Genomic DNA, 140,281 nt, shown 5'->3' on the forward strand with positions numbered 1-140,281 from the left:
TTACACCATGAACTGAATTTTGCAAATTTTGCTTTCCTTTTATCTCCAAAACTGGATGAGATAGGTCCATAGTTACTATTGAACTTGAATAGAAAGTCATATACTGGCAATCTAATTGTGACCTTGAAATTGACCTTTGACCTACTTTTCACCATAAACTGAATTTTGCAAATTTTGCTTCCCTTTTATCTCCAAAACTGGCTGAGATAGGTCCACAGTTACTATTGAAGTTGAATAGGAAGTCCTATACTGGCAATCTAAGTGTGACCTTGAAAATGACCTTTGACCTACTTATTATCATGAACTGAACTCTGCTAATTTCTTTCTCTTTTAACTTCAAACTTGACAGAGATAGGTCCATAGTTACTATTGAAGTTGAATAGGAAGTCATATACTGGCATTATAAATGTGACATTAAAATTGACCTTTGTCCTACTTTTCACCATAAACTGAACTTTGCAAATTTTGCTTCCCTTTTATCTCCAAAACTGGCAGAGATAGGTCCATAGTTACTATTGAACTTGAATAGAAAGTCATATACTGGCAATCTAAATGTGACCTTGAAATTGACCTTTGACCTACTTTTCACCATGAACTGAATTTTGCAAATTTTGCTTCCCTTTTATCTCCAAAACTGGCTGAGATAGGTCCACAGTTACTATTGAAGTTGAATAGGAAGTCCTATACTGGCAATCTAAGTGTGACCTTGAAAATGACCTTTGACCTACTTATTATCATGAACTGAACTCTGCTAATTTCTTTCTCTTTTAACTTCAAACTTGACAGAGATAGGTCCATAGTTACTATTGAAGTTGAATAGGAAGTCATATACTGGCATTATAAATGTGACATTAAAATTGACCTTTGTCCTACTTTTCACCATAAACTGAACTTTGCAAATTTTGCTTCCCTTTTATCTCCAAAACTGGCAGAGATAGGTCCATAGTTACTATTGAACTTGAATAGAAAGTCATATACTGGCAATCTAAATGTGACCTTGAAATTGACCTTTGACCTACTTTTCACCATGAACTGAATTTTGCAAATTTTGCTTCCCTTTTATCTCCAAAACTGGCTGAGATAGGTCCACAGTTACTATTGAAGTTGAATAGGAAGTCCTATACTGGCAATCTAAGTGTGACCTTGAAAATGACCTTTGACCTACTTATTATCATGAACTGAACTCTGCTAATTTCTTTCTCTTTTAACTTCAAACTTGACAGAGATAGGTCCATAGTTACTCTTGAACTTGAATAGGAAGTCATATACTGGCAATTTACTGTGACCTTGAAATTGACCCTTGACCTACCTTACGAAGAACTTAAATTTGATTGTACCATATATATTTTTTGCAATAGTTTAAAAATTCTTGTTGATTGCATTTTTACAGCTTGTCAAGCACAAAACTGGTGGCTGTGTCCCTTATTTTGTGTATGTGGGGGTCTATACGAATGCGCTTGCTCCAGCTGGTGGTACAATATTTGGAGGCGGTATCGCCTCTCTGATCCTCTAGTTTTCTCCGTCTTCTGCATGGCATTTTTTGTTTGCCAAAAGTTTACCATGTAAGTCATTTGTAATTGGTGTAAAATTGTTTTTATTTCAATATTGTTGAAGTATATTTATTATATAGTAGAACTGAAAAACATAGAACAAAGCAATCTTATTCTTTAGTCTAGTTATTGTGTATGTTATGTTGTAAGTAGACACCAGTATTTTGGAGCAAACTGCTGTATATTCTTCACTTCTGATAAAGGAAGACGGTTTCTCTGAAAAAACTTATTGTTGTGATATTTGGTGCACATACGTTGCTTTATTCATGTGAATTAAGCATCCGACCATTATATTTCGTCTATTCCATCAATATTATTTTCAGACCATGAGTATAATTTATTAATTCTGTAACTTTCACATGAACATTCTCAGTTTTGTTATTCTGTTGCATGCATTTTTTTCAAGCTCCGAATACCCTGGTATTTGACCTAAACTAGCAAAAAGTAAAACAAAAGTAGTTTTTCATGTGGTATTTTGCACTTGAATGCCTGATACTGATTTACAAAATGTTTAACACTTAAGATGCTTAATTTCATGTAGTTATTATTATTAAAATAATAGGACCACCAGTTAAGAAGCAATTGATTCTCCTTGCCCAAACCAACATTTTGAAACTGGCAATACTGAATTTTTTTTACTTTGTGAGGGAGGAAATAGATTATGAGTGTTATTGTAGACAAAAACATCTCTGAAGCAGTTATTGGTGCATTTATGAATTTGCACACCAGGGCACATGTGGCAAGAGGAAACAATTTGAAACTTTTTTTAATGGTGGCTCGGCTGTATTTTTAATCTTGGGGAGGGTGCAAATGCGAATTTCGTTAATTGACCACTATTTACTGTATTTTTACAACAATTAGCAACAAAGTACTCACACGCAAAATTAAAGAAACCGTACAAGAATTATTATTCATCCACTCATGTTGTTATAATATAAATGTTGAATTTTTTACAGATGTTTAGAAATGCTATTTAGTCATCATGATAGAGCAAATTAAGTTGTATTTGATCAAAACTGTCACAAAATAAATATTTTTCAATAAGTGATTTCTTTTTTTGTTTTCGTTAGTTAATAACCATGTAACCTGTGGCACAGGTTTTAACATATACGACACCTTGGCAACTTAGCCTGGAAGCTTAGGTTTTAAAAAGAGAAAAAAAAAGGTGACAGCTGTGACATCATTTAATACCTTTATCTTATAAACTTTCTTATTACATTGAAGTTCATTTCATCAGGTTTAAATTCAGCAAACCTCAAATGTGGAGAAAGGCCAAAAGTGAACCTAACACACTCCTTACTGCTATATCACTGGTAAAATTATTTTGTCTGATGATGTCATCAAAACCCAAACCAGTCGAAGTTGGTTTGCTTAATTGTCTTGAAATATAATGATGTTAGTTTCTGTGAGTACTTCAATGAGTACATAAAAACATTCTACAAATTGCCAAGATAAATAATAATGCTGTTATAAAAATGTAAGATCTTTGTCCATTCAACAAATGAAATCTCATTCTTGCTGAAAAACTATCTGATTTCCCTCAGACTGTGGCACTAGTATTGTCCTGGTTACTCCCTCCGAGGACGGCACAAAAATTGTCTTGGTGTGTTCTCCACCATGTGTCTCAGTTGTACTCTGTAACAAGGCCTGGTACAAATCTGCCGCCTCATACGTTATCGCCGCACCCTGAGAGTCAGACCCAACATAGGTGATAGGGGCACCCTGGGAGTCAGCAGTGACCACAAACTGTTGAGTTTGCAGTGGTAAATGATCTCCATCGGTGTTGATGATGAGATTCATGGGTTGAGATGAGGTGACCTCTTCCTGGGTGTCGATGACTTCTGTCACCGCCATGATGTCCTGACTTCTCTGGTGCTGTTTCTGCGAGTCGTGGTTTACGCCGTGCATGCGGCTTTCGTGACGCTGGAGGTGGTGTTTATGGCGGAAGACATAGCCACAAAAACGGCAGCGGAATTTGCCGTCGCTTGTGTGGGCACGGATGTGCGCTTTGCACATCACATCCGTGTTGAATCTCCAAGTGCATCCTGGGAATGTACATGCAAACGGTCGGTTTAGATCGTGCACCCTCTTGTGTTTAGCCAATGTTGGTTTGTCCGTGTAAGCATACCCACATATATCACACAGCACACTGCCTTGACTGTGGAACTGTCTGTGGGCATGGATTGCTGCATTCACTTTGGACGTAAAATCACACTGATTGCACTTGAATATTCTCTCCCTGTGGACACGTTTATGTGTATTGAGATAAGTGAGAGTAGTGAACCCCTTGCCACACTGATCACAGACAAAGGAGCGCTCAGTTCTATGAGTCTTCAAGTGATTCCTGAGATACCGCAAGCGCCCAAACACTTTCTCGCACTGATCGCAAGGAAAGATACCCGGTAAGTCCTGCTTCTCTATGTTTCTATTTCGTCTCTTTGATTTCACTGTTTTGGTAAGAGAGTCGTAACTCTCATTAAACACTCTAAGACTGATAATCTTTTCCCTGTCTGTTCCGTCTAGAATGTCTCTGTCCACTTTCTGGTTGATCTCTAATGCCTCTCTGTGGTTGCCCATAAAATGCTTCACTAATGCACTCTTTGACACAGTTTTATACTGGCAGTGAAGACACTTCAGGAACATCTTAGAATATTCGTCAGTATATCCTTTCAATTTCTGATAAGACAGAATAAAGTTGAAGTCACAATCAGTATCAGTGTCCATATCCATATTGTCCTGATTTTCCACCTGGGAATCTTCTGCTGGTGCAGAATCATGTTCTGTTTCACAGGAATCTTGGACAACTATTTGAACATGTATTGTCTTGGAATTTTCCTCTCCCTCCTGCCCTCGTTCTGTGAGAATCTTGTCCTGGTCCGTGCTGCCACCTATGTTAGTGTTGTCTTGTACTGCACTGCCACCTGTTTCTGTGTTATCACTGTCTGTATTTGGAACCATATCAAATTCATGTCCAGCTGGTTTGAGTTCTGTCCTGTTGTTACCTTCATTCCTACAATGTCCAAAAATACTTTCAAAAGATAAAGATGACCCTGGTCTAATATTCACAAAAACATTAGATAATGCAAACAAAATAAACACTACACATGTTGATGGGTGCCTAATAGTAATTGCTGCCTTATCCTGAACTGAGAATTTTCTCATTTAAATGGTTTATATTTTTAAAAAACCTCCATAATTCACAAGCTATAAATTGATAGCAAAAGCCCATATGCACCTTGGGTAAATATTACATTAAGGGCCAGCAGTAATTCAAACACTATTATGCCACAAGTAAACTCCACTCACCTGGTGACCTCTTTGTTAACAGCCTTCTTGGTTCCCTCCCCTCTGTGGTAGAACCTGCTGATCTTGTGCTGTTTCTTGTAATGCTGAACCAGTGTGAAATGGCGTGTGAACTTCTGTGTACACAGTTCACAATGGTAACGGCTGCTAGAAGATAGATCTGGAAAAACAAAACAAAAAAGTTTAAATGACCTTAAAGAGAATTTGTAAGATTTTTAAGATTTGTAAGGATTTGTAGATTTTGAAAGATTAGCATTTTTGACTGAAAATCATTACGGTATATGATTATTTTTAATAATATGCTATATCCTAAACTTCATTATTACTAATATATATAAACCTGAGATCACACTTAGCCAGTTTAAAGGAAATATTAAAATGAGGCTTACATAAGGGGGCCGTAAGAGAAGTTGTCAATTTTTTTACAGTTTTAAGAACATGTAGATTTAAGTTTAATTATACCATGGAGGTACATCTCTTGACTATGCACACTACACTTTGATAAATATGGATTACTAGTAACTGGGTGAATACATAAAAGGGAAAAAATGTCTTACTTGTACACAGTAAATATAATGCATTTATGTAGATGTAAGTTACTCACATTCTTGATACAATTCAAATATATGTATATCTAGTGAAAACCATCAGCTTAAAACTTACAATCCGACTTATGTTCCAGGAAAGTCAGGATGTCCCTGAAAACCTTGAGGCACCTGCCACACTTCAGTTCATCAGTGGCCACTGGAAAGTACAAAAAGATTAAAAACTTGACATAAAAGTTAAAATAAGACTTATTCAAACAAAAAAAAAAACATATTGATAAATCACTGTTTGAGCTGCTGTATGTTTTTAAAGAATCTTTTTAATAATACTTGAAATGTAATAGCTTGAGAAGAAACTTAAGGCTATATTGTGAATTGAGTCGGAACTCTATAAACACCTGACTAAAAGATACTAGTAGTATCTCTGTTCTTTTCCATTCCTTCTGACTGCTTATGACTATATTTATCTCAAATTGAGTAACCTTTTGTTCTCTTGGCTGCATTTCATAAATTTTACTTTTTCCGCTAGATTTTGTACCCTTGCCAAAACAGACAAATGACATAGCAATTTTAATGAAACTTCGTTTAACCTTTTCCCCTTAACTTCCAGTGCAATACGCAAAAACAATTATAAACACTTAAAAAAGTGATTCTTAGGATATGTACCTACCTGAAATATCTGTAACATCCTCAACCAAATTGCCTGTCTCTTCTAAATTCTGATTGGTATTTTCATCTGACTCAACTTCTTGCTCATCTGGGTGGTCCATTCTAGGAAGAAAATCAAATAAATTGGAAGGTCAAACAATACTGAGTATAAAAAAGCCACGCAGAAGAAAATTTCATTTGTTAAACCGTTGTGAACATTATCAATTGATCACTGGACTCGTTTTTTAAATTTTTTTAAATTCTTTTTATGATTATTAATGTTTAAATGGGCAAAGTTCTAAGAGCTACTACAAACAAAAAAGTTTCATGCACTTATACTTAGTACCATTAAGAGCAAGAAAACAAAATAAACTGACTCATAATATGCGTGGACCTACTTTGTCTTATTATGTGCCTGTAAGCTGTAGTAAGCGTATATCTCAAGTCGCAGTGTACATGTACGTATGAATACCATGCAAGCAAGGAGTTTCAACAGTTCAACTGTTAAAACTCCTTGACACAAGTAAAATGCACAAGCACGGTAAGTTTGGGCACAAACTTAATAAAACTTAATTATTCTACAAAGACAATGTTTGTCACTCATTCTGACTCTGTAAGAATCTTCACGTATACACGTGATCACGTGCTTGTTAAAAAGCATACTTGATCTTCAATTGCTTTTCAAATTTTGATAAGAAGAGGTGCAAACTTACCTTACCTGGAGACTCCTGCAACCGGAAGTTTCGAAGATGGATAATCGGGATAGACGGCGCAGTTAATCAAGATAAGCTATTTATTCAGAAAAATAAGTGTGTTATATCGTCCAACACTGTATTAAATGCATTATGTTAATTTTTTAAAGGCAATGAATATTTTGTTGATGTTAATGCTGATAGAATGTGGTATTAATTATAAATGTTGATCTTTAATTCTCAATTAGACTGTCTTGGCTTTGGTTGGAGGGGAAAGTGCAAGTGTCAACAAATCTCCGGCGATCACCAGTGCTGATAACGTTAGAGTTTATCATCAATTGACAGCCAGGAATCGAGTAACATATGATGACACATTGATATCTTAGAAGGTGAGTGCCCTTTCCGCCTCAAAAACCGTAAAAAACAATCTGTTTTGACTGGGCAATAAGCTGAAAATTGGAAAGAGGTGGAGTTCCTATAAATCTTAAGTTAATGGAAAGTGGAAAGTCACATGCTTTTGAGTAATAATTGCCGGCAGCAAACGTTGAATAAAGTCGTAAGCCATGAAGGACTTGCTATCGCAGAGTGGCCTGTATTGCCACTTATGGCGAACTCTGAATTAATAATCAGCAGTGGAATTGGGAGTAAAATAAATTAGCTGGCCACAATAACAATGTAAATCTGGATATAGAAGAAGTAACTGAAAAATTGTTAGAAAATTATTAGTGCGATAAATGAAATAAGTGTAAATTGCAAAATGCAAAGTATGAAATCCCATGTATTGTTCTCTTACGCATGAAACTTATTGTGTTTTTTGTCTTTCACCACCTTAAAATTTCCACTTCTGTGTAAATTGTAATGACATCTTTTAACTTACAAATTTGAGCAAATAAGGAAAATTAATTAGTCTGTTGCCCAAAAATATTTCCTTCATTAGATCTTATGTACAAGCTTTGTAAAACTCCGAAAAGTGATGTAAGTTCAAGTCTTCATTTGTGTGTGTGTGTATTTTATAAAATTTCATTATCTAAAAGACAAAATGTGTGTAATAACTACCCGCTACCCGGTAGGTGCCTAAAATCATGAATTAAATACTATAGCATATTTTCCAGAGATCCAAAGATGGCAACATGCCAAAAGGGATGCAAGAAGTGCACAGCCCCATTTCTGCTGATAGTTGGAGTTATCCTTGTTGTTCTTGGCATAGCTGGTGTCTATGAGTTCCCTGTGCTGATAAACCAACAAGTAACTCAGGTAATTAATGTCACTGTTAACCACCAGATGTCAGACAAAACCAAGACTGTACACTGGTAAATATGGTACCTGCCGCCTGAAATCCTTAGTTTATTTGTCTCATCTCTTTAAACCTAAACAACAACAGACTGCTATGAGCTAGACTTACTTTGTACATGTTCATGTACTCAATAGTATTGTCCTGAAAAGTAAGTGTAGATCTAATACACAAGTCATGTGTAATAGTTTTAGGAAGCAGGTTAATTTTGTTATTTGAGTGGATTAAATACTGCATGCTTATGTCAATGTCAAATTTGATTACTAGTAAATATTTGACCTAACAGTTATTTGAATATATGACCTTATAATAAGTTTGTTAGTGAAATGGAAACTTAGTCACCATGTTATCTCTCCTGTTTTGATTAATTTAGTGAATCAGGTGTATTTCGATTAAATTAAACTGATATTTATGTTATCTCTACAAACCCAGCATACAGTATTTGTCATATTTTATATGTATTACAATGTAATTGATAAGGTTTTATAGAATCATTATGGAAACATTAAATTAAGAATTTTGAATAAGAGTTGACCAGTGCTAATATTACATATCCACTGATAAGATTACCAGTGGTGCTGTTTTTTTGTTACATAGAATGACTTGATTTTTACAAAAATGTATAATGTAGGTATTTCAGTGGCTATTTAATAGTATTGGTAGTATTTCTGTGGTATTTTTTGTCCTTTGAGTACTAGTATTTGCCTTTTTGTTCCTTTGGCAGTTTTTATCCCTCCTTGAGGTTTTGTCACTTTTCCTCACTTTATTTACTTCAGAAGAGTTGAGTTGAAATGAAAATTTACTTTTTTTATTAATGGAGTGGAAAAAGAAAGGAAAATATAGTATTAAATGGTCTCCTATATTTTTTTTTTCTTACCAATTTGCTGTCACTCTAGAAATATCACTAGAGCTATTTTATTATCCCATTTGTTGGTGGTGGTACAAACATAGGAGATGTCTCTGTCTCTCTGGTCCTCTAATTTTATCATTTTTTCCAGAATGTTATGCTCAAAGAAGGGACAATGGGATATAAACAGTGGAAGGAACCCACTGTTCCTATTTATATGAAGTTTTATGTGTTTAATCTAACCAATCCAGACGAGGTGCTAGTTGGTGGGAAGCCCTATGTGGAAGAAATAGGACCGTATACATACAGGTAAGCTCGGTAAATATTACAGTACGGCTGTTTGGAAGATTTGGTTAGTACGAGTGTAGCTTTTCTAATACAGTGTATGTCTTGTGGATTTATGTATGCTTTGGCCTGTAGGTATTTTAGATAGATGATATTGTTTTAAGAAATACACTGTAGGTCTCCAAAGACTGTTCACAAGATAAAATTTTTTTATTTGTCAGCATATGAAATTGTACATATACTCATCAAATCCCCCCCCCCCCCCCCCCCATGGTCTCTTGTTTTACTGTTATAAGTTGGTTAAAATGTTTTAATGAAATTTATTTCTCTGTTTTAGAGAACACCGTGAGAAAGTCAATATAACCTTCAATGGCAATGGAACGGTCTCCTATCGCCAGATCAGAACATTCCATTTTGTAAGAGAGAAGTCAGTCGGAGATGACAGTGAGAATTTTACCACCGCTAATATCCCTTTACTGGTCAGTGGTGAATGCATTTTCTTTAAGAAAATGTAATTTCTTTTAAAATGGATCGACAAATATAAAGGAAAACTGAGCTTCCCATACATGTACCTCAGTTACATTTTTCATTCCTTAGAAACTGATTTGTTTATTGAGGCAGACATATTGAACTCAATTTTCTTCCTGTCACTGAAATTTTTACCTACAGTATAAAGTTTCAGCATGTATATTTAGTCGTTGTTGCCATATTCAATTCTTTGTGAAAGTTGACCTTGTTATAATTATACCATGTTAGCTTTAGAAAATCACCTTTCTGTTTTCAGACAGTAGCAGAGGCAATGAGAAACCAAAGTTATTTCATTCAGCTTGCAGTTGAAGCCGGGTTAAAGGTAAAGTTGTTGAATTTGTATGTGTTTGAATAAAGAAGGTTTTGTAATCAATAAGAATGAGAGAGTCATTATAAATTGTGTCTAAGGAACCATTCAGAATGAGGTTTGTAGACCTAGCTAATGTGCACATAAAATATAATTTGATTTTAATCAAATAAGACAGTGTTTAAGTATTCATTGGGTGTTTTTTTTGCAAGATTTTCATTTCTTTTTATCTTTTAAGTTGACAGATGAGAAGCTCTTCATCAGCCGGCCTGTACGCCAGATAGTGTGGGGTTACCACGACCCCCTGATGCACCTGATGACCCTGATGCCTGGCCTCAGTGACTGGTTCTACACTGACTGGATTGGTGTCATGATGAATGTGAGGAGAAAGGGGGGACTTCCATTAAATAACAATACAGTGCAGTTCAATACAAAACAATACAACAGAATACAACACAACACATTGTAATGGTACCTGCAAAATAATATTTCTCGTAATAATTTTAGTTTTAGGGACTTCCAGATGATTATGAAACAAAAGTGTTTTAGGAAAGAATCAATTTCTTAGACTTAAGTGAATTTAGATCATCACAATAATATATAATTATGTCAAGTATTAAAATTGGCCTCAATGGTGATTTTTGCAGAATAGTTCCATGTTTTTGTAAAACTATCTTGTACATTTATAATTTATTAAAAGTTTTTTAACGTACGTAAACACTGCAGTTTTATTTTCATTTTTTATCCAGAAAAACGCCACAGACGATGGCCTGTACACAGTGTATACTGGAGAGAATGACATCAGCAAAGTTGGAGTGATAGACAAATACAATGGTTCCAAGTATCTCAATTTTTGGACAACAAAATATGCTAACATGGTGAATGGATCAGGTAGGCTTGGATCTGTTGTTTGGATCTTTTATAAGAAAAAAAATCACTCAGATTGATAAAATTGTGCCATTATTTTGTAAAAGTATGGTAATTTTTTTTTTAAAGTACTAGTATGGTTAAGTAAGAGACACGTATTATATATAGGAGGTCAATATGGGCTGATCTTGACTTGCACATGATTGCTCTCAACCAATCAACATTCGACAAAATTTGTGGTCTTGTAACAAGAAGATTTGTTGTTTGCTTCATTATTCATTATAATTTCTTCCCTACAGATGGGACGCTCGCTCCGCCTTCCTTTGCTGTTGAAAATGACACCCTCTCGTACACCTTCCAGAGTGATATTTGCAGGTAATGTGATCTTTTTGTTCCCAATTTTGAGATGAGTTTCAGAGGTTATTGTAAGGCACCTCTGTACCAATGGAATACAGACACAGACACATGCTGAGGTGAGGTTTCAGTAGTTTCTGAAATTCTGGATGGACAGCATGTAACGTTTATATCTGATTGATTTACATTTGTTAATTTGTGCCCAGCACAACAGGGTCACCAATGTGTTCATCTCACAATTCTTCCTTTTCTTATTTAAAGTACTGAGTATACTCTCAATGAAGTTTTCGAAGAAATATCACAATTTTCATTCTTCTGATCAATATTTCTGATGATTTTCACAGGTCAGTTTATGGAGTTAAAAGGGGCTCAACTAAGACCCCCCAGGGTATCAACCTCCACAGATATATCGGGACAGCGAGTGAGCTGGCCAATTACAGCGTCAACCCAGACAACATCGGCTTCTGTCTGCCTAACAAGGACTGCCTGGGTACTGGGCTGCTTTGGTTGAAGTCCTGTACAAATGGTTAGTATGGGCTAGGGTAGAAGATAAATTTTGGGTCCTGGGTATGGGTTATTGATGACAGGCAAGGATAAACTCTGCTTATGGATGTGGAGTATAACATACTGTGAAGTGGATCTAATAACTTGTTTGTAGTGGGTTGAGATCTTGTCAGAATATATGCTAAATTTGAGCATTAGCTAATGATGATAGAAGTGAAAAAATGATTTAGTTTCTCAGAAACGAAAACATTTTCTGCTTCAAACCTATCATTATCAGTTATAAAATTCCCCATTCTTGTATTTTTCATAGACATGATAATATAGAATATAACAAGTTAAGAGCTAGCAGAGTTCATGTCAAAAAGCACACACATGCAAATAAAATCTTTCAATTGCCCAAGGCTTCACTTAAATTGATAATCATTGAAAATAATTGATTATTGATATCATTCTGTATCTGTATCTGTACATAAACTTCTAAAGAAACCACAACTGGTGTATCATTGATATTCCAGTTTTGAAATTTTCCATTGGCATTCTTGTATTTTGCATTTCTATGACATTTTAATAAAATATTTAATTCTCTTTGCAGTGGACTACTTCCCCGTGCCCGTGGTGGCATCTTTTCCTCATTTCTATCAGGGAGATCCAAAATTTGTGGAGGCCATTGGTGGCATGCATCCCAATGCCAGCTTACACCAAACTGAAGTAGACGTAGAACCTGTAATTGTGCATGTGTAGTCAGGCCTTTTTAACATTGAGCGGTAGCTTTCTGTTACTTAATAAATGTGGTCCAGCTTGAGAGAGTCACAACTTACATTCATAATAGCCTGCTATAAAGGAAGAAAGTCATCCAAATGCAGCACCCACACTAGACACAGCATGGATCAATTTTGATTGATATTCAGGGCTTGTGAAATGGAATAAAAATCCATTGAGCCTGGAACAGTACAGAAAACTGTTCTTCTTGATGTGAATGAGGAAATTTATCCTGGGATAAATCCTAGGATGATATGAAATAGGCCTTCTCTTTAAAATACATGATTTTATCTTGTCATGTATCAACTTGTTTAACAAATGATTTGACTTTAGACACCGCTACTACAAAGTGCTGAATATTAACTGTTATACGTCGATCACATTTGATCTTCTGTGTATAATGCTATAAAAAGGTGGTGATACATAAAAGAGAAATTAACTAAGTTCAGTATTAGTCTTGTATTTTCATTCTTTCTTCAGATCACAGGGTTAACTATGGGTGCTCACAAAAGGGTGCAGATTAATGTATTTATGACCAAAGTAAAAGATATAGGGTAAGTACACTATACAGTATTTTTGCACTGTACACAATAGTTCTCAATCAAATGTTACAGCTATTTCAAATAGGTAATACTTTGCATTTTATTTTTTTAACAAAGCAATGTTTCCTGTTATGGAACAGAAATGTTATAAAATTAATTAATTTTCATAGTACAATATATCATGTTTACAGTTGATACATTTCCCTTCTAAAGAGAAGAAAAAGACCTATTTTTGCTTGTCAGATTAACTGTTTTTTCTTTGAATCTGTGAAATGATATACAGTTCAATCTGAGAGTGTGAAGTTGGGTTTCACAGTGAATCAAAATCTACACCTTTTCTGTCTTTGAGTGCTTTTCCCAGACAAGTATCCACTGGTTATCAGCAAGTGTTTCAAATGTGGTCTGAAAATTAGGGTTAATTTTGGGTATTTTCTCAGTTTTTGGAATCTGTAGTTCAGAGATGGGCTTGGTTGGATTTTTTTTCTTCTTTTCACAAAAGTTTATTTTATTTATTTTTTTCTTAAAGATACTGGTATTTATTGCTGAATAGCAGTTCTGTATTATGTTTGTCTTCATATCAGTTTGGTTTGATTTTACACATTGTTTCATTTCAGACTAACAGAAAATGTCTCCACGTTGTTCTTCCCCATAGTATGGCTAGACGAGGTAAGATGAGGTGTGCTTAGACATGAAATATTTGAGACTGGAAATTGGATCAACTTGCATCATCAAAGGACCAGATTGATGAATCTGGGAGAAAAATGTCTCAGTTCAGTTGGGCCTTGTAGTATAATTTTACAGAGAAGGAGAATAGCACCTCAGATGTTAGCATGTACATGGTTAATTAATCTGGCTGCTGGTAGCTTCAAGTTAGCCAAGGTGTCAGTCTAAATAAATCCTTGTCTGAACAGTTTATTATTATTATTTATTTATTTATTTTTATTTTTTTATTATTATTTATTTATTTTAGTGTCATGGTCGCTTGAGTGTATTTTGTTCAGAGAATGCACTGTGAGCACACGGAAAGTGGGTGTGTGTTTGTGTGCATGCATGTGTATGTGTGTGGAATATTTGCTCAATGTAGCAAAGGTAAAAACACTGCCCTAGTAAAAGAACTAAACGTCACTTCACAAGGAAATTCCCATTGCCTCTTGTATGCCCCTTGTGATTATATCAAAAGGCTTTGTTAAAAAATAACATGATTTATATACCCATCACTGTTGGTAGCTAGATCACCTTTTCTTTGAAATAGTCTACTTATACAAGCTGTAATATGTTATGATGTATTTCAGAGTGTGGAATTAGACGATGCCACAGCAGATCTCTTCAAAAACATGGTGTATATGCCCATAACAGCCACCACTGTGGTACAGTATGCCTGTTTTGGGTTGGGAGGAGCTCTCATTCTTATATCCATCATTATAGCAGCAGTCAGATATAAAAAGGTAAATAAAATGTTTTTACCCTTTATATGGTGCATTTCATTAGAAATGTAATCTAGATATTACAATTATTTCTCCTGTCACCATGATTTTTACTTTGAAGGTTGAGTTGAAATTTTCCAAGACATGAATTTCTTTAAAATTAATGTCAGAAAAGCAAGTTTAATATTAAATATTTCCTGTTATTATCATTTTATTTATCCTGAAAAATTATTTATCTACATATATAATTATGTCAACTCGGTTATTCACAGCAATGCATAACAAACAAAATGAGGTTTAAAAAATATAAGTTTTTTTATTACATTACAGTGGAAAGAGAACCAGTCCAAGCTGGAGTCGGAGCGTCTACTCAATAACTGAGATGCTTTCAGTGTTATAACATAAATATTCCATGGCAACTTATATACAGGAAAAATGCTCATTCTTTTAAATGCCAGTCATTTGTGACAGTCATAGTGAAATACAATATATATATATATTGTATATGTTCACATATGACCATAATCATGATTTTGACAAAAACAGAATTTTCACATCCTAGTCCTCCTTTCAAGCAAATATGAACTGAATTTTAACAGTTCTAATTGTAATACACTTGATTAGCCAGTCAAGGAATGACAATTTATCACTAAATGTAAGCAAAATTTTAGTTATTGAATGTATTTTTCAAACAATGTACCTTTTATAATTTAAGAAATAAGCGCTCAGAATTTTTTATTGTTTTTTTATATACAGACATTTCTGTAACTTTTAGTCACTGATCCTGACGTAACTTGGAAAAAAATGCACTGTTTAAACCCATGGGTTATTACCATAAGTGAATGTGCCGATGTTTAGCAATGGATATTGTTTGAAAAGCTCTTAATATGGTTCTGTTGACGCTACGCGCAACAGCGATTCAGAGAATTAAGCCTTATTTCATTTTTTTGTTGGCAAGTTAATGTGATGAAACCAAATTTCAGTTTTATGTGCGTTTTACAGTCCTGTTACTCATTAAGTATTCATAAGAAATGGGCATAAGGAAGTGAATGCTGCCAGGCCAGTTCTGCAAGGCTGAGTGATAAATTTTAAGTCATCTTCTCTATGAAAGGAATTTTGGTGATATCGGGATACATTTAAGGGGTTCTCACTTATTTACCGACACCCGCCAAGTTGTTTTCTAATGGGATCCATACTCTGTGAAATCCTGGATACGTGTCAAAACTGCAAAGACGGTATTCATGGTTTCAGATTTTTTAAGGGTTGGTCTCACTGTTATTTATCATTGAGGACATGCAAACTATTAAGTGTAACTTGTTCCTCGAAGTCAAATGGAAAATATTGATGTGATGTGTTGTGTTTGAGAATCGTTGTACTTTGTGTTTACAAATATGTTGTGGCTTGTTATTAATTATGTACAATAATAAAACTGACCAACAGAACAATTTGAAGTTTTCAAATATATATATAAAATGTAAACTAGTCTTAATACCGCTGTTGGTATTGCTGTTTGACATGAAATTGTTCTTTATGTGGAATGTGGTGTGAATTTTCACCCACCTTTATTAAAACTATTATAACGATAAAATTGTTGTAACAGTTTTGTAAATGAATAAATGAGAAAAAAAAGTATACGTAATTGTGGTTTGTTGCAAGGAGGCCGTACGTGTACCTTCAGTAGGTAATAAGAGAATTATTGTGATTTGGAATTATTTAACAAAATTAACGAAAACAAATGAAAGTATTCTAGCGGTATTATGCGATCTCAAAGTTACGAATTATACTTTTTTAAACTATGAAAAGATGAAGAAAATAAGCCAGATTCCCTTTGATCTGTTAATGTGTAGACGTCCTAGTTTCTAGCCACTGCCGTTCGTCGCGGTCTAAAAATGTTAAACAAGTTATTTTAACATACCTAGCTAATTTTGTACATAAAAAATATCTAATGATTAATGTCAAGTTTGGCCGTTTTAACGGGGTAAATGGCCACTACATTTGGTCCTTTTTGCATTCTTTTTTAATGAGTTGGTTACAAATTGAAAAGAAATCTCTAGGTCAAGAAACCGCACCCACGTTTCTTAATTTGCGGTAAAATTTGATTATTTAACAAGGCGGCGTTTTGATCAACTCTAGCTTATCGATTTTTCTAAATCTACAGTCGCAAAGCATGATCAAACGTGTGTTAGTTTTATTGATTTTAGTTTTATTTGTTTAGATTATAAATTGCGTTAACGCCACAATAAAACAGTGCAGTGCTTGATATTAATTAAAGTTTATATTACCGTGAAAGACAGTTCCATTACTCTTGCGGTAAAATGTCTATTACAGCAAATTAATGCGATATAAAAAAGAAAATTGGACAGTTAAATGCTTTTTTTTTCAATAAGAAGAGTTAAAAATTTCGTTTCGGGTGAAGGGTCCCCCTTATAAAATCTCAAGTCACCTTACACTTGTCTTATTTACTATTGCGCCGTGAAACTCGGTAAGATCCAGTAATATTTCACGAAGATGCGACTGACGATTATCCGTCTGTTTCTACTGGCTGCAGGTAACTTAATTTCGATTTTTCTTTATAAGTTAAGCAGAGTTCAAAGTGCTTAGAGCCAAGCTGGGAGACGTCAGGTACCGTTTACGAAGGATTGATATGTCCCCGGACGAGGTCAAATCGCGTCCTCCCGCTCTGGCGGCGGGCACTCTGACCACAAGGCCACTCAGAATACGGAAAATCTTATTTTTTCAGTTAAATGGCGCGTGTGCTTGTGTACTTGTGTGTTTGAGAAATAAGTGTTAGATCGTTTGCGTGAATATAAAAAGTCTAGAGGCGTGGCACAAAATGAAAAAAAAAGAAAGAAAAGACAAAAATGATAACATTTTCCACCACTAGGAGAGTCTGTGGTGAGTGGTCTCTTGCTTTGATTATCTTTATTACTTCAATGAGTTATCTTAAACAAAACCTAATTACAAGTGGTATAAAACTTTTTTGTGGCAAGAATTTGCAATAAATAAATAAATGAATGAATGAATAAAAAGTTTGCCGTCACAGTTCTAAAATGTTATCTTTAAATGTTTTGTGAATGCTGATGTAAATGCAATGAATAAATTTGCGCAAATTTCAGATACATCTAAAAATCCACTACTTATTCACCCCTATCTCACTGTAATTATAATTCCTCTTTTTTAACTTCCCCGGCAGCATCATCCGTGTCCTCCGCAAATCTAGATGTGACGGCGCAGACGGTCTGTGCGTCCACGTTACCCACGACGTTCCCTGCCGTGGTCTACGCCATCCGCCGCCTACCCACCGACCCAAGCTGTACCAACCTGTGCAGTGCACGGCTAGTTGATTTACCGTGTCCTTGTGGTGGACAGTGCATTTGTCCTACCTGGTAAGGCAGTACTTTCACCCCCAGGTGAAAAATCTCGATTGTGCAAAGTATTATAGTTTTTGATGTTATATTTATTCGTGCGATACGGGCCGAATTTTTTGATTATTTATTTATTTATTTATTCCATCGGTGGTTGATTCAATGATTAATTTGTTCATACAATCTTTCATTCATTGGCATCTGTCGATCAATCTGCATGGATTAGTATGTTTTCAAACCCTTTTTCCCATTATTTGATTATTTTCTTACTTATTCATTTGTCATTTTACGGGAATTTAGTTATTCGTTGACTTATTCCATCCATTTCTTTTCCATATTGAAGTTGCAACCTGGAGTGTTTCAATGCGCTGACTGTGGATGCGGCGCCGGCCGTGCTCTCCGGGAATGCCCCGGACCCACGGAGTGTGGGGATACGCACGGGTGTGTGGCACCAAAGGGGGTGCGGTATAACGCAAGGTGAGTGCCCTGGGTTTGGGGTAAGTTCTAGATTTTCGCACATTATGCAAGTCCATATTCCCTCTCTCTCTTTCTCTCTCTCTCACACAGGGACGTTTTTCCTCTGTCTCTCTCTTTTTTTTTTCAAATATTTTACAATTACATCTCAAATTCATTTTTCCCAGGACCAAACTACTGCTGCTGCCGCTCCCGGCAGTACCTAGCGCCTTATCTCGGCGGCCAAGCTCCCACGACCACCCCGGCTACTACCACAGCGAGGACCACCACCCCCTGGGGATTTCCTTGGCCCTGGCTGACCTTCCCGGCCACCACCACCACAACCACCGCAAACCCCTGGAATTTTCTTTGGCCTTGGAACTCTGGGGACTCTTCGAGCCTTCCTTGGTTGTTGAATAATAACATTGGAAAAAAGAAGAAATGAAGCGGGAGTCGGTATCTGGACAGTCAAAAATACTGCACGAAGGCGCCCTAGAAATTTAAACAATGTTAAGTAATTCGTTTAAGCGATGAAATTGGTTTCTTCAATCGTAGAAGTGAATGTGGCACTTTTGAAGGGAATGAAATGCAAGTTACCTTTACAGTGTGAATCTCGAAATATAAATCCAGCTTTAAGATTGCACTTCCTTCATACAATTAATTAATTAATGAATTGAGTAACTAAACCAGTTTCTTGTAGCACTTTTATCAAGTATTTTAAGGGATAGTTCATTCTGTTTTTTATTGCCATGGCAGCGTGTTGCCCGTAAAATGACCAGCTTAACTAGCATTTTGGAACATGCTTTGGTCGTACTCTCTAAACACAAGTAGATATGGTCCGTCACAAAATTACTATACCTTAAATCAGTATGCCATTTTAGAGGCTCCCGATACCAGAGGGGACTTATACTTTGCCTTCACAGGTCGTTTGCACACTACAACTCTATATGTTTCCATTCATGGTGGAAATAGATTTTGTGTATAATAATAAAAAGTAACTCAAAATAAAATAATCCAATATCAATTTATTTTCACCATCCACGACGATGCTGCTATAACATATTTACAATTCCTTTTTATAAAACGAATTTTTCCACTATCTGCATATTCGTTCTAAAATACTCTTCGATAAAAGTATTCTAAAATTCTTACTGAAGACATTCAATGTAAAAGGCTGAAAAGACTTCAGACGCCAGAACCGTAGTCACATTGGTTTTAACTGGGTTTAACTAATTAACATACGTTGTTCATTACACAAGAACAAAACTGGATCAATTGTATTGCCTAGTAGAGAATAATGTTGACAATACCTGAATAATGTTAGTAGAGTGACACCTGAAGACGACTTAATTTTTTTGTAAATCTGGGTCTATGCATTTATGAAAAGCAAAGGGAAAATGAAGCATTACATCAACCTGACCAAGCATTTGATATACTTAATATACTCGGTTACACTAAACTGATATTTAGTAGACGATTCCCAAAATTATATTCAAAAATGTAATAAAAAGACGACCACCTCTTAAAGTTCATTTAGTACCTTACGTTGATGAATGATGTTGATGAATATTGAACAGAAATTATACTGTAATGTGTGTGAAATTTGAGTTATTATGATGGAGGTGAAACTAAGTAGTCGCCAAACAAAACTTAATACATTTCTACAATGAAGTCAGAATAAAATAAACACTAAAACCACTTATGTAAAAATTGGCTCAAGAAAATGACATCATGTTCACTTTAGTAACCTTGTATGGCCTACCATCCAAAATAGTGCCTTTTACTGCATAAATTTGCTAGTCAAACTATTTATGAAGAAAAAAAAAAAAAAAAAAAAAAACTGGTTTTTGGAAGAAAACAAAACACTACATTATTCTAGTTCAGGGAAATTGGGGCAGGGTGGTAGAGGCAGGAATATTGTACTAGGGTTAAGTGCTATTTACCCCTGTTAACACCTATACCCTTTCTTTCATCATAAAAGAAAGAGCAGCTATGTGACAGAAAAAAAAAAGATCATTACTGGATATCAAATGAAATGATAAAGTTACATTCAACAATGGTTATATAAGTAAACTTGAACACAATGTACAATCAATATGTTTAACTGAAGACGTAACAGTGCAGGTAAATCTAAAAAATAAATAAATATTGAACATCTTCATTTTCTTCTGCCAAACATAATATTATTTCATAATCCACTAACTCATTAACATAAGAACTGTATTCATTCCAACGCACCCCTTTCACTCTTTTTCACAGCCACTCCTCACTTTCCTATCAAATATCCCAAACAGTCAAGATAATTAGATAAATGTTCGCATATGACCATAAACAAGATTTTGACCAAAAACAGATTTTTCACATCCTAGTCCTCCTTTCAAGCAAATATGAACTGAATTTTAACAGTTCTAATTGTAATACAGCCAGTCAAGGAGGTATTGGTCGATAACCATTCTGCCAAACACACATGGTCAGCCTCAAGGAAAAATTACACCTTGCGCGTCCGCTTTGAGAATCGCGGTGTCTTGGGTTCCGTGAGGGGCTTATCGCTGGGCATAACCTCAACGGTGTTATACTTCCGCACAGGGTTTGGCTTGTGGACCATCTCTTTACGAAGTCTGGCAATTTCAGCCTTCTCTTCTTCCTCCCTTTCTCGCTCCCTCATTTTCTGGATAAGGGCTATTTCTATTTCCTTCTCCTTTTTATGCATCTCGAACCCCTGTCGTTCTTCAGCCCTTCGTTCAGTGTACAGTTCTATATTACTGACGTCTGGAAGGTATTAAACATTCCATTAGGCCACACTTTTTTTTTATGGATGATATCCTACGCGCACCAATTTTCGTCATAATATGAAAAATTTGACTTCTAGACTATTACATCATAAAAAAAAATAAATTAATTTAAAAAAAATCCATTCTCAGCCAAAAGTATAGAAAGACCACAACCCTGACAGAGTCCATCAGAGCCCACTTACCTGTGAGAGCTTTGTTGGATTTTTTTGGTACAAATGGGGCCTCGTGCAGTACCTTGCTTGGTTTGGCTTTGAAGATCTTAGCTGCTCTCTCTTGCTTCAAACTTTCCTGCACCTGACATGGGTAAAAATATAACAATTAAATTAAGTAAGTGATATCTTACATAACAACCTAAAACTGTGAAGCTAGCTGTGTATGATTTATGAATGCTGGCTTGTTTCATCAATAATGCACTAGAAAAAAAATAATACAGAAAGAAAAAACACAGTGTATTAAGCTTCCTAAGAGGAAAAACACCCTATGCATTTTTTTTGTGCTTATAAAAGATAATTAAAAGACCACCATCAACCACAACAATGAAAAATTATTAATATAATTATGATTTTAATAAATATATGATTTTGTAAATTTATAAATTATGGAGTTGTATTTTTATCTTATGACTCAGCTAGCAATGGCATGGGTAGAGAAATACTTTCATTAATTTGTGTTTCTTTAAGAGGACACCAAATAATACATCAATTATGGTTAAACTGAACAATTTTATATTACCAAGTCACCAAATCTACTTTTAAGCTGCCTTGTGGTAAAAATGAAAGACCCACAAGGAAGACAGCCTTAAAGAAACCAATCCGCCCTGTCTCTACCTGCTGTGCCCATTCCTCGGCCCTTTTGGCTCCTCGCTGGTCGATTTCCAGTTTGAAGGGCTGAGGCTCCGTGATAATCACTGGATTTTTGGATGGAATTCCTTTTGGGGAGCTTGACGGGAGCGGCTGTGCCTGGAACTCTCGGGCCTAGGGGGGAAAGTACATGAGATGTTCACCAAAATCGGTAACACGTTTAAAAATTATAAAAGGCCAACTTTTTTATTGTTATTTAGTTGTTTTGAACCCATATTCTTAATGTTCAAATTTTCTTAAATACTGCCAACAATTTATTTGGGAAATACAGCACGAGGTGTTTTGGGCCATTTTCCAAGCTTGGTATGGAAAAATTGTCCTAAATCAATGTTTGAAGATAGGACATGCATAATTTCACCAATGGGGTCTGCCAAAGTACTGGGATTGACTAGTTCTTACCCAGATGCCGCAAAGCCTCATGCTTCATCTCACCTTTCTCTCTTCTACCAAAACTTTATTAAGCTTCTGCTCCTTTCTTGTCAACATCTCTTGTGTATGACACTCCACACTGGGGAAGGGCTGAGGCTGGGTGGCCTCGTGGTTCAACTTGGGCTGGAAGACAAGGCCCGTGTGTGGGAGGGGGCGTGCCTTGAAGACCTCCTCATGCTGGAAATCCCATAGAAGAATGCGTGTTAAATAATGTATCTCGGCACACCTTTCTTTAGTTAAAAAAACTAATTAAATAACTCAATTAATAGGTTCCTCACAACAGATGTCTCACTCGCCCTGATGCTATATCTCTCTCTGAGCTCTCCCCTTCTCTAACCAAATAGAATCAGGATGGAAAATTTGAAAGATGTGCCAAAAAATGTATATATTAGTTTATATTCAACTTAATGAAATTATTATCAATTTAATTTAATATTTATGAAGTAGTTTGTTGCTTACCATTGAGATAATGCTCACATTTCTTTAATTTTTGCAGCTTAAATTTCTCTTAAATTTGGGTAAATTTAAAATAAGTGACATTTTTTTTATAAAAACCAATTTTGCCAAGAAAACAATTGAGCAGTTACACTTTTAACAAATATGATATATATATGGCCAATGACAATCAATTCTCGGTAATAAAAAAATAAAATTCCATTGAACTCACCTTTTCCTCCTCTTTCTCATCTCTGCTTCTGTTTTTCATCTCCTGCAGCCTGCGATCTGTCTCAAAATCAAAGGGCTTGGGCTCTGTGAGATTCTTGGAGGCCACCTTCTTCACTCCCATGCTGGGGTTGGTGAAAATCCTGTGGTCCAATTTGGTTGCCTTAAATACATGCCTGCAAATAGCATGAAGATTAACTCAGCATTATATAACAGTCCTTCGATAAATGATGTATGCTATTATTCCTTCAGCATTTGTCTTTGTAGGTTTTTTCACACTAATGGTGTTCAAGAATATCAAACTTTTATTCAATATAACCCTTAAACAAGGAACAACAAATGTTAAAATTTCTCCTTTCAGAACATTTTACCTTAATATACAAACTTTCTGACCTCTTAGTTACACAAATAACAAGTAAACAGTTATACAAGTAAATAAGAAAACAATCTCAAAAGCAGGAACAAAATACCCATACCTGAACAAAGTGGAAAATGCAGCAGTGTCGCAAAACTTTAAAAAGGACACATTTATTTACAGAACACTTACTGTTTCATTTCCTCCACTTCCTTCTCTTCTATCTCTTGTTTGCTTATGGCAGATACGGGCCTCTTTCGGCTCTTTGTTTCAAACTGTGGAGTCTTAGGGACAGTAAGTCTGGGAGAACCCTTCTTCTGGGTTGGGGCAGGCTCTGGAATAAAACACACCTCTCAGCTACGACTTTTAATCCATTATCTCAGCAGCTCATTCCCATTAAAACAATCATTCTGCATAGAACCTTAGATCAATCCAACTCTGCAGGGACTCTCACTGAGTACAATCAATTTAACAGATAAACACGCCAAGTTTTCAATCTCACAATTCAAGTTAATTTTTGGTTACAAGAAATCCTCATCCAAAAGGGTCCCTAAAAGATTTCACTCTATTACCTTTGCTCTTGTTTCTGAATCTGTCTGGGGTCTTGCTCTGAAACTGAATGACTTTCTCCGCCACCGAGGTAAACTTGTGACCTTCCTGTTTATCACCATTCCCGTCCTTGCTCAGCTTCCTCTTACGGTTGTCAGAGAGACTGAACGGCTTTGGGATGGTGATGCCTTTGTGTGCTTTTGCCTGTGAATGCGAGGTGCCATGAATAAATAGCCACAAAACAATCTTCACTCTTTTGAGGTAAGAGTTTCGTTACTGACTTAAGCACCCAAAAACATAAAGCATAAGTCAAGGGCATTTCAATTTTTCTCTAAGATACACCTTGAACTGGGTCAAAGAGAAAGACAAAGTTGTTGACAGATGCAAATATTCATATCTCAGCACAACAAGAATCAAGTTGAACCATCTCAATAAGCTTTTATTTTTGGCACAGATGAGCTGAACTGAGATTTTCTGATACTCCTCTAAAGATAATAATAATGCAATGCAAAAAGACTGACCATTTTTGCCAACATAAACCAAGGGACAAAAGCACTATGGCAACTGCCACAGATAATATTTCAAAGCTATCAGCTAGGTTTATATTAAAAAACTGATTGGTATTTGAACTTTATCTGTGAACTGTAGCAGCACTTACATTGGGCTGGCTGTAATGGCGGAGTCCAGACTGGAAGTCTTGCTTGTCCTGCCTGGTCTCCATGGAGTGGACCTTCACCCGGCTGTCAGTCTCAAAGTGAAACTCCATAGGTCTGGTCAGCTCCACCTTGGAGTGAGGCACAGTGTAACCTGGGGAGGAATCCAAGAAGCAGACATGAGCATAGGCTTTAAAAAAAAAAAAAAAAAAAAAAAAAAAAAAAAAAAAAAAAAAAAAAAAAACATTTATCATGGGACCCCACACCTAACCAACCGGGGCCAGGGGCCGTCTTAGGAATTGATTCTAAAAATGCAGAATTCCGCGTTTTCGCAGAAAAATCTCATGTCTGAAAGTGTTCTAGGATATGCTGTTTGATAATTTAAATAAATAATTAAATAAACTAAAAACACTGTTTAAGATTAATGGATGGCAGGATATGACTAACCCATCATTCCATATACATCGTTTGCTTTTATCACCATTTTCTCTGTGGCCTTAAACTTTATTTTATCACAGAATATGGCTAAATTATTTATTTTCCTGTCCTGAAACTCTACTTATATCAACAAATATGCAAAGGGAGAAAACATATTAATTAAACGAGACTTCCACCACATTAGTTATCTCTGAGGCTGAAAGTTAAATTATTATTTATGAAAATAAATTAATAAATGGCAAGTTAATACATAAAAATATAGAATTTTACCCTGGGATGCTTGTGCCTGCTTGTATGAAGCTTGAGCCATTTTTTTCTTTTCAGCCAGCTGATGTCTCATTTCATTAATTCTTTCCATTTCCAAGTCTTCCGTACTTTTAATATCAGCTGTTTTGTGTGCACTCCTCCTGAGTGAGTGAAAAAAAATCATAAAATTTTACTGTCATATTCATACAAGTACAAAACACCTGTTCAAAAAGTCTCAGAAGTACAACAATATATATTGCAGGGTGAATCATTACAAATTAGAACTAAAATATGTTAGGGCATCACATAGTAAGGGCTGTCATATTGTTCAATTAAAAAAAAATAATAAAAAATTGGGAAAAGAGTCCCTATTTCAGTCATACCTCATAAAGCTAGGTGTATTGGGGATGGTGAGTTTGGGTGGTCCTTTTATAACTGGGACAGCCACATTTTTATTGTTGGCCTCCCGACTCCTGCCTCTGGCTGAGGACAGACTGTGGGTGCTGCTGTTGTGACTGCTGTTGTGACTGCTGTTGACCATGCGCCTCTTCTTAGCTGCCGGAGTTCTGTAGAAGAAAAAAAAAACATACTAAGTAAGAAAGCCATCTTCGAACAGGCTCACAAAAATTTTAACCCCTTTTTAGGAAACATTTGGAATAAAAAACTGTCATTTTAGAACCTTCTGAAAACATTCCCAAGTCACCAGGTCATAAAAACATCAAAAATATCATACAATGACAGGATAATTTATTTTATAGAAGTTATTATCAGGGACCCATAATTCTGCAGTAATGTAAGAAATAAAATACCAATTTTTCCTTTTCTTACCCAACTGATGCAGCCCTGGGTGCTCTTGGTGTTCGTCGCAATGCTGGTGACCTGCTCTGTCTGGCTGCACGTATTGAGCGACTGCAACTGGAGGGATAGAATTTCATGAACATATAACAGACAAAATGTTATACACAATGAATTATACACAATCTTCATATTGAAGTAGTTATCCCCCCTTCGGCTCCCCATCACAAAAAGGACAAGCTTTTCCAAAGTCTAACCTTCCCAAGAAGAAAAGAAGAGGCAAGTATGACAACATCTCATCTCTTTGTACAACACCTCTTGAAAGTCTGAATCTGCTACTGCAGCCAGGATTAAAGATGAAAATGTTTTCCCCTTAAGAAATCTGAAAACATTTACCTATTAGATCTACCACCATGCTTAGGTTTTGCATCATTCCATGCTGAGAGGGAAGTCACAAGGTTTGATGGAACTTTTAACTTTGTCTCAGCAGTTGCCTCTGTTTTACTGTCTAAATCTTTTTGATCACCCTGTTTTTCTTCAGACTTTAAGCTGGCTCGTGGTTCCCTTCTTGGGGTTGTCTTTGGAGAGGAATGAACTTGTTTGCTGTTTTGCAAACTTTTAAGAATTTGTCTTTCAGATTTTCTTTTCCCCTCTGATTTTGGTGTTTGCGCCAGCCTGGAGTTGCTTCTACTGGACGGCAGGCTTTTTTCACGCTCTTCATTAACACAATCTACAAGGAAAATAAAATAATTTCAAGAACAAAATCAAACAATTTGTCTCTTTTTATCAATATCACTGTAACTAAGGATGATTTTGACAACAACCTTAAGAAAAATGACAATTAATAAAAATAGTCTGTGTTATGAACGACTGTGTATAGAGATCATAGCACAGTTCAGCTGAAATTTTTCCTTTTACTCATGAGGTGAGTCGATTAAAATAAGTTTATGCATTGTTACCATCTGGTTGATGTACTGAACTAAACTCATTCTTGTTAACCTTTGACTGAGATACCATAAACAAAACTATGTATCTTGGCGAATTTAAAACGATACTCACCAAACCATTCATCCGCATTATCATCCATCGGGATGGGTGCGCTGAAATCAACGAATTGCGGAGCTTCAAATTCCCAAAGATCTTCGTCCATTGTAATGCTTTACCTGTAGCCTATTTATCCTTTTTAAAACAAAAAGAGTTAGGTGTGCTGTCCTGAGGAAAACTTGCTTCACTCTAACAACAATTTCAAATCGCCGCTGTTGCAGGTTTGAGTATCAACCAATGGGAGCGATAGTTTCAATGATTTGCAAGGCTGAAAACAAGGCTTTGATTGGTTGACAAAACTCGACATTGTCCGGTAAAATCCGTCACTTAAATTTATACGATTATAATAAAGTTTCTTCGCTTCAGATATGAAGATATGTGTCAATTCTGACCTTATGCTAAATTACTTGGTCATGTGAAAATTCTTATGGTTAAAACTATCCATTTCCTATATAAGTAGGTCATTCAAGGTCGTTGCCTATTTTTGGTGACCTAAACGTCTGAAGGTGCAAGTCATAAAGATAAGTGCGTGTTACTGGTAAGTTTGTTGTTGTGAACCTAAAATACAACAGTAACTTCAGTCTTCTTCTATATTTGGCTCTAAATCAATTTTTATTGTTCAATTATAGGAGATAGTGGGAATATATTGAAGTTGCGATTAGTGGGTATTTAAAAGTCTTTTTTTTTTATCTTTTTACATATTAAAAAAGTAATTTTGTATATGAGGTGAATAATGCAGGTTTGTATTTATTATTTCAGTAATTCTATACTGTAAGTATGGATTTTAACCAAAGTGTGAAGAAAGACGATCATGTTCTGTTGTTGTGGGGCAGCAGTAATTCCCCAGCCACACTGCAAGAAGCAGTGACACAGCTACAGGATGTGGTGGGACAAGGAGGCAAGGTTCAGGTGGAACATACAGAAAGGTTGATGTTGTGTAAGTTTCAGTTTGTGTACAGGCTTAGAGGTCTACATTTATATTGTTAACATCCTAGATCAGACATGAGCTTTTTCTGCAAAAAAGCAGAGTTTGTTTTTTAATTCAATTCTGATGGTTCCTGAGATTCGTCAAGGTTAGGTGTTGGGTCCCATGATAAATGTTCAGAGTTTTTTTTTTTTTCTTAAACCTAGGTTTATGTCTGTTAGATATATGTTGAAACATATAGTTTCTGAGCTTCCATTTCTTTACCAAATGCCCAAGATAAACCAATATTTGCACATAGAAAATGTAAGATAATTTTGATGTCATGTACCATTTTTTTAAGTGAATAAGATAAATTGGCCTACATAAGAAGTATATTTGACTTTCACATTGTTGGCTTTCATTTAGGTGGTATCATTTATGTCTGAATAAAGTCTACCAGTTACCAAGGCTACTTATGTTTGTTCAAATCATGTTGATGAATCCATATGATGCATGCAGATATTGAAATGATTGACCTAAGGTGTTTAAGGTTTCCTTTGCTTTTGTGCAGAAAACTTCTTCTCATTATATCATACACATACGGAGTTGATGAACATTTTTCAGTAAGCTAGTTTATGAATAATTTTTTTTTTTAAATTTCAGCCAATCACCAAGCATCCACATTTGACACGGTATTGTCTGGTGCTGTCAGTCCTGCTGCCTATGTCCACAGTGCTGAAGTCACATCAGAAATAGCCAAAATTTTAAAACCAAATGGAACATTTGTGTTGAGAGAACCAGTGACAAACACAGAAAATTCCTCAAAGCTTCGGACACCAAAGAAACTGATGTCGGCTTTAAAATTGGCAGGATTTGTAAATATTTCAGAGGTAGTGTTTATGTGCTTGTGTTTTTGCTTGTACATGAGTGTTTCACTAAATGACTTGGTAAATGTTTGACAAGTTATTTCCTATTATATCAAGATAATCTAATGAAAAGTCAATTCATAGATATTGAGAGTGTGCAACAATTTGCATTTTGATGAAACTTTCAGATAAAAAGACTGTGATCATGATTTGACTACATGAGCCTCTGAAAAACAATTAAATGCATGTGTTGGAAAAGCAAAATGCCATGTGCAATTTCCCATTTACAACATTGAAAAGAAATGACACTATTGTCTCTGTCTCTGAAAACAGTTTTCTATGTATCTGTGTAAAACGAACAAAAACATTTTTTTCCTGATTTCTTTCTTATGTTGTAAGGGACATTCAGATTTTATGACATGTACTGTGTTATAATGTCCTAAATAAATTATTATTATTTATATTGTTAAGTCACAATTCATATTGTGTAGTGGTAAAAACTTAGGCATGATCTTTTGTGTCAACAACTTAAGCAATTTGCATAGAATTCTCGCAGTGTTATTATTATTATTATTATTATTATTATTATTATTATTATTATTATTATAATATGGATGTGGTTTTAATTCATTCCAGCCGGAAGTGGTCAGTCTAACAGATGATGACAAGTCCCAGTTAAACTCTCTCCTTGGTGCTGGCGACGTCTGTCTGGTTCAAATACAGGGGTCTAAGCCCGCCTATGAAGTGGGTGCAGCCTCCCAACTCAAACTATCTTTTGCTAAAAAAACAGGTACAGATCAAAAATTGCTGGTATTCATTTAATTTTTATTGTTAGAAGAATACCTGTGAAATGTATGACTTTGATGATTTAAAAAAATTTTTTTAGTGTTGAAATGAAGTAATTTTAATTAAAATTTGAGCTTTACTACACTGAGCAAAAATGTAATTTCCCCATGTGAATTATTTATGCAACATGTAATGGGCTACTGACATTTATCTGAAGCTACAAACAGTACAGAAAGTAATCTAGCATAATGAACAACAAAATTCATTTTTTGATTTAATATATACATATATAACCCATAAAGCTGATAAATGTTTAAAGTACTGCATGGGGCATTTATATTTTTGATCAGTTTTAACATGAAAATCCTGTTATGAATTGTAAATGTGTGTTCCAGACAAGCCCAAGGTGGACCCCAGTGCTGCCAAAGTGTGGACGTTATCAGCTAATGACATGTTAGATGGTGACATAGAACTGGTAGATGATGATGACCTGCTAGATGAAGATGATCTTAAAAAGCCTGATGCAGATTCTCTGAAAGGTGCCTAATTAGATAGTTGAAAATGATGCTTTTTTTTTATGATAAAATATTTCCATTTTGAAAATTGAGAAAAGTAATTGTTCTGAATTTAGTACAGATTTTAGAAATGAAAACCAAAATTGATAACAGGGATAGAATGAAGTAATTTATTTTTCTTCAGTCAACAACAAATTTTGAAAAGGAGCAGCATAGATCATTATTATTATTTTTAATTAATTAGTTACTTTCTTCTTCTTATTATTATTATTCAGCCTGTGGTCCCGCTAGGAAGAAGGCTTGTAAGAACTGCACCTGTGGCTTAGCTGAAGAACTGGCAGAGGGTGGACCAGAGCAGAAAGCTCCAAAACAGAAAGCTGCTACCTCAGCTTGTGGAAGTGTGAGTACTCAGTGATTAGTATTTATATCTGAAAAATGGTATTTTCTTGATAAATATGGATCTTTCTCTTTTTCTCTCTCTCTCTTTCTCTCCATTTATTTTATTTTAGAAACTTAAAATGATAACACCAGATATTGGAATATATTTACTGTTTGCAAAATGCAATATTAAAATCTGAATTTTTTTCACTCAGTAACACAGTAATCTCTAGAGTGTGTGTGAATACATTTTTACATTCTTGCGTGCATTTGTGTGTGATAAGAGTGAAAAAAGAGGTGTTTAATAATTTTTTGAATTAATGTAATTATACTGTAATTAATGTAATTATACTGATAATATATTTAAGACAGACTTAATATTTAGTGGAATGATTAATTGTTAATCCTCGTGTTTCAGTGTTACCTTGGAGATGCCTTCAGGTGTGCCAGCTGCCCCTATCTTGGGATGCCAGCTTTTAAACCAGGAGAAAAGATTGAACTATCAAACAGGCAATTGAAGGCTGATGCTTGATCTTTAACTAACCGCCACTGAATGAGATATGAGAACAGTGCCCCGTATCTCGAAAGCATCGCGTATTGCGAATAGTGATATCACATAGAGGCTACAATGTATTATATAGGGCGAGTATGGGAGAGTTATGGAATCCAGACGCTTGCGCTCAGTCGTAATGTGCGATGCTTTCGAGTTACGGGCACCTGGACGTGCAGGGCTTTCTGCTATTGCAGCTCTCATATCATTGTCTCATTTGAACTAAAAACCATAAAAAAGGAATGAGTATGACACACTTCTGCTATTACTGCTCTTGTGTTATTAACTCTTTTTAACTAAAAATGACTGCCACTTCTGAAAGCAGTGACCAATGAAAGCAAAGCGTTCCATACTTGATTTCATTGTTATATATCATTTGATAATAAGTGCTATTTATATGACAGTTTTTCAAGCTTAAGTTGTAGCCATTACAACACGGCGGTAGGTATGAGAGGAATAAAAGAGAGAGTGCTGGATATTTATGTTTAACAGGTAGCCTAATGATTATTTATTTGAGAGAGAGAGATAGAGAGGTGGGGGGGGGGGGGAGAAAGGGAGAGAGCAGTTTCCATACAGAGGGGGGTGGGACAACACGTTTTTAAAGTGTCAAGACAGATAACCAAATTTTAATTTTTTAATTGTAAAAAAAACTAATCTTTTCCTTCGTAGAATAAGTTTGATAAGCTAATTTTGTTAAATAGAGATGTTGATATGATTGGAAGCTGAATGATGTTAAATAAATTTTCCTGAGGTCAGGGGCGGATTGAGGCTGTCTTCTGGAAGACGGTCAGATTTTCAAGTTTACATTGACAGGTATCTAATTTTTACTGTCGGAAGACGGTCAAAAATGGAGGATGGATCAACTAAGATAATTTGGAAGACTGTCAGAAAATATCTCTGGATCCGCCCCTGGAGGTCTTCTGAATATTCTACTATCAACGGACCAATGTTATTACCATGTGTGACAGGAATGGTAGTGCTAGGTTAGGGTTAGCTGGAAGTATAAGACTGGGTATATGGGACGTACCTGGGACGAATGTCACCTATACAAAGTAATGCGGATCGGACTAAAGTACCTAGTGGACAACAATATCTTGTACCGAGTTAAAAAAAAAAGTTCCTGATAGAACATGATCATTGTTTTATTTCTTTGTTGAAAAGAGGAAATTCCAGTAATTTCCAGACATAGTTTATACTGAAAAGAATTTAACTCAAATTCAATATAAACATTTAAGATGAATGGAGTTATTTATTCAGTCGTTTAAATATTTCTATGTTAATAAATGTATTTGTGCAGAGAATATTATTTTCACATTTATTACAGGAAAAGTCGCTTTAGAAAAATAATTTATCAAAAATTTAACAACAATCAATTCAGTTTTAAATTGGTTAGTTTTGCCATATTTTGTGTGATTTTGTTTGGAAGTTGACAGGCGTTTAAAATATGCTATCAATAAGACAAATGAAAATTAAATTGTCTCACGAAGCCTGAGACTGTACTCTCTGATTACAGGGTGCGTTAATAGTCTGTTACCCTGCAATTTTGTGTACTATCTCGGGAGCTCTTGATATAAGAGGGCACTTAGACTGCACTACGCTTGGAGTACGTGACACCGAAGTGACTCTCAACGTCGACATACAAAATGCACAAAACCTCTTGAAATCATGCTCTTCGCGAAACAAATTGAGAATAATTGCATCTCAGTGAAAAAGGAGAAAGAAATGGTAAATAGGAAAAGGAAAACCAGCGATGTCATCTACAAGTTTGCAGCAATGAATGTGCCTTCTTTGGAGAGAAAACGGTAACAGTGATATTATATAGATATTTTATACTCTCTACCAGAAGCACAGATTGATTTTTCACTAGATATTAAGAGGTATGTCTCTGGTTAAATAGATGGCTAATCTCTACTGCCTCAGCAAAAATGTCCACAGAATAATAACTGCGGCCCTGGTAGAGGGTAGATATTTAAGGTGTATTTTGGATTTATTAGCACGGCGCAAAACGAGCACTTATCATGGATTATGATGTATAAAATCATCGCTGAATCATTTATAAACTCGCTGGTTGGGTCTATATACAGCTTTACGAGAATGTATCTCACAATGAGTCAAATATCCACTCCACTTTCGTTGTCAGTTATTGTCTTCTTTCGTCATAGGGCACTGCGAAAACGAGTTCAACCTTTAAGGTGGTAACCTTTGACTCTTGACTTTGATCTGAACCTAGCCCTTGTGATTCTCATGACATTGTCTGATACATTTTTTCAACCCTACATCCACTCATAACAAACCTGAAGCCATCCTGAAAAGAAAAAAAAACAAAACGTGAAATTAATACTTGGCAATAAAAACACTGTACGATTCAAAAAGTCTTCCGTATTCAAAATGTGTAGATTTATGGTTGACCCAACTGAACAAATGTAAACCTAAAGCTATGAAAAATTGCATATAAAATACGTCAAAGGCAGTCTCGTGTTAGCATGTATCAAAAAGGTGATTGTGCATTGATATGCACTTTTCTTTGTTGTTAGTTTTTAAAATATAATTATACACGTGTTGGGGAGTTACAGTACGCGCAAAATAGAATGAAAGTTATTGCAACGAGTTCAGTCTCGGATTATTTAAAAAACAACTGCATTTTATTTGATTTTACCTCCGTAGGTAATGTAACTCCGATGCACATACCACGTTATTTAAATATTGCTACAACGATGGATAATAGCTTTTTGGCAAATTTATGGTTATCTTTCAGCTGTTGTGTAATCCAGGATCTCGTTTTAAACATACGTATGCATTACACACATCTATATAGACGCACGTAAACAGAAAACAAGACTTGTTCAGATGGGCATCATATAGCTTTATACAACGAACATTTGACACCCGATTTCTGCCTTTTCAATTACTAAATATTCATTATTCATTTGTTAATACCGGGCGTGTATTCAAAGCTTTGTGTTCCGTTCTGTTGTTCATCAACGTAGGTTTAATTATCAGCGGGATATCGAGGCTATTTTCCCATATTTTGGTAAGACGGGCTTGTGTGCCCAAATGCGTAATTCTGGTTATTTTCACTTGAAATCAACCAATTTGTCACCCTTTGCCCAAAACTCTTTTTTTTACTGCCTTGCATACATTCTTTTTGGTAATAGATTAATCTTCTCTGTTTCGGTGACTAAATTAATTTTAAAACGTTTACACGTATGTCATCTTACGGTGACGTCACAATTGCGATTTAGGGGAAAAAACCGAAAAATTGCTTCCTCAAATATCTCTTTTACCTAAACAAACACGATCACTGTTTCAATGCCAATTTAATGACATAATTTAGTACTTCAAAACACTGCCAGCGATTTTTCTTAAAAGTCTTAGTTCAGATTTTATCGTTGATAAAGCAAAAGAATGCCTTTGTTTAAGGAAAATCAGTAATTAGGGGCTCATAACTCGATCCATAACCAATACATTTAAAGCAAAATGACGACACGGGATTGTAGCTCATACACTCGTGGCTAACTTTTCCAATTGATAAAATCTTGTTCAATGAAGAAGTTAAGCCCCGTATCGATTGATATCTCACCTCAAAATATGGGTGTTTAATTGACGATTAAAGCTGTGATTTGCCTATGCTTATACACTGCAACGAGAAATATTTTATGTTTCACTATTTCGATATTTTATCTTTTCGAGGTTTATTTATTGTATTAAATCAGCAGAAAGATAATTTAATAATTAGATGCAGGAAACACCTCATTTTCTGTATCTGGATGATAATAAAGGGTTACAATACCGTTAAGACAAGTGTGACTGAAAGAATTATATCAAAAGACAAAAAAATGTAAAACGTCAACCTGCATGCCATGACAGATTTCCACAGCTCTGCCGTGACCAGGATTCGAACCTGGGTTGTCTCGGCCACAACGAGAAGTACTAACCACTATACGATCACGGCCCGTACTGCAGGTACGATCAATTGACAACACGTGTAAACCTGGCTTTGGCACGTGGTTTCTATTCATTCCTTAAAAAAACGATTTATCAAAATTATACAGGTATTACGGGCGGGGCACGCACTGTATCCCCTTTTGAACCAGTCTTACTCTTGTGTTTACACCTTGTAAGATAAAAAGCGCCCATATAAAAAAGAAGCAGCAATAGAAATAAGGTGATGCAGAGGGTGGCCAGATATCCTGTGGGTTAAGTAATTCTTTCTAAACACTAGATACTTTTTTGTTTCTGATATTGCTATCCAGTGGCTAGAAATTGTTGCTCTCCTTAGGATAATTGTTCAGAGGAAAACAATTTTATCCGATGGAAAGTGCAACTGTTATCCATAGGGTAGCTCTCTCCAGCATTCATAAAACTGGGATAGCGTTTTCTTTTTTTTTTTTTTTTTTTTTTTTTTTTTTTTGCCTAACTCGGACTCGTGACGAGAGCTGTCAGGAAAAGTGACCGATTTGTATGTGCTTAAGAACATTGCTAATTTTGTTAGCATTATTTAGAACAATAGCCTTGTAAGTATTTATCGTATAGCCACATTTCGTTTTTGATATTGTAGTTGCTGTGAAGAAAACTTCTTGTAACGATTACACGGTAGGCCTATCTAAAATCAACAAAAGATCTCCTGCATGCCATGACAGAATTCCACAGCCCTGCCGTGACCAGGATTCGACCCTGGGTTGTCTCGGCCACAACGAGAAGTACTAACCACTATACGATCAAGGCCCGTATTACAGGTGAAAACAAAGTCAACGGCACGTGTAAACGCGACTTTGATTCGTGGTTGTTATAGCTTTTTAAGTACCAGAATTTGGCATAATAATAACACATAAAATTACGGGCCGCTCACTATACCTGTCCTTTTTTTCACTAGTCTTACTTTTTTTCTCAATTTGTAAAAAAAAATATATATATATATATACGGCGTTTCTGTATTCTTATTTGCCGAACTGATAAGAGCTTGCGGGAAAAGTGGCCGATAGGTATAGCTTATGTAAATTTACTGATTCTGTTGGCATGATTTAGATCAATAGATTAATAAGTATTTATCTTAATGCCACATTTCGTTGTTGATATTGTAATATAGCAGGGGTTTTGAGTACTAAATGGTGTCATTAAATTTGCGATGACACGGTGATCGTGGGTGCTCAGGTAAAAGAGAAATTTGAGAACACGATTTTTCAGTTTTTATCCCAAAATCGCAATTGTGACGTTACCCTTTAGATGACATGCGTGTAAATGTTAATTAATTTAGTCATTGGAACACTGAAGATTTATCTATTACCCAAAACAATGTATGTAAGGCAGTAAATAAGGAGTCTTGGGCGGAGGGCAACTATGTCCTTGATAATAAAAAGACAAAAGAAGTCCTGCATGCCATGACAGAATTCCACAGCTCTGCCGCGACCAGGATTCGAACCTGGGTTGTCTCGGCCACAACGAGAAGTACTAACCACTATACGATCACGGCCTGTACTGCAGGTAGTGACCACTGCGACAGCACGTGTGAACCCGTCTTTGATGCGTGGTATAGTTATTGATTCTTGGCAAAATCGTAGAAGATATATAACAAACGGGACGTGCACTGCGTCCTTTTACTCACCAGTCTTATTATATTATTTACAATGTGTAAAACATATATGCGTCTTAATTGAAAAATATTTTAAAAAGTAGCAGTAACAGAAAGAAAAACAGTGTTAACCAATATACGATCACAGCCAGTATTGCAGGTAGACATACGTGTTAGACAGTATGTGACTCTCGGTTTTTATTGATTCAAAAATATTAAAGATGCATACAAAGTCAATTTTTTGTCACAAAAAACTACCAAAATGCCAGCATATAGTTTCAAGTAGTATAACTAAGAGAATTACCAAAAGGCAATGTTTAATTTTACCCGAAAATGATGTTTGAACAGATTTTTCTGCTAGCATTCTATGCTGTATGTCAATGGGGAAGAAAAGTAGGTCACGAAAGTAGGTTAAATTTCTGACCAGAAATTTGAAGAAAGGAGCAGTCTAAAGCTCTTTTATGGCTGATCGAGTGATCTATTCAGTTTATCCCTTGGCATGTCGAATTTATTTGAGTCGTATAAGAAACTAGTAGAAGTGGTTTACATGTGTTACTGGGAATCCACACTCCACCGATGCTCGGTTCGTATGTACCTTTAAATTTTGGCAAAAAAATAACATAATAGATTAAGAACGGAACTCGCAGTTCACTTTTCTTACTAGTCTTACTACTCTGCTCCCAATCTGTAAAACAAAAGATATAGCTGTCGCACCTGCTCTGCAAGTGTTAACTTTGACAAACGTATCGACTCACCCGTATAGAATATGGAACCGATTTCCAGAACTCCACGTTTGGAAGCAATTCTACTCCAGACTTTCCTTTTGCTTTGTAGTTATACGCCACACCGGCTATAAGGTATACAACCACAAGGACCAAGACTCTGGAGAGTACAAGAAAAATGTGAAATTAGAGTCGGTCTGAGCTCAGACCCCCTAAAGAAGTGGGTCCGAGGGTTGAGGTTCGTATGTGTGTGAGGGTCAACCAAATAAATAAATAAATAAAATAAATTAAGTGGCGGGAGGGTGAAGCAGAGAGACAGTTTTTTCTTTTCTTTAATCCAGTTACACGGTTACTAACGGTCAGCCCACGCATATAAGTATAAAAAGAAATAAGATATGTTTCGAAAATATGATGAAATAGAAGATAAAGCACCCCATTTCTTAATAATCATGGCCTCTGGAATAAATTATTTTGCATTATTCAACAGACATCATTCTCCGTAATTCTGATCATTACCAGTGCATGGTGTTCACATTTACTTACATGATAATAAGAATTGTCCCGCCGCTTAACCCGCCTCCGCCTAGCGGAGCTCCAGAGAAACAAGCATATTTGGACGTCAGCGTCATATACTATAGGAAAAGCGAAAAGATTAACATAAAAATGACACGTAATTAAAAAAAAAAAAAAACTAGACCAGGATCTTTTAAAAAAATAACCCATTCTATATTTTAGACACACTGGTAGCTTCTATGAGTTTGATAAATTAGCCTAAAAACCAGGAATTAATTTCCCTGTTCGTCCAACATCAAAGTAGCAAAGTAGTCTGCACTGTTTCCACTACGCAAAAGATTAGGCTGTCAACAATCAATTTAATGTTGCAATCCACTGTAGTCTCCATAGCGATATACATATGTAGCTAGTCAGCGTGTGTGACGCTCTCGAAGAAACACAGTGACGGAAAGAGTGGATCTCTACTCGGCGAAATAGGAACAGCGTCACCATTGAGCCCTACCCTCTACCAGGGTCGCAGATTGAATTTTCTCTAGATATTCACAGTTATGTTTTTGGCTAATTCATGATGCGATTCTCTTCAGTGAAGAAGTAGCTTAAGAAAAATGCACATAACTAATCTGGTAGAGGGTAATGTTGAGTCCTATTCTAAATGCATACGCATACAAAGTGCAGGACGTAAATAGCTTACATCGTATACAAAAGATCAAGGACAATATATACTCACGTAGTTGGTGGGGTTGCTGGTGTCCTCCCCTGACGCTGTGAAGTCGCCCTCTTTATTCTGGTCACACACCAGTTTAACATGCCCCTTCCTGGGTGTTGGAGGAAAGTGAATTAATTTGTTTTCAAATAAATTTATAAATAAATTGTTACATGGAATAAACAGATAAAAAATGATTTTTTTATTTGTAGATATATTCATTTGTATATTTACATATTTTGTCAGTATGAATCTTTTTCTTTCACTCGTCTATTAATATGCCTATTTCTTTTACCTCACAGTTGAATAAAATAAGATAATTAATGAGACCTACTCATTCATCTATGCATTCACTCGCTCACTCTCTCACTCATCGTCCATCCATCCCCTCATCCAGTCAATCATTTATTTATTTATTTATTCATACTGACTTTACCTCGCCGTGCCTGCTGTGTCAGTCGCCGTATAAACTAGTTGTAGCTTGCGGTCGTCTGCTGTGCTGAAGGCGGCGGTGTTCTGACTGCCTAATGGATACCCTTGACTATAGACGTCCACTTGACACGCCTAATATACATATATAGTTATAAAACAACTTGTTATGGAGTTTTTTTTATTAATTTACCCTTCCTTTTTTCTTTGTCTGATTTGAAAACATGTAACCATTTAACCGACGGCATGTTCCAATGAAAAAGAGTTTCCAAGAATTTTTTTTCTTTTCTTCCACTTGTGTAGGGTGCGGGGGCTTGGGATTCTATTTTTAAATAGAATCACAACACACTGACCTTTTTAAGTCTGATTTAAACTTACAAACGCGCTGGTGCAACAACGCAAAACCCACCCCACCCCACCCCCACCCGAACTCCATCATCTACACACAGATGGGTGACTGGAATCAGGTACCTGAATGCCAGAAGTCACCACCGCGCTGTAGACGCTGGAACTGTAACACACACCCCGCCCCCGCCCTCCAACCCCCCAACCCCACAGGTGGGCGACTAGAATCTCTTCACTGCCAATACTCACCGCCACGCTGGTACAGCCTCCGGTGGGGCCGTCACTACCAGCAAAGTCTGTGCACGGATTCCAGTTGTACGTGTACGAATCGGTGCCAACTGAACTGAACCTGGGGAATGAATTAATGAATGAGAGACAAGATAAATGAATGAATGAGTCAATGAATGAATGAGAGATAGGACACCATAAATGGGACGGTCCTGCCCGGCGTTCTTTTTTTATAATAATAATAATAATAATAATAATAATGCACTTTTACAGTTTAACTTTTTTACCCCAGTCAAAGACGGATATAACGTTTTTAGTTTTTAGTTTAATCTATAGGCTACATGCCTGTTTTACAAAAGAACATTAGACTCGTCTGTTTATTGGTAAATTCTAACTGTTAGACCAAGACTTAATGCAGGGCGATTATGTAATTTTCTACTGAATTAGAACTCGGATACATGATACATGATACATGATTACAAGTGATATTAAACAGTAGCTGCTTCATTCTTGTTATAAAACAGACACAACATTCCCATTAAAAAAAAATCTTAGGTCAGAGTAGGGGTCAGTCACTGTTACCTTCACTTTCGCTTTCACAGCACAGGTAGGCTAAATACCATAAGACTGGGGGATAGTTCATCTTTAAAAATGTTTGATTGAAGATGAACTATAAAATGTTCTGGATAAAGCACGATTTACTGACCGGGGAGTCCCATCGCTGTTCGACACAGGGGTCAAGTCCAGTGTTCCCTGGTCATTCTGACAACTGCAGGGTCCGGTCTTCTGGCAGCTTTGTCCGGAGACACCTGACCACAGAAGCGTCACAGCAGCGGTCAGTACCAGGAGTGACTGCCCACTGACCTCTCTATACAGCGCCATGATATGCTGAAACCAGGGTGATTTGAAACCCGTGTCCAGTCTAGTTAAAGATTGTGTTATCACGTCCTATAATAACAGAGAGACATCACTGAGACTGATATCTAAATCACAGTTTGCTTGTTTGATAAGTGGTAAGTTTACTTTTAAATTGTGTTCACAGAATCATACCATGCTATACAAGTTCCAAAATTGACTGATAGACTTTTATTTCATTTTTAACCTTGCATTTTAGTTATTTTGTTTTAAATTTGTCCATATATGTCTTTTAATATTCCTTTATTCTTATTCACTAGTAGTTAAATTCAACTATGATGCAAAGAATGTGTTTATCCAATTCTCTGGTTGCAAATTTGATAATAATACTCGAGTAGTCGTCAGTAGGCTCTGGTTTAACGATGCTGATTGCAATAAAGTCTTCGTAATGCAATTTTTTGATGTGGAACTCCTACCTGAAATGAATCGAAGGACAAATTAGATCAGGATAAGGGGGGAACAGGTTCAGGTGATATTTTTGTAATGTCACCCTGTTACTCCTCTCCCCCTTCATTATTTTAACCAGGATAAGTCGGCAAAAGCAGCTTACTCACAGACCCAAAGTGTTCAAATAACAAAGAAGTCTGAAGACTCCATGACTAAAGGATCTTGACTTACTGTTGTCTTGTTTTGGTCGGTCTGCCAGGTCAGAAATGAACTTGGAAGATAATCACGTCAGATACTGACATACATGTCTCGTCATGTGACGATAACAACTTTAAATCACAGACGCCGAAGTGAGGATGTTCCACGTGACACTGACCATAGGTGTAAATAAGTGCAGAAATGGCCTTATGACCACGAACTAAAATAACCAATAATGTAAAACAATTTAAGAAAGACAATAAGACTCACGTCGCTTTAAGTGTTTTGTCTTATCGACTTCACTGGTATCACTGTCACATGAATATGATCATCCCTGTCTTCGTATCACAAGAACCTGCCTCTTGTAATGTTGCACTAACGAGGCCAAGCAGAAGACGTCTAGTCTTCATAAGTAACATATTAAGAATTTTCTAGTGGCTGTAAAGTTTACGACGCAGGTCCATTCTTTATATATGTCATCTTGGCAGTAAGATAACACCTTCACGTGACACGTAGTAGGGCCTCAGCACGAGTTTGATTTGAACAAACAAGATGTCCCCTTGGCAGTTGGCTCTCTGTATCTCCCTAAACGAGCTTTGAAGATACAAGTTAGTTTAGAGAAGCTATTTATATAAAGACACGGTAACGCGCTGTCCAGAGTCAAAACTGTCTTCCTTTAAAACGTTTTCATCAGACCTGCCTCGAGTGCTCCCCTCTCCCAACACCATGCATGGTGTAGTTAAACCTGAACCTTCTTTGTCCCTCTTTTTATCCAAACGGTCAACAAAGAAATATTTGATTAAGCAGGAATTGACCTTTCACCTTTTAACAAAATAAAACGACACCAAGGAACATATTTACAAAATTGTTCTTTTATTTTTGAGTTTAGGTATTTGAGTTCACAAGTGCGTTTTTTTTTTTTTCAATAAATCGTATCGGACAACTTTTCATGCCTCTTGTATAATTAAAACAACCAATATCTCCGTCTCTCGCTATGTACAATTTCTATTTAGTTTTTTTTCTGTATTTTAAGTTGCTTAAACACAGTGGGAAACTTCTCTGACATGCTTCCTTTTTTATGAAACACACTGCCATACCATTGCTGAACAACGTCTTCTCACTTCGATGATAAAACGATTTCTTTGAAGCTGTATGCCACAAATGACTTCTTACAATATATCAAGGCCACAAAAATGAAGAGGAAACAAATGAAAGGTTCCCGACAATGGCATACATATCAAATCACACAAACTTATGTATTGTCATAACATAAATCGTGAAACTATTTGTATGTAATTCGTCCTTCTGCCTCAAAATATAACGGGATACGATCCCGATACCTTGCTTTAAATGAGACGCTGTTACATAGTTTACGTCATAATTGGCTAATTGTACTTGCAACAATGTCACACTGTTGCTGACAGCATTCTGATTCAACTTCACTTTTTTAAAGGCCACGCGACCTGGTGATAAATGTAGGTCCACTTCTTACAGTAGCCATATTAATGGCACTTTATTTTCCAAAGATTTTCTGTCAGTTCTTTTCGACAAATACTTTCAGTTTAATGTGGTACTCTGCCATTTTCAGCATTAGTCTTTCCAGAAAAGCCATCTCCTTTTAATAATACTGTAATTTTCCACTCGGTGTTTCCCATTTTCTTTTGTGCACATTTTGGGGTCTCTTGGGGCACTTTCATAGAGTGCTCACATTTCTGACGGCCCGAGGCCAGTTATAACCTACATAAATGAGCCCCATTTTTTTGCACGTTGGACCCGAACGACACCCACGTTCCAACTGTCGCGGAAGTTCTACAAAGAAAAGATTGGTTTCCCGTCATTTACTTCAACCTCTTCTTTTTACTGTCCTTGCCGCGGGGGCTGCCACTGTCATGGCGTCTCTTCTTGCTGGGTGTCCCTTTACTGGGTGAAGATTTACTGGAGGAACCTCCTTTGCCCTTGCTGCTGCTGCTGCCACTCTTGTGGTGGTGACTGGAGCTGCTCGATTTGTGTGGAGACTTGCCGCTGCTTTTTCGGCTCGATGATTTGTGACTGCTATGGCGACTGCTGTGGCTTTTCCGGCTTCCCCGTCCCTCCTCCTCCTGCTCGTATTCCCTGTCGGCTGCAATACGAACGCCATGGATATGATTAATAATAATTGAGAAAATAGTCAATAAGTATTAATAAAACTATGGAAAAATGTCAAACTTGGTATCAAATTCAAATTGGGAAGTCAAAGTCAAGGGACTCAGGGCACCGGAAAAAAATATAATTTCTAAGATCTGGCAAAGTTACAACTGATAATGTTACAAACGTTAAAATGAATTCAGATAGTTATCTGCAAGGTGTGTAAATTTCCAAAACAGATATCACATCTGCAAGCATCTTCAAATACACAAAATCAATTTCCTTATAAGACATATGCGGGTGCTATTAATGCTATATGAAGAGACCATATGTATTCAAAAGTCCATCAAATAAATGAGGTATGTCTGCAGGCCCCCCTCTCTCACCTTGTCTGGCCTCCTCTTCCAGCTCATCCCAATCTTTACCACTCTCCTCACTCGATCCCATCTCCTCCTCATCTGGAAGCAGGAACAGAAAATGTTTAGTGTTCAATATGACATCTAGTGCTCTGTAACTGTTTATTCTTGTCATTTTTAACATATGTCAAAACTTATCAAGATCATTCTTGATAATTCAAATCAAATTAAATTCAGCTATAAAATTCAGTAAACAACGTAAAATACTTGCATACCTTGACACATATGTTCCATAAGCACCGGAAGGTACCGTAAGATATTCCCCCCAAGTGCAATATATGAACCCCCCACCAAAAGCTCCATACACCTAAACAAGCATTTTACCTAGCACATATTTTACAGGTCATTTTGCTACTTTGAAAATAACACTCAGTCACAAACACAGTGACAAATAAATACTGACCCTTTACATTCAAAATGCCACACCCACCAAGTACATCAACAGTCTGTTTCACATCACCATATTCCAGTACCTGATTCATCCTCCTCCTCATCATCACTCCAGTTACTTTCCTCACTGTATTCACTCTCACTGATCACCCCCCCCCCCCACCCCAATCCCCCAGAACACTAAGATGGAGTCTGTATCACATGACCATATTACAGTACCTGATTCATCCTCCTCCTCATCACTCCAGTTACTTTCCTCGCTGTATTCACTCTCACTGCTCTCCTCCACCTCTTCGCTGTCAGACGGCTGGAATTCATCATCGTCTTCTTCCTCTTCCTCCTCATCTTCTTCCTAATACACGGATATAAAATGTCATTTATAATAACTAGTAACAAGTTGCCTGTTTTCTCCCTTCCACTGCTAACAGTTAGCCAGAAAGGGATGCTTCAAAGGTTATGCGAAGTTGGTAGTATGTCTGAGAATATGTATTTATGCAAATATGAAATAAGCAAATCTTGAAAAAAAACTGATTGAAAGTTTTGGTTTTCCAGTTGAGATGACCTATCTGGGTATGACATACATCTGTGAGATGATTACAGAAAGCTAACAACAGACCAAATGTAATCACTACATATATCTTTTCAGAAATCAACTTTTATCAACTGAGAATTGAAATCTCTACTCAAGACTGCCGGTCTCTGAAATTTCATTCTTACATCACTCTCAGGCTCCAAAAACACCCATCCGCCATTATCAAAGAACCCCTCAGAGTCATCCGTGATTGTCTTCATGATCTTGGTCCAGTTTAAACTTTGAATGCCTTCTGTGTAGTGGATGTCACAGGAGCTGGAAGACAATATGAGTTAGGTGTGATTGTGGCACAAAGTACTGGTGGTTAGGTGACCTACGGAGACAATGTGTAGCATTCTAGGGTGTTTGGGTGTGATTTCAATCCTCTCATTTACACTGTGTTCATCAAAGTCTAAATGTTAAATTTGCAAAGACGAAGCAGACCTTGTAAGGAAATCTGGAAGACATTTATCTATAAATGTGACACATTTCATGCTATTTTTAAATACAAATGATTACTATGTCATCTCTCTATGTACGAAAAATCACCAACGACATAAGTTTGACTCAAGATGTTTTTAAAAAGTAAATATATATGAAAACAAGTAGCCTCACTTGAGCCAGTCCTTGACATGATCTAGTTGGTTCATGGGCACCGAGTTCACCATGGCAATCTTCTTGTGGTAGTCCTTAAACACAAACACCATGTCGAAGTTCTTCAGATGAAACTGGACACGCTCAAAGTGGACCAGCTCGACCTCGTCCAGGGTGATCACAAAGGGGGGCTGAAATTTTAAAAGAAAAAATTTAAAAGATGTATTAAATATCGGTGTGTTACATTGATAACATTTGTGTTCAATGAAGACAAATATACTGTTTTATCTCTGTCCTCATTTGTGCCAAACATTATATTGAAAACAGTCAGAATTTTTTCAAATGGGATTTTCTCCCCACATATAATTAAGATTTCCAATCTTTCTTGGCAGAATTCCAAAATCTAACATCATTATCAGCACCATCATCATGATCCTCAACAGTGATACACTTTTTTCTAGAGTTTTTTTTCTAGAGTTCCCACTCACCCACTCTGTCAGGTTCACTAAACACCCACTTGTGGGCTGTAGTAGCACTGTACTCCTGTACGGGACGCCAAAGAAGCCCAGCTCACGGAATGGGACGTCAAACTCCACCTCTCCCTTGGTCATATTCTCCACCTTCTCACAGAAAGCCTTGAAGGCTGCTTTCAGCTTCTGGCGCATTTCTCGTTCAGCCTGCATAACAACGGCTATACATTAACTATTTTCAGTTTTAGCATTTATTTCAACCTTCATTTAAAAAAGTTTTGAAAGCAGCTATCAACTTCTGCCTCACCCCTCGTTCAGTTTTGCTAAAAGCAGCAGTTCTATAACCTTTTTAAATTTGCAACATGCAGATCCGTAACAGTGTGTGACACTTGACAGCTTTATTTGTTAGTTAGATCACTAACTTACCTGTTCTGCATGTAGATCATCTCTGTCGTGCATGTGTTGGTGCTTGCCTAAATCTGTCGTTATCTCTCCCACCTCCGTAAAAAACTGCACATCATTGTGCTTCTTTTTGCCAAACATGATGGCATGCTGGAACAGGGAAAACAAACATTAACATCTTTCAAATTTCTCATTTACCCCCTCATACAACATACTAGAGCCTCAGCACTTACTTCTAACTTCAAACTGATTTTCCTCCCTGATACATCACCTTAAACTGACCTTGTCAAACATAAGTTTTTACCTTTAAGTTAAAATGCAGCATGGTGATCATTTCACCATCACAAGGCTGGAAAAAGGCGTGCTTGATATTGTTGTACAGAATGTCAACTTTGTCTCCTCTCACTGATGTGAAACGGAAACCTAGAATTGAAAGAAAACAAATATTAATCTTTGTAAACTGAATGTATATGGTGAGACAGTCACAGGAAAGTTGTTAAATTTGACAGATTTTAAAAGTCAATCACAAGAGAGAGAGAGAGAGAGAGAGAGAGAGAGAGAGGGGGGATCTAAGACCCAATTGTTCTTACCATTTGTGTGTGCCTCCAGAGTGCCAGATATTCTTTTAGAAACAATATTTGGTCGGATGTACAGATCTTTTAATCTCGGGTTTCCACGGTTAGGATTTATAACGAGGGTGTCTTGTTTGACTATACCCTGAAAACAAAACAAAAACCTGCAACTTGTGTCAAAGTTATAACACCTGATATGTCCTGTAGCAGACAGTTTTCTGGCCCACTCATGACTTGATAAACAAACCAGAAAGCCATTAATTAAAATATGCTGAATTTCTATCAAAACACAAGAATGCAAACCTCCAGGATCTTCAGGATTGAAGCTCCAATGTTAGTTCTTGTTTTCGAAAATCTGATTCACAATGTGTCAACCAAATGGTCCCATCTCCATTTGCTCTTGAATTTCTGCTACTTTTCAGCTTGCAAATGATAATTTGTATACCTCCTCTCTTTCTTCCGTTTCACAAATTACAGTTCTTTTTTGATCATTACACTAGATCATGAATTCTAATAAAATTTTAGTTGTTTTTTATTTTTCAAATTCTTTTCCTTTTAGAGACTTTGCCATAACTGCCATAACTATGTTCTTCGCCATTTCACCTGATACTTCTAAACTGGACCATACGGTTTTTTCCAGCAAACCTAACAAATTTCTCACCTCTCTCTCCCTCTCTTCTGCTTCCCTTGTTCTGAATTTCTTCTGGACCTCTTTAATAAGTCTGAATGCTGTGTTGAGATTTGTTGAGGGTGCGGAGATTTCGCCAGGCTCTTTGGCATTTGAACTTCGATAAGTTCTGCAATTAAAGAATTGCAGTATTAGAAATTATGTTCTTTACAAAGACATGCAGGATGCCAAGCACCCAGAGTTGCAATGTATTGAAAACTGTATATTAAGGACTCCTATATTACTGTTAATTACAGTGTCAGATAATAGTAGGGTAGAGATACTTTCTGTCACCTCAGGAGGCCGAGCTATGGACTTATTTCTGATCAAAACAGCAGAATGAAAAGAGGCATCCAAACTTTCAAAAGTTGGATTCAACTATATATTTTTTACTGAAAACCACAGAACTTTTAGAAAAAAAAATTGAGAAAACACAGCATGGTGACACGGGAATTCATTACTTACATTTCCTTCAAGAAAGTGGCATCAGGCTGTGGAAATGCTGGCCCTTCGTTTCTTCCCAGGGAGGCTCCAGGATGGAAAAAGTTGACTCTAAGGTAAGTGTAGTCCCCTTCTACAGACTGGCTTATGTTCTAATTGAGTTCAGAAAAGGGAAAATATTTCAAACACATGAACCAATCATTTTAATTAATCTTTTTTTCTCTCTTTATTATTATTATTATTATTATTATTTTGTTTGGAGGGGGGGGGGGGGGGGCTTGCCTTATATTGTAAGCTTCTTACATAAAACCAAATGGCGTACATCAAGGTTCACAAAATGTCTGATGTTTCATTGTTCCAACTTAAAAAGCAACTCAGATTCCATAGCAGGTAATTAAAATACAGTACCATGAATCCCCACCATCCAAAGTCATTATTAACTCACCTTAATCATGGAGATGTGGAAAGGCGTAGACACACCAAATACTGGCAGGATAATGGTTTCATATTTCCTATCTAGAAAGACGAAAAAAGAATATAAAACCAAATTTAGATGAAACGACCTAAAAAACTGTTCTATAAAACAAATGACCAGAGGCATCCACTACTTCACACAATGAGCACTATTTTTTAATCAAATGTTCACCATCGAAAACTAACACGCTTCAATTGCACCCTCACCTTTTCTATTTATTAATGAAATGAAAGCAACATATCTGAAGAGGCAGAGTGCCTGTATGCACATGCACCCGTGCACGTGTGCTGTGTATGCATCCGCGCATGCGTGTTTACATCACTCGTCCAATCAAATGGAAATTATATATTTACACCTACTTGATTAGAAAATAAACTTACCAACAAATATTTTAAGTTCTTTTAATTCTGGCTCCCGTGGCATCTGGGACACATTTTTGTAGGAGACATTGGACTTCTTTGCTCTGAAATGTTAAAGCAGTTGCCATGTTAACAGAACTTTTAATAAATTGACTTCACAAAGTCAGATATCCAACTAACTAGCCATCTAATGTCTTAGCAGGATAAAAAATAAATAACTACATAAATAAACTAAAATAATAAATAAATGACTAAATAAATATCAACTTCCTGTAAAACAAAGCCTTAACTTCAAGACTGCTAAAAATGGGATATTAAATTCTGAAATGAAAAGCAGTCTTAACACAACATGGCCAATTGGTAACCTCAATAATTCCACTTCTAGTCTCAGTTGCTCAGGTCTAAGTTGGTCTGGTTATTGTTGATCCAGTGGTAACCATCTTTCCAGGTTACAAGACAAATTTTGGACCCTACTTACTTGACCTCGGTGTCCCCTCTCTTCAGCCCCTTCAGCCTCTCTTTGGCTTCTCGATTAATCTTCTCCGCCAACTCTTTTTGGTGGGAGACGCGCTTCTCCTCTGCCGTCTGGTCAGTCTGGAAATATGTATTTGTTACACATTATTTTGTCAGTGATAGGTAATAGCATCTGTAAGGTCAACATGACCCCAAATTACTACAGATGCACAACCACATCTGATGCAGTGTATGAACATAAATGAACATCATATAATTTATTATGTCACTCCCTGGTGACTTGCTCAGTGTAGTGTAGTTTTTTTTCCTAAGAGAACAAAAACTGGCATAGCAGCAGCTTCCAGAATTTTTTTGTTTGTAGTAAAGGCATAAATGTCTTTCTTGCCATAGTTTCTTTTATATTCCTGAATAAATTAAACAGCAGCAGCCAGTGAAGAACTTGCGCCTGTATTTTTGTCGATTCTATAGTCCTTGCATGCTACATCCTTAAAATACAAAACCCGTGAAAATGAAATGTAATTTTTCCTCATATCCTTATAAAGAAACTAGAGAACCATTTACCAAAGTCTCTTTCATTAAAACTATATCTACCAAAAGAACAAGCCTGCAGCCCAACACTTACCCGCAACCGGCTCTCTATCACAGCTGTCCTTCTGCCACGTCCCAGCATGTCTGGCTTCACCTCTTCTTCTTCTTCCTCCTCCTCTTCCTCATCATTCTCATCCTGCAATCACATACTGACTTTGTACCTCAAGCTAACAAATAACTGATTCATTAAGTCATGCTATTATGTTCCAGGCTTCACATACATTTATTCTCAACCAGCGCAGAATTTTTCTATCGTGATTTGTTTAGGGCAACTTGGAAAAAAAAACTTCGCTGACTAAGAAAGAGATTCTTTAACACGATTCTAGGCTCAGAAACGAGCAGAAATTGTTCAGTATTAATGAAACTGTGATGTGAACTAACCTTAAGGAAAATGGCACAATGTTTCACTCTCTTCTTCAGATTTGTAATAACAGCTGCACCCTGGCCCTAAATAAAAAATAAATAAATAAATAAGAATAATAATAATAACAGTAATAATAATAAATAAATAACAACCATTGGCAACTGTTTTTCCAAATAAAATCAGTAAGGCAAAAAATCATCCATTTCCATATTTTTAATTCTTGTATTTTTCACACCCTGTTGATAAAAATGCTTCATAAAATTCTTCAACATAATTTCCATTTCATTAATAACTCCAGTTATGATTTTTCAATTTCATTATTTATCTTTATTACTTCACAGTATTCACACACCTCTGCCACATGCACTGTATCCCCTACAAACAAGGCGTACGTTTTTCCTTGGTCATCTTTGGCGCCCTTGTTTGTCAGTCCGGCAAATCCAACATTTACATTAAATACCATGCCTGGAAAACAAAACAGAGTCAATGGTAGACATGATATTTGGATGTAAATAAAACAAGGCAGCAAAGCTGTCAAATGTACAGACAAAAAACAGAAAATAAAGATGCAAAATAGGTCATTTTGCCAATTTTGATGCAATAATAAATAATGCTTATAATAGCACTGTTAGTCAACACTGAATTTTAATCATGCACAACAGGTAACATGGTCAATAACAGGAGCTGACCCAGAGATATTTTCTGACAGTATTCCAAAGTATCTTTGTTGATCCATCCTCTATTTTGATGATCTTCCAAAAGAAAAAAAAATAAATATCAGTCAATATAAACTTAAAAATCTGAACGTCTTCCGGAAGCTGACCCAGAAGATGGTCTCAATCCATCCCTTCAATAAGATTACAGTATCAGGACCATGAGAGACCAAAGTCACATGATGAAAGTATCAATATTTGAAAAATGATGACAGTGCATAAAATAATATTACATAATGTTTGAAAACATAAATAACATACAACTGCTTATGTGGAAATACAGAAAATGTGCAGAGCTTCAGGCGGTTAAATATCACAAATGCAAGTGTTTGAGAAAAAAGTTATTAAGGAAAATAAACAAAACTAGAAAAGCACTCCGAGAGTGCAGACCTCTGCCCAGGCAGCAATTGTTGATTATATATATATATATATATATATATATATATAAATTACCTGCATAATTTACCTCCATAATTATCACTGCTTCCTTATTATTAATCTAGCAGAGAGCTTAACCTTTGGGAGTTTACAGGGAGATATCAACAAGTGTGCTTTATGTAATCTCATTTAATGGCCTATAAATAATCAATTAGGCAAATTACTTTATAACTCAGAGCTTAGCTAAGTGATACCCAAGGAAAATTTACAGACTGACCCTCTCAAAGACCCTTCAGGCCCATAAGTCACATCTTAAGAAAAGCACAAAACAATAATGCACAAAATAGGAGACTACCAATTCTGATGAAATGATACATTATGTTTTACTGCAAAGTCAACATCATATTTTAATTATGCACAGCAGGTAACACCGACCAAAGTAAAAGCATAAGGCTTCAGGCCCATCAGAGTTCAAGATTATACTTAGAAAGTGCCAGAATATAAAAATGAAAATTTCACACAAAATTGCATAAATTCAATAATAAACGATAACCCAATTGACCTAGCTTTCTAATTTTAACTGCATGCCAATCCTAAAAATCATTCTCATAAGTTAAAAATAATAATAAGTAACACAGTTTTCTTTTCATAATGTTTGCAGTAGCAGTGCAAAAAGATTATTGTAAATTTTGATGTAACATTGCATAATAAATTATAGAATAACAGTGTTTCCCCTGGCTTTCAAGCTCTGCGAGGTGGTAGGCAGTCCGCGATCCCAGCAATACTAGGGGGGTCCGGGGGCATGCCCCCCCCGGAAAATATTTTAAATCGAGGTGCAATTTGGTGCATTTTAGGGTATTTAGAACTGATTTTTTTTACATTTTATGTGGCACTGAATTGTCTTGTTTTAGATGTTTTGAGGAGTAAATTCAGTAATGACATAACAAAGGTTTGGACTAAATTTATTTTTCAGTCTGTGCATTCACTCAGTTAAGTCCTTTTCAGAACATACTCTTTCAAAAAAAAAAAAAAAAAAACTTTCAAAAAAAAAAAAAAAGTTAACTACTTTAATACTTACAAGAAACGAGAAAAAGGGCTTACTACATTGAATTATTTTTTAAATTGACCAAAAAGTTGATAAAATATGTTGTTTTTACCGTTTTCACATTCTTGTGAAAGTAACTAGTCAATTGACTCTGCGTGTGGGAGCGCTTCATCCTAATATAAAACTGCCGCAAAAGTTCTCTCCTGTCGTTCAGTGCAAAGCGACTCCCGCTACTAGTTATACGTAGTTTGAGATGTAATTTATAATCAACAACTTCAAACACCGTTAAATGAATTCTTCGGAATTAAAGAGATGAAAATCACACTTATCATCAATTTTAGTTCTTCGTTTATTCATTTATATGGTTCTATTCAGTCATGGAAATTCATGTTCAATGCATAGGTTTCCACGCGAAATACTGACGTGACCCAGTTTTACAACGCTACTGCTTTCACAAAACTCACCCGTAAATCAACAGAAAATCTTCTCCAAGTTTATAAAATCAACGAAGTCCACTTTATTTGCTCCTTTTTATCAGTGAATATTCGTAAACTATAAAAACAAACAACAGGCGGTCTGAATTTCGGAACATGAAGTGATAGAGAAAGTGTATTCTTGACACGTGATTAAATGGTGTCAAGAACAGTTGCCTCGTTTCACTCTGTTTCTTATACTTCAAATAAGGCACAGAACTGCGAAAACGAGGCGTATGTAAACAGAAAATGCCATATTTGCTTAGAAATAAATATAATTTTCAGTTAGCATGAGTGAAAATGTACTTTGTTGTTCCATATAGTCCAGCGAGGCGGTGCTTTTGACAAATTTCAGCGAGGCGCTTGCAAATATCAGCGAGGCGGGCGCCTCGCTCATTTAAGTGCAGGGGAAACACTGGAATAATTATCACCAATTTTTGATTATTGATTACAAATAGCATGGACATGTAGAAAATTTGATTACCATTCGGCTTCATGTCCATGGGAGCTCCAAGTCCCACAATGAATATGCCAAAAAGTTAATGAATATTTCACTCAAATGTATAACTTCCAGAAAATGAAGCCAATTAGACTGCTTTTCCAACTCAGGCTGCATTTTAGTACAGTGTTTCTTTTTTTAAGGTTTGACAGTCATAAGTAACACGGTTTTCCCATCATGGTCATCATGGCAGCAAACACCAAAAATTGTGTTTTCTTCTATTTTGAAGCAACATTACATAATGCTTAACAGCATATATGACCATCAATTTTTATTTAATAGAATATTAGTAACATGGACTTTCAGAAAACATGACAAGCAAAGGTCTTCAGAATCATGGAACTTCAAAGTCACACCTTGAAAATGCCAATAAGTGAAAAATTAAATTTTCACAAAAAACTGTTTAACTGCCAGAAAAAATTACCAAACAGACTGCATTGCCTACTGAAGCCCTATGTTTCTTGCCTGTAAGTTTGAAAACAGTAAGTGACATGGTTTTTCTTAAATGGTCATCATGGGAGCAGTGCCCAAAATAGGGGTTTCTTCAAATTTTGATGCAATATTACATAATGTTTAACAGCATAATGACCATCAATTTTTAATCATAAAATATTAGTATCATGGATATTCAGAAAATGTGATTAGCAAAGGTCTGCAGGCTCATGAAACTTCAAAGTCACATCTTAAAAATGCCAAAATGTAAACATGACAGCACTGTTCTGAAATGGGTTTATTTCCATTTTTAACATTTTTTTAACATAAAACAAAATAAACAGTTTGTTGCCATTTTTATATGACCAACTAAGAAAATTGATGAGATGGGAAAAATATCAATAGAACAGTGTTTAATGTCCAATTTCCTCCATTCTGAGATTCTGAACATAGTGGATGATTGAATCTGACAAACTGCAATGATGAGTTTATTACCGTTTTTGACACTTTATTTCACAATACACGATAACAAGTTTACCATCATTTTTACACAATCAATTAACAATGTTGTAAAGATGCAGGAAATATCAAACAAACACTTTTACGTATCTTATTAGTTAAATAATGAGACTGTTCACATGCCTAATAATTGAATCTGAGGAAATGTGAAAAAACAGCATAACTTCTAAAATAATGGCCAGATTATGCTGATTTTCCAACTCAACCTGCATTTTAGTAAGATTGACCACTCCTGTAAGTATAATGACAATTGGCCTATCTGTTTTTCTTATATAGTGTTATCAGTGTTGCATATATGTTGAAAAAAGTGAAATAATAATAAAATATTAGTATTATGGATATTCAGAAAATGTGACTAGCAAAGGTCTTCAGGCCCATGGAACTTCAAAGTCACATCTTGAAAATGCCAAAATGTAAACGAGACAGCACTGTTCTGAATTTTTTTTTTCCATTTTTAACAATTTTTAACATAACACAAAATTAACAGTTTTCTGCCGTTTTTATATGATCAACTAAGAAAGTTGATGAGATGGGAAAAATATCAACAGAGCAGTGTTAAATGTCCAATTTCCTCCATTCTGACATTCTGAACATAGTGAATGATTGAATCTGACAAACTGCAATGATATGGGTTTATTTCCATTTTTGAAACTTTATTACACAATACACGATAACAAGTTTACCATCATTTTTACATAATCAACTAATAATGTTGTAAAAATGCAGAAAATGCCAAACAAACACTTTTACGTATCTTATTAGTTCAATAATGAAACTGTTTACATGCCTAAGAATTGAATCTGAGGAAATGTGAAAAAACTGCATTTTTTTAAAATAATGGCCTGATTATGCTGATTTTTGAACTCAACCTGCGTTTTAGCAGGAATGACCACTCCTGTAAGTTTAATGACAATTGGCCCATCTGTTTTTCTTATATTGTGTTTACAGTGTTGCATATATGCTGAAAAGTGAAAAAAAAAGCATAACTACTAAAATAGTGGCCCGATCCTGTTGATTTTCGAACTTGACCTGCATTTTATGAATATTCATCAGCTCTGTAAATATACAGCCAAAAAGTAAAACTTTCTTCCACTTATCGTGTTTACAATGAAAGTGCACAGCCCCAGCGACAGCGACAGTGATGGCAACGACGGCGACGACAGACGCAGGTGATGGCAATATGTACAAATACATCTGTACATATTAACTGTACTGTTTGAGAACAATAAGTGACATGGTTTTTCTTAAAAGGTTATCATGGGAGCAGTGCCCAAAATAGGTTTTTTTCAAATTTTGATGCAATATTACATAATGTTTAACAGCATAATGACCATCAATTTTTAATAATAAAATATTAGTATCATGGACAAACAGAAAACGTGACTAACAAAGGTTTTTAGGCTGATGGAACTTCAAAGTCACACCTTAAAAATGCCAAAATGTAAACAAGACTGCACTGTTCTGAAATGGGTTTATTTCCATTTTTAACACTTTTTTAACATAAAACAAAATTAATAGGATACTGCCATTTTTTATATGATCAACTAAGAAAATTGATGAGATGTGAAAAATATCAATAGAACAGTGTTAAATGTCCAATTTCTTCCATACTGAGATTCTGAACATAGTGAATGATTGAATCTGACAAACTGCAATGATATGAGTTTATTTCCATTTTTGACACTTTATTACACAATACACGATAACAAGTTTACCATCATTTTTACATTATCAAATAACAATGTTGTAAAGATGCAGGAAATGTCAAACAAACACTTTTACGTATCTTATTAGTTAAATAATAAGACTGTTAACATGCCTAAGAACTGAATCTGAGATTATGTGAAAAAACAGCATAACTTATAAAATAATGGCCCGATTATGCTGATTTTCGAACTCAACTTGGTTTTAGTAAGATTGACCACTCCTGTGAGTTTAATGACAATTGGCCTAAAAGTTTTCCTTAAAATGTGTTTACAGGGTTGCATATATGCTGAAAAGTGAAAAAATAAGTGAAAAATTAAATTTTCACAAAAAACTGTTAAATTGCCAGAAAAATTTACCAAACAGACTGCGTTGCCTATTGAAGCTGTATTTTAGTCCCATGTTTCTTTCCTTTAAGTTTGAGAACAGTAAGTGACATGATTTCCCTTAAATGGTCATCATAGGAGCAGTGCCCAAAATAGGGGTTTCTTCAAATTTTGATACAACATTAAATAATGTTTAACAGCATAATGACAATCAAATGTTATTAATAAAATATTAGTAACATGGACATTCAGAAAATGTGACAAGCAAAAGTCTTCAAGATCATGGAACTTGAAAGTCACACCTTGAAAATGCCAATATGTGAAAAATTAAATTTTCACAAAAAACTGTTTAACTGCAAAAAAAAAAAATAAAAAATAAAAAAAAAAAAAAAATACCAAACAGACTGCATTGCCTACTGAAGCTGTATTTTAGTCCCATGTTTCTTTCCAGTAAGTTTGAGAACAGTAAGTGACAAAATGTAAACAAGACTGCACTGTTCTGAAATGGGTTTATTTCCATTTTTAACACTTTTTTAACATAAAACAAAATAAACATTTTACTGCCATTTTTATATGACCAACTAAAAAATTTGATGAGATGGGAAAAGTATCAATAGAACAGTGTTAAATGTCCAATTTCCTCCATTCTGAGATTCTGAACATAGTGGATGATTGAATCTGACAAACTGCAATGATATGAGTTTATTTCCATTTTTGACACTTTATTACACAATACATGATAACAAGTTTACATTGTTTTTTACATAATCAACTAACAATGTTGTAAAGATGCAGGAAATATCAAACAAACACTTTTAGGCATCTTATTAGTTAAATAATGAGACTGTTAACATGCTTAAGAATTGAATCTGAGGAAATGTGAAAAAAACAGTATAACTTCTAAAATAATGGCCCGATTATGCTGATTTTCGAACTCAACCTGCGTTTTAGTAAGATTGACCACTCCTGTGAGTATAATTACAATTGGCCAATCCGTTTTTCTTATATTGTGTTATCGGTGCTGCATATATGCTGAAAAAAGTGAAAATACAGCATAAATTACCTAAAAGTGACCGATCATGCTGATTTTCGAACTTGACCTGCGTATTATGAATATTCATCAGTTCTGTAAGTTTCAAGTCAAAAGGTAAAATGGTTTTCCACTTATCGTGTTATCGGTGCTGCATATATGCTGAAAAAAGTGAAAATACAGCATAAATTACCTAAAAGTGACCCGATCATGCTGATTTTCGAACTTGACCTGCGTATTATGAATATTCATCAGTTCTGTAAGTTTCAAGTCAAAAGGTAAAATGGTTTTCCACTTATCGTGTTATCGGTGCTGCATATATGCTGAAAAAAGTGAAAAAACAGCATAAATTCCCTAAAAGTGACCCGATCATGCTGATTTTCGAACTTGACCTGCGTATTATGAATATTCATCAGTTCTGTAAGTTTCAAGTCAAAAGGTAAAATGGTTTTCCACTTATCGTGTTATCGGTGCTGCATATATGCTGAAAAAAGTGAAAAAACTGCATAAATTCCCTAAAAGTGACCCGATCATGCTGATTTTCGAACTTGACCTGCGTATTATGAATATTCATCAGTTCTGCAAGTTTCAAGTCAAAAGGTAAAATGGTTTTCCACTTATCGTGTTATCGGTAAAAGTGCACGGCGACGGCGACGGCGACGACGGCGACGGCGACGACAGACGCAGATGATGGCTATATGTACAGACACATCTGTGTCTGTACATAAAAATTAGGAAGATATGTTTTCATGGTCTTATGCGGGGTCTGGGGGTCGTCATGTCATACACTTGCAACATTGCACACCATAGTTGGTAAACAAAAGAGGGAAGCATTTAACCTCTGTAGAGATTTAGAGGCGACTAGTTACACATTTGAATGCGATTTGTATTATCTTTTGTACATATCTGTATTATTTCGACTATTAGATAATGTCACAATTACAACACTCTTACCTTTCTTTGCTTTGACGGTTGTCTTTGGTCCAATCAACATAGATCCCTCTCGGAATTCAATCCCCATACCAAAACTAGAATTTCAAAAACAGACATTATGACTTTTTTCCTCTTGTATTTCTATTTACTTACTTGAATGATTTTTCTTTACAATTTCTTTAAGAAGTATTTGTATGTAACAACATGAAGTCTGTACATTGGAGTGTCAGTATGTGGGTAATTAATAAGGTTCACCTATACTTACCCCACTGATTTGGTCATTTTCTCCAGGAGGTCTGGTTTTTCTTTCTTAACCAAGTCTACTGCAGTTTGAAATACATCACTTAGTTTAACTCCTGCAACAGAAAAGATGCATGTTGTAGAGATTTTTTTTCAGATAATTTCTTTGTTTGAGCACCAGCACAACCAGCCAACACTGACAACAAATAAATTAAGAAAAAATGGCCCGAAGGCTTATGACTGGGTTCTGAGAGTCCCTTTAGGCAAAAAATTGACTAGGAAAAAAAAAATCAGATTTCAAATTTAAATCAGATATTAAAACTTGTCTGCAATATGTACTACAATCTACACCAAATCTCAACTGAAGTGCCAATCAATGCTGTCACATCCACCAACACAATGACTGACTGTCACATCTACCACACTCACCATCTCTCAGTTTATCAATGATGGCCTCTTCGACTTTCAGCAGGAAATTATAGTTCTCCTGCATCTCCTCCGTGGGGTCCACCATTATGGTGCGGACAATATTAGAGCAGTACGACTTGTACCTGACCCCCAGGGCAATGGTGATGGCTCCAAAGTGGATGTTATTTTTGTCACTGAAATAATCACGGTATTAAGTAATAGTTAATCACAAGAGAAAGGCTGGACATGTTTTAACTAAAGCTAAATATTCTTCCGTAATTTGGGGGGCCAACGATTGAAGAAAGAGATCTGTTTTATGGACAGACATTAGGTGCTTTTAGAAAATTAATTATGTAAATTCCTGTATGTTTGGAAAGGACCATCTTGTTAATGAAGAAAAGATGCTGCACAACTTCCATCCTGTAAGGAAATGGCCATCTACTTTGACCAGTGCTTTGACAGAACCACTCTAAGAGTTTCACCTTCTCTTTCCTTAAACACTAATGTGGCCTAAATATTCATAACTCGTTTCTTAGAAAAATAACAGAGGTCTATATATGATATTTTTGAGTAGCCATTTAGTACCTTTCTGAGTGTCCATATTAAAAATGATTATTATAAATGACAATGCCATACTCCCATGTTCCACTCACCTCACCACACTAAACTTGAGATTATAGTTGCCTCCACTCTGTATGATAGCTGGGTAGCACATGTCTAACTGGGCAGCGTCTACCCCTGTAACGTACTTCTTATTCTGGAGAGCTTCTTCTACTCCATCGGCAAGCTTGGCATGCTTGACTCGCTGAAAAATAATAGACGGCATAAAAAGCTTGTATGAGCCCTATTAAAAAAACAAACTGAGATATACCTGTAAAGGTGTACAATGGAGCACAGAGATATTCAGAGTTACAACTGACACCATATCTTTTCATTACAACGCTTTCGATAAATGCTGTGATGTAGCATTCTGTAGTTAATCTGATCCATCTGCGAGCTCAGCAGGGTGGACTCATTAAACATAACTGTTAAAAGCATTTTCCATTTCCTTCTTTAATCTAAAGAGCTTTTCCACTCCAAAGTGATATTTAACAAATTTTTGGAAAAAAAATCAATCAGTTCATAATGTAATCCCACCTTGTCAGCATCAATGATTTCCATGAGTTGCTCCTTCAGATACTTGTTATAGACATCCATGGTGACTTGAGCTGCTTTCTGAATCACTTTCATCTCATTCTCTTCCTTTGGGGCCATCACATAGGCCAGAGAGGCACTCAGGTCAACCTGAATATAAAAATATATATCAGACAAAAATTATTTAGACCCACATCTACACTCAGTTCATCAAAGTAGTGTACAACATAAATACTGGTCCATGCCACACGCCTATAAAATTGGACCCGAATAATAAATTTTGTTAATTTATTCAGTCACTGCCCACTATATGTGCATGAAATTCTTAGACCTTAAGAGGAATGCATTAATTTGTGTTATATCTGGCACAGTCAAAGTGCCTACAACAATCTAGACTTGCTAAGTAAAACTAACTTCGACTTTTTGAAAAAATTAGTAAAATATTGTACATTTGTTCAGCAACTGGTCACTATATGTGTTTGACATTATAAGACCCCAAGAAGATTTTTTTTGCATCTGACAAGTGCTTAAGTGCTAAGTAAAGCCGACTTCCAACTTGTCTGAACTAATTCCCAGCATTACCTTCTCAAAGCTCTCCTTTCCCAGAACTGCTCTCCAGGACTCTGAGAACTCTCCAGGAAACTTGTCTTTACTGAACTCTCCAACATGCTTTCCCTAGAATTTTTATTGTAACAGATTATGTTAAAGAGACAACAATCTTATTTTCAACATAATTCAAAATCTACACTGAAACAAAGTTTTTCTTTTAAATATCTAAATAGGGATTGAATGTATTCACCTGCAAACGTTGTGGAAAATCAAGATTAAAACTGAAGATATATGCCAATTGCTTTACAGCCCGACTATGTAAAATATTTATTATCATAAAATCACAACTAGAAAGTTAAATGGGCAAACACTAAATGGAAAAGACAAATGTTATGTATTAAAAGTACCTTACCTTCTTGCTTTCTTTAATGGCTGAGATCAGTTTGACAAAGTTTGCCTTGTCTTTATCACCCTGTAAAGATTGCATTAAAGATTTCTTTTTTGCCTTTCAGAATGCAAAATAAATTTCTCAATACCCATTCTGGTAAAAAAAAATGAAAAAATTGAATCATCCTCTCACAATATATTAAAAGGTTTACTATCAATTTAATTTATATTTGTAAAATAGGAAAGTATGATAAAGCCAATTTCTGACCTTCTCTCTTGTAAGGAGATGAACCGGGGGCACATTCTCAGCATTTTCCTTGCCATTCTCAATCTGTTTCAGGAACTCGATCTTCTTCTTACTGGCCAGGAAGTAGATGCCACCCTCTGTCAGAACCATGACAGTGTCCGTCAACTCATAACCTAGCAACCAGGTCTTAAAAGGAAGAAGATACGTTCACATCAAATAGTTACCCTGCAGACCAATTTCATTCTGTGATTCAAGTTTTAAAAAAAAACACGTCGATCAAATTTTTAAAGGTTCAAATATAAGTTTATGGACCATCTTATTGTGCTTTTCCCCATTTAATATTATCTAAAATGATTAAAATATGACATTATGAACATAAGCAGTTGTACACTATCTTTCATGCCAGTAATTTGAAAGTAAAATAATAAGAGCACTGGGAAAATACATCACGAGGGTCAATGACTCATGTGTTAATTTTTACCTGTAAAGATATGGACTTGGCATACACAACATCTTCATCAGTTCCCACCACTGTGACAATGGCATCCACTTTATGGAGGGCATCATCTTCTGGGGCATTCTGGAAAATAGCGAGAAAATTGTATACTGAACATGATGAGATTTGCACCAAAGTCAATTTCATATTAACTAAAAGTTAAACAATGCACTCTCTTTTAAATTGTCATTCCATATAACAATTGCTTTATGTTCAGATATGGTACCTATTATTATCTGATTGATTTGATGCTGATGGAAGGGAAATGCATTAGTAACTCAGCAATGAGGTCAAAGAGGACGTTCATGTTTCCAAAAATTTCAATAATAAATATTTCGCATCGAATCAATATGTGTTAACAGCGGAGGACCTGCTTGGCATAGACATGATGGGGGATTGAGTGATTTGGGTGTATGTCAACAGACTGTAGACAAACCATAGAGTCCTCTAGATGGGTCCAATCCAGTATAGTTTTTTTTTTTTTTTTTTTTTTTTTTTTTTTTTTTTTTTTTTTGTAGGAAAGAGTTTATGAAAATTTTTGTTTTTCATTGACGAGGGTAGAAGCATTTGTGTTGTTTGTAGTGTAGTTATTAACCAGGTTAATGGAGTTATAGGCATCTGACTGGTATTCTGCATGTAATAGACAGATTACTGGCAAAATGTTCAAGGTCGTTTGCATTTTTTCACATGGCAATCCACATTAAACCATCAAATTTATAAAAGGCTAGATGTATGTAATGACATTTTACGCACTTCCCTTAGCTTTGCATAAATAAAAGCACATGCGCATTCACCGGCTTAAAACAAAACATGCATACAGCTTTACATTTTTATTTAGAAAACCAATTGGCATATTTACCTGCCATGCTGTGTACAATCTCTTCATCCGCCGAAGGAAAACATCCCTGTCCACCGACAAACTAGGCATTTTGATGAAAACCCTCTTGGATCACATCAAATGGCGCTGCAGCATCAAAATGGCGGGAGTTTTGGACACGATATGACGTCACGGATAAAGCCGAAAACTTTCTGCAACAAATTTTTTGATTGGTTAGATATTTCAATATGGCTGTATGTGTTGCAGTCATCTCCAAAGAGGTGAGTTTTTTTAAACATTTGTTACTTACATAAAGCTGTTGCATATTCAACGAAACATTTTACTTGGGTTGTCGTACATCAGGGGGAAATAGGAAGAAATATTTTTTTAGAATTGTATTTTATTACAAGCATATGAAAGGGGAATCCCTCCCCTTTTGTAGTAACCCGCCCCCCCCCACACACATTTTACAAATATAAACACCCGTTGCACATAGACATGAATATATTGCGGATTAATTTATTTTACTTGTCCTCATTTTTCTGAAGTATTGATGGATATCAGTAATAAATGATTAAGTTGATATAAAATTAACTTTATACTGTACTGTATGTTATTTTCATTTCAGAATTTCCCACTCTTCATCAAGACCATACCAACAGAGAATGAACTGAAGTTCTTCTACACAGTGCATACATCACTGGATGTGGTTGAGGAAAAGATTTCCAATGTGGGGAAAAACGTGAATGATATGAGAGAATTGTACCTGGGCTTACTCTACCCTACTGAGGACTATAAAGTGTATCCTTGTGTAGTGCTGAATATTTATAACTACTGGTGGATAAAGGATATATCAAATGAAATGAAAAATGTTTAAAAAAAGAGGAGCAGTTGTTTGTGTCCCTGTAGCCCTCACTTGTAATTTGTATTATTTTTCTCATTAGACCTGTGATAATACTTCTGTGGGCCCCAGATATTACTTGCATTTCCTTTTGGTTTGGGATAGGGACTTGGACTGCATCTCAGAGATTTAGATCGATCCATCTGGATCCACCTAACTCCCTGGGGGTTCATGCTAAATTGCTGTCAGCTAAGCGCACTATAGTTAATTACCCCCTTACAGCTTTTAGTAGGCGGGGCAGACATTTAAGCCTGTTAAGCTGACACTAATCTAGTAAGACTCCCCAGGGGGATAGGTCGATCTAAAATCTATGGGAATGCAGTCTTAGTCCACCATTTTGTTGTGGAGAGGGATGGGTTCCAGGGGATACAATACCTTGTCAACATTGACATCCTTTGCTCCAGAAATTTGTATGAACACAATTATCAGCAGAAAAACTACCAATATTGTCGCTTTGAAACTGTAGGAATCTCAGATTTACCTTAACTTGGTGCCAGTTATGGTTATGTGACGAATACCAAAGTCAAGTTTGTGATTGTTGTTGAGTCTTCCAACACAAACCTCAGAGATAATGAAATTAGAGGGGTAATTTGATCATTTTTGACATACTTTCCTCATCATGTTTATCACATGAATTTATCATATATTTGAATGTAGAGATTTTTTCATAGTAGTACCTTTCTGTTACTAAAAATGTCACCTTGTATTTAAAAACCTTATTTTATCTTGACTATAAAGTTTATAAATTGTACCAGTACTCACCTGTGCATACATATTTATACATGCACATGTATATGTACTGCAGGGATGCAAACATACTTGCATGTATACACAGAGATAAATACTATTTTTCTGTTTTGATAGATGTTCAGGCGACTTCACAATGCCTACGTGGACATGATGTGCAATCCATTTTATACTCCAGGGGAAAATATTTCATCAAAGTAAGTTATGAGGAAAACCAGCAATTAACGGGATGTTTGACAATAGGAGACCATATTGGTTTAACGTATTTTAATATTTTAACATTTAAAACTTTGTTAAAGTAGTTTTGATTGCACCCCATTTTCCCTCCCCCCCCCCACACACCCCTCCAACTTTGTTACCCTCTGTGGTCCAGCCCTCAGATTTTCAATGAGGGAAGACTGACTACTTGTTCTCAATAGACATTTAATCATAATTATTTTTATTATTTCATTTCAGACCATTTGAGCGGATAGTCGACTCCATGCTTGTTCAGGATTAACATTTCTCTAAAAATTCAGACCATCCAGGATAAAACTGTAAAATTTCATAACAAAGAGTGTACAAAATTATCATCACCATTATGTTTATTCATTCGCTCTGTTGCTGCAAAAAAAGTTTCAAAGGAACCAAGATGAAATTAACTATAAAAATTTCAGAACAAAGTGTGCAGCAAATGATCATAATCATAATGCTTATTCATTCCTAGTCGGTCAGATTGTCCTGAGGGCAGTTGAATCCCAGACTTGTGGATTGTATGAGGGGAATATTACGTACCGGGGTCTAAAAATGAATAAATTGATCATTTTTACCATGGGAAGAAATCTATACTTGCACCAGGGATGGCAATGCCCACTTTTCCCTTCAACCATCTTAATGATCACAATGCACATAAATGACTAGAAATTACCATCAAATCAATCTTTTAGGCTCCAGGAAGAAACATTGCCATTTAAGATGACAGAAGAAAGCCATTTTCAACATTATCATTGTACATTGTTCTTTGTTATTATCATCCAGTATCATCCCTGTATTAAATGTTAAATGTGTTTTTCAATATCTACTGTTACATTTTATTGTCACAAAGATCTAAAAATAATCCAGAAACCGAGGTACAAACTCAATACTTTTATTGTATCCATTATTGCAGATTCAGTTGAGAAACGAAGGCATTTGAGGCATGTGTTGCTCTTTGCAAGACTAGGCATCTTTTAAAGCAACTTCTGTGTGATTGCAAGATATACAGCTTCCTCATATTGTAAGAATATATACTAACGTCCAACATCACCTTTTTAATGACGAGTTAAGAATTATCCTTCTCACTTATCTTCTAACATTGTGGTCTTATTGACTGTCACGTTAAGTTGTGACATCTCGATCATCCTTGAAAAATAAGAAGTGTCCCTTTGTCCACGTTTGATAATGGGATTCACTGAAATACTAAGAACATGTCGTACACCACTAGGAAAAACAGATCTCTATGAAGTCCCCTTTTATTCAGATAATGCAGATCATGATGCTACAGTTCTTCATAATATAATTCATAATGGATAATGTTTCAGGGGGACAAGCACGTCTCAGAAAAAAACTTATAAGTGAGATCAAAATGTCACAATGACTGGAATACAGGCAATATAAATTGATAAATATTAAATAGTGCAATGAAAATGCATTTATTCTAGTTATCACTACACATTCCAATCTGTTGTTTATATCATAAAAATTTCAACTAAAAATTGCATTATAAACTTTAATTTATACTGAAACCATTTTCAAATCTAAAATGACTCTATGATATTTTATATTTTAAGAGCATCAGAAAGCCCAGCTGTCAGGCGATAATGAGTTGTAAATATTGGAACAATGTCATGTACCGCAATAATATAAATGAAGGTGTATCTGAGAAAATGTCAACTAATGCCTGTACACCAAAACTGTCTTGCAAGTATAAATAAATAACAATATTGGGAAAGACAAGTGCTTCTCTATCGATGAAATTTCCTATTGCTCACTGCAGCACAAACTAGGTGTGACTGCATTGAATTAGGCATGAATATTCCTTAATGGATTTTTTTTATTAAAATGCATCTATAAGATATAATAATGCACCACATTTCACTTTTCTTGTCTCCCACACCTGTATCAATCATGTTCAGATCTTTACATCTCTACCAGGCATTTAATTTTCTAACACCTTAAATATACCAAGATGCACTACTCTGTTCCTCTTGACACAAACAGTGGCGCACCTAGTGAGTGTTACAGAAACTGTCCTGTGATAATATCCTTCACTGATGTTACTTCAAATCAAGTGTGTTGACTTTGCATTACGACCTTTCAACTGCAAGGTATGGTAAAATATTCCAATATTATATTAAAAAATGCTCCAAAATATCCACTCGTTCGCATTATTTTACAGAGAAGGAAATTAAGTCAACATCATACGTTGTTGCTCCCATAATGAACAATATTTGACCAATAATATGGCATACAATGGTATATATCTAATGGTATTACAGTCAACATGGTATGAAAATAGGGTGCAGCTTTTTGATGAACACAGTAGCGTAGGTATCTACACAGCTCATGACATAGTATATGATGAGAGAAATCCATTGCTGTCAGGGAATACATCTTGAAAGCAATACTTAGACAATTTTCCCCCTGTAAAATTCATAGTTAAAATTCAGCCTCTGCATTAAATTGAAGTGTACTGACATTATCACACTTAAAAATGATTCCTTCCTCGCATATCATTTTATATGTGTTTTATATGGGTAAGTCACACAATTTGTTACATCAGAAACTGACCATAATTGTCCCTTCAACAACTGTCTGTGTTGTGAAGCAAGGAATTGCCCATACTTGACTATTTGATCCACAAGTCAAAAAGTAGGAACTGTCTGTATTTGACACACAGATGTGTGCACCAGAAACTGCCCATACTGGATTTTTTTCCTTTAAAAACTGGATTTTAATCTTGATCCTTTCGCTAGTTCTCCTAATACTAGGTTGTGGTTATTCTACAAACTTGTAGTCTGCCTCTGCCATGTCTATAGCCCAGGCAAATTTCTCTCGTTGGGTTTTGTTGTAGACCTTCTCAATGGGGACATCCCACTTCTTACACCTGAAACCAAAAACAGAACACCAAAATGAAATATTTTGTCAATAAAAAAATGTATATAACTATTTAAATAAATATATGTACCTGCTTCTGCCCAAATACCAAAATTTATGTAACTTTTACCTTTAAATTAAAGAAAAAGAGTCATAACTTACAATTGATCAAAAACAATTATTATTTAGTAAGCTAAAGAACATTTTGAAATTTCTAAAAAAACAAATCTTGTATATATAGCTTGCAATTTCACGTCACATTCAGAACCATTGAAAAAAAAATCAAAATGAAAACTTCGAATCCTGACATCAGTCACAATCCTGAAAACTTTCACTCATGCAATTATGCTCATTTGCTTACTTTCCTTCAATTACTAGGGAAAAAATGCTGCAACTCTGATTCTGACTTGTAATAAATCAAATGCATATCTTTACAAGCCGCAATGAAGTAGTAGCTGCATACTGGAAAAGTGAAGAACACAAAACACCTACCAGGCTACAGAAATTCTTGGATCCAGGTAGTTCAACTTGGAGGTGCCGAGGGCGATTTCTTTATTCTCGTCCTTGTCAGTCAACTGTACCTCCAGTTTGACGAGCTGCTCTTCTAACCTGGCCAAGGCCTTCTTCTTACGCTCTAGAACACTGTTAGAGAAAACGAGAGAATTACATCGCTGACTACATGATGTATATAACAGGGTTGTGAACAGCAAATTTCAGGCTTGATGCAGAATACCTTTAAAGGAGCAGAAATAGTTAAGTTAACACCTTTAAAATTAAGTTAATACCTTTGAAATGCTTGTCAAAGTGGAGCACATCTTTATTCAGATGCATGACCAACATAAATTTCCTGCAGGCCCCAATATAAAAAATCTGGTTAAAATTTATATTCATATTGGCTAACACTGACACTTAATACTTTAGATATACTTTAGATAATATAAAGGAAAAAAAAAATGCCCACCCCTTCTTTGACTCGGACTTGGATGCCTTGTAATCACTCTTTGCATCCTTCACTGCCTTCTTGGCTTCTTTAATGGTGTCCTTCTTGGCTTCAATCTATAAAGATAGTCAATATGTTTTGCATGAGTTAGAGATCACAATTATTATAATTATTCTGACTGCAGGCTAGCAAAGCTTGTATAGAGAACATCATGTTTAATATGATCACATTGCAAGCAGATTGAAACCTAATTTTCATATCAAATATGCTATCGTTAAATTTTAAAAGTACATTCATAATGTTTCAAAAGACTTGCCAGTGAGAGATTATAGCTTGAAGTGTGAGTGCAGAATGCATGAAAAAAGCAAAAAGAGCTGCCTCTTTTGAAAATAAAGAGAGCAGGCTGACAACGTTTGTATTGGGAGGGTAGAACAGTTCCATTTTAGCACTTTTTTAGGTGTGATCTTTGAACGCAATGGCTGAGTCACTTTGCCTCACCTTGCTCTTCATGTTCTCCATCTGTTTATCAAAATTCTTGGGTGCAGCACGTTGATGGTTGCACAGCACGGCTACGGCACGGTTTGCACGATTGTAGGCCAACAGCTTGGCTGCGATTGGATCTTCAGCTGTAAGCAATTTGTGGAACAAAACTATGTAAAATAGCTAGTCAAAACTAAATATCAATAACAAACAATTCTGGAAAATTTCAACAATAACACTAATACCATGCTGGCATAGAAATTTAAATATTAATATTAAATTTTATTTTCTGTGAAATCCATAAAAAAATTGCAAACAATAATACTGCACATTCTTATTTGCTTCAGCCAAAATTAACAATTTCTGGGATGAGACTTTTTTTTTTTTGGCTCCCAAAAAGTTGGAAATCTGCCAATTGTTGGATAAATCCCATGCCTGCAATTTTCAGTACTTAAACTGTCCAAATGAGCTCAATTCGTACACTTTTCTAAAACCTCCCATGACCTTACCGTTAGTGAGCAGGTCCAGCTGTTCTTGCAGAGTTCTGGAGGCGTTATATGTCCTGAACACCTTGGCTGTCAACCCGTCCATCAGCTCCTGGAGATGCTTGTTTAAAATGCTTGTCTGGAAGAGATTTAAGGGTAAAAAATTACATGTATTACTAAGTTCATTAACTCAAGTATACACCATTTAAATCACTTATTACAAAATAAAGATTACTGTAGTTTCATAATACCAAACTGCACGATACTTTCTCCTTTTACTGCTGCAGTAAGACAAAGAAACACTAGCCACCATGTTATCTTAAGTCAGTATTATATGAAAGCTAATGCAATAAATTGAAAACTGGTAGGTCAGTGGCGTTGATTTTGTGACATGTAGATTAATATGGCTTCTCTCTCATAAAAAGAAAGAAAATTCCCATGTGCACAACCAAACAGAGCAAGTCAATTAACTTACATTGAGTCTATCAAAGAGATCGTCTCCATCAGCCTTATTCTGCATGAACAACTGCAGGTTCTTGAACACGCGTTTCTCCACAGCAACCTTGTTGGTGTAGCGGATGGAATCTTTACCAAGAAAGTCAAACTCAACAACGTTTTCCTGCCCTCCGTCCGTCTCGTGCAGCTTGATGTGCTCTACACGCAGTGAACAACAGCCCACGGTATCAGCCTGGTCTTCATCTTTCTCATTACCAGCTCTCAAGGCAAGCTGGAAATATTAGAGATTTGAGATCTGCTTCACAATATCTGCTTCAGTGAACTCAAGCCTGTAAACAGCAAAGTTTTTATATGAAGAGAAGCATTCTTCTTTTTATCCTTATCACCTGGTTTCAGGGCAAGCTGCTCAAACAAAATAACATAAAAGAAATTATTATACTTTATAACGGGCCTTGATTAGAATACACTTTTCAGAACAAACTTTTCACTAAATTATGCAAACTTTCCACTAAAGAAACCCACCATGTAGTGTATGTAAATTCACCTCTTTAAGAATGGCAGTTTTCTCATCCCTTTTAATACAAAATCTGCTTCCAAATGTTGCTGCAATTTATTGGGCACAAAAGAATCATACCTTATCAATGAAGTAGAGAGCTACAGATCTTTGTCGTATCCTCATCTCCTTGGATTTAAAGTCCTCCCTGTAGTTGGCTCTTATCCTGTCTACCAACTTGTGGAGCTTTCTGGCAGTTTCGTATTTCTGCCAATCTTTTTCTCCCTGAACGCAAAGAGGAAAACATAATATTATAACAAAATACATATAATATGTCACATAGTTATAAATATCTGATGTCCACTTCATTTAACTCACGTCAAAATAACCAGGTGTTACTGATTTTAATTTTTTATTGCAAGACAAAATTATGCATAGCAAAATGGAAAACTATGTAAAAATATAGACATTTTCATTTCTGTATATACACTTCTAAGGATAAAAAGCCAAATGATGAAATTTGCCAAATTAAGTTCTGTCAAAATTCCCTTCTAAGTTATCATCTAATGAAAGGCTTTTAATTCTCAGAACTGTCTCAATCAGCAAAGTTTGTCAACACTAATAAATCAGCAGTCTAACATGTTTCAACATCATTTTGAGACAGCCTTTTCTCTTTTTTTTTTACAGAACACAATGTACTACACAAGGAAATCGCACCAATCATATATCACATTACAAATTGAAATCCAAAACTATTGGTCAAGAGCAGACAAATCAAATTTAATGTCACAAAATCAACGCAACTGACCTGTACAACCAGTCATACACTGTTAACTTACCATGACAATGCTGATAGTTTGTAGAAATGAAATTTCTTTTTATTTTGCCCAAATCTGATTTTAAACCAAAACAATATGTAAATGTTCACCTTAATCTTGGAGCTGGGGTTTAACATCACATATTTGTTCTGTCCCTGTATATTCTCCGTCCAGGTTGCCAACCATGTCACCTGCAAGAACAACCAAGATTTTTAAAAAATAAATTTGTCATACTTTCTTGAAAACTTAATGCAAATAAGGTTTATTTCAGAAGAAAGATTCAATTTCTCAATCAGTAAAATTTGTTATCATATAAAAATCAGCAGCCTAACATGTTAAAACATCATAATGAGACTTGAAAAAAAAAATGACAAAAGCTTTGTCTTACTATGTTGTAGAACATTTTACTGATAAATGTGAATTATGTAGATTATTTTCACTACAATGGGATTCAGTCACATTCTTTTTCCCAAAATAAATAAATAAATAAATAAAATAACTACTTACAGTATTGTCATGGCGGACCTCCTTCCATTTGTGTCCAGCAGGGGGCTCTGGGATGTTTGAATCTCTGGAAAAAGACAAAAATTGTGAAATGATGTGTGGGTTAATATTTGTCTGAATAAACTCCACTGAAACATACCCATGGGGTATAGTATTCTTTCTTCTTTTTTATCAGAAAATTTGAATATTTGAGGTGCAACAACTTACTTGCTACAGTTGATGGTCACATCCTCGGGCATTATTCTTTTTTTCAGCATTCCTTGTTTTGGATGTTCCCCTCTACCACGGAACAAACCAGGCGGTTCAATCCTGAAGTTGCCAATCTTCTGTCTGTACCCATCCATTGTGCAGAAGCCATATTCTTCTTGAAGCTTAGCATTTTCTTCTTTGATTTTCTGAAAATCACGTTAGTGACCTGGCATTCAATTTAATTTCAAACCTTTTTTTCAAATACTTCATAAGTAATTCTTAGAAGCATAGTTATTATGGGTTTTCTGAATAACAAGATGCTGTGAAATAATACAAAATTTTTGGCATATTATAATAGTTTTAAAGCATCACCTGCACAAATTTAGAGAAGTATCAAACAATTTTAGAAATATAAGAACAGCAATAACTGATCCAATAATTTCCCATGACATTATCTACTGCTTTTCTGCTTACATTTTTCTGTTCTTTGGACATATTCTTCCTCTCTTCTGATTTCATCTTGTAATATGCATCAAATTCCTTGAAGTTGCATTTTTTCAGGTCAGTAATAATAGACCTTTCCTCTGAAGTCATTACCTGGAGAGAAAAATTAAATATATATAAAATAATTGAGAAATATATACATAAAGTACAATGTACTGTATGTCTGCAAAATATCCAAAAATACAATAAACTTGAGAATTTCAGAGTAAAATTGATGACATTAATAATGATCAAGCAGCAAAGGAACATACATAGATACAAATCCACAGAAAAAGATTTAATGGCATTTAGGCGTGTTACAGCTTTAACCAACCTTCCTCCAGTCCTTAAAGAAATTCTTATTAAATATTTCTTTGGTTGTGTAGTCATGGTCCAGCATCCTGCCATAGAATCCTGCCACTTCTTCTGCTTCCTCACTCAATTTCATCTTTTTACCTGGAACAACATCAAGGGAATTCAATGACTCACTTAAATGAAATGAAACAAAGACATGGTTATAGTTTGACCTTTGCACAACCCCACAATATTCTATTCTGTATACAGTTTGGCTGTATTATATTTCAGTACTCTTAGCAATCAATTTTAGATTAACATTTTATTTTGTGGCCAATAAGTCAAAGTAAATTGTGTAATAATTCTCACTTTGTTTCAGCATTAATAAAAGTTTCCTTAAAGGGATAATAACTCTTCGTTTTGGCCAAAAAATGAATTTTCCTGGAGTAAACAACAATTTTCCCATACTTACCAATAGTTAATGAATCCATTTTTACATTCAAAGTTAGTCCCTGGTTTTTTTCTAAAAAGTTTGGTTTTTTGTTAAAATCTCTTAAGAGATTATAACAGAGCATAGCCATCAATGGAGGTCACGTGGTCTGAAGACAAGCTCGGATATCAGAATAATAGCTTTAACTGCTGTTTTTTGTCGTAAAACAGAATATATTATATTTCTATGAGTTATTCACAATGTTTTTATTGTGAAATATAGACCTCTTACAAAGAGTTATTATCCCTTTAACCGGCCGAATATCCAAATATCAATCAACCTACATACTTGTTTGTCCAATTACTCCATTAATGCATTCATATATACTACACAATATAGGGGATATAGAATCATGGTTGGTAAATAAATTGCATCAGCTGGCAAGAACCACAACAACATGGACGGTCACAGGTAACCTGAATTTCTATAGACACTTGGCATGTGAATCCCTCAATTAAAAAAAAAAATGGAAAGCAAGGAAAAGAGAATTTTGAAGCTGTGCATGATATAACACTTCTCTGTCTTGGAGTGACCATAGTGTATTCTGTCTACATAACAGCAGCAAGTCACACTGTATATGTACCCATGTCTTACCATTGTAGTAAAAGTTAACACTATCTGGCACTCTCTCATACTTGGGAGCAAATACAGGTCCTTTGTGTTCCAGAAATTTCCACTTGACGCCATCATCGCGCTTTTCCTCCTCCCACCTGTGGTGTATGATGAAATGTGTCAATAAATTATCAACATAAGGATTAATCAAACCAATCACCCAATCCAAAATAGCAGGGGTCTGAGAGCAGTTAAACATATATGCTGTTAAGAAAATTATTTCTAAGAGCTGTATGGTTTCCATCAAAATACTTTTGGATTCAAAAATTGAAATTGAAAAATTATAACTCTCACCACTTCCAAGTCTGTACATTTTCTTCCTCCTTCTTTTTCTTTTTTGGTGTAGTCTCCACACCAGGTTTCGTCTTGGTTTTCGTTTTCTTCTTGTCTTTAGCATCTTTTTTCCTCTTGGCCTAAAACAAGGTTGAATTTGACATTTTAAGGTTGATTGGTATATGATATGGACAAGTATCACTTTGACAAAAAGTTTATACACCCCTGCAAAAATTTTATATTTGCAGATATATATGGTGCTTGAATCAACAAAACATCAATATAACAGCTAGACTATAAATTAAAAATAAGAATATCTCATAAAATTAATTGCGTCATAAAACCTAAAACCTTTGCGTCATAAAACCTTTGGCTATTTGTTTTTCTTTCAAAAGCCGAAACTCATTAAGAAGAGTCAAGCTAATATTTATTATGCTACAGGGAAAGCTACAAATTAAACGTTCATGTTCTGTTCATTTCATGTGAAAATGGAAGTTTCACTGGAAGGTCTTCAGATGCCAAAGATAATCAATAGTTCTGTTACAGAAAGACATGTAGAATGCTGATAAATACCTGGCTGAAAATCAGACTTACCAAAGGCATATCATCTTCAGAATCATCAGCTTTCCTCTTGACGGCTTTCTTCTCCTCCTTCTTCACTTTCTTGACTTTGTCCATCCTTGAAGACAATGGCTCATCGTCGTCGTCAGACTCTGGTAGGGGTCGTTTGTCTTTTTTCACAGGAGACTCTTTTTTCACTAATTCTTTCCTTGAGGACTAAAAAAATTACAATGAAAAAATTATAAGAAGCCTGCAGGATAATAATACAGCTTAAAGCGAAAAAATACATATGAAAATTCACAGTTACACATCTCTCAAGCTTACACAAATTCATTCATTTAAAGAAAAATAAACACATGTACCCGTCTTGACGTGAGATGGGGAAAACCTTTTTAGGATGATGATCCAGCAACTCACTTTGATTACTGTCCTACAGAGAATAACTAACCAGGTCTCAGGTAAAATAAGGATATCGATTCCAACTGACACACTCATTAAAATTCTTGAATTTTGTGCAACTCAACAAAAATGTATTTCAAAGATTTGTTAGTGCAAACCCTGTTGTTGTTGTCTTTTTCCTTTTCAGAAGACTTTGTTAAAAGAGAGATCACAGCTGACTTACCAGAGGCATATCATCATCGCTGTCCTCGACCTTCACCTGAGAGGTCGAGGGTTCTTTCTTGATCTTCGAGGGTGACAGTGGCTCCACCTTTGGTGCATCTCCACTTTCAGGTTCTTTCTTTATAAAAACGTCCTTCTTCTCTGCAGAGTGAGAAGAGGAACTTTTGTGTTTGTCTTTGTCCCTGTTTTCTTTATCTCTTTGCTTTTCTTTCATCTTGTCTTTATTCTTGCTTTCACTGGATCCAGCGTCATCTTTAGACTTTGAACTCGAACTGCTGGAATGTTCTTTCAGCCTATCATGGGATGAGCTACTGCAATGACAATATAACTTTATTAATTTTTTTTTTAATTATTAATTTAACTTTTGAATTGTTTCTATTTTACTATTTCTTTTTCTTTTAGAAGCCATCGGAGGTTTCTTTCATCTTGCTCCCATATTTGACAAGTTATCACCCTTGAAAATTTTCTATGCAATATTCAACTTGTCTTATCTAGGCACACTGGAACTTAAACAATTTCAGAAATGCAGAATCGAATGCCGGATTACCTATGCTTGTCTTTAGATGAACTAGAGGATGATGAACTTGAAGGCTTAGTGGGGTCCTTTGGTTTAGAAGAACTTGAAGAGCTTCCTTCCTTGGGTTTTGATGAACTAGAACTGCCATCTTTAGGTTTGGATGAGGATGAAGATGAGCCGTGTTTGGACGAGCTTGAACTGCTCCCCTCTTTATGCTTGTCCTTACTAGAGGAGCTACTATGTTTGTCCTTGTCCCTGTGTTTTTCTTTATCCTTGTCCCTGTGTTTGTCCTTATCCTTATCCCTGGGTTTATCCTTATCCCTGTGCTTGTCCTTCTCTCTGTGTTTATCTTTCTCTCTATGCTTGTCCTTTTCTCTCTGTTTGTCCTTTTCCCTGTGCTTGTCCTTGCTGGCATCCCCATTCTCCTTACTGAAGAAGTTACATTTTAATTACAGTTTAATTTCCAAATAATTATAATAATATTCATTTGCATTTAAAAGTTGGATGGTACATATTAAATTGTAGTGAAATGGAAATTCTAAGGAAAATATACCAGACATTAAAACATTTTCTAAAATACATTTAAAAGAAATATAACTGAATTACAAACTGTGAAGCACACTAGGTATTATCAAAAAGTTTTAACTTTCATTCACAATCAATTTTATATTAAACATATCATTCATTTACAATGTAACATCATAAATTAAAACGATCAAAATTAATATATTTTATATTTGTGAGCAGGAAATATAACAGAGTCACAATGTGCTGTTTACTATTAGGTAATAGAATTAGGAATCAGTTACATGCCATACTTATTACACGCACAACTGAAGAGTTCATTTCCACAATAAAATATTACTGGAGACCTTTTTATGTTGAGAATCAAACCGGAGGGTATAATTTCCAGACGTTTTACCTTTTGCTGTCACGATGTATGTTATTGACCTGGGGTCTCTCATCTCCAATGCCATTGGTCATAGGCATTCTGTCCACTCCATTCTGAGAACCACTGCCATCTGGAATTAAACAAATTTCAATTTTTTTTTTTTTTGTCATTGTTCCACAAAAGATGCATCACTCTAAGCTCTAGTTGTTTTTTGAAGTCATATTTAGGTTTTGTGCAACACAACATTTATTTTTCAAGTTCTTGGCAGCATTACACTTTTCGTTAGCCACTCTGAAACTGTGTCTTGTTTCTCAGCAGATTTTTATCCTTTTTTATTTATTTATTTATTTATTTTGTGCCATATCTCCACAATGAGTATTAACCTCTGCATATTTATATTCAACAAAATTAGAAAAACTACGGCGAATTCTGAAATTCAGAGTACAGACTTGATTTTTTTTTTTTACAACCAGAAGGCTTTGGGAGACTTGCCAACTTGTTCCAGTACCAGCATATGTTAAGAACCTGTATTGACATTTCACATTAAATTTGAGAAGCTGAACAATTTTCTGCAAATGAATTTAACACAAAGGCTTGTAAAGAGGTTAATATTAAGACTAGAGTGGCACCTTCAAGGTCATAAAGGTACATTCAAGTAAAAGGAAGTTGCATGTTACAGCATTACGCCACAGAATCTGTAAATTTTTGGAAGACAAAAAAGGAACAAAAAAAAAACCTTTGGAGAAAAAAATTATTCACCTGGCTAAAACAATAAACAATAAAAAAAAATGCAAGAATGCTTACTGATTCTATGATACACTTCCTCAGTGCAAAACGCTAGTTACTAGTGTGCACTGACTCGGTTTATATTTATGGAACCAAATCATGACCAGTGCTTTATAAATTATGTATACATGGCAACCCCCTGTTCATAATAAGCAAGTTTCACTTTTGCCAAAGGCAGATATAAGGCATACTTTTACATATATAAAGCAAGAACTGCTGCCCATTTGCACACAGTTTACACATATGATAACAATATGCTGCTCACAACTTTAAAAAGAACAATGGCTTTACATCATTTAAGAGCATTTTTGTTTGCAATCCTAACTGGAATCACCTAACCTGTAGACTGCTACAGAGTGAAATGATTTCTCATTATTTATATATATATATATATAAAAACATAAACATCATGGAGGCTTTTTTCAATTTCTTTTAAATTAACTTTTTTAAAGAAATCTATGTGAACAAATTTTTTTCATCAATCTGTAAAAAATACTTAAATGAGTGTCTCACAGACTAAGTAGTGTAAATAAGACAAGTGACATAAAGCAGTTGAGGCAACCATCATCATGGGTGGCTTACATACTGAGCTGTATAACAACACACATATATAACTGTTAACAAGAGAGGTCATACCAGGTGATCATTCCACAATCATTTCCACTTTTCAGATTGAGATTAAGGTGTATGTCTAGCTCCAATGGAAGTTAAGCTAGTGTGAACAGTATTTGTGGAAGACACTGAAACATGAGACTTCCTACACTCATTTCCGTATGCAAAGATCAGCATCTTTTCTCTTAAGGTTTCCTCCTGACAAAATTAGGTAAAAAGCTTCAAACAAAAATTATTCAATTCAAAATTATAAGGAATAGAACTTTTCTTACAATCAAGCAGAAATGGATGTCAAAATACCAAGCCACGGATTTTTAAAACATTTAAAAAGTCAACATCTCCTGGTGTAAATTTCCAGGAACTCAGTGAATGAGATTTCGCTGAATTTTAGAATACTTTTACAGTGGAAGAATAAACTGAATTTATAAACAACTAGGTCTAACAATCTCTGTTAAAGGATATAATTTTCAGTTTTGTTTGGATAAAGAGACCAATTCCTGTGCTTATGTTTGTCTTAACTGAGTTAACTCTGCATTTGTGGTTGTTTCCTTAATTATAAGTTGATTATTTATTGTACCTAAAGTTAACACAAATATTCTTTCTGTCAGTTTCTGGACAACAGCATTGTCACGAAGGACAATTTTGATAAAGACATTTGATCATCGGTGGAGAGTTGTAAAAACTGAAAATCCTGAAAATGTAGCTTACAATTTATCATCACTTTTTTTGCCATATGAAAAAAATATATGAAAATGAAGACTGATTATCCTGAAATCAGTATGATCCTGTTACCTTTAACCCATGCCCAAGATTCATGGTACATATGCACTTCATATTGCTTAGTAAAAACTACTGCACCAAGGATTTACACTTACCCAAGTGTCTAATTCATGACCCAAATACCTGTGGTTTGTTTTTTTAAGTACCAATTTGCTTTCATCTCATTTGTAATGAACATTCAAATGCATTTATCTCAATCTTGGTCAATGCCATTTAATTTAAATTAAATTTATTGAAACATTAATATATTGCTGTTTACCAATCCAACGAAAGTATTTTCTCATTCTTGTTTCATATAACGTACTTGCTGTGGACATAAAAGCGGACTCAGCAAAATGTGAACAGAATGGAATAAATATTACATTAATTCAATTGGTCTAAGAAAGAATTTTTTTCATCCAGACAACAGAAAGTCTGTAACATTACCATGTTCAAATGAATGTAGATAACCTATATTCTTGGCTATAAAATTTCAACAGTGGAAAATGTTCAAAAAGAATTCATTTTGTCTTAGGAAAAGTAGTTGACATCATTCCACATGTAAATGGTTTCCAACTGTGTAAATGCATTTTTCTTAACTGCTTAATTTATATGTATTGATGACATTTATAATAAATCCTTCTCTTCCCTTCTTACTCTACTTAAAAGAGAAGTGACTGATTTGAAAACAGTCCACAATATTGCAAAAATGTTTACACATTTCATTTTTTAAATGAAAAATAGATTTCCTTTCATATCTTTCACAAATTTATAATTTTTATAATCTGTACTTAGTGAGTGACAATTTTGCTTAATATTCAAGTCTGGCTCCATGTTCACAGATAATGTCCATTTGAAATGCTTCACACTAGGCCCATGAATAATCAACTAATTTGTAAAACATAATTATTACTACACTTCAAATCAAACAGGTGTGCCTTAAGGCATATCTATTCAAAATACCATTTATGAGACGAAATAAAGCAGTGTATTAATCCATTTTTCGGACTTAAAACATTTTCTTATTCTCAGGCCACTAACACAATGAAAATACATGCCTGCAGCCGGCTGCGCCACGGGTCCATCAGCTGATTGGGGCTGGAAAGAAAAGTACGCAATTTCATACATTTATATCCCCAGTTTAATTCATACCTCTGCCAGACTTACAGTTCAAGTATTCTTAATTAAAACAACGCTGCGTCAATTAGTTCCGTTCGTTACGAACCCCATCCCTTCGACGGGACTTAGAAATTTTCGGCCATTTTTTCCGTTCGTCAGGAAATTAGAGATTTTCAAATAATGAAACATCCACATAGTTGACTATGATCTAACACATTTACACTCTCTAATTAAAGATCAGCAATAAATCAATGAATTATTAGCTCACCTTGACTGGTTGAGCCCCTAGATCACCGCTACCGCCTTCCATTTTTAGAAGAATTTTCACTAATCGTCAGTATGGCGGCCACTGGTGAAATAGACAAAGTCCCGATTTTACCTCATTTGCCATGCGCGGAATGCCCGGATGAATATGATAATTAGGCCTATGACGTCACGCATTGACGTGCAACAGGTGCCCGTCTTCGCTAACACAATGAGCAATGGAATGTGTGCTTTAGCATTCACAACGTGGTGGATATTTAAAATAACTTTATTTGTCATATAAAAAGACGAACAATTTCAAAAACAATGAGTGGCAATTATAATTACATTACACTTTCTTATTATACTCACGTGCCCAACATTTTTTATGAAACAGATTTCAACTTCAGCTTCCAAATATTTCAAAGTATTAATGAATACTGTATGAATACAAGCACTAGTTTATAAAAGCTTATCTTGTTTCTTTAAATGTCTTAACCTCGTGCTTATAACAGCCAGGCTTCTTTATTTTTTCAACTTTCTAGAAAATCATCATTCAATAAAGATTTAATAACTTCCCAAATTAGTTCTTACAGTTTCTTGCTGCAGAAAAGACGAATCGAGCATTTGATGTTTGCATTCAATACCACTTTGAAATACTCCCAATCACTCAAAGGCTGATTTCTACCAGGCATTGTGACAGCAACTGGCTAACTTATTAACTTTCTTTCAAATTTCTTTAAAGCTTTTTAATATAATGAAAAAAGTGGACATACTTCTTGATATTAAACTATTGGCATAAAGATAAAAAAACTAATTTCTAAGAAGACAAATCTTTGCAATTTAAAAAAAGACATTGAAAACCTGCAAAGATAGAAGTCTGCAGATATGTTTATGAGAATTGAAGTCCACATAACTTAATGATAGATATAAAAAATAAGAACTATAATTAGTGAACTCACACTATATTAATGTCAACTTAAGTTGATGAAAATTATAGTTTGGCAGAATAGAGATAAAGAAAATTGAATGGTAATTTCCCATCTTATCAATGTTGTGACTTCAACTTCTGCTCAATTCCAACATAACTTGGACTTGACTCAATCAAAACCTTGTACAGTAGCAAGCCTAGTATATATAATCAGTATTTCAAAAAAAAAAAAAAAAAAATAATAATAATAATAAATAAATAATCATAATAATAAAATAAAAAAAAAATCAAGTTCTGTGACATATAATAAATTAGTTAGTATTAGCAGTCATATTAACATTCAAAAAGCTTTCGACCCAATCCCAAAGCAGCCTTGACTGATAAATGTACGAACTAAGATTTCAGTGAACTCTCTCTCGTGTTACAGGTGTTGTATTACAGGCAATTCCAGTTGCATAACCTGGACAGCTGCTACACAACAATAATTCTTATAAGAGAGTAAAGTGATCCAAGAAAAAAACTCAGTGGTTCTTTGTTTAGAGGTAACAACAGGAATTCTACTTACAAAAGAACAACCTTAAAACATCAAGATCTATCATGCTACATTGACAACAGAGTGGACTTCTATTTCAATCTCCACTTCATTTTTAAACAAGTGACATACATATCAGACCATCCTTTAATAACAGTCACTTTTCATTCAATCTTGCACACATGTCAGAACCAAATTAATTTACACAAAGTCATCCAACTTCACTAAATCCTGTCTCTGGGGATGCTACATGCCATCACCTCGATCTCTTTGCAGGAAGTGTCTTATTCCAATTTCCTCATTTACACTAAGAGTTCCTTTCCCTCCACTTTGTTTCACAATTAATTTTGTTAATACATATTTATATATTTATAAGGTCTTCATATGAAGAAGTCTGTAAGTAACACTATACCCTTGGGGTGGGTTGAACATGCATGTCTGCGTTTTCTCTAATCCAAGGGTGCGTTAATACTTCGTTCAGAGGCAATCTTTTTTGCGGGTCATGGCGAAGGAGCTGCAAAAAGAAGAGTGCACATTTAGAAAATAGCAAACTACGACATCAGTTTATACCAGCTGCATACTGGAGATAGTTGACTAAAATCTTGAAATTTGGGAAATGACTGAAAATCATTGACCATTAATCTTATGATGTTTAATGAACTCAAACAAACAAAAAAAGAAAGTACTTCCAGGCTTTTCAACTTACTTTTGATATTAAATCTCTAGCCCCATCAGAGACATGGGACGGGAACCGGAGTTCAACCTTGGATATCCTACGGTATGTCTCTGTGTGTCCCTCAGCCTCGAACGGAGGCTTGCCGACCAGAAACTCGTAGCAAAGCACACCCAAACTCCAAAGGTCTACTTTCTCGTCATGCATCTTTCCTTCTATCATCTCAGGAGGAAGGTAATCCAGCGTTCCACAGAGTGTAGCACGCCTATAAACAAATCAAATGGGAATATGATCACATATTGGGACATTGCCAGTGATAGGATCACTGGACAAAAACTTCAAAGGATTCCAGTGGACACATTTTCAAGATAATAATAATAATAATAATAATAATAATAATAATAATAATAATAATAATAATAATAATAATACCAAATGATCAGTACACAGGTAAAATCATTGGATCATTTTTTTCTTTTGTATCAGAAAAACTGGTCCATATCTGCTTTCAAAAAAGTTGCTAACACACAGGTCAATTGCGAACATTGAAACCGTCATTTTAAACTAGAGGGATGAAAGCTAGTCCACAGTATTGTACCAAAAGTAATTCACAAGTATGGTTACTAGTATGAAACACACTTGTAAATATCTGCATCTAAATATATTTAAGAGTGCCTTAGGTTATTTTTCAGAAATGAATCCTCAGTCTCTAACCCAGTGATGTGTAACGGCATAGAGATTATAATGCTTGAAGAGAGGATGCAAACTGACCCCCACATTCAAAATCTATTTCAAAACCTATGGATGGGCTTACCTGGATGATGGTGCATGCACTGACCAGCCAAAATCTGCTATTTTTAGGTCTCCTTTGAGGCCCAGTAGAAGGTTTTCTGGTTTGATGTCCCTGTGGATCACTTTCTTGGCATGACAGTACCTCAAGGCATCTGCTAGCTGGCTTATATACTGGAAAGAAAAAGAATTTACAAGATGACAATGAAGATTATATGAAGGACAACCATGCTATTTAATGAGGAAATGTTATTCTGGTACACACGTGGATGCACACACACCAGGTTGGCACTGGGATGTTTATTCCTTTAAAAAAAAAAAAAAGCTAAGGATGATATATTTCGTATTTTAGAAAATTTGAAAATTATTAACATCATACAGAAATGAGTGAAAATTCACAAAAAAGAAAAAATATATATATATTTCCCAGTAATGAATTTTACACATTGCATCTACTTACAGTTGCTGTTCTTTTATCATCAAATCTCTGATTTTTCTGTAGTTCTTTGTAGAGCTCTCCTCTTGGTGCATACTCAAGGATAAGGTAGACTCTGGTTTCATCATAGAAATACCCATATAACCGCAATATGTTGATGTGTCTGGAAAGACAAAGCAGTAATTTTAGGCATGTACTTTATCTCTCTTATTTTTATATGGTATTTATTCTAAAATTTTAACACTTCAATTAGAACAATACCTTATAATTGCAAGAATTTTTATTTTTTAAATTTCTCAAAAAAATAAATAAATAAATGAAAATAAATAAATAAATAATAATAATAATAAAAATTAAAAAAAAAAGCATGATATGAATGAATTTGAATTTAGCATTTCTTAAAATCACATTTTCATATACGTAATGAGCAAAAAAAAAAAAAAAAAAATTCCAGGGTTCAGGACATAAAAGCTGATGATAACACAAGTGTGTTGGAAAAAAGAGAAGGTGTGTCATTCAGTTAAGCTGACTGCACTCAGCAGGAGTCCCCACAGAGCCAGATCGACCTACATAGACCAATGGTGTCTATGGGAATGGGATCTAAGCTCAAATACCTCAAGTGGGACTGAATTTCAATCTCCCTCCTTAGCTGATGTTCAACTCCTGCCTTTTGGAGCTGGGATTTAAATAAAACCTGAAAGGGGAAAAACAAAGGATGAATATCTAAAATTAATAACACAATAGTGCAAGCCAAGACATACTATGACCATATATCCATCTTTCTTCATTTCATTAACCATAAATTTATACGATGGATTCACTTTTTGTCTTTTTCCCACTTAATAATAGACTGTATTCAAGTCTTTTTCAGATAAATCTGTTTTTACTTTTGTTTCTTAAATCAAATGTAACTGTACTATGTTACATGTTCTTTAAAAAACAAAGTTACAGGCCTAAACTTGCATTACATTCAGAGTAAAAATTTCTGCAACAGGAAAATAATATGACAACTTTCCCTTCCATTATATCTACTGCTTTTCCCATTTCAACCTAGTACTTACTTTTAATGCCACAATAAATTTGCTTTTCTTCTCTCGAGCCAAGTAAACATTGCCAAATTTTCCTTTGCCAAGTGGGCGTCCTATGTCAAAGTCAGCAAGTGCCCACTTTTTTCCTCTGAAAAAAGACATGAAACTTAAGTTTATAAAGACAGACATTCTTTCCGCAGTTTAAGAAATATCTTCATTTCAAATTATAATTTTTAAGAAAAATAATAATATATAAACAAATTCTATTGTAAAAATTAGTAAGAAAACATATTTTGCTGATAGAACATATGGAAGATGGAAACAGCACAGGTTCAATAATTTTGAGTTTTAAAATGGTCAAATTGAAAGGGGGGGGGGGTCATGTCAATGAAATAGAGGAGGTTGGAGCCAGATCGAAAAAAATCAATAAAAACTTGTAAATATCATTTCATCGAGTACAAACTATTCACTTTTTTACCTTACAAAAACATGACACGGCATCCTTTTTTTGACTAATCCTAGATAACAATCCCCACTCACCCCTCCTGTTTACTGGACTCCCCTTGGGCAGCTGGTTTCTGCTGTACATTCTGTGGCACAGTTCTCAGCACTCTCTTGGGTTCCATGTCAGGAACGGAATTTGTCTGGAAGAGAAGTTGGGAAGATAATAAAAGACAGAGCAGACATTCAAAAAGTATGTAGTCCAGATACATCCAACACTACTTGAAAAATTAATGGAATGTATTTATTTTGCATTTTCCATGAAAATTAAGGTTTGACTGTCATTGAATGTTTGGATTATGTCAAAAACTATGCCCTAATTCCTATATAACAGTACACTGGACAAGACAGGTTTAAAAGTGTATTACATAACATAACAAGACATGCAATCAAACAGTCTACTTCCTAGAAATATCTCCCAAATTAACTTTTTAAAAATTTTCAATAGTAAAACCTATTCTTGAAGCAGACTTCATCAAATCTCATTTGGTCCTAGCTCATGCAGCTGGCACGGTCATGCTAGCACGTGGTGACAGTCTGCGCGGGATGTCCCCCAGGGCCTTGTCCCACAGGTGTTGATAGTTGCCACTGTTGATATCTCAGGTCAAGTGGGCTGTTCAATCCCCTCCTGAGTAACCCACGCAAACTGTCACAACGTGACACTGACACCAGTGACAACCCAACCTCAGTTCACCCAAAGAAGGCTGTGTGATACTGTAAGGTCAAAATACTGTGACTTCTGCTTCAAAACATGAGATTTAGTATGAGAACCAATTTCAACTCCATCTACAAATTAATAAATAACCGGTTGAATCAAAACATTAAAGAGATAACAACTGTTTGTATAATATCCAGATTTCACAATAAATACATTGTAAACAATTCATAGAAATATAATAAATTCTATTTTACCACCATAACGGCAGTTAGTGCAATTACTCTGGAACCTTTGCTTGCCATCACATCATGTGACCTCCATAGATGGCTACATTGGGATGGATTCATTAACCATTGAAAAGAACAGGAAAATTGTCCTTTAACCCAGGAAAATCCTTTTTTTTTTTTTTGGCCAAAATGAACAGTTGTTATCCCTTTAACAATTTTTCTTTTACTTCTGCCTAAATGAAAGCAACTCATCGATATTCACCTTCACAGTATGAGTTGTATTCTCTTTCCCATCAAAACGAGGTCTAATCTGTAACAAGGATTTCAAAAATATCATGCAAACAAACTTCCACATGCAGGTATAGCATCATGTTCACACAAGGCACAAAACGGACCAAATCTCATTTGGTCCTAGTAACAATTCTTTACTGTGAGTCCTTAAGTTAAGATAACCCCTCTCTTCTCGACATAAACAGGACCATTTCCAATACACATTTGATTCATCTGAGCTTTGTGTGAACAGGTGCTATCAGTGATTAGTATTATTTTCACGTGCAATTTACAACAATTTACTAAAATGGCAAACAGACATGAACAATTTCAACACAAATATCAGTAATTATTCAAAGGTCTAAATGCAAAATGAGCTAGTACAAAAGGGATACTAGTATATAACAACAGCTTTTGCCTGCCACAGTACGGGTGGGTGTTCATAATAGAGGCATCTGAGAACAACTCAAATATCATGAGGATGCTGTTTATGAATATATGTACATTTCCTCACTTTGTGAAAATACTGTTTCATCTTCACAAAATATGAAAATTGATTATCATTTTTTCTGGTACCATTTTTTGTTCATGTTCTGTTTATTGCCACATATATTTATCAAGTAAAAATTAGTTTAAAACCAACCAGTGAACGAAGGATGTGCAAAATCAACAGTGTTCAATAAATGTGATAATGTGAATTAATGTGAAGATATCTGTGAAGCCAAACAAGGAGTTTGATTATAAGACAGAAGCATTGTCAACAAATTGCAATTTTCAAATAAATCTCTTCAACAATTACAATGTTATAAAGTGGAAAGAAACTGAAGAAAAACAGATTCCTCTGTAAAGAAAATAATACTCCAGAAAGTGCAGCAGTGTTGGCAGCCCTTCAAATGCATTAAATCTAATAATATTTACATAAATTGCCTCTTAAGTTCTGATTCATCTAAATGTCAACATTCAAAACCTACCGGCGCAGCCATGATCAAGCTTCTATAATTCTAGCAACCACACCACTCTTGAACTCCACTCAACATCAAACCCTGCCATTAAATACCATTTAATAGACATCATTAGTTCAAACAGTGATTGATTATACATAATTATTTTCTCAAGTAAAGATAGGTTTGAAACAAACAGGGATACGATCATTTGATCTCAATCAGTTAAGCGAGCAACCAGTCTCACTCTTAAATCATTTAACATTTAAAAAGCTCTCTTGTAAACCTGATCAATATGAAATTTGAAAAATTAATTCAATATCAAAGTTGGACACTGACACAGCAGATTAAAGGAATTCTAAATTAAGCCAAAACAACTGAAATTTCAGCCTGTTCACGTTATTTTCTCAAAAATTATTCAGGCAGACACTTCGATCATAGATTATATTCCAAAATCCTCCTGTAAAAACTGGTCTTCTGTATAATTCCAAATCAATCGCCAAATTATTTAACCGTTCTTGAAATCAACTGATAAACATCTCGTTTTACCCACCTGCAAGGGCTAAAGAAACATGTAGCTTGTCACTTTCACAGTTCTTGTTGTGCGATTTTGTCGTGCAACTTTTGAGCAGTTTAAATTTCGTGTCTAAGCTATTCATTGGACAGCCTGGAGACGTCGTACTTCCTATTTATTTTCTTATGCTGGTTTTGATTGGCTATTGGCGCAGACCGAAAACGGAAGTGGGGAGCGTGGTGTAACCAAAACAATCCTATTTTGGTGCTGACCACTGCATATTATATAGAAAGAATCGCTGACTGTTCAGCAATATTTACAACGTTGCTTCGACGTTTGGTCAATATAAGTGTCTGGATCGAAATATCCATATCGTTTAGCTGAGAAACTTTGCAAAAACAACACAAAAATGCTTCATCCGCTCACTTTGAAGACCGCTCGAAGGCTGGAAGTTTTGGGAACAGAGAGGCCAAAACGACTGCAAGGTCTTCACAACTTTGTAAAACCCCTGACAAGAGTTACCTATTTTTCTCCTCTGGTGGACGTCTTGAACAGTATTGCCCATGAAAATGACGAAAAATCCCATGTTCTGGTACAACGGGCCAACATAGAGGTCAGTGACTTAATAAATGAAATACACCGTGCAGCTAAAGCAAAGTCAAAGAAGACAAATTCTAAGCTGGTGAAGATTGGACTACCCTTTTCAGATATTCAGAAAAACCCGCTGTCATCTGGGTTGAGAAAAAAGGATGTTTTTGACACAATTCACACGATCAGCCAGTCATTGACAAACTTTTTCAACGAAGAAAGACATACCCAAGAAGTTGATTCGGTAACAGTGTCCTCCACAAATAGAGTGCTGGATCTAGCTAAATTCAGTGACCTTTTTTCCTTAACCACAGATGTTCATGGAGGCTGGCACATCCTCAACAGTCTGTATGAAAGTGGCATAATCGAGCTGAACAAAGACAACACAATAAAGAAATACAACCTGCTGCCAGCTTCTGCTCTGGAAATCCTGAAGGTCATTGAGATGTGGAAGGAAAGTGATGTCCCCTTGGCTAGATGCAGCTTATTAAAATCAGAGGAGAGCCATTCTCAAGGGTTCACTTTCAGTTCTGTGTTTAAAGATTACTTAAAATCAAGAATGAAAGAAACACCACCGCCTTTTTATGGCTTTTATGGAATCACATGCCCAGCTGGTAACACATGTGTTTCTGTTTTCAATGCTGAGCCATTGTATAATGTTAACATATGTCAGGTGTGTGATCAGATATTTGCTGACGGCACACAGTTGGCCAGCCATGCCAAGGAACATCCAGGTTGTGTGGTTTTTGAATGTGGTAGATGTGACAGAATGTGTTGCGTTACAAATAGCCTTAACATCTCAAACCCTCCACCTGCTGCCAGCACTCCAGGAGGCCTAAGCAGTAAGACTAAAAGAAAATACTCAAATTCTGTAGAAACGGCTACTTGGCCAAAATACAGAAAGACAGAGACTGAAGGTGAAACAGATATTGGTGACAATCGTGACAAAAAAGAGAAGAAAATCCTCAAGGAATTGAAACTTAAACTGCAACAGTATTTAGAGTCTCAGCCTGAAAGTGCTGTTTTGTGTGATGTACCCAAGGAGGTGATTGCAGCCTTAACAATAGAGGCACTGCCTGCATTGCTTTACTTCCACCAGGTTCCAGAGTCAAGTCTCCCCAAGAACCTTGCTGAGCTAAATGAATTCCTGCAGCCCTACACGACTGTCACCTACATGATCAACACTGAAACTCTTTTTGAGATGCTGATAGGGCCAGCAAGTCCTTGGATTAACTATGATAGTATGGGCCGTTCTCTGTCTTATGGCACCACGGGGCGTGGAGTTTCGTACAATGAGAGCGCTATGTTGGAAGTCAAAGATGGGCAAATTGTGCAAAAAATTCCGGTCGATGGAGAATTGCTCTACAAAGTTCAAAAGAAGAGTGCACAAATGCCATTGAAGTCACATAAACAACGTAAGCGCTTCAGAAATCAGAAGAGCAGAAAACAACCAAGAAGAAAAGGCTTGAAGATAAGATTAACATGTGTTAATGGAAAATCTGTCAGCACTGCTGTGAGTCAGATAGTCAGGCTAGCCCAGGAAAGAAACTCCACACTGCTTCTGTCATCTGATGTAACATCTGCAAAGGAACGAGTTCTGTTTTGGTTGAAAGACTTATATAATAGCACCCTCTCTGCTTCATCTGCACGCATTCTAACTGGAGCGAGCTTGGTCACAAAATTGGTCCATCTTTGTACTGAATTTGTTGAATTGAGCACAGAGTCCATTGTCCAGGAACTGGTCAAGGAGGACTATCTGGCTGTCCAGGGGGAGAGGGTTCTATATTCAGGCACCACTACAGCCACCCCATCAGCAGGATTAAGTCTGGAGAAGAGCCTTCATGTCCAGTACTTAAAAGAACTGGATGACCGGTGTTTAAACAGAAAGGCTGGTGTGATGGACTTGATGTCATATGAGAAGTTTAAGGAGCAACATGAAAAGCATGAGGAAAAGAAGGGAAAATATAGATAAAGGTGAAAGAGATAGATTAAAGGTTTAATTGTGTCCTGTGAAAAGTGACAAAGAGAAGCAAAATATGCTAGTAGAAGAACCATAAATAGAGGTTAGGAGAGGTTCAAATGTAATAGACCATTATTTGATGAAAAAGTTCACATTTTTACTTATTAAAGACTAGCACCAATAAATATCCTGGCAATGAGCCTAAGCAGTAAAATTAAGAGTAGCTCTACTTTTTACGTTTAAATTAAATCACATCATGTCTAAATATTAGAAGTAAGACAATGACTCAATCTTTTGAATGGGAAAAATTGTGAATTTTACAGGAACTGTATGTTTTCAACTCATTTATTCTTTAAAATGGAACATTTCTATTGAGTTATACTTGTAGCAACAAAATTGAAAAGCAGGCTACTCTATAGTTTAATTCTGTACAATAAAAATAAGACAAATGGTATTATATATATAGCAAGCGTGCATGTGGTACTATATATACCAAAATTATGTACCTGAAAGATTGATAATTTTTCCCCATTGAAAAGATTGAGCTATTATCGTTTATGCATCACCAGTTTGACTTAATAATAATATTTAGTATTTATCACCCCTCCCACAAGGCTGGCCACATTTTTAAAATGTAAAATGGCTTTGACTTAAACCCAGTCTAAGCACACTTAAAGTTCTAGAGCAGGCTGGAAATGCCAATACTAGAAAACAGCTCAAGTTTTAGTGCAGGTCTACTAAATAATGTTGGAATTATTTTAAAGGAATAACAACTTCATTTTGGGCAAAAAAATGGATTTTCTAGGGGTAAACGACAATTTTCCCACACTTAGCAATGGTAAATGAATCCTTTCAACATTTAGTTAGTCCATGTTTTTTTTTAAGTTTAATTTTTCGTAAATATCTGTTGAGAGATTATTGCAAAAGGTAGTCATCTATAGAGGATTAGAGGTAAGGTGGTCCAATGGCAAGCACATATTCACAAAATAATTGCGATAACTGCCGTTTTGGTGGTGAAATGGAATTTATTATATTTCTGTGAGTTGTTTACCATGTATTTAATGTGAAATACAAATCTCATATGAAGAGTTGTTATCCTTTTAAAGATCGATATAGTCATAATTGATTAACCATTGTTAACATTTTTAAGTATGTAGGATAAAAGGACTGATGGTTAATATGTCACTGGTATATGAGACTTGTTCTTATAATCCTTGTCATATTAGCTATTGTAATTAGTGGTTTCGTTTTATATTGCAATGTTTTAATTTGTAAACATGTTACAGTAATTTTTAATTTTTATTTGTATATAATTGTTGATCTTTAATTGTTTTGATTTTCAAAATTTTGATGAATTTGATAACTTTTTGGTAAGACAGTAACTATGATACACTCAGATAAGTTTTTCGGTTTAAGTTGAGTCACTGTGTCCTCTGGCACTTTCAGGAAAAACAAAACTGTGTCCTCTGGCACTTTCAGGAAAAACAACAGGAAGACTTATAATTGTATTTAATGAGTGCGTATGAAGGATGCCTTCCAGTGTTAATACAGTTAAAAAAATGAAATAAGTGACAGAAAAAAAAGATTTTCCCATGTCGATATAACATTATCATACATGCGCACATCATTGAAAAATGAATAAAGATTGACTCTGATTTTGGAACTCTACACGACGGTTGTGTGTGTTACTTCCTGCCGACATCACTCATTGATATCTTCTCAGTGCATTTTTCCCATATATCACCTGCGGAAAGCATATCAGGCAGGTGTTTGGGGACGTCGTCTCTCCAACCAACTAAAGGTATAGACAGACCGCGGCTCTGGGTCAAAATAATAATAATAATAGTTATAATAATAATAATAATAACTACTAAGAAGCAGATCAATCAACCCGATGAAGAACGGAGCAAGCGGCGTGAATTATTGTGAATTTTGGAACACATTGATCGAACGTCAGTATCTTCACTTGAACGCATAACGCAGCCCGGACGACTCCCGAGGCCACGCCTGTTTGAGGGTAATTGATTTTGTTGCGTTATCTAGGTCCCAATACAGGCCTGCTGATACATCCCGAGGTTTGAGGACATTATAAGCTGACAATAACACCGACTTGTAAAATTTTGAGTCGTTTGTGGAATGAGTTTGCACGTGTGAAAAATACAGTAAATATTTGTTCAAAAATACAAAGATGGAAATGGGGCATAAAATAAATCTTACCCCACTCGTTTATCAGAAACAAACTTTCGTCTTCCTGGTCCTATGCATTAGTTTGTTTAACATCATTGCCATTTCAAGTCAATATCAATATAAGAAGGAAAGATTGATAAGAAAATCTCTGCAAATATTTGATAGCGCGTTTTTGTAAACATTCTAGCTTGTATATCACAGCCATATCAATATCCAGACAAAAACCACTGTAATTCTTTAGCGATCTTTGAAATATACTTTATTTAAGACTGGCCTACATCTAGTCCTTGTGCAAGACACCTAAATTTTGGTCCGTCGGTATCACTTGGGCGACCATGGTTTATTGGTATCATGTAAAAGCTAATTTAATCAAGATTCAGTTCTTGCACTTTAAAATCAGAAGCTTTCGATGTGTTAATGAAAATTATATAAAGCCGTGTTGCTCAACTGTCAAATATCATCATATCCTTTAAATAAGGGCAGAAGTTATCAGAAATACAAATTTACCATTAATCATGACCTACATTCTCTTTTAAAATAACTTTATTGGCTTATTTTCCCTCACATTTGACCTTAGGTGACCTTATTTGTTTACAGGTTATTGAATATTACAAGACACTCTTTACTGACTTCTTCAGAACTGTCCTTCAGCTGCATAATGATACATAAACTATTGCTTTATCCTATTTTATTTTTATTTTATGGATGTTTACCTTCCCCCATTTTTAGAACCAGCCGTTTAAGCGACAAGGTGTTATATAATGGTAATACATAAGCAGGGGCGGATCCAGGATTATTTGAAGAGGGGGCGTGGGGCGTGGATGCGAAGCTTACTCCCCCCCCCCTCCTCCACTGGCGTGGGGTTCAGGGCCCCGAAAATTTTCGGTATTTTAGAGGGCGAACGGTGCTATTTGGTAGGGTTTAGAGCTATGATTCAGCTAGTCAAAATTCTAATTTCAAGAGGGGACCATTGGTGTGATTTTTTTTTTCAGAAATCGAAGGGGGGGGGGGGGGGTCAGGACTCCCCTGACCCCCCCCCCCCAAATCTGCCACTGCATAATAAAAGCTACTGATTTGGAAGTACATGAACTACCAAACAGAAACTGATTTCTGACTTAATGAGCTTTCACATGATGCATGTATAAATATACCTTGGTCACCCGATTTTTAGCGATGGGCTCTTCCTGACGGGCTAATTAGACTTTTTCATATCAAGCGGTACACTTAACCGATTTAAGCCATTATATTAGTTACCTTTGGAGGTATGGCCAAATACCATTACACGCATAAAATTGTTTCGAAAAACAAGTCCATTAGGAACAGTATCAATTCTGTATAAGGCATAAATTACATGTACTGTAGTATGGTTGAGGTAAAATTGCAATGTTAGCCACGCTGCCCTTATCAATGTTGGTCCTACTCGGCAAATTTGTCGTACATTAATACTTTACTATTCATTTTGTAAATTATTGATGGACGTAGTAATAAAACTACAAACTGTTAAAATTCCTTTAAAAAGAAGAACAAAAGGCGTTGAAATATAATCTTACATGCAGCTTCAAGAAGTGCGATAAAATTGAAATACATTAATGTAGTTTATAAATTTATAAATTTTTTAAAAAGCATACATTTTCAAGTTATCTAAATTGGCTATCTAAATGTAAGTTTTTGTGTTTAACTGGTTGTTTAAATTTATTATTATTATATGACTATTTAGTGATCAGTCAACTCGTGATATCGTATCTAGAAGGCCAACCAGCATGTCGTGATTTAATTGAAGAAAAAAGACAGAAGTTCTTACACGTCGTAGTAAAAATATTTCACAGCATATTAAAAATGCATTTGAAGTCAAATTTTTGCCACAGAAGCCGACCAAATGCCACCATAAAATTTCAAATAGTAAAACTTTGATAAATGCGAAAAGGCATCGTTTCATATTAATATTACCTTAGTTATAATTTATATATGTTTTGAAGGTATCGACCGTTTGAAGTGATTTAGCCTGCCCGTGACCTTGGCTGACCTTAACCACCATTAATAACCCTTATCTCTGGTTCCTCATAGCTACGCAAATATGGTACGTCGGGAAACAGCACAACTGATAACCATTTATAAAGCCACGATTTAAAAAAATACCATGTTCATATACTCACAAAGCACACTGTAGTTGAAGTTAGGATTTTATTTTATTCTATGGCGAAGATGCTGCTTTGTGGAATCCAAAAAGCACAGGTCCGGTTGTTAGTATTGACAGTGGCACTGTGCGCGACAGGTGGGTAGTGTGCATTTGATCCATGTCCACATTCTGCACAGACATCCTATCGGACTTGACCACGGGCGTAAAGTTTACCATATCGTCTCCAAAGTTTGTAAAATTATCTGCCATAAAGGTTTATACTGTATTTCTTATCGAGGAATTATTTGACAAGAATGAATAACAGGGGAGTTTCGCTACAGTGATGTCTGGCAGATATTTAGCAGGTAGACAACTCGTACTGTAAACAGTTTTGACATTTCTTCGTAAAATTTTCAAGGATAATATACATCACTTTTTACGTTTCACACAACCTTGATCAGAGTTTTTTTCGTGCCGTGTGGTTGTTTATTGATTTTTGGTTTTGAACGTTGGGAAATGATTACTGAAATTTATCAATGGTATAAAGGTGTATCATGGATTGGGGAGCCTATTTTAATACATTCTCTCTGCTTCAATAAAGTTATTTCAGCACCGACGAGAGGAACGGGGGAGAGAACGTGTGTCTTTGAATCGAAATATAGGCCTTGTACATATAAGGTGCAGCTTCGCCAGTTTATCTGCTATATATGTACTTAACATTTTAATCAGCATATCTGTCCAGCGTAACTTTTGATTGAAAGTGTTTAGGTGTATAACACAGCTGATGAGGTGTTCAGGTGTTCATACTATTTTTTAATTAAAATTGTTATCCTGTATTTTCTAGGTGCCTTAATCCCCCCTCCGTGTTCCTTTGAGTCTGGCATGTTCTGTACATGGCTGCAGGTACATAACGACAACTTAGACTGGAAAATCGGTCAGGGTCCCACCCCTACCACCGACACGGGGCCTGACACCGACCATACTTATCAAAACGGTAAGTGTTGTAAAAGTCCAGCGGACTAATTATTTCCAAATCAAGAATACGAGAAATAGCGCATTAAATTATCTGCATTGACGTCTTTTTGTTGCGTATTGCGTTAGCAATCAGCAAAATGTGTTCAATTCTAATATGTTCGATTCTATCTCCAATCAACTATAACATAATAAGATGTTTAATTTTGGAGGAAGTACCATTGAACAGCAACAGTGCATTAAACGTAGTTGCTATCCGTGGAAAAAATGGTATGATTCCATGACAGTTGATATACTACTGAAAGTTAGTTTGATAAATGTTCTTTTTTTAAATATGATCTATGTAGATTTCATAATCGTATTATATAGAAGGTAGAGAAGCTAGGTGATCATTTATTACTCATGATGAACAGATATTATTTTCGTGTAGGGGTCTATTTAAATCTGATGGTTGCGCTTGGACATGTAAACCATGCGCATGCTCAATAGAGTTACATGTTTTTTCCCTCTTAACCACCACCTTTCCCACATGTCCTCCCCCCCCCCCCAAACCCAAATAGTCTAGAAAGAACAACTGCCTTTACAATCTGTTGTGTGATTACGGGTTTATGCATAGCTCTATCAAAACAACGTGTGTATAGACTATTTAAAAAGACCCACTTGATTAAGCATAGGCACCTTCAGAATACATTTTCATAATCAAAGTTGGATAACATATGAAGGCAATGGAATAATCAATATGAATTTAAAGATATTATATTTTTTTAATAAGAACAAACATTATTTGTCATCAAAATATGGGCTTATGTGCTTTAGTTTCCCAGCCCGTAATGGAATTTATTTAAAAAATCTGGGCGCTTATGCACATTGTTTTTCGCCTTCCCTGCCTAATCTTACCCAATTTAACAATTTGTAATAGTTGACGTAATCTAATTTATGTACGATAAATCATGGCATCTCAAGATTGTAACCTGGGAACGGGCCAATCTTCCTGCTGAGTAAGTACACTGTTGTTCTAGTATGTAGCCTGATAACGCTGGCAAAACAATCAGTGATGGAAACCCCCATATTAGCGATTTAAATAAGATGAGATAAATGTTTATGTAGCCTATCTTCTTCTTCAATTTTCTTGTTCATTTGACGAACATTGATATTTTGCCAAAGGTTTCTGTTTCTCGCCATTGACCAAAGGTGTCTTGTTGGAAATTCAAAATTGTCAAGGAAGGTCTTTCGTTGTCTGCCTCGGGCACTTTTGCCAGGTATACCACTAAGGCTAAGATTTAGCCAATATAATATATAAAATGTACAATATTGGGAATAAAATGCTCTGTTAAAGCGTCTTTGTATTTAAAAAAGACCAAAATAATGTGCATTGGTGCTGGAAGGTCTGACTCATTTCAATAATGTCTACAGCAGATTCCTTTTAGATATATTACAGGCAGTTTTCCTTAAGAGCATATTCGTGTTTCAGTTTGGTGATGAAAACGTGGTTTTATTTTTCTGTTTGACACAATTTCCTAATAAATTCCCCATATTTCACCATCTAGCATTAATTGTACAGCTTTTGGCATGGATCCAAAATACTAGTTTTAAGGGAGTTTGTTTAAATTGATGGCTGAAGACATGGATATCCAACATAAAAGATAATGTTCTTTTGTAAGGAATATGTACGGGCGGGGGACGGCAGCCCTGGGGGAGGGGGGGCTTCTCCATGATCTCACTTTATCCCCTGATGCACTCGCATTCTGGTATATGAAAGTTTTTTAATCAACCGTTTCAGCCTCGGGACATTACATCTACTTGGAAACATCTGGGTCAAACTACGGAGCAAAAGCGAGATTAGAGAGCGCAGTCTTCACACCGTCCACAACAACCGAGTGCAAGGTAAACACTATTTGTATTTTGTGTAATGTCCTCATTTCCTACATTTGAACTAATAGGATGTACTATCAAAAATTTTATTGTGGTTTCAACTGCTAGACCACCAAAACAATAAAGTGAACTTTGAGACGATGGGCAAGACAGCGTGGCTGACTAAAGACCAGATGGAGGGACCACGTACACCATCTCGGACCCACCTGGCCAAGCCAGGCCAAGGACCGTTACCTGTGGACACAGCTCGTTGAGGAGATCCTCCATCAAGATGCAACATTTGGCCATGAATTGATTGATTGATTGATTGATTGATCAGTTGAATGATTGATTAATATTTTAGAAAATCACCCACTGCTCCACTACAGTCCTGGGGATCCTTTGGTCCAAATAATCAAACTAGATCTGTCAAATTAAACATTATTTGCGTTACGTTCATGAAAATTGCATTAGGCACCATCCAGTTTATTGTACTGCTATCTTTGCAAGACAATTATCTCGACAGACCGAGTTCTTTCCTTTTAAAAATTGTCACTATTATAGTAAGATATCTTAATCCATTAGTTTAACTACAGGTAAATGTAGATCACATCCGTGTTTGAAAGATCCATTTTTATTCAGTCATCATTTGATGATAGGCCTACATTTATAATCTGGTTTCGTTTTTACTAAGACAATAAAGAAGCAATTATTTTTGTGAAGTTTTGCATTTGAAAAAGATAATTGGATATTTGAAATAATACTAATTCACGTAACCAGTATACTTATGCTTACAAAATGGTTCCAAACTTCAAAGCTTCAAGTGGTTTATTTTCCTTCCAGCTTTCATTCTACTATTACATGTACGGAGAAGATACAAACCAGCTAAATGTATATATCATTGTGAACAGTACTGAGACCAGACTTCTACGCAGAACACAGCGTGCACGAAGATGGCTGTTAGGGGAAGTCACCTTACCTAAAGCTAGCAACATATCGGTAAGTGCAAACTGAAACACAATATTAGTCATCTTATGTGGTAAATAACGTGCGTATTTATATAAACAGAACAAGTATATCTTATAAAACAACATGGTTCTAAACTTAGTCCAAGCAGCAAGATAGATATATATGAACTAAATCTTTCCATTTATTAAATCTAAAGCTATGAACTTCCTCGTTTTTCAATAAAATACGTATACTCTCCTATACAGGTTACATAGATTTACAATCAAGGACTAGATCTCCCCAGTCTGAATTCAGTTTGCAATATTAAACATACAACTTAAAAACATTTTTCTCTGTGAAGTTTAATTTCGTTCGCATGTGCTATTGTTTATTTAAAGGCTCTTGTTAATATGACTATTATGAGAACCTTGAATAAATCTGTCCTTCTCTTGTACTTTCCAAAAGTACATGATTCCAAACATTTGTTAGAATCTTAAGACATCTTTTTCTATAACTTAGGTCATAATAGAAGCGGTGGTGGGCACAGGTTATAAAGGAGACATCGCGGTTGATGACATCGTCTTTGCACCTGAATGCACGCCTCAAGGTAAGAATAGGAACCCGTTTTACAAAGAACAACTCGTATACCCCGAAAACTATTTGACCAATTATTTGTCCACTTTGAATCTAGATAAATCGGTATTAAAACCGTCAAAAGAAACACCTGCTTTGTTTAAGTGTTCTACTTGTTCTAAATTGGGCATAATTTTTTCAAAGTTTATACTCATTTTCTGGATGTGGCCGTCTTGTGAAACCGCCCCTGCTTCTGTTTATAAATTAAATGTGTAGGAACGAACTTACCTTGATTTATTTTTAATTTCTTTCTTCCTTTCTCCTAATGTTCTTGTTTATTTTAATACTTTTAGTTTATATTATTCCTTTATTTGCTTTCCCTTATTCCTTTTGTACATATCCTAATCATTTTTCTCCTTTTCTTTGAAAGCAATGTAATTTGTCAATTCACATAGAATACACCAATAAATATGTACATGTTGATGGAATAGCTAAAATGCTCTCACCATATGCGATGATCATTATAAAGGTCACATTGGCAGAGCAACCGACAATTTGCAACCCATTTTTTTTTTCAAGCGAACATGCAAGCCAAGTAATATAAAATCTATCAGCACCTACACAAAAAATTAAAAATGCAATGACAAATGTGATTTCTCAATGTGGTACTGTATCATCAGGTTGATTAGAATAAATTATAGGTACCTATAAACAGTTTGATAGGATAATATATTCTTTTTAGGCTTTGTTAAGTGAAAAAGACGCATTGCTCTTATTTGATTGCATTCGGTGTTTCAGTCATGTTTCTTTTACTATGGCTTAACACATCATTTAAGATCGATTTGATCAATATGTAACCTGTGGCATTCTTACCAATTTCGAATGATTACTGATACATGCACAACCTCCTAATATAACAATTTATCATTTTCAGTTGAAAACGCAGCAAGATTATCGTACGGATCCGAGTTATCATCTGGGAGATTGGAGATATACTCAGGCGGGCGCTGGGGCACTGTCTGTAGCGCTGGCTGGACGCAGGCCAACACTCTAGTTACCTGCGGGGACTTGGGGTTCAACGCAGGCACGGTGGTGACACCTGTTGACGTACCAGGATCCGTGGCTCAGCCGTTGACGTGGTCCCCACGCTGTACTGGGACGGAATCTTCGCTGTCTCTCTGCCCTTCAACGACAGTCGCCTGCACTAATGCTCCAACTGACATATTATGGCTGGTCTGTACAGGTAATATTATATAATAATGATAATGATAATAAATGTTTGCATATTGTCGTAATTATGCGGAAATGTGCCTTTATTTTTCTTACACATTGAGTCAAAAGATTTTTAGGTTTATATACGTGTGTGTGTGTGTGTGTGCATATGTGTGTGTGTGTGTGTGTGTGTGTGTGTGTGTGTGTGTGTGTGTTTGAGAGAGAGAGTCGCCTGCACTAATGCTCCAACTGACATATTATGGCTGGTCTTTACAGGTAATATTATATAATAATGATAATGAAAGTATATGTTTGCATATTGTCGTAATTATGCGGAAATGTGTCTTTATTTTTGATATACATTGAATCAAAAGAGTTATAATACTATCGTGTAAATCCAAATTATAAAATCCTGGTAAGTTATTAATTATAATTGCAAATACAATTTCCTTAACTGAGAGTCAACTAAATCGAAACGTAGATCTATCGTTTGCGAGATTATCAACAATAGGATGACAAAAAAGGATTCTAAGCACAAATAAATATCAACATGAACTGGAGACAGTGCTTTCAGTTTACTGGTATGTAAGAATTATCCTTTGTAAAATATTAAGAACGAATGACACTTTCTGCAAATACCCCAAGAACTTCGAAAGAAGGGCATTCTTCTTTTTCCGTGAAGGGAAGTGCATGTAACAGGTGTTATAGGATACCATCATTTAAAATCAAAAACCAATTGAAAAATGTGAAAAAACGCAAATAACAAGGTATCATATGGGGTCTTGTCTATCAATGAAACCTTTTTTGTTTCAAAATATAACAGTCAAATTATGATTACATTTGATATATACTCGCAAAGAATAACCTCTATTCTAGACTACAAAAGACAGTGCCAATATACCGAGTTCACGTGCGACAACCAGAAATGCATTCCTTTACAAGATGTCTGCGACTTCACTGACGACTGCGGAGACAATTCAGACGAAACAAATTGTGGTAAGTGGTACTATGAATTGATATTCATGAAACTGTTTCAGTATTTATAATAGTTATACACGTTTGGTGAACAGATAAAACATTTGGATATTTGACAATGGTAATGGAATTATTCCATACAGATGTGTAATATTTCTACTCTTTCTTCTACTCGCAATGAATTATGTCGATTTCTCACTCTTTTGATGTAAATCTTTTGTTTGTCAAAGTCACTTACGCCGGGCGATGTGGCTTTGAGACAGACTTCTGCAACTGGATAAACCTTGGCAATGAAAAGTTGAACTGGACAAGAACACGAGGAGACCTTTCTGGACAGCTGGGTCCGAGAGGGGATCATAGGGGAGACATAAGTAGGTTGTATATACGTGTGTGTGTGTGTGTGTGTGTGTGGGGGGGGGGGGGGGGGGGGGAGAGAGAGAGAGAGAGAGAGAGAAAGAGAATCTCGTCAATTGCATCCACTTCTATATACTTTCTCTTATACCCCTTTATACATATAACTATCATGGCTGCCGTTTGAAGCTTAAGGCATGATTCCCCAGGATAATCGTTCAGACTTGGTTCACATGGTGTTCAGAAATTTAAACATGATATCTAAAAAAGTAATTCAAAGGTCGCTGAGGAGTTTGGATGCTCAAAGGTGGCTCATTTTAAAGACTGCATTTGTTCATTGCAGCATAGATGCACTATGGTAGCTCAGTTGTCGACATGTAATCGATGTGTTATGTTGGTCTTCGCGGTTGCTGAAACATTGCTCATAGGTCATCAATATTTGTACAGCGGAAACAAATACCAAATATATCTGATGGGCGTTAGACGAAGCACGCTGTTCGCTTGAGCATTTACGACTTTCAGCGTTTGGTGACCATTTAGCGTCCTGGCCAGAGCTTGCTCGCTCTTAGTTTGTACAAAAGTTTTAACCCTTATAGAGTTTGCATGTATTTTTTAAATATATCTTAGTATGAGCAACTTTAAAGGCCAATTTCTGTCTTTTCGTGTAATTTTATTATTCTTTCCAGATAACTATTATCTCAGGCTTACAGGCAACGCCAATGACGTCGGCTCACTGGCTTTGTCGCAGAGAGTGAATTCAACATCATGCACGGTAGTAATCATTTTTGAAATTATTGAAAATTGTTTCTGAAACATCGAACAATATCATGTAGCTAAATCAGTGTTTTATGTGCCATATATTAGATATTACTTAAAATTTGCGACATATAAGATTTTTTTCACGGTTGTATAACTTGTACTGAAATTCTGTTTTAACGAAATTGTCATCATACCTTGAGTAAGCATCTGTGTTTCTGATTTATTAAGTAATGTATAATCTTTTATATATAATATTCCACTAATCTTTTTGTTATTTTTTCTTGTAAATACTTTACTATATGTTACTATATATTTCTATATTCCAGCTGTCCTTCTACTATTTCAAACCTGCAGCATCAGATCGTATTACCGTAAGGGTTAAAACTGCGGACGCCTTGACCTACGACGTAGGGGCCGTACACACACAGAGGCGTGGTGATTGGACATTAGCCAGGTTCAATCTATTTCCGTACGGACCGGTAACCCCTGTATGTCCATGTATATTTTATAACAATTACATGGTTACATTTGATATGATTTTTTTTTTGGTCTGATTATGATGCTTTAGCTACATAGAACTATTATGAGGGAGCTGTATACTCGCACGTTCATGGTTGACGCGGTTTGGGGATTGCTTTATAAAGAACGTGAAATCATTGAGTAGCCGATAAGTAAAATATTTTAAAGTCTCGTATTATATCACTTTGCACCTGATGATGACGCATGAAAGTGTTGAAACTAGCACCTATTATTCAATAACCATTTTTATATCTTAGAGCAGTGCCGTGTTGATAGATGGCGCTGTAGGCACGGGAAGTAATGGTATTTACCTGGATGACGTCACGCTGTCTCGTGATTGCACCTTGGGTACGTCAAAATATGAAAACATACATAAAGTGAGGTGCACTTTCCCCATCATGTAAGCCCCCTTTTTCAGCAATGCACATACCGGGGTTTTTTCGTACATCTGTAATACATATTAATGGTCGATTTTTTAGGGCATATTATTTCTAAAAACCGAAAACAACTACATGTGCAAACGTACAGGCATTTAGCATTAAGACTTTTTATTTGTAAAATTACATGAAATCTGTTTTATGATATCAGGTGGCACGCCCGCTTGCTCAGCCAGTGACTTTAGGTGTGGTAGCGGGGAATGTGTGTCCCAGGATAAAGTCTGCAACTACGATAAAGACTGTATTGACGACTCTGATGAAGCACAGTGTGCTGGTTGTGAGTGTTCCCAGTATGCCCTCTCTATGTCTCTCCCCTGCTTACACACGCACGCACGCACACACACACACACACACACACACACACAAACTCGCACACCTACACGCACACACAAACGAAGACGCACACTTATTGGATTTTATAATCGAAAAACGTAACTTAAATTTGTATTGATCTTATAAATGCATGTTTATGAGCTAAGGCAAACCTTTCTGTGTTAAACCAAGGGTCAAGATGCGACTTCCAAACTGACCTCTGTGGCTGGGGGCACGATGCAAGCAAGAGTCAGTTTGAGTGGACGCGGCGTGCTGGGGGCACTCGAACCACATTAACGGGACCTAGCTACGACCATTCATTAAAAAATGACCAAGGTAAAAATCATACTGCTGATAATGCTGATAAGAGAACTGTGATTTTTTTTAGCTTTTCCCTTGAATTTTTTTATTCTTGTAATGGCAAAGGCCCGGTTTCACTTTGGCAATCTATGGAAATGAATAATGTGAAATGACCATGTTTACACATGCTTTAAATTCAAGTGTGCCATTTTAAAATAACAATATTACAAACGTCACGTTTCAGGAAAGTATATGTATACCGAGGCGTCAAATCCTCGCCAAAGTGGGGATAGGGCTGTGTTGAAAAGTGAGATATTCAATACAAACGGTGTATGCAAGGTAAGTGTAGGTGTTCGTCAAACTTCCCCGTCTAATATCAATATTGTCAATATTGTCTAATGTCGTCATTTCGACAAATCATCAAAATAACATTTCAAGTTGAGTCAAGACAGTTTAAAATTAACATTTGATCCCCCCCCCCCTCACAATTTTTTTTTGTCATAACTTTCGATAGACACCTGTAGGCTTATTTTCATCATTTTGACACTCAGGTTTAATGTAAGAAATGTATTATAGGGATTGAAATCGTGGGCTGGCCTCTCGAATTTAGGCCTAAAATGTTATTACAAACTATCTAAACACCGACTATGTGTAAACAGCAGTTATCTGGACATGAAAAACAACCAAACCTAAATTGGTTCGAGGTATTTTCTATTATACCAACTCCAGTATATGGTCATGTTGAATAAATAGATTCTTTCCATATACAGATACGCTTCTTTTACCACATGTATGGAAATAACATGGGAACATTAAGCGTCAGCGTACAAAACATGAACAATCTTGCCCAGATCGTTCAGAGGTGGAGCTTGAATGGTGACCGGGGGGACAGGTGGCGCTTTGCTGTCGTGGATCTTGGGCCTTTTGCAAAATTCCGAGTAAGTCCTAACATTACTTTGCCATGTGTGTGTGTGTGTGTGTGAGAGAGAGAGAGCGCGCGCGCGCGCGCGTGTGTGTTTCCGTGTATGGGTGTGTGTACAAATTGGTTTTATTACAAGTGGTAAAATTAGGGGCGTGGCCCGTCTCTGGATAAGTTAATACTTGCTTTCTAAATAAACATTTTCGGACAAGTCTTGTTTGTTTTAATGGGGATAAGCGCTGCAAAATGTCTACTTGACGACAGTTCAATAAGGAGATTGCATGGTATTACTTTACAAAGTATTACTTTATTCATAAAAATTCATTTGCTTTCTTTATCTAGGTCAAAAGCGTGTTTCACTTCAAATTTTGCGTCCATTAAGTGCAGTAGTTTACCTAACAGTTTAAATGTGACTTGAACAAATTAGTCTACCTTTTTTTACACAGTGTTTGTATGATGCGTAGGTCTATGTATAAATTAAAAAAAAAATTCAAAGATTTTTTGGTTATCTTAGGTTCTGCTTATTGGCACATTGACGGGAGCTCCCCGGAGTGACATGGCCGTTGATGACGTGTCTTTTTCTCCCGGATGCACATTAGATCCAGGTAAGAACTTTTTAATGATAAAACTAGTCTGTCCTTAATTCTTCATATGTTTGGGAAGTCCCCGAAGAAGGAGACATATGTAAAGAATAAATATATAGTGCAAGAAAATAATAATAGGAAAGTTTCCACAGAAGTGAAAAGTAAGAATTGGATATTGAACTAACAATGCCCTTACTTCCCGTGAAAAGATGTTCTGAATAGTAGACGTGTGCATGCAGATGAAGATGAATATTAAATGTAAAAAGTAGGCTACATATAAGAAAGCAAAACGACCGGAAGTGAACCCATTTGTATAAGTTTTGGCATATCATTTAAAGAACGGAAAGCTATCAATATTGCAATTGTGTGTTTTCCTATCCCAGGTACGGAAATTCGACCCAAAGCAGACGTCCGTTTGCGAGGAGGCCCCGCGTCTTTTGCCGGGAGAATAGAGATCTTCCATGACGGGAGGTGGGGCACCGTCTGTGACGACGGTTTCGACCAGGCTGATGCAGATGTAGTGTGTAGAGAACTAGGTAAATAGTGAATCTACGAATTGACAATAGCGTATGTAACAGGTTTCTTGTAATTTTTTTTATGTACATGCAGGATAGTAAATAAGTCGAAGAGGAAAAACTGCAAAATGTTCCTGTGAACTCAGTTTGACGGAAAGGAATAAAATGCATGGGAACATGTTTACAATGCCAGATCTAATGTTTTGTTCTCTGGCACATGAAATTATGCACCTGTTTTACAGTCGTTTTATTTATTTTGTTTCAGGTTACGTTGGGGCGGAATTCCCGAAATTGGGCAGTTTCTACGGTCCTGGCAGAGGTAACGTGTGGCTGTCCACACTTCAGTGCACGGGACAGGAGCCTTCTATCAGAGCGTGCGCCCATTCAGGTAGGCAGAATTTTGCGCTCTATTCTTACTTAAAGACAGAATGGGTCCACTGTAAATGATTGACGGGAAGAATTAAATGTAACAGTGTTTCATTTCTCCTTTTTAGAATTCACGGTTTCTGTCTTCATTAATTTTCGACGCGTTCCCTGGATATTTTTATTTTTGTTTGGTGGTCTCCATCGCCGTTTGTCACTTCATTAAGGTGCGTGCTTATTTAATTTTGAAGTGTTCTTTATAAGTGAATTTCTTGTTCCCCAGCAAAATTCATTTAGGCAGACTGCCCTAAAGTCAGCTTTTTTTCTAGTAGCGGGGGCCTCGTCATATTATACAGATATTAGAGGATCTGAGTACTTAAATATTGCACCTCTGCTATATATTTGTCTGTACATTGCATTTATAGGTTGGAATGCTAGAACATGTGATTACACAACCCATACAGAAGACGCGGGTGTTGTATGTGACACCTCGGGCTCAGTGGGTATGGTACGCTTATCGCACGGGGAAACGACCACGACAGGACGGTTGGAAGCGCATCATGGCGGGAAATGGGGTGTCGTCTGCGCAAGGTCAAACACCGTTAACGACGTTACAAACGTCGCTTGTGTCGTTTGCCGACAACTTGGACATCTAGGAGGGACTGTCTTGGCGAGCAGAAGTGTGCCCTCTAACGGTGCTGTCCTCTCCGGGCTTTCATGCACGGGAAATGAAAGTGCAATAACAGACTGCACGCACGATCCCTGGGGAAGTCCGTCCACAACCTGCTTTGATAGTTCTGTGAGTTTGCTTTTAAAAAGTAAAAAAAAAAAAAAAACATTTTAAGACCTGTTTCAGAAAAAATGGTATCTTTCCTATTGAAAACAACATAAACTTACAATCTATCAGTGCAGATAAGAACATTATCGTGGATAATGACATCGGCATTTATAGGTCAATATTACACCCATCCGTGAAGTGAAACATTAGAATCTTTGTAAAAGGCAGCAAAATATAATTTATACATTAATCATTTTTGCTCTGTTCGATTTTCCTCTTCGTAATTTTAAAAAGGGCTTCTTGTACATTAATTTTCCAGGCGATATGGATTGCGTGTGATAGAGATATCGTAACCCTGGATGGTTCCCTAAGGCTAATTGGTGGAAATACATCCAATGCTGGACGCCTAGAGATGTACTATTATGGGGATTGGCGCTCCGTAAGCAAATGACTCGCCTAATTCATTTTGCGTCACTATTAAGTGTTTCCCATGCTCTCAAGTTTAACTATCAAAATTTAATATTCATAATTTCAGATTCCGTGTTTCCAACGTTGAATAGTGGCAAATGATGCACTGATAAATCTACGTCAAAATCTATATTTGCCAAGAAACAAAATTGAGGCAGACATATACCTTTGTTGACACAGTGTCATTTATCTGTTCTTAATTGGAAATCCCGTACTTGGTACATAATGTATAATACAATGTGATGAACATGTAATTGTATCTTATTTTAGATGTGCCGCAGCATCTGGACAAATCACAAGGCGACAAACGCCAAAGTTGCCTGCTCTCAGTTAGGGTTCGTTTTCGCGTCTAAAGAACTGACCACAGAGTTTGGACAGGGTGCAGCGATTGTTCATCTCCAAGAGGTAAGTTATAAAATGTGCCATTTTGTTCTGCAATATATACTTCATTAAGGTCGTTTCAAAAAAGTTTTGGTAAAATTTTTCACTACTTTGTTGTGATTTTTTTTCAAAAAACTCTAAAGCACGCAAAATTTGGATGATGGACCATCATTGGTTGTATTAAGCCTTTTCTGCACTGGGTTTTCAGCTACGTTGTACTGGTTCCGAGGACAGTATACTTGGCTGCAGTCCATCCCTGGGCCCAACACCGCCATTATCCTGTCCCCATGTCGGAATTGTTTGTGAAGGTAACTTTCACACCGTCCCACATGTTAAACTTTTTGTGGAGTTAATGGGGAAAATAAAATAGATAAATAAAATGTGATAAAACTACCCTGCGCCTCACTCCCAAAAAGGCAACATACGCAGGCCCTCTGAACCATTCATTTTTCTAAAATGTAATCAGGAGTCTTAATTGTAAACTGGACGTTGACGTACGGCGCGTTCCGTTTAGCGTTGTGTTCATGCATTTTACTTCGATTGCACACTATATAGGCAATATATACGTCTTTCATTGATAGCCTAGTCTGGACACATCGTGCGTTCATGGCAGTATACTGCATTTCGTTTTTGTTTTCCTTAATCTCACTACTAGCGTCATTTATTCCTGCTGAGACCTGTCAATGCTTTCCAGGTCGCCATTTTCCAAATAGCACTCGCCTGAACGACGGACAGAGAGCAGACGGCTATGAAGGGCTGTTGGAAGTTTTTGAACAGGGACGATGGTACACCGCCTGCACACAGAAGTTCACCGAGAGAATGGCGGATGTCGTCTGCAAAGAAAGGGGTTATACAAAGTTTCTCGCCTTCCACTATTTCCCTGTGATACCCTCTGCTGATACATTCGTCACCAAGGCAATTTGCACGGGTACAACAATTGATGCTTATACCTTTGAAATAAAGTATGTCTTGGCGTACGCATTATCTCAAGCTACACGTCCTTCAAATAAACGTTCTCTACGTCACGATAATGAAGCATCTGTTATAACTGTTCCGTCTTAAATAACATAAAATAACATAACTCATGGTCGCAAATTGCAGGCAATGAAACTCGCTTGAGCCAGTGTCCACACCACGCATGGATTCGAATGGTAGACCATTGTGCCTCATACAAAGGCATTATATGCTACAGGCAGCCCCTGTCCCCGGAGAAAGGTACCTCGACACTAGGAGTGTCAGGCGGTGAGTATGACCAACTACGCTATCCCAAATGGATCGTTCAAAAAGAACACAAATGCTCTCCAGACATATATAATATATAGGCCATCAGGCTCACCCCTAATATTTTGAGCGTAGGTACCAATTGGGTGATCTTTGAACACCTGAGTTGATATCGCGTGAAGGTTCATTATGTCAGGATTCAGTGTTTCATCAAACCCTTTGAATATAGACAGAAATTATCATAATCCATCAATAACATTCTTGACTTACATTCTCAATATGAAAAAACTTTATTGGTTTATTTTTTGAAGAAAATACCTCAAATTTGACCTTATGTGACCCTTGACACAATTTAACTTTACCCTATTCTCTAGAACAACCCTTAGGCTGCATAATGATTATACATTATTGCTTTATCTTATCTTTGTTTCATATTACGGATGATATCGTTCCCAACCCAACAACCCCATATATTAGATACGGTCTTTTAAGCAACAGGGTATTAATAAGTGACCGTTTACATGATGAAAGCTGCTGATTTGAAACTGCTACCAAACAAAAACTGACTCCTGACCAAAACTGACTCCTGATACCAATTAGCCTCAGTTACCTAATTGGCACCAATTGGCACCCCTATACCAGATGAACTAAAACGTGCTTTGGCTGTTGAGAGAATTATCCTGTAGCAAATTTTATACACATTCATTCAGGGTATAACATGGGGCTTTTCTTTTTTGAGACAGCTTTCGATTGGCTGCCAAGAATGACCTTGGTTTTTTTCAGGTTGCGGGGCTGGTGCCAGTACGTCAAGCGGGGACGGCAACTCGGGCTGGCTGCAGACGCCGCTTTACCCAAACCTGTTTTATGACAACAATGTGGCCTGTATCTGGGCCATTGTTGTGCCCGTGGGATATACTATTAATGTGCAGTTTAAAGGTAAGTGTTTACTATTGCTTTTCGCTTGATAACTATACAAGTGTCTATCATATTTTGTCCTTTTGTTAATAAATTTACATATATTCATTTATACGTTTATTTTTCCATGTATAAAAAAGTATGATGTTCGTCGTTACTATAATTATTGTTATCATTGTACAACAATTAGTCTGCAATAGTCGGTAATAGTTCTCATCATTATTTATTTATTTATTTGTTGCTTTATTTTTGTTTCTTTTGGAATTTTGTGTTTAGGGTTATATGATGATTTGTTGTTTAAGGTGGCGATTGAATGAAAACTGTAATGCTTGTAGGGGTGGACAGATTTCAGAGTAACAGTACAATTTCTATTGATTTTTCAAAGACGGTTCGAAGACTGAAGCATCATATGATACTGTAAAGTTGTTCACAGAAGTGGAGAATTTAGCTACCCTTATCGAAACCCTCTCTGGGCCTCTGCCTAATAGTAAGTTTTGTTTTGTCTCTTACACTACCTTCATTTTAAGTATATTTGTGCTTCATTTTTCTTGTTTTTTTCATATTGTTTTAACATTTTAAAAGATGTAATTTGCGTAAAAGTGATTTATGCGTCAGGAATATGGCATGTAACACAAAAATGAAAGTCCCCTATAGTATCTTCTTATCCGCCACAGCATCCACATGTACATCCGGCCAGTTCATACCTTTATTTCCAATCAGTGTGGACCAGTATTTCCATTTAGGTCATATTAAAAAAATTCGCAAACATTGTGTCCGGATTCATAAAAACATTCAGATTTATAATATTAATATTTAATGTGAAATTCAAAGTCTCATCGCTGAAGCCTGCCTCTTCTCTAACATTTATTGTGGCCAACAGTGAATGCAATTTAAATAACAGCATTTCAGTATTTTTGGTAGATTTGTTCTTGTTCAAGATCTTTGCCCCTCTATGTTTGTGGGAGATCATAATTTTTCATTATATCCCTATTTTAGACATTGGAACCAGTACACCATTTGAGCTAAAACTTTCTAACTACAAAATGTTCATGCCTTATTTCAAAAGCATCGTTTGACCGCATATATTAGCTGTGATTTGTTAACTTGACCGTTTTTATAAAATAACTTCTGCTGTTTTACACAATCACTTGCAAACGTGTTAGTAAAAATACATTTAAATTGAAATATTTATATATTACTTGATACAAGGTCGCATCCATCTTGACGCTAATGTTGCATTAGTGGAGTTTAAGAGTGATGCCTCAACGGGTGAAGTAGGATTCCGGTTGGAGTATACAGCTGTTCTACGTAAGTTCATGAGGATGAAGTAATGCTTTATCCTATGAGGGGTCATTACCAATGAAACAATCGGTCCACGTAGCTCGATCCAACTCCGCGGGGACTCGATGAATGCCATCATATTAACGCTTTTCAGTATCCCACTCAAGGCCAAGAAAGGGCGTGTTAATGTGTGCATCTGATTGCACTCAGCGAGAGTCCCTGTGGAGTTTGATTGATCTACGTAGAACGATAGTTTCATTGGGAATGACCCCTTGGAAGTATTTTAATTGAGGTATTTATTTTTTGACTGTTTCATTTCTTTTTTATTTTCCATTGGTTGATAAAATTTAAAAACTAGCAGATGATTAATAGTTGTTATATATTTACCATTATAAATACAATCGGGAATGGCAATGCTAATATAATGTTTTGTTAACATTGATTGTATTGGATAATCTCCATGTACTAGTTCAAGGAAACCCTGTCAGGTTAGATATTAACAATTTTATAACAATGTATATGCTTAGTTGCTATCAGAGTATCCTTCCTTTTTGCAGCAGATTCCAGCAATTTGTGTTTTCTTTTTTATTCACTTTCAGCGCCAAGTACACCGGCGTCCACTTTATCAAATACGTTCAGTGTTTCTAGCCGTAATTATCAGTTTATATTTCAGTCGGTATCTTGCTTTGCTGCCTACTCGCTTGCTTTTTAAATTAGTTGAAAATTTAGCTTTTATTCTTCTGTACGTTTTTGAGTATACAGTTGTCTAAATTTTAATTCAAACGTACCTCTCGCTTTGACCACAGTTACGCCAAATTAAAGCCGGGTGACACCAGTCGAGTTTATAAAAGCACCTAGATTACCTCAGCGAAGAGAGGCGGCAATTTCGTTTGTCCCTTCTTTATACCAATAATGAAATCTGTTTACTTGTGCCACATGATACTTTTTAAAAGAATTTTAACAGTTTGAAACTAATGAAACACCTCACTGTTATTTTTATCTGCATTCATGATTAATCTCATCTGCGCTTGACACTAGCTTTCACTTAATACCTTCTCTTTGGTACCCACTGTAGATCTGGAAAAGTGGCTCATAAATGTAAAGCAGATATACATGTATTTCTACAAGCAACATGGCAAATTTTAAATCTAAATTACAGATAAGGAGAATAGTAGGACATTTTAATTGTATAGCTTTGAAAACTTTCAACTATTTTTTCTCTTAACTATTGCGTTCTGTTAATACACAATGTCAAACAAAACACAAGCTACCATGTAATAGATATCACGAAATTAACTCATTTCCCGCATGGATATTCCAGCATTTAGGTAGTACCACACCTTACTTTATTAAATTAGATATATGTCACAGGGCAAGCCAGCGGGTGGCTTCTGCAATTTCAGTTGGTTATTCATAAATTTTAAAAAAAGCCACACACACACACACACACACACACACACACACACTTAAATCCACCTGCCAGTTCTTCACAAACTTTCCAATAAAACTTTTTTCAGGCACCACTACCGCAACTTTTCCACCCACAACAACATCACCAGGTGAAAAAGAAGGTAGGTTCAGCCGCCGTCGTTGCCTCATGGATGTTATTATCACAAAACTGTGCTTTTTCATCTACACCGTCTTTAGAAAGCTTGCCCCACATGTAGATAGACACGTTTTGGTATGATAGTTTGTTAAAAAAAATAAGAGCACCATTAATTTAACCAAAAGATTGTAATTGTTTGATTATAAATAATTACAAGTGAATTGTTTGATTATTAGTAATTATAAGTAAGATTATAAGTAATTTCTGTCTGTCAATCTAAATTAACCATGAGCTATCCACTTTCAATTGTCGTTGAAACGATGATAGTCACATAATGTGTTTAATGTGTTTTTTTTTGGTAACTGAAGGTTCTGAGAGTGGCAAGCTGGTAGTTGCTGTAGTGGTACCGGTGGTTGTGCTGGCAGTGGCAGGAACCATAGTAGTCGGGCTGTGGCTCTTTTTGTACAAAAAGAAAGCTGCAAACAATAAGTATGTATTGCACAGGATAGGCGTCAATAATTTGAATATTAGATCACTGATATGTTATTTTACTTCCAACATATTTGTGCGTGCAGAAGAAAGTTGAGTAGGCATACAATTTATATAAATAGTGTGCAGTTACAAAGGGTACCCATGTTTTTTTTACAAATAGTTCGTAATTATCACAGTATGGGTATTACCATCTCACTCACTCCAGTTCATTTCCAATTTCTAAGTGGTAGGTTCAGCAGTCTGCTTAATCTACGCGACAATGAAGTTAGGCCATCGTCAGCGTCCAGCACGGCTAGTCAACTATCGGTAGCCCCGCAGGAAGTGATGCCCCAAGCCTCACCTACATATAACAGTCTAACTTTAACCTCCACTGGCGACCATATGTACACAGGCCTGGATGACGGTTATGCCCGTCTTCATAATTCAGGTCAAGGTCAAGGACATTACGCCACTTACCACCGGGATGGCAAACCTCGACTGGAGTCTGCTAACTACGATGACTTCTATGCTCAGATACCTCCAGCTGCTACAAATTTTTCATATTCCACCGATCATTCGCGTAATGTAACCGTCTCTGAAGACAAGGATGAAAGAAATAGCCATTCTGGTTCATGGGAAAATCACGCATTTCAAGTTGGTGGAGCCTCTGGAAGTCCTGGTGACATCCCTAGTCAGTTTTTGTGTCCAATCACAGGCAGTCTTATGAAAGACCCCGTTACTGCAAGTGACGGTTATACATACGACAGAGCAGCAATAACACAGTGGCTCAGCGGGAGTAGACTGTCGCCTGTTACAACCATTCCTTTGTCCAGTCAGAACTTGGTGCCAAATGATCGGTTGCGCAAAAGTATGGCAACGTGGCGGTCTAATAATCAGGGCAGTCGCATTTCACTGAACTCACGTCCTTGTACACCTATGACTGATGTAGAAGCATGATAATTTATAACGCAATTTTTAGCCAGATTAAAATGTAAATGAATGTCATATGGAAGTGCCGTTTAATGGCCTGGGGATAAAAACTTGGGTTTAAGGCCTATCTCGGTTTCAACATTTTCTCTTAAAATCAATTCAATCCAAGTACACAATGTCAAATCACCAAAACATTCATTACAATGTATATATTCGTTATACACTGTACATAGTCTAGTATTCCACCTTGCCAGTTAACTGATCCAGAAGGTGGTGAATTCAACCAGTGCTTGTTGAGGTTTTGGATCTCTGTCTTGACACTCTGTCCACCATTCTGTCTTGCCAAGCAACGGAACCAGCAGGTAAATTGCGCCAATGTTTGTTGGGGTTGCGTTGCATCTTGTCTTCTATGGAAGCTCTGTTGGGTGCCGACTTCTACAGTGTTGGCAAGGTTTTGGCCCCTTCCCCGTGCTCCAGACTTCCAGTAATTTATAGGAATATCACAATTACAAATACTGATATTTGAAGTGTTTGACACCAATAAAATCTCAGAAACAATTCAATAAGCGAAGCACGCGTGCTATTTTGGACTAATACAATTACTGATATTGGTGAGTAGTGTTTAGTCTCATAATAACACACACTGAGGAAGGTGGCTGTGTGGCCGAATGCTTTGTTTCTGCTTTTTCATTTAGTGTAGAAAATGAAACGTTTAAACCTATGATTATCGTCGAAAGACAACACAAATTTTTTTATCAGAAAATTTACTTTATTACTGAATTACTCTCGTCGCAAATAATAGCCTCGAAACTAACGGTGATATTGCTATTAGCGCTCAGTGGCAAATTGCGATGCCTTCGAATTACGCAATAGCGACGAATCGCCATGCTTGCGCTCTGTCGCAATTTGCAATGATTTCGAGTTGTGGAGCCCCTGGTCTCGCCCCGACAGCTCATGGTCGTCTTCTCCGCCTACTTCTCCGCCTCTGGATCAATTGTTGGATTTGGACAAGTTGATAGTTATGTTGTTGGATTGCAGCAACAATCAGACGGCGTCTTTGGGGTTCCATGCTGGACTTAGACTGACAACGATGTCGCTTTCTGCCCGATTTATACACCAGTTTTGGTGTATGTTAAGCGGTCGTTATCCATCGCTTATTGTTTACAAATCGGACGCAACACAAACGCTTTAGCTCGTGATGGGGAAGCTCAACATAACGGATTGCATACTTCATACATACTCTTCCAGATCGCTAGCAACCCGCAATTACCCGTGAGTTGCGGATAAGAGCCGATAACAGCGCATGTATTGCATATGAATTGCGGATATTGCGCATGACGTCCGAAACCCAAATATTATGCAGCTCAAAACCCCCTGGAACGGAAAAATTGCCTCAGCGGATAATTGCGGACGTATGCAGGTATTGGCCGACTGATTCATGTACAAGCATTTATCACGAATATTTGCGGAGGTTTAGCGAATATCAACCAATTTTGTGCGAAATTCATGCGCATTTCATCCTAAACGCCAATGGGGCCGGGCCTTTGCAAGACATAAAGAACCGTAGCTCTGGGTCGAAAAGATAACTACTCAGCGGCAATCAATCAACTCGGTGAAGAGAGCAGCCAGCTGCGTGAATTATTGTGAATTGCAGAACACACCGATTGAACATCAATATCAATCAACTCAATGAAGAGAGCAGCCAGCTGTGTGAATTATTGTGGATTGCAGAACACCCTGATTGAACATCAATATCTTCACTCTCGGGTCTACGCCTGTTTGAGGGTAATCGATTTTAGATGCGAAATCTTGGTCCCAAGATGCACGGGGATCAGATTGTCCTGAATTTTAGATTATAAACAAGTAGATCTACACGTATAAGCCCCATAATAAAAAAATCAAATTCAATTTTTTTTTAATTTGAAGGACTCATTATATGTCGCTTATTAAAATCTATTTTTGCTGATGACTTTGCCTTAATAGATTGAACAATATATACCACACACACATACACACACACCCCCACAGACACACAAACAAGCACACCCCCATTCAAACACACATATACTTAGTGTACACACTAACATGTGAAATTTCATAGCTTGTTATGATGAACAACTTTAATTTCACATTTAAATTCGACCAGAAACTCAACATTTACGAGAAATAAAACAAAAAACGCCCCTCTCCCTTTTTTCTGTTGCTGCTATTTTTCACTAAATTATGATAGTCCTGCATTTTACAAACTCTGGCCAAAATAGTGAGGCTAGTTAAAATGTGGCGTACATTGTGCGTCTCGACCTTCATTCCGGGTGTTATTTTGCTAAAATCTGGTATTTAGAATCATAATAACTTCTCATCAAAGTCAAGTTGCACGTGCTCTCGAAGGGCTCACCGCTTGCAGTGCGGGCCGTGATCGTATAGTGGTTAGGACTTCTCGTTGTGGCCGAGACAACCCAGGTTCGAATCCTTGCCACGACAGAGCTGTGGAATTCTGTCTTGGCATGCAGGTCGAATTTTTTTATTTGCTTAAAACACTGTTTACCAGTGCACATATATCAAAACAATTCCGAAACAATTCCCAAATAATGTAGGTGTTACATTTGAGCTTATTGTTTTGTAAATAGCCTCGTAACGATGGCTAATAAGATACAATAAATATTTGATGAAATACATTTGCAAGCAAGTTGGGCTTAGCTCATTAATCCTTGAACCCCATCACATAATTTTGAATTTTTACATTGTGTGTATGTCTTTTTGTTTTAAATGATTCCATGCAAAATAAAGGTTAAAATCAATAAACTACTGATAATGAGATGCAAGCGATAACCATGTATGCTGAGCCTTAGAATAAAGATATTATATCCCCATTATTAGAAACATGACACTGTAATATAATGTGCCCTTGACAAACAAGATGAGTTTGTCCTCCAACCCGACAGATCTCCATCAATCTTGACCTCTAGCACATCGGTTGGTCTCGTACTTTAACACACACGCGGGTCAGCAAAATATCTCGTGAACTATTTTGTGTCTTTTCTGGGCGTTGGATTCGGCTCGAAATCCCCATTCATGTGACTGTCCATTAACGTCGTTAAAGACTTATGATACTGTTACTCATAATACTGACAGTGTCGTCGGCAATTTATTTTTGTTTGTTTGTTTTTGTTTGTCTTGATCTGTTTACTTTGTGTTGTCTCGTCTTGGAGCGAGAGAAGCTCTCTTATGTCTCGTGGATGATTAGTGTTCAGTTGAATGATAAACGTCACCATGTAGGAGATAGCCTTTTGTCATGGTTTGGACACGCCCGTTATCGTAGGCTACATTAAGCAAATACGTGGAGGCAAAATTGTTATGTACGTACTTTTTAGTTATTTAAAGTATGCGTTTCATTGTAAAGTCTTCATTTTATTATTTGTATTAAGTTGAAATTTTGATATTGATGTTTATTCTTTTACTTTCTTTTGTTTCATTTGTTTCACTTTCAGCTCACCGTCGTCATCTAGTCTCTAGACACGCGTGTAAATAAATGTGTTCCTCCACTGAATATTTGTGTCGTCATTTGCTACAGTATAAAGGATCTAAGTATTGAATAATTGTGTTTTATCAAGTACCAATACCGTTTAAAGATGTTGTTACGCAAACTTGAAGATCGGTCTGTCTTACACGTGTCACCTGAACTTTCCCGTGCTCTCAGTCAGGTGGTCAAGACGAGCCAAGACAAGCCTTTTTTTATCCAGCACAGTTACATTGTGCATTTATAAGATATTAAAAAACGCGCAAAGAACTTAGCTAGACAACTTTCCTGCTTGCAGTGCACTCACATCTATTTCATAAATTCAAAATATGAAATAGGGCCTACATAACAAACAATTAGACAGATAATCATATTAACATTGGTATAAGATTTTGATAAGCACCAAGTGCCATGTAGCCTAATTTCTAGGCCTTTGATCACTCAACGTCAAAGTGCCATTTAACTATTGTTTGTAACGTAAGATATCTATTGCTGAAAGTACTGGAAAATAACAAAAATTGCTTGCTGTGAATTTACTTTCACTACACCTGATAAGACATTTTCAACATTTCTAGATATTTTTAATTGTAAAAAGAATTTTTTAAAGATTTTATATAACCTTTCTGTTAAGAAGTACATTACTAATTACATGAATCACCACTAAAACACAAATAAATAATAAAATATTTCTGTTCTGTTTCTGCTCAGTTCCTCATTTTCTCGAAGAGACAACATATTGTATGAACATAAATGATGAAAAAAGATTTTTAAGTTATCAAATTTAATTTTAGTTCCAATGCTAGTAAACACACCATTCCAAGGAAAGTATCTATTTTAAATTATATGCGACAAACTCTGCTATGTTCATTCGATTAATTGATCTTTTCAATCTGTTAAATTGGTTTCAGTTCACAAAAAGGAAGTCGAGGTTCTTGCAGTGCTTTGGTTCGTTGGTCCAGAAAACCGCCGTTTGAACGCAGCCCTGAATTCTGTGGAAACAAAATTATACAGAATTGGATTTAAACATGAATTGGTGACCGGAAGCACCTGAGACAAAAAATGAAGCCAGAACCAAGCCCCTTTCGGACACACAGGATTATATACCTGTGCTATGAATAAGATATAGAAGAGGTAAAAATCTCCCCAGCATACAACGAAGAGCACTAAGACGGCGAAAACGATGGCTGTTAGTCGTCGGGTATCCGAAGGGGACATTCCGGCGGGCGCTGAATCTTCTGAGCCAAGGGCAGCTGCGATAGCGCGTTCCTGTTGGCGGATAACCACCATGATTCCAATAGAGAAAGAACCGATTACCAAAACGGGGAAGATGAAATCCAGGCCAAATACTAACACGTAGAAGAAATGTCCATCAGCATCTGTCATGTTCTGTGACAGACCACAAGATTTCCCTTTGCTTTCCTCGAAATAAAAGAAAAGTGGAAAATTTGCTATTATCATTCCAACCCATACTAGAGCTGCAACCTTCGTCGTGAAGCTCTTGCTGACAAAGTTTTTGCAATGCAGGGGCCATTTAACAGCCACGAACCGTAGCGCGCATATAAAAACTAAACAATATACACTAACCCCTTGAGTGGTGTACACGAAAAAGTATGCAATTTTACACACCGGCGGCGTTAAGGAGACTCGGTATTCTGTTGCGAAGCGTAACGCTTGTACTGGGAGACAAATGATCAAGTAAAGCAAATCGGCAACGGCAAGATTTAAGAATAAAACGTTCAGTCGTGTTGACTTGCAGATCACCGAAATCACCAAGCTGTTGCCTATCACTCCTATGACGAATATTATCGAATAAATCAATGGCAAACCGATGACTACAATATGGGACTGAATAAATTTAACTTCCCCGCGACAAAAATATGTATCATTTTCTCCCATTCCATTTATGTCATCAGTTTTGTTTTCCATTTCTATTAAGATTATTGTCATTAATGTCATAAAGTTAGTGTTTTCTTTTTCGTGCTGTTGAAGCAATTTTCTCTAACACCGCTCAACAATTAGAGTTAAATTGGAAAATTTGCTGGTTTCTTTTCCAGAACAGTTTCCATCTCTGGTCGAAGCGCTGTCCAATGCTGCCAGCTGCATTATGATGAAAAACAATTAGTCAGGACTCTGGACCATCGTGTGCAGCCATTTTCTGACTTTTTCAATAATTTCATTTTACCTCGTTGTTCCTCTCATTTCTCTCTCACAAAGCATGATATTACTAACTGTGTAGAGTTTACTTAAAATTTCAACAACTTGTCATTTGGTCTTCGCCGCAGTGTATTCTTTCTTTGCGTGGCGCTTTAAGATTTTCCGATATAAGTCTTCTGCCTGTTTTGCAAAAATTAAGAGGCAATAATTTCTTTAATACTGACACCAGCTTAACACAAACAGTGCGAGGGTCGTTAACCACAATCGGATAGAGTTACTCAGCTCTCGATTTGAGGCCTATCATAACTTTATTGCCGTCCTGTTTGCTTAAGAGTCGAAACCCCAATATTATAGTATTTTGTAAAAGCAAACAGACCGCGGCGATTGTCTCCATTATTTGAGCCAGTAAGTAAAACTTCATACAAATTAATTTCACGGTATCTCCGCCGAATGTTTACGGTTGCCAGGTGAGCCTCCGCTCTGCCAAAGGTCCTCAGTTCCACTCCCGCCAGATTAGAACGAACGCTCCACTGGCATCATCTACCCCCATCGCTTGCCACGTAGCAATTATGATGGACACATGGATAGAAAGCGTCTAAATAGAGCTTGGTATAATGTCATTGATGTCAAATAGCAGCCGCTATACGCATGCGCCAGACGAGACAATGTACTGACCTATGGCAAAAATCGTATTTGCCATGAGACTTCATGGTGGTCCTTAGAAATATATTGACTGTAAACCTGTCTGCAGACATCACGGTTCGCATGGCAATATATTAGATCAATTTATAACTAAAGACCATGTCTGGAGCCAGCAATTTAAAGAAAGGGGGGGGTCTTTTTTATTATTACTATTTATTCACAAGGACAAGTATTAATTTTGAAGAGAGAGAGAGAGAGAGAGAGAGAGAGAGAGAGAGAGATAAAAAGAGTGTGTGTGTGAGAGAGAGAGAGAGAGAGAGAGAGAGAAATAGAGAGAGAGAGAGGGGGGTTGTCGAAAAAGTCATATCTAACAAATATTTTGATCCGTTTAAGACATCGTCCTCATAATTTGAGAAATCGTTTTTTCGACTAGGCCACAAATATGGGCGCACGGTTCGATAATTCGTTCCCACAAATGAATGACATTTGACAATTGAGATCTTTCTGAATTAAAGGTCAATACTGAGAATGTAATACAAAGAATGGTGAGGTTGGTAAAAAGTTTTAACTTTAAAATTAGCAGTGGGTTCAGAAGTAAAACGCGTGGTGAAAGTAAATCGGCAAAATGGAGCATGCGCAATTATCCCCATAAATTCTCCGCTGTCTTCGATCCCCTCGCTTTGACACCTTTGTCATAATTTAAACTGACTGCAACAATTGTTTCACATCTGAGGGACCTTTCGTACTTTTGTATTTTAAGCGATTTGTTAAGAAAGAAGACGCTTCCACGCTTAATTAGTGCCGCGCTAATAAATTGATTATCAGTATGCTCATGGGAACGCTTCTGAGCTATGGGATCGAGGGAGTATTTTCTAATATTCTATTTTTATTACTTAATCTTTGATTAATTTTTTATATCATTACAAATCAATTCCCGTGACTGATTATCCTTGCTTTAACCGAATGTACCATATTCATACACTGTAAAAACAGTGTTTAACTTTTAATAATTTACTCAGCTTTAAGTGTTACAAATTAACATTGTTCGCTGTCTAGGCTACTTCTAACACTACTCTATTATGCTTGCATCAAAAATATAAATAAATAAAGGGTAAAATAAAGGATAAAATATCTATCAAAGCATCAGTAACTGCGAAATAATTTGCTAAAATTTCATTAATGCGATGGGTGCTTATTCATTGTGCTGTTAACTGAATATATTGCAATATTGCCTGAGGTGATTTATGATGTTGAGGAGGATAAATAGTTTCTGATCACTCCCTGCTAATTCATAATTGTGTCTCTCTGTATTTGGGAGGGAATTGAGCATGCTTTGTCGCTCTGTTTGGTACTTGCTGCAAGTGAGGAAGAAATGTTTCTCGTCCTCTATTTCTGTTTTACAATGTGTGCAGGTTCTTTCCTCCAGAGGGATTTTCATGTTGCTGCCTTTCTCTATCGCCACCTCATGGTCACTTATTCTCATTTTGGCATTGTATTTTTTGTCTGAGCTTGTGGCACTAATTTTTGAGTGTTTTTCAAAATCGTATGAGTTTTTTAGTATTTTTAAATAAGTGAGCAGGTTATTGTAGTTTTCCTTGCACAAATCTTCCCAAAAGAGACCTTCAGTTTTTAGGTTTATTTCTTTTTCTAGGTCAGATGTTTCATCCCAATGTTGAATTCCCCAATTCTGTCTAAATGTCGCCACCGCTTTAATCCAAATATCTATCTTCATGAGTTTCTCTTCGTTAAATGTTTGTTTCAATATTCTTATATTTGGAAGATTTATGGGTCTGATGTAGTATTTTTGCACGGATTTAATTATACAACATTGGTCAAAAAGGTTGTCCAACCTCCAGTATCATGTGCTTTCATTTATAAATGATCACATTACTGGTGAAAATTGTTATAAATAGTTGTTTTCATTCCAGATACTATAACTAACATGATTAATGGTACAGAGAATACTAACTAACAGTGAAGATATTAATATTTAATACCATTTATTCACATTTATTACATGTGCTCCCTCAAATCCAACATTTCACTGTGATTTTCACAGAGGTAAATGAATATCGATAAAATTGAATAGACACCACCAAATTTCACACACATTTAGCATTAGGGTGTGCTCGTTAAAGATCACGTGTCCAATACCGTTTGTGTCCACCGCGTAGGGGAGATCTGGGTAAGTTCCCCCCCCCCCCCCCCCCCCCCCCATCAATTTATGACAAAGTAACTATGGGGTAAAAGAATTGATCACATCATTTTGTAAAGTGACCGTATCCAATAGTGCTAAAAAGGCGTCGGCAGTGAGTCCAAATGAAATAATTTTATTAAAGATACTTGATGGGGGCCAATTTACCCCGGGTTCCAACTAGCCCCGGTCTCCCCTACTGTAATTATCTCCTGTAGGCGACGCGGCCTGCCTTCAACAAGGGTTACAATTCTGTTTTGTGGGATATTGCCCCATGTTTCCTAAAGAGCTTGGGGGAGTTGGTCCAGATTATTAGGAGTTTGGTTCTCCTTTGCAGTGCACACTCCAATTCATGCCACAGATGCTTAGTAGGGTTAATAACAGGACTAAAAGATGATTGCTCCATCCTCTGAACATTGGGTTTCTGCAACAAATTACTCAGTAGACGAGAGCTATGTGCAAGTGCATTTCCACGATGATGCCTGCAGTATTCCTGAAAACATCTCTTGCAGATAGAATGACATATTTGTTGAGAATGTTTCATAGAATTGGCCCATTTTGGTAGGTCGCTATTTTCCTCGAGTAAGGAAATTCACCCCGAAACCGAAGTGCTTTTTGATGTGACAGCATAATCTTATTAATGAAAAATGTCAATTTCCGCACTGTCTGAGCGGATTAAAGGAAAACAAACTAAGAGAGTTTTTTTTAATTCAGGGGCAGATTGAGACCGTCTTCTGGGTTTTCCGGAAGACGGTCAGATTTTAAAGTTTACATTAACGGGTATCTATTTTTTCTGTTTTAAGACCATTAAAAATGGCGGATGGATCAACAAAGATAATTTGGAATACTGTCAGAAAATATCTCTGGATCCGCTCCTGTCAGGGGCGGATTGAGACCGTCTTCTGGATCTTCCGGAAGACGGTCAAATTTTTAAGTTTACATTGACTTGACGGTATCTATTTTTTTCTGTTGGAATACCATCGAAAATGGCGGATGGATCAACAAAGATAATTTGGAATATTGTCAGAAAATATCTCTGGATCCGCTCCTGATTAATGTCAGGGAGGTGTGCGTCCTTTTTTAAGTTAAAGGTTCATGCCTATAGTAATAGGGTAATAATGATAAAATTAATCGATTTTAAGTCTAAAATTATTAACTCTAAAATTAGTATTAGCCACGACGCTGGATAGCATGGATGGCATTTGGGTGATTTTCTAAACCCATGGCGTGTACCTTTAAGGTTGAATTTTTTGTAGTTACTTTTAAAAAAATAACTCACTATTTGTTATCATTAATAAAAAAATCTATTTAATGCCATTTGAGTTTATAAAAAAAAAAAACAAGTTTGATTTCATAGATATTGGGTCTCTTGTTAATAAATGTTTTTAACACATGCAAAATAATGAATGTAACGTATACTCAGCTTACACAAAGTCTTAAGAAAACGTTATCCTAACGTTCTACACTGCCACTGTCATTATCATTGATCCTAGAAACTAGTGGCTGAATACATATTGGGTTGGAGTGAGTCGGCGACTATAGAGCAATGAGGATTTTAGAGCCCTCGGGCAGTCGGTACTTACCCGAAATTATAGACATGATGAAAAGCTTTTTAAAAAAACCTGTAAAAGTAGACTTCAATTATGTTATAAGGTTTATCAAAATTATTAAAAAGGTGTTTTCTAGTTATCCTGATAGTTGACTGGCGTTTGTGATGATTTAATGGATTGTTTTAACTTCATTTTAGAAAATTCATTCTAATAAATTCCCTACAAGGTCAGCTAACACAGGAGTAGTGAAAAGGTTTAGCAGTGACTTGTCCGAAGCAAATAAGATTAAATAGCACTCCACGGTCACGTGATTGACAAATGGGGGATTCCATTCAATTGGAGGGGTTTAGTGGAGAAAATCCACTCAATCTGAGGGATGTCAGGTGGGGCGACTCCATTCCAAATAAAGGGGTGTTATATGGGCTAATTCCATCCCATAGTAGGGATGACAGGTGGGGGAGTCCATTGCATGAGAGGGGTGACAGGTGGGACCAGTCCATTGCATGAGAGGGGTGACAGGTGGGGCGAGTCCATTGCATTAGAGGGGTGACAGGTAGGGCGAGTCCATTGCATTAGAGGGGTGACAGGTAGGGCGAGTCCATTGCATTAGAGGGGTGACAGGTGGGACTAGTCCATTGCATGAGAGGGGTGACAGGTGGGGCGAGTCCATTGCATTAGAGGGGTGATAGGTGGGACCAGTCCATTGCATGAGAGGGGTGACAGGTGTGGCGAGTCCATTGCATTAGAGGGGTGACAGGTAGGGCGAGTCCATTGCATTAGAGGGGTGACAGGTGGGACTAGTCCATTGCATGAGAGGGGTGACAGGTGGGGCGAGTCCATTGCATTAGAGGGGTGATAGGTGGGACCAGTCCATTGTATTAGAGGGGTGACAGGTGGGGCGAGTCCATTGCATTAGAGGGGTGACAAGTGTAATTATCCCAATTCAGTTCAAAGAACAGTAACAGAAGAAATTATGTTATACCCTCAGAAATCAAAATTTTTTGGCCAATTTCAGATGGATCCATTAAAAAAGAAACTAACTTGATTTAAGCTTACATCAGAATCATCCCACGTTCAAATTTTTATTATTACGTTCAAATATCAAATTAAGTTTTTATACTAAGAATAGGTGGCCAATTTAAAACAATTTCGCAATAGCAAATCCAGAACCCGTCGAAATGAGACCCTCCCTATATAAGAAAAAATTATATCCAACGAATTAGTTCCATATGCTATAGAACAAAAATTGCATGTGATTTTTTTAAAACCAGGATTGTTAACTTATATGAATTTGAACTATAAAATGTAGGTTGTTGGAAACTATTTTAGATATTTTCTTTCAGTTCACTAAAACAGCTTGGAGGGGTTATTTAGAAAATACTGGTCATTTTACTACTATTTAAAATTTAGGTACCACAGACCACCGTCAACCACAAAAACATTGACATTATTTACAGATCAGATTGAATTTGAAAGTCCTCAAACACTAAAAAACTCGTTTTCCATTATGATTACTACTATCCTTATCATAATAACTTCATAACAAAGTGAAAAATAAATTACCAAATTACAAGTTTTTTTTTTTTTTTTTTTTTTTTTGAGTTTTCATATAACAGATGTTCGAAGGAGCGTGGGTTCCTGTGTGTGAAACAAAGGCTAGACTTCATAGGTTGCTTTCAGGCGGATGGTGTGCAGAATCTCGTTGAGCTCCTGAAAAGATAAAATAAGGTTTAAAACTTTGAACTAAACAGACAGGCTCTTTTCATTCTAATAATGAATGTAATATCACAGAGCAGAGGGCACATATAAATGGAATGGCGTTTACGTTAATGAACTAGTTTGATGTTCAGGTTCAGCTAGCGCAAAACCCAAATTATGATCTGGAATTAGTTAAATGATATAACTATTCGAGACCTCTTGTTAAAAAAGTACTATTGACAGCACAGCCCGCTTCATTTGCAGGGTGGGTGATGTTATGCTACGACCGTTAATATATTCCTCTTTATATTAAAAGTTGTAACACGTGTTGTAGTACATGTTGATGCATTTCAGAGAAAGAGATCATTTATAAATTCTCTTCGAAAATTATAACAAATATATTGCATATATATAATAAGTTTTCATACAGTGAACCGTGTAATGGATGGACAACACACGGCACAATGGAGACGACAGGCTGTGTAAAATATGTATCTGTCAATCATTGTGCAATAAGCAGTCGAAATCCTTGGATCAGAAGCTCAGAACGGTGACAAGCATCATCCAATTAATTTATTTGGGTGGTAATACTTACATTTAAACACACGCAAACTTTTTGTACCAGATTTTCGACGGGTCTTTCATGTGGTCAGGCCCTTGATAAAACGTCAAGATTCATATGAATGAGTACAGGTAACAAGGACCGAATACAGTTGGGTGGGTTCTAGTATGACTACTGAAAAACACGCTTGGTCTCTTTATTTATTTTGTCGACTGACTTATTTACCAATTAGACTGTTAACAGGGACGGATCCAGGATTATTTGAAGGGGGGGGGGGGTCCAGAACGACAGACCTCGGATGCGAAGCCGACCATCCCCCCCTTGGTGTGGGGTTTGGGGCCTGCTCAAGGGCCCCGAAAATTTTTTGGTTTTCTGGAGAGCAAACAGTGCCCTTTGGTACGGTTAAGAACTACATCTATAATTTAGCTAATCAAAATTCTAATTTCAAATGAGGATTATTGGTGTTTTATTTCAGAAACCGAAGGGGGGTCAGGACCCCCCTGTCCACCCCCTCTAATTCCACCACTGCATGAAATTACTGGGTGAAACTAACATAAATAGAACTTCTTATTTTGTATTTTACATAACTTATCAATATTTACATTCAATCATTTTATTCTATTGCAAAATCAAGTTTTTTTTTATTTGGATCATAGAACCTTAATTCGGCCTTCGGGCTGTGTAGACAGTCAAAATCTGCTGTCGATTTTTAGAATTAAGGAGAGATTTTATCTATAAATAAAATTATTGAATGTACGTTTTAATTATTAATGTTATTACTGTATGTATCTATTTTTATATATTATATCTATTTTAATCTTGAATCAGAACTCATTTGATGGTGTCAAGAATATGTGGTCAAATACCAGCTGTAAGTGGTGTGTGTGTGCGTGTGTGTGCGTGCGCGCGCGCGTGCGAGAGTGCGTATAAACTGAAAAGCTTTTTCTTACCTTAGCCAACAGACGGCACAGTGCGCAGGTTGACCCAGTCATTGCCATTATGGAGGTCAGTCAAGATTATCACATTGTCTTAAATATATCGATTGCTATCTTTACTGTAATAGCGGATTACTAACCTATAACCCTGAAGTTATTACCACTTTCAAGAAACAAAATTTTGGTTTCAGTAAAGATAATTCAGCAAAAGACTGAAGAAATTAACTTTCTGTGAGAGGAAATGATTTTCTGAAACCATATCAAGGGAATAGCACATCTAATCACAAGAATAAGATAGCAAATCCCCATTTGATTGATTAAGATAAAATTTGCAATACCAATACTAGCAGAGAGCGTTTAGCGTATTTCCAGTCGTATGTACACTGCTTATGGGAGTCTGAGCTTGCTGAATCAGTTTATTGTTAGCCTACTCAGAGTGTTCGATGCTGCTTTTGAAATACGGTAATTGCTCGATCTTTTTAATGCGAAAAATGTCAACTTTCAGATACCTAATTTTACAGTCACGAAAATTATATTTCTGTATAGCTATTGTGGTGCTTTCACTGCATTGAATAGAGCTACATGTATAGAACTATAGACTATCCTGCTTTTTAATTTTGTTGCTACCACTCAAAATAGGAAAGTTCTAATTTAAGGAAATAATAAATTAAATAAAAACTGCGTCTGTAAAATTTATAACCCCCCTTCTGTCCTAAAATATTGGTAGGAGAATGTTTGGGTGTTTAACTCTCTGACCTGATATGACTTATTTTTGTGCCTGAGATGACATGAAAGGGCTTTCTGTTGGTCTGATATGGCATGTCACCATATCTACACCTCTTCTCATCAAATGTACCCGAAAGATGGCGCATGCAGACGGCATCTGTCAGGAGGTTTCTTTTATTTGAGTGCATTTTATCTACAAAATCCATGACTTTATCCATACCATTATTCGTTTGAAAAAAGAACAAGAAGTTTATCTCTGCAAAAAGCAATGAATAGATGTAATTCGGTCTTTGCGATGTCTTTGTGTTGAAACGAAACCCTTAAAACTCTTGATAGTAGTGCCATCTATTGGAATGTTGATACAAACAAGATGTCGGATACCGAGGAACAGGTGCTTTTGTTTTTCGACACATTTACACATGATAATACAGAGGTAATTACATTGCATGTGTGGTTTGCATTTCATTTGTAGAAATTAAGTGATCAAAACAAAGCAATGTCTAAGTTGTACGATTATTTGTTCAGATATTCTCAATGAATTTAGAATCATTGGATATCGCTTCACGTCTTGTAAATTGGGCATGGGGATCCCCGTTTCATTTAATACTCAAATGCTGCAGGTTAATCAAAATTATTTTATATTCTTAACACACAGAATACAGTCAAAAGGCGTGGGTGATTGACAGCTGGTTTCCTTTTAATTTCACTCTTTTTAATAACAGTTTCAGTATCTTAAGTTACTCTACCCACTGCTCTGACACGGGACACTGTAAGAATATTATATGGGTCATACTAAAATGCGCAAAACAGCGCAATACACCAGAAATAAAGTCTCTGGGGGCGATTAAAATAGGGTGACTTAAAAGCAAAATATATAACTAGGTAATCAATATAGTTGATTTTACTTAAACTTCATTTTGTTTTACGGATTGTCAGGTTGTCCATTGGACACTCCAGCCTAATAGTGCATAGCTCTTCTTACCTAGTTATATATTTTGCTTTTATGTCACCTTATTTTATTGCAAATTTATTTCCTGTGTTTACTGGCATCCAGAGTCATATTCTTTTGTTTATTGCACTGTGTTGTGCTGTATTTTTGTATGACTAGTATTACACTGTGCCACTGGCATTTATTGTTTTAATGTAAAATCATGTCCATAAAGTGACTGGAGTAATATATATATATATATATATATATATATATATATATATAAACTAACTGTCTATTTATATAAACATACAAAGTTTGTGCTGTGTTTCTCTAGGATTTGAACTTGGACCTTGTCCAGTTTCCCAGACCTGTGCTGATCAATGAGCTGAGAGTGATTCCACTGGGAACTAAGATCAGGGCTGATGTCCCTGGAGGGCTGAGACTGGGGTGAGACAGCAGACACTTTCTTATATCTAAGACATCAGTACATTTATGCATTTATTTGTACTTCATTTATTTATATATTTTAATTAATTTATTCTTTTTTATTTACCCCTTGGGGAAGTGGGGGTATTGAAATCTCAAGCCTCATTCTAAATGAAACAATCGGTCTACATAGATCGATCCAACACCAGCTAAAGTACAGAAAAGATGGTGATTATACGGAGTTTGATAGATCTACCTAGAATGATAGTTTCATTGGGAATGGGGCCTTAATGTTCACTGAGCATGGTTTCAATGAAAATAATAAAATTGATCATCTACAGATGACAGCAATCTTTATAGTTTCCGAAGATTTGAAATGTAATTTTAAAACAGTTGTTGTAACTTTATTTCTGCCAGATGTTTCAATAATAATATGGACAATGTTAAATTATTTTAAAAGATCTCAAACATTGGCAGACCATATGTTATTATTTGGAGTCAGTAGTGAAATGCTGAAACATGTTTTAGCTTACTTTCCCTCATTAAGGCATTGCAGAAATGTCTTGCGTCTTGCTTAAGGTTTGTACCATATAACTTTTCAATCATCCATCAGAACATTTTGTGTTTGAAATGATATTTATTTATTTTCTTTACAGAGCTACAAATCCATCAGCATTCAAACTGGAGCTTTTTGTTAATAACTTAAGTAAGCCCAATGCTGCAACATTTGAGAAGTTGGGAAAGTGAGTTCACTTTTCTTTACACAATAATCTAATTTATCTGTCCTTAAGCTATGTTCTAAATATTGCCAATGAGGAAAGAGTACGGACTGTAATACTATAATTATGTTATGACTGTAATTTTTGATTTTATTTCCACCTTTCCCTCAACTGAAATCCTTTAGGGAATTGAATATTGTCTTTATACAGTATAATCTTGAAGCAAAAATGTTCGCCAGTGGTCGATATAACTGACATTTATAAAAGAGTCCTGGCCACCATTCCGCCCAGCGGTCACTGAGCAACAACATCTACTGACATCGGTCTTATGAAGGCCTATGTCCAGGTTACTAATTGTAAGAAAGCATTCCAGCTTGTGTTTGATAATTATCATGTATAATATCATCTTTATATTAACATTCATAACTTGCAGGTATTTGTGAGAGTATTTATTCATACATTGATTGTCCCACTTTCAGCATGGACTACATCTGCACCCAGGAGAATGTGTTCCACCCCACAGAGCCGGTCCCCACTGATGGCCTCATACTGAAGGGCTGGTACAGTACCGTCAGTCTGGCAGTGTTTGGCTCTCTGACCAGTGTAAGGAGAGACGGATCACCTCCTCCTCCACCGCCTCCTCCTCAACAGACTGTACATAGACCTAAAGCTGGTGAGTTTGTGACAAGAGGAACTGCTTTTGTCCTCCTACTACAAGGCCCTACTCAAAACCCTATACCCACTCACTGACCCCACAACTTGGCTTGTGTATTGGCATGAGCTTGTTAGTTTTTGTCTTTGTGACTACGTAGTGTAAACTTGGTGGGTTCACCCTGCTCATGGCTCATCTGAGGTTTGTGGATATAGAGTTTTAACCCTTCCCCTCCACCCCCTCAACAGCAGCCAAAGCAAACAATGTAGATTGTTTGACAAAAAGAATAGCAAAAGAAAAAAGTCAGTTTTAAAACATTTAAACATATCTATCCCAGCCTTATGCTGAGAGACAGTAGACATAAGTAACCTTGCAGCTTATCAAGTTGCATTTTCAACCTAATACAATATATGTGTAGTTAGTTCATATTTGCTGACAGTGATTTATATTACATCTACAGTGAAGAAGGAACTTAATATATATCATGTAGCCCTCCTGCTCTATTACGCATTGAATTTTCTGTACATTCCAGTGGCTGTGGAGAGTCAGCTACCATCCCATGAATTCCAACCACAGATGGTCATAGAACATGCCCCAGCACCACATGACTGGGATCCACGGCGAGGTCCGCCCCCTGGGACAGTGGCACCCCCTCAGCTTCAGATGGTCCCACCGCCCCATGGGGGGCATGAGTACCCTCCACCCCACCAGGTTGGGCCACCCCCTATGCAGCAGCAGCAGCACCCCCCTCAACACCCACATGCTGCACCCCCTGAGAGTTTCAGAGACATAGATGAGAGAATGCACCATGGGCCACCTCCACAGAGTGCCATGCCCCCAGGCGGAGGACCCCTACCAATGGGCGGCCCACCCCATGGGATGCCACCCCAACACGGAGTACCACCACCTGGAGTACCTCCACCCCACATGGGACCCCCGCCTCAAGGTATGGCACCGCCTCATTCTGGCCCCCCACCAGGACACATACCCCCCATGCAGCCCCCTATGGATATGCCCCCCATGGAGCACCTGGGTCCCCCAGCCATGCAGCATGAACTGGGGCGTGAGCCTGGGGAGATATTTGAAGACAGGAGAGAATATCGTAGCAGGGAGGACAGTGGGTCTGGTGGGGAGAGAGACTTCAACCGGGACCAGCGGGACAGGGATTACCGGGACCAGGCCCCGGGACCAGGAGTTCGGGACAGAGACTATAGAGACCGGGATTATCGGGATATGGATAGAGGTAGAGGAGATAACAGAGGAGAGAGAGGAGGTGACAGGTATAGAGGGGACAGGGAGTTTGACCGACAGCGACCCAAGTCCCCACTAGGTAGGAGGAGGTCAAGGTCAAGATCCCCAAGGTCAAGGACCCCCAGCAGCAGGGAGTCCAGCAAGACCAGAGACTTACCACCCAGGCACGAAGATGAGACGGAGCCAGGCAAGTAATGAAGTAATGTGTGTACGTGTGTGTGTGTGTGTGTGTGTGTGTGTGTGTGTGTGTGTGAGTGTGAGTGTGTGTGAGAGAGAGAGAGAGAGAGAGAGAGAATATATGAGAGTTTGTATGGCATTTGGAAAACTTTTGCAAAAACTTCCATGTTACAGTACAAAAACTGTCACAGGCATGATTTATATCGTCTTTGTCAAAAATGCAGGTGAAATAGCCGAGGAGCAAGTAGAGGAAAACTTTGAGCTGCAGGAACGCTCCCCTACAGGGCCCCTCTCCTATCAGAACCTCTCTGATGAGGGGGAGATCCAGGAAGAGGGAGACTATGAGCCCATCTTGTCTGGGGAGGAGTTTGATGATGATGAGAACTCCATCTCTGAGGTAGGAAAAGGAAATTCTGCATAGATTTTTTTTCTTGAGGCTTTTTTGCAATTAAGTTTGGTCTTTCATCTTTCTCTGAGGGGGTCATTAGCATTCCTTTTATTTCAGCTTTCTCAGAGGTAGGATGGAACTAAGCTAAGTTTAAAGCTATATTTGTAAATATTTGCCATTCAGATAGTAATTGTCTGAAGGAGTAAGAAACAAAGTGAGGAAATATGTATTTAGTTTGATCCATACTTAAGGAATGAATACTCTTTCAGTTATTTGGAACATTTGAGATGACCAATGACGACTGGAGCTACCAAATTCCCACCTTTAATCCCTATCAGTGTGAGATTACCCGGCTCATGGTAAGTTATAATATTATCTTTATATTAACATTCATAAATTGCAGGTATTTGTTAGTGTATGTATTTGCTGGCTTTGTCTCACCTGATGCATAATGAGGAGTGTGCAAGTTTTCTGTTCAGTCTCACCTAACGCAATGTCTTTGTCATGAAGATAAAGTCTTATAAGATCACATTCAAAAGGGATAAGTCATTGTGATAATTGTCACACCAGGAGAGTGCAGTTGATTAGTGGCTGAGTAGTTCCAACAACCTTCTACCTTCTTTTACTTTCTTAGACACATACACATACTGTAATATGTATCACCTTGACCTATCTATCTTTCCAGACTCTACCAGATCCGTCCCAGACCCCTTATCAACAGCAGAAACTGTGGCTGTGCCAGCACCCTGAGGCAGAGCTGCCAGAAGAGGCTACCAGACTGTTGGACATTGTCCAGACCTACAGGACTGAGGAACATGCTGACAAGTAAGATTATAGTGCATGATGTACTAGTAGTCTTGGCTCTGTGGTCATGGAAATGGCCCTGTCCATTGACCACTTCTTTGGCCTCTTCGGCTGGTAACTGTTGGTTTAACTGAGTAAAGTTATCTTGAGGTGCATTGTTACATGAAATATCTGTGGCCAGGTGCAGTCCATCTGAGGATTACACTATGTTTTCATGGTTATAATGATTGTATGTTAACTGGCAGTGCAAGCCAAAAAGTAGAATTTTTTAATATGCCTATACAGATTTTTATAAGATCAAGTATTCCAGTGTCAATTTTGCTAACATGAACAAGGAATTGACATATAACATGTCCCATGATTCTGTATTCAGATGGGTTGAAGCCATGGAGGAAGTGCCAGGGCTGCTTGCTAAAGGTTTAGCTTACCTTGTGTGGAAGGCAGAGAATAAAGGTAAATATGATAGATGTGAGATTTGATAAATGGATATTTTGGCTAGATGCACAGCAATCAGAGTAATGGAATTATTTAATGTTTTAAACCTGCAGCTCACCAATCCCTGTCACCGAAAAGGGGGCTAGGGATTTCACAAATAAATGTTTGAGTTGAATGATGGAGTTTTTGGACCAAGACTTTAAGAAGGCAAACAAAGAATATCCCCCACCTTTGAAGACATTGATACAGTTACTTTGAGACAGTGGTTGCCAGTAGTGGAAATTCTGATGGATGATCACTGGCCACTGTAGTTTATTAGGTCTTGTAAGACTAATAAGTTTGCTAAATCTTGTATGACTAATAACTGAAGTTAATCAGGTCATGTAAGACATTGTATAGAAAATTTCAGGACCGTACTTTCACTTTCATTTTACTCATTACAGATGTAGTGGACACACTGGTAGAGTGGACAATGGAGGGACTGAACCTTGAGCTGGCCATCAAACAACCTGTGACAGCATTCAAGATCAGGCATCTGAAGATGGGGATCAAACTCACTGCAACTTTGTGTTCAACGGATGCTGACATAGCCCTCAAAATACTAGTAATAGATTTCTCTGATACTGTAAATGTAAAAACTGGACAAAGACCTCAAATTACTGGTAATAGATTTCTTTGATGCCATTAAATGTAAAAAACTAGACAAAGCCCTAAATTAATGATTAGTGACTTGCCTGGTAAGGAGTTATCTGATCATGTTAAATGTACCCACTCCCTGAACATGACTCTCTACTGCTTGAAACAGGTCATAGCATAAAAGAAAACAGTTTGTTTACTGTTTTTTTTATTATTTTTTTCAGAGCCAAGGTGTGCAATCTAAACTCCTGGACTTATACAGCTCTCAGTACATGTCCATGTCTGTCAAAATCCTGATCATCAAAGCTCTGGATGACACCACACGGCTGAAAGAAGGCATGGATTGGTTCCTAGGTGGCAGTGTCAACCAAGAGAAGCCGGTGGTGAAGATGGAGAGTGGGGAGCTGCCTGAGAAGGGGTGTTACCAGAGAGTGCTGGAAATGATGCTGGTAAAACAGGTGAGGGTTTACCTGGATGGCAGGTGTTTACTTTACTAACGAGCCATTACTTCACCCTGATAATTTGAGATTAATTTTTGTCAAAGCATACAGATTTTTGCATTTATGAACATATAAATGTTTTTATTCACTTTTAGGTTACTTTTGATTGGTTCCTTTTCTGTTGTTTGGAAGATAATTGATATTTATTTGATGGATAAAATTGCATTTAACATGAAGTAAACGTCGTGTAAATATCCATTATGAAATACAGCAAACTATTCTATATCTTCAGAACATTCGCACAGTGGTGGCATGGACGTCTTTGGTACGGAAGGCTCACATCCATGAGATAGCCTCCAGGCTACGGTCCACTGTTCTCAGGTAGGCGGTCAGAGATGACCTTGGGGATGACATCATTGCTTGTGACCTAATTAATCTGGATTATATGTATCATTTGTTAACATTTGTATAGGATTGAAAGAAATAACTCAAAATTGGGATCTAAATCAGGAAATCTTTGAAGATCAATTTACCTCTTCTTGTAAAAATTATATTATTTTATTATTGGACTGGTAGAAATTTATATTATTAAGAAATACTGATAAATGTACAGAAGGCACTGTGGGAGAACCTTGGGTGAGATTATGCCTGTTTCTGTCAACAGAGTTTTGGGTCAGTATTTGATTCACACCAGTTTATGTCATTGTATTTTTAGTCTGGCTGAAAAGACGGAGTCAGATGATTCGGAGATGAAAGTATCTCTGTCGTCTGAGGAGGAGGCTGAGGAACCAAGATGTCTGCTCCAGGAGGAAGATGAGGAGAGTGTGGTGGCTTGTTTGGAGGAAATTCTGAAATTCTTTGTTAATGCTTGTGACTTAATGGTAAGTATCAGACAGCCATTTACCCCCCCCCCCCAACCACCACCACCACCATGATTTTAATTGGCAATTTGAATTTTTCTTGGCATTTTTTTTTTCTTAAGTGGAACCCAGACCTCCAGTTGTAAAGCAACCATCAACCAAGCCATTTCTTTATTCTTACAACCCAAAACCATGTTTGATCATTTTCTCACTCCCCCTTTTTCATTGGTTACTGGTATAGTTTTAGGTGTTTTGTGGTAATTTGTATAGTATTGATGGATAGATAGTATAAATACCCCCTTTTTTTAAGGTTCATGATGAACAGATGAAAGCAATATGTGAATGATGTTTGTAGGTTCTCATTTTTCATTGTTGTAACGAAAACTAGATTACCATAAAATTGGTCTATCATTTTTCCAAATATTAAATTTGCTGATAATGCCCACAGAAGACAGAGAAGATTGTTAAGATTGGAGAAGGAATGATGAGTTCTGAATATGAATCTGTACAAGAAAATATACTATTTGAAATAAATGATAAATTTGTGGGGAAAATAATGTATATCTGTTTCTTACATGCTTAACACAGTCTTAATTTTTATGTTTATTTTATTTTTACTAAAATTTTTACATACAGGCTCAGCCACGGAGGACTCTTCCTGCCAAAGTGAAGTTTGAGGTGAAGCAGAAACCATATGACCCTTACCCACATCTCTGTCAGATACTGAACTCATGGTGAGCCAAATTTTCTTCTTATTTTTCTCTGTATTATTCTGTCATATGTACCTCCAGGCTAAAAGGTTAATGTGCAGTTAAAAGTGAATGAAATTTAAAAATTTTTAATGTCTTCATGGCTGGTTCCTCACATTAGTTTTCCTTGTTGTATGATCCTAAATTTCCATTGTAACATATATTTCATGTTTCACTTTGTATTTTCCAGTGACCTTCTGGGAAACCTGTTCTTCCTGTTGTCCTGTTCTGCTACAGCAAACAGTGCTGCCATCTTTTGTGCTGTGAGAGAACTGCTGTGTGAACTCATGCACACTCAGACTGGGATGCTGTTCCTGTCTTCACAGCCAGACGCTGTCAATGGAATCACACGTGTCCTGACACAGTCTTCAGTGAGTATAAACATGATCTGAGCTTGGTTAATAAATGAACATTTAAGTGGATTTCTGGTATTTAAGGTGACAATAAATTAACAGTTAATAATGCAAGTGGGAGCCAGCTTTGTTCTGCCAACAGCTTGTTTGAAGCTCCTACCTTTCAGTAGTTTTTCACTTGTTTTAGTCTTTCTTCATGAAAAAAAAAAAATTAAAAATGACAAGAATTGAATAATCATTCATTTAGGTTGTGACCTTGACTTATTTCGTCCTTGCCCTCTGATAAACCTTGCCCTTTACTGTTGACTTTGACCTTTATTGCTGACCCTGACCTTACAGGATGACAGCAAAGAGGAGGTTGCCGAGGACAACCCACTCCAGCAGCTTGGCTTTCAGATGATATACTACCTACAGATGCTACAGTTCATAGACCAGCTTAGAGCCTTCCATGAAAAAGACATCACCAAGGAGATTGACAACGTGGAGGCCCTGGCAACCCTTCACAGCATATACTCCATGACCTTTAACACAATTGGCCGCGAGGCTGTGGTACATGTTCTCAGCCAGGACGACAACCTGGCTGCTTTGATACCTTTCATGGAACTCACTGGTAAGTTGGTCACTTGGATTTAACACTGTTAATGAGGTCTTCTGTGGGTTTTGTACTGAAGAACCCTGGGTGAAGTGTCAGAGAAGATGGCAGTTTGTTGCACCAGTAGCTTGTATGGAAGTTAGTATAATCGATAAGGTCAGTTGTACATTGTAATCAGAGAGGTTATGGCTGTTGCTATAGATGCTCTGGTTCTTTTGAATCCTAGTTCCCACAAGATGTTAACTTAGAAACTAGGTTGATGAAGACATTAAACAGTATCATCTTTGCCAACATTGTGGGTAGCAAGATGTGTTTTTTCTCTTAATATCATGATATTGAGCAATACAATTACACTGAAAAACAGATGTAGTTGATGGTCAAACTCTCTGGGAATAAAGGTGGTGTATTTCCAGACGTGCTGAAACTGTCGGTCCGATCGGTCATGACCGGGAAAAATTGTCTTGACCGGTAAAAAATTGGATGTGGTCGGTCCAAAAGACCGTCAAGAGTTTTAAGAGCCACAATTTTGAATTTACAGTCATTATTCAACATACGTCACTAATAAAATTATATAAAACCCAAAGTGTTTTTTCCCTTCCATTTCAAACCTATGACATTCACAAACAAAGTAAGCTACCCTAATCGTACTGGTAGTATCTGTCTCAAACGAATAGAGTGATTTTCGGTCTGACAAATATCCATTAGGTCCGGCAAAATTTTTCATAACTGCTGGTCCAAATGTCTGGCATTCTGAAAAGTTTTCAGCATGTCTGTATTTCTACAATCAAAATGATATTATGACCATTTTCAGTTAAAGTAATGTGCAGTATTTCCTATATTTTAGGGGATGAGGCAAAAGACATTAAGATCAAGAAGTCAGTGTGTGCCAGTTACACCACCGAGCTGCTGCTGTTTGTGGTCAGGTTCTCCCACAGTGTGGAGATGCTGGAGAGGTTTGCACCTAAGCTGCTGGAGATTGGAGAGAATGGTGAGTGTGCTGGTGGCTCCATCTGTTGTCTGGATTTCGAAGAGATGTGTGTGTGTGTGTGTGTGTGTGTGTGTGTGTGTGTGTGTGTGTGTGTGTGTGTGTGTTAGAGAGAGAGAGAGAGAGAGAGAGAGAGAGAGAGAGAGAGAGAGAGAGAGAGAATAAAGTGTATTTTTAGAACATACTAACTACACACTGGTTAATCTTTTCACCATTACACTTTTATGTGGAAATCTGAATGAACATGTCTGTATATCTTTTTACAATTAAGGAATTCAAAAGGTATTTCTGGGATTTCTATCTTACTAAACAAATTTATTGGTTTTCTTAGAGATAGGATAAGAACGTTGACTGTATTGGTTGGTTCTTGATTAAGACAGAAGTCTTCTCTATACCATTTTCCTTGGCATTTTGAGATTTCTGGAAGACACCACTCATAAACCTTTCAACAAACTTAACAGGTGTTTTGTTTAAAGATGATCAAGGTAGATTTGATGTATGCTCACTGTCATGTTCCTTAGAAGCTCCATTAGAGGTTTGTCATCTTCCCAGGAACAGCTGTTTGTGTGTTTGTCTGTGTGTGTGTGCATGCGTGCGTCCATGTGTGCATGCATGTGTGTGTGTGTTATTAGTAATAATATTCTGTAAAGATTCTGAAAAGACACAAGTAATTTATAATAGAAATGCCTACTGTATAACTATATCATAATAATTAGCAGAAAACCTTGCTTAAACCTCTTAACTAGTCCAGCATATATGTGGGTTTTTTTTTGTACTTAAAGACTAATGAAGGTATGGCCAGTGCATATCGTGTTCCTAGGTAAAAGCCCTTAAGAGTCCTCAGGGTCCATTGTTCCGTGACATTGGATCTGGTTCTCTTAATTGCTGCTAATGCATTGAAATCACATCACCTCCGGCATGGTTGGACTATTGATTGATGGGAAATTTGTCTGCCATGACAGTGTCGTCTGCTGCGATATTTTCTAAATCAGTTTTTCTGTAAATAGTTAATGGACATTTACTGTGGAAAAAGTTGTAGGGGTCATTCAGTTTAATGTACTTGTGCTTTATGATTCATTAAAATAATACAAAATATGCTTGATTTTCAAAAGTCTTAGAAAAATTGTGTTAAGATGCCTCAAGGTTAGATAAAGTGATATATTTATCTATAGGAAATACCTGTCCATTAGTTGTTTGTTTTAGATCATTTGTGTCTAGGCTGTAAGTTGCTTAATTAGAATGTGTGTTGGGAAATTTGTTTAGAGATAATCATGTTAACATGCCAGACGAGACACCTTATTGGTTCCCATTTCCAACCATTTCTGCTGTCTGGTTGGAAGAGCCAAGCCCGCCTGAGACAGCTAACTTTATCACTCACTTGTGTGTCAAAACAATTTTACCGCTAAAGGCTTTTATTACCATCCATTTATTCATTAGGCCATCAGTGATTTGATATATGGCATGTGGATATCAAACTGACTTTACTTTAGTGCTCAAAATAGGTGCTCTTTTAAGTGCGTTATTTTTTGCCAATTTTCAGTCGCCCTTGATCAGAATCTACAGATATCTGTTTATCACGTTTTATCTGATGATGGATGTGCTTAGTTAGATTGGATTGGAGTTGAGGGATATTCTTGGAGGAAACATCTGCAAAATTATCAGATTAAAATGTGTGATTAATTTCCCAGCACCAGTCAGCTCTCTGGGAGAATTTTTTCTTTATTATTCATTGGATAGCATTAGGTTTATAGCTGGAAAAAAGTTTTTCTCTCCTTTGCATGAAAACAAATTGTAGCTGTCATATTGATTTTGTAACTATTTTCCTAATTCAGCTCTCATTTTACACTGCTGTTATTTAATAAAATTCCAGACATGAACTTCTCCTTAACCAGCATTTACTGAAACTTTCACTTAAAGACTTACTTATTTAATATTTATATGCCCTCTGTAGACTCTGACCTAATCAGAAATTATAAAGATAGTAACTTATTGTTTTCCAAATATGTGCTTTCTTCTTTTGATAGAAGAAAATAAAGCTATTATTATAAGAAATATATAACTGCAACAACAATGTGCAGAGCTGTCAGAAAGATTCCATTCATTCATCTCTTGATATTGACCAAGCCAGACATGTGTTGCTTTTGTTGATATTAATAATTGACAGTAGTTAACACCAATCTGAATGCAGTCTGATCACATTTACAACAATACCTGCTTGATGAGAGGTCATTTAGAGGACTTATCATAAAGA

General features: G+C 36.4%; 13 protein-coding genes, 1 long non-coding RNA gene and 2 other non-coding genes across 24 annotated transcripts in view; 6 read left to right on the top strand and 10 right to left on the bottom strand.

The window, feature by feature from the left end:
* Positions 1–2,434: 2,434 nt before the first annotated feature.
* Positions 2,435–6,909, bottom strand: LOC106160980 (uncharacterized). 3 transcript variants are annotated; one of them, XM_087011286.1, is made up of 5 exons: positions 6,760–6,909; positions 6,069–6,169; positions 5,517–5,597; positions 4,857–5,013; positions 2,435–4,560 (listed from the first exon to the last, which is right to left on the bottom strand). In XM_087011286.1, the coding sequence occupies exons 2-5, from the start codon at positions 6,166–6,168 to the stop codon at positions 3,060–3,062; spliced, it is 1,839 nt and encodes a 612-aa protein (XP_086867412.1). In that variant the 5' UTR covers position 6,169; positions 6,760–6,909; the 3' UTR covers positions 2,435–3,059. The 3 variants fall into 3 exon arrangements, with proteins under 3 accessions (XP_086867412.1, XP_086867411.1, XP_086867410.1); XM_087011285.1 differs by having other exon boundaries at positions 6,765–6,843; XM_087011284.1 differs by lacking the exon at positions 6,760–6,909 and adding an exon at positions 6,445–6,600.
* A 66-nt stretch (positions 6,910–6,975) lies between these two features.
* LOC106160981 (lysosome membrane protein 2) lies at positions 6,976–15,539 on the top strand. The gene is made up of 14 exons (XM_013537801.2): positions 6,976–7,127; positions 7,851–7,992; positions 9,028–9,185; positions 9,499–9,640; positions 9,946–10,011; positions 10,235–10,375; positions 10,746–10,887; positions 11,163–11,238; positions 11,562–11,743; positions 12,314–12,444; positions 12,961–13,034; positions 13,637–13,688; positions 14,315–14,467; positions 14,777–15,539. The coding sequence occupies exons 2-14, from the start codon at positions 7,861–7,863 to the stop codon at positions 14,825–14,827; spliced, it is 1,500 nt and encodes a 499-aa protein (XP_013393255.2). The 5' UTR covers positions 6,976–7,127; positions 7,851–7,860; the 3' UTR covers positions 14,828–15,539.
* A 1,936-nt stretch (positions 15,540–17,475) lies between these two features.
* LOC147762329 (uncharacterized) lies at positions 17,476–19,201 on the top strand. The gene is made up of 3 exons (XR_015333917.1): positions 17,476–17,832; positions 18,155–18,288; positions 18,453–19,201. It is a non-coding gene; the product is annotated as an uncharacterized LOC147762329 (long non-coding RNA).
* A 68-nt stretch (positions 19,202–19,269) lies between these two features.
* On the bottom strand, positions 19,270–27,326 carry LOC106160975 (targeting protein for Xklp2 homolog). Its single transcript, XM_087011164.1, has 13 exons — positions 27,104–27,326; positions 26,441–26,774; positions 26,078–26,164; positions 25,633–25,815; positions 25,274–25,410; positions 24,571–24,719; positions 23,936–24,116; positions 23,556–23,697; positions 23,013–23,184; positions 22,349–22,522; positions 21,884–22,030; positions 21,239–21,350; positions 19,270–21,033 (listed from the first exon to the last, which is right to left on the bottom strand). The coding sequence occupies exons 1-13, from the start codon at positions 27,192–27,194 to the stop codon at positions 20,753–20,755; spliced, it is 2,190 nt and encodes a 729-aa protein (XP_086867290.1). The 5' UTR covers positions 27,195–27,326; the 3' UTR covers positions 19,270–20,752.
* Positions 27,327–27,439: 113 nt separating this feature from the next.
* On the top strand, positions 27,440–31,576 carry LOC106153157 (anamorsin homolog). Of its 2 annotated transcripts, none has more exons than XM_013526978.3 (7): positions 27,440–27,626; positions 27,848–28,025; positions 28,656–28,882; positions 29,495–29,648; positions 30,040–30,183; positions 30,435–30,559; positions 30,956–31,576. In XM_013526978.3, exons 2-7 carry the CDS (start codon positions 27,866–27,868, stop codon positions 31,067–31,069), a joined length of 924 nt encoding a protein of 307 aa, XP_013382432.2. In that variant the 5' UTR covers positions 27,440–27,626; positions 27,848–27,865; the 3' UTR covers positions 31,070–31,576. The 2 variants fall into 2 exon arrangements, with proteins under 2 accessions (XP_013382432.2, XP_023931075.2); XM_024075307.2 differs by having other exon boundaries at positions 27,459–27,613.
* Positions 31,577–32,196: 620 nt separating this feature from the next.
* Positions 32,197–38,958, bottom strand: LOC106160976 (uncharacterized). Its single transcript, XM_024075308.2, has 4 exons — positions 38,619–38,958; positions 37,922–38,010; positions 37,412–37,538; positions 32,197–33,392 (listed from the first exon to the last, which is right to left on the bottom strand). The coding sequence occupies exons 1-4, from the start codon at positions 38,814–38,816 to the stop codon at positions 33,330–33,332; spliced, it is 477 nt and encodes a 158-aa protein (XP_023931076.2). The 5' UTR covers positions 38,817–38,958; the 3' UTR covers positions 32,197–33,329.
* On the bottom strand, positions 34,968–35,039 carry Trnah-gug (transfer RNA histidin (anticodon GUG)). Its single transcript has one exon. It is a non-coding gene; the product is annotated as a tRNA-His (tRNA).
* Positions 36,486–36,557, bottom strand: Trnah-gug (transfer RNA histidin (anticodon GUG)). The gene has a single exon. It is a non-coding gene; the product is annotated as a tRNA-His (tRNA).
* A 68-nt stretch (positions 38,959–39,026) lies between the features above and the next one.
* On the bottom strand, positions 39,027–40,599 carry LOC147762330 (uncharacterized). The gene is made up of 3 exons (XM_087010789.1): positions 40,303–40,599; positions 39,618–39,717; positions 39,027–39,158 (listed from the first exon to the last, which is right to left on the bottom strand). Exons 1-3 carry the CDS (start codon positions 40,476–40,478, stop codon positions 39,027–39,029), a joined length of 408 nt encoding a protein of 135 aa, XP_086866915.1. The 5' UTR covers positions 40,479–40,599.
* A 1,351-nt stretch (positions 40,600–41,950) lies between these two features.
* On the bottom strand, positions 41,951–62,521 carry LOC106153144 (FACT complex subunit SPT16). Its single transcript, XM_013526959.3, has 27 exons — positions 62,376–62,521; positions 61,502–61,600; positions 61,042–61,206; positions 60,799–60,858; positions 60,420–60,512; positions 59,841–59,987; positions 59,357–59,508; positions 58,725–58,897; positions 58,321–58,411; positions 58,077–58,150; positions 50,356–50,468; positions 50,021–50,086; positions 49,674–49,775; positions 49,056–49,171; positions 48,599–48,681; positions 48,189–48,259; positions 47,768–47,895; positions 47,297–47,432; positions 46,654–46,780; positions 46,368–46,486; positions 46,088–46,213; positions 45,680–45,868; positions 45,213–45,382; positions 44,744–44,873; positions 44,246–44,378; positions 43,607–43,678; positions 41,951–43,215 (listed from the first exon to the last, which is right to left on the bottom strand). Exons 1-27 carry the CDS (start codon positions 62,442–62,444, stop codon positions 42,935–42,937), a joined length of 3,285 nt encoding a protein of 1,094 aa, XP_013382413.2. The 5' UTR covers positions 62,445–62,521; the 3' UTR covers positions 41,951–42,934.
* LOC106153153 (trafficking protein particle complex subunit 2-like protein) lies at positions 62,480–65,035 on the top strand. Its single transcript, XM_013526969.2, has 5 exons — positions 62,480–62,614; positions 62,962–63,134; positions 63,732–63,819; positions 64,099–64,178; positions 64,438–65,035. The coding sequence occupies exons 1-5, from the start codon at positions 62,582–62,584 to the stop codon at positions 64,478–64,480; spliced, it is 417 nt and encodes a 138-aa protein (XP_013382423.1). The 5' UTR covers positions 62,480–62,581; the 3' UTR covers positions 64,481–65,035.
* Positions 65,036–65,091: 56 nt separating this feature from the next.
* LOC106153151 (DNA topoisomerase I, mitochondrial) lies at positions 65,092–79,902 on the bottom strand. Of its 2 annotated transcripts, none has more exons than XM_013526967.2 (20): positions 79,748–79,902; positions 79,419–79,458; positions 76,234–76,333; positions 75,342–75,740; positions 74,796–75,102; positions 74,207–74,389; positions 73,634–73,752; positions 73,322–73,437; positions 72,278–72,399; positions 71,935–72,057; positions 71,479–71,666; positions 71,275–71,338; positions 70,878–70,958; positions 70,091–70,234; positions 69,476–69,727; positions 69,025–69,139; positions 68,534–68,661; positions 68,057–68,151; positions 67,588–67,737; positions 65,092–67,105 (listed from the first exon to the last, which is right to left on the bottom strand). In XM_013526967.2, exons 1-20 carry the CDS (start codon positions 79,787–79,789, stop codon positions 66,997–66,999), a joined length of 2,877 nt encoding a protein of 958 aa, XP_013382421.2. In that variant the 5' UTR covers positions 79,790–79,902; the 3' UTR covers positions 65,092–66,996. The 2 variants fall into 2 exon arrangements, with proteins under 2 accessions (XP_013382421.2, XP_013382420.2); XM_013526966.2 differs by having other exon boundaries at positions 74,796–75,105; positions 79,748–79,901.
* A 91-nt stretch (positions 79,903–79,993) lies between these two features.
* On the bottom strand, positions 79,994–87,402 carry LOC106156345 (aurora kinase A-A-like). 3 transcript variants are annotated; one of them, XM_013531555.2, is made up of 10 exons: positions 87,262–87,402; positions 86,739–86,810; positions 85,760–85,807; positions 84,652–84,755; positions 84,145–84,259; positions 83,698–83,777; positions 83,108–83,246; positions 82,673–82,821; positions 81,892–82,123; positions 79,994–81,699 (listed from the first exon to the last, which is right to left on the bottom strand). In XM_013531555.2, exons 2-10 carry the CDS (start codon positions 86,748–86,750, stop codon positions 81,592–81,594), a joined length of 987 nt encoding a protein of 328 aa, XP_013387009.2. In that variant the 5' UTR covers positions 86,751–86,810; positions 87,262–87,402; the 3' UTR covers positions 79,994–81,591. The 3 variants fall into 3 exon arrangements, with proteins under 3 accessions (XP_013387009.2, XP_013387010.1, XP_013387011.1); XM_013531556.2 differs by lacking the exon at positions 85,760–85,807; XM_013531557.2 differs by lacking the exon at positions 86,739–86,810 and having other exon boundaries at positions 87,262–87,279.
* A 7,497-nt stretch (positions 87,403–94,899) lies between these two features.
* LOC106153145 (uncharacterized) lies at positions 94,900–115,623 on the top strand. Of its 3 annotated transcripts, XM_013526960.3 has the most exons (30): positions 94,901–95,067; positions 96,826–96,929; positions 97,740–97,895; positions 98,364–98,451; positions 99,352–99,660; positions 100,506–100,625; positions 100,835–100,975; positions 101,642–101,727; positions 102,041–102,202; positions 102,491–102,581; positions 102,822–102,947; positions 103,175–103,318; positions 103,527–103,621; positions 104,053–104,220; positions 104,716–104,806; positions 105,169–105,321; positions 105,566–105,688; positions 106,089–106,462; positions 106,761–106,880; positions 107,180–107,314; positions 107,499–107,598; positions 107,985–108,218; positions 108,392–108,532; positions 109,295–109,447; positions 109,812–109,913; positions 110,636–110,734; positions 111,307–111,357; positions 112,225–112,278; positions 112,622–112,742; positions 112,970–115,623. In XM_013526960.3, the coding sequence occupies exons 1-30, from the start codon at positions 94,956–94,958 to the stop codon at positions 113,679–113,681; spliced, it is 4,665 nt and encodes a 1,554-aa protein (XP_013382414.2). In that variant the 5' UTR covers positions 94,901–94,955; the 3' UTR covers positions 113,682–115,623. The 3 variants fall into 3 exon arrangements, with proteins under 3 accessions (XP_086866776.1, XP_013382414.2, XP_086866777.1); XM_087010650.1 differs by lacking the exon at positions 111,307–111,357 and having other exon boundaries at positions 94,900–95,067; XM_087010651.1 differs by lacking the exons at positions 94,901–95,067; positions 96,826–96,929; positions 97,740–97,895; positions 98,364–98,451; positions 99,352–99,660 and adding an exon at positions 99,690–100,210.
* A 2,226-nt stretch (positions 115,624–117,849) lies between these two features.
* LOC106153146 (somatostatin receptor type 3-like) lies at positions 117,850–119,891 on the bottom strand. The gene has a single exon (XM_013526961.2). The coding sequence runs from the start codon at positions 119,125–119,127 to the stop codon at positions 118,081–118,083; it is 1,047 nt and encodes a 348-aa protein (XP_013382415.2). The 5' UTR covers positions 119,128–119,891; the 3' UTR covers positions 117,850–118,080.
* Positions 119,892–127,883: 7,992 nt separating this feature from the next.
* The window catches only part of LOC106153148 (protein virilizer homolog), a 43,145-nt gene continuing 30,747 nt past the window's right edge, over positions 127,884–140,281 (top strand). The window contains exons 1-17 of the mRNA XM_087010790.1: positions 127,884–128,065; positions 128,898–129,010; positions 129,646–129,732; positions 130,188–130,381; positions 130,893–131,798; positions 132,013–132,185; positions 132,446–132,535; positions 132,862–133,001; positions 133,354–133,433; positions 133,859–134,019; positions 134,276–134,509; positions 134,784–134,872; positions 135,207–135,372; positions 135,988–136,085; positions 136,291–136,471; positions 136,793–137,063; positions 137,890–138,033. Coding sequence (XP_086866916.1) covers positions 128,003–128,065; positions 128,898–129,010; positions 129,646–129,732; positions 130,188–130,381; positions 130,893–131,798; positions 132,013–132,185; positions 132,446–132,535; positions 132,862–133,001; positions 133,354–133,433; positions 133,859–134,019; positions 134,276–134,509; positions 134,784–134,872; positions 135,207–135,372; positions 135,988–136,085; positions 136,291–136,471; positions 136,793–137,063; positions 137,890–138,033 — 3,190 coding nt within the window. The 5' untranslated portion in view covers positions 127,884–128,002. The remainder of the gene's footprint in view (positions 128,066–128,897; positions 129,011–129,645; positions 129,733–130,187; positions 130,382–130,892; positions 131,799–132,012; positions 132,186–132,445; positions 132,536–132,861; positions 133,002–133,353; positions 133,434–133,858; positions 134,020–134,275; positions 134,510–134,783; positions 134,873–135,206; positions 135,373–135,987; positions 136,086–136,290; positions 136,472–136,792; positions 137,064–137,889; positions 138,034–140,281) is intronic.

Source organism: Lingula anatina, chromosome 4, assembly GCF_051362555.1.
Source record: "Lingula anatina isolate TDL-2025a chromosome 4, LinAna3.0, whole genome shotgun sequence".
Classification (NCBI taxonomy): Eukaryota; Metazoa; Brachiopoda; class Lingulata; order Lingulida; family Lingulidae; genus Lingula; species Lingula anatina.

Bases quoted from the DNA above. Each gene is read 5' to 3' on its own strand.
- LOC106160981 (XM_013537801.2), top strand. From the start codon at position 7,861: ATGGCAACATGCCAAAAGGGATGCAAGAAGTGCACAGCCCCATTTCTG. The intron at 13,035-13,636 runs GTAAGTACACTA...GTTTCATTTCAG, and splicing joins ACCAAAGTAAAAGATATAGG to ACTAACAGAAAATGTCTCCA. The intron at 13,689-14,314 runs GTAAGATGAGGT...GATGTATTTCAG, and splicing joins CCATAGTATGGCTAGACGAG to AGTGTGGAATTAGACGATGC.
- LOC106156345 (XM_013531555.2), bottom strand. The intron at 83,778-84,144 runs GTAAGTACTAGG...TTCCCCTTTCAG, and splicing joins AATTTATTGTGGCATTAAAA to GTTTTATTTAAATCCCAGCT. The intron at 83,247-83,697 runs GTATTTGAGCTT...TTGTCTTTCCAG, and splicing joins GAAATTCAGTCCCACTTGAG to ACACATCAACATATTGCGGT.
- LOC147762330 (XM_087010789.1), bottom strand. From the start codon at position 40,478: ATGGCGCTGTATAGAGAGGTCAGTGGGCAGTCACTCCTGGTACTGACC. The intron at 39,718-40,302 runs GTCAGTAAATCG...TTCATTCCCCAG, and splicing joins AACAGCGATGGGACTCCCCG to GTTCAGTTCAGTTGGCACCG. The intron at 39,159-39,617 runs GTGAGTATTGGC...TATGTATATTAG, and splicing joins GAGGCTGTACCAGCGTGGCG to GCGTGTCAAGTGGACGTCTA.
- LOC106153151 (XM_013526966.2), bottom strand. From the start codon at position 79,789: ATGGAAGGCGGTAGCGGTGATCTAGGGGCTCAACCAGTCAAG. The intron at 73,753-74,206 runs GTAAGTCTGATT...ACCTTGTTTTAG, and splicing joins CTGAAGATGATATGCCTTTG to GCCAAGAGGAAAAAAGATGC. The intron at 72,400-73,321 runs GTAAGACATGGG...ATGTTGTTCCAG, and splicing joins TGTTAACTTTTACTACAATG to GTAAAAAGATGAAATTGAGT.
- LOC106160975 (XM_087011164.1), bottom strand. From the start codon at position 27,194: ATGGACGAAGATCTTTGGGAATTTGAAGCTCCGCAATTCGTTGATTTC. The intron at 23,185-23,555 runs GTAAGTGTTCTG...TGCTATTTGCAG, and splicing joins GAAGTGGAGGAAATGAAACA to GCATGTATTTAAGGCAACCA. The intron at 22,031-22,348 runs GTGAGATGAAGC...TTTCCCCCCTAG, and splicing joins TTTTGGTAGAAGAGAGAAAG to GCCCGAGAGTTCCAGGCACA.
- LOC106153144 (XM_013526959.3), bottom strand. From the start codon at position 62,444: ATGCCTAGTTTGTCGGTGGACAGGGATGTTTTCCTTCGGCGGATGAAG. The intron at 58,898-59,356 runs GTGAGTGGAACA...TGATTATTTCAG, and splicing joins CTCAAGTTTAGTGTGGTGAG to TGACAAAAATAACATCCACT. The intron at 48,260-48,598 runs GTAAGTTTATTT...TCGTCTTTCTAG, and splicing joins AGAACTTAAAATATTTGTTG to ATAGGAAATATGAAACCATT.
- LOC106153157 (XM_013526978.3), top strand. From the start codon at position 27,866: ATGGATTTTAACCAAAGTGTGAAGAAAGACGATCATGTTCTGTTGTTG. The intron at 28,026-28,655 runs GTAAGTTTCAGT...TTTAAATTTCAG, and splicing joins TACAGAAAGGTTGATGTTGT to CCAATCACCAAGCATCCACA. The intron at 30,560-30,955 runs GTGAGTACTCAG...CTCGTGTTTCAG, and splicing joins CTACCTCAGCTTGTGGAAGT to TGTTACCTTGGAGATGCCTT.
- LOC106160980 (XM_087011284.1), bottom strand. From the start codon at position 6,521: ATGGTATTCATACGTACATGTACACTGCGACTTGAGATATACGCTTAC. The intron at 5,598-6,068 runs GTAGGTACATAT...TGTACTTTCCAG, and splicing joins GGATGTTACAGATATTTCAG to TGGCCACTGATGAACTGAAG. The intron at 4,561-4,856 runs GTGAGTGGAGTT...TGGACATTGTAG, and splicing joins GTTAACAAAGAGGTCACCAG to GAATGAAGGTAACAACAGGA.
- LOC106153153 (XM_013526969.2), top strand. From the start codon at position 62,582: ATGGCTGTATGTGTTGCAGTCATCTCCAAAGAG. The intron at 63,135-63,731 runs GTATCCTTGTGT...ACTTGGTGCCAG, and splicing joins CCTACTGAGGACTATAAAGT to TTATGGTTATGTGACGAATA. The intron at 64,179-64,437 runs GTAAGTTATGAG...ATTTCATTTCAG, and splicing joins GGGGAAAATATTTCATCAAA to ACCATTTGAGCGGATAGTCG.
- LOC106153145 (XM_013526960.3), top strand. From the start codon at position 94,956: ATGTTCTGTACATGGCTGCAGGTACATAACGACAACTTAGACTGGAAA. The intron at 100,976-101,641 runs GTAGGTTGTATA...TATTCTTTCCAG, and splicing joins GGATCATAGGGGAGACATAA to ATAACTATTATCTCAGGCTT. The intron at 110,735-111,306 runs GTAAGTTCATGA...ATTCACTTTCAG, and splicing joins GGAGTATACAGCTGTTCTAC to CGCCAAGTACACCGGCGTCC.
- LOC106160976 (XM_024075308.2), bottom strand. From the start codon at position 38,816: ATGAATATATCTACAAATAAAAAAATCATTTTTTATCTGTTTATTCCA. The intron at 38,011-38,618 runs GTGAGTATATAT...CTTTTCCTATAG, and splicing joins CCAGCAACCCCACCAACTAC to TATATGACGCTGACGTCCAA. The intron at 37,539-37,921 runs GTAAGTAAATGT...TGTACTCTCCAG, and splicing joins GGGACAATTCTTATTATCAT to AGTCTTGGTCCTTGTGGTTG.
- LOC106153146 (XM_013526961.2), bottom strand. From the start codon at position 119,127: ATGACATTAATGACAATAATCTTAATAGAAATGGAAAACAAAACTGAT.